This window comes from Colossoma macropomum, unplaced genomic scaffold (assembly GCF_904425465.1).
Source record: "Colossoma macropomum unplaced genomic scaffold, Colossoma_macropomum, whole genome shotgun sequence".
NCBI classification, from domain to species: domain Eukaryota; kingdom Metazoa; phylum Chordata; class Actinopteri; order Characiformes; family Serrasalmidae; genus Colossoma; species Colossoma macropomum.
The window spans coordinates 40,406,186-40,539,167 of record NW_023494787.1 but is presented as its reverse complement, the minus strand read 5'-3'; the positions used below and the strand labels follow the sequence as shown (position 1 = coordinate 40,539,167).

Genomic DNA, 132,982 nt, shown 5'->3' with positions numbered 1-132,982 from the left:
GTCAGAGGAGTCTGGTTTCGGACGCACATACGAGAAAAGCCAAAAATACTCAGCCGCACGGGACAAGAGCGAAGGTTACACATGAAGGACGATACCTGAAGTCATTATCGCTTCTAAAAAGGTGGCGGAAATAAAGATGGAGATGCTTTTTTTTGGTTTCACAAAGCATGGTAGCTAAACAGCTGGCAAAGGTCACAGGATGACATGACCTTTACTCTAATGTGATAAGAGTTTCTTTATATGCCGCAGTCTGACAGCATGTGCAAACGCGTGTTGTCGTTAACTGCAGTTGGTGAATTAGCACTAATAAATAAAGACTCCTGGGCAACATAATTGGCAGAAACCACAGCACCCAGTACTTAAACAGGTAGATGCACACTATGAGTTTCAACATATCAATCTGAAGGTGCTAATTCTACTGCATCAATTTTGGAATATTAGAATATTTAGTAGTTGACGATGTGGCCAAAAAATTATATTATGCTATAATTAAAGTTTCTGACGGTTATAGTATATATCACGGCATACACACATTTCCAAATAAAACCATTTTAGATGCTTAAGTAAACCTATTTTTGTAGGTTAACAGCAGCTTATTATTCTGGGATAATTTTTAACAAAAAAAAACATTTTTTACAACCAATGCAAATCTGAACATTTTTATTTTTAATACAAATAAGAAAATAAAGAGTTGCTATCATAATTATTATTGCTAGTATTACTGCTATGTGTGTAAGCTCTTTGTGGGGTAAATAGTAATCCAAAGACAAAAAATACCACCATTGCAAACCTGGTTCAACTGCTCACCACAGCTATTTTCCACATGGTTACCTGAATAAGAGAACTATTTTATCAGCAGAGGAATAATTCAGCGCTTCTTATTTACGCAAAACATGACAATACTATTCTCAAACCTAAAATATCCCCTCAAAAAACCTTCATATATATATACATAATCATATCAAAATAAACACTACTGTCCTTTCAGATTTCATGGTACACTAAGTCGTTTTCTAAAGAACTGACAACCAACTGAATCATTTTGAAAGGTTTGAAAGGTTTACACTATAGGTTCTAATGCACGTGCCCAAGCATATATATATATATATCTAAGGAAAACTGACCGAGGTCCTCAACCTGTTGAAAGAAGAAACAATACAACAGAAACCAGGCAGGATCAGTACAAGCCATGTGACTGAGCTAATAAACAACCTAGACAGCTCCAACCTGATACTTCACTTATATCAGAAACTGCTCTTTAACTACCACACCCCAGCACTCCTACAGACACCAATGCTAATGCTCCCTTGGGGCAGTGGGATCAGAGGTCACTGGACAGACATCTGGCCCAACAATGACAGAAACTGTCCACAGCAGAAAGAAGATAACGAAGCCTGCAGATATCCACACAGTAATGCTCAATTCTGCGCCGCTTCTGGTGTCTGAGAACAATGGCTCCATTCTGAAGTCTCTAAAGGCTGATGTAAATACAGAACTGAAACGACCCATGAAGGTCAATGCCCCTCTACTAGGAGCCAGCCAGGTTTGATAAATTTATGCGAGTAAAACCAAGGACACTGTTAATTACCAATGACAGGCATAAAGTGAGAGCTTGGACTGTTGGGATTTTACTAGAGCCAATCAAGACTCACTTTAATTGATTGGTATTGGCTACATTAATCCAGATTAAATTTCCAAGCCTAAATTTCAATCCTTTTAGACCATTGTCACAGACATAACAAACAGTCAGGTATGTTCTATAAAATATCTGCAGTATAATATTTAAAAGTAGTAAATAAAAACAGCCTAACTGCCAATTAATATAATATTGCACAAAGACAAAAGCAAATTGCAAACAACACATTTTCCAAACAAGCTGTGTCCTGCTATGGCATGATATGAGCCTACTGGTGACAACAGTGTAGTCATCATCCTACACTTTTCCAACATGCTATAGGGGGTAAAAACAAAAATGACGACAACATTATGAAAACAATAACCAGACCACATATTAACATAAGCCCAACAACCAGTCCAGCACTTCCTTATAAAGCATATGTCTGCTTTCCACAAGCACAATATGCACCCCAATGAATATGACATGAATGGATATAAGACAGCCATATAAGAAAACAACAACAACTACAAATGTAAAAACTGAAATCTGCAAGCATCCTAAGCTGAAAAGTTTTCCATGGTGAATGTTGAAAATGCTTATGGGCTATTTATATCTTACCTTTGATGACTTTATGCATGGAAATAGTTCACAGATCACTGCTGACAAGGAGCAAATTTTTTCTTTAATTGTGGCTGACATATTTTTGCAATTTGTTTGGCTTTGGAAATGGACACCCTCTATCCTGTCAGGGTATCAGATCTCACTTTTACAGGACCTTCAGGCACATCTTTAGAATATCTGTAGCTTCAAATTATTCCGTTCATAGGAACACTGGCTCGCTGTTAAAAAAAATAAATAAATAAAAAAACTGAAAGTTTGACCGAGGTAATAGCAGATAGAAGAACAGTTGCTAATTAACAATTAAAGGAGAAAGGAAGGAAGCGAACGTTCAGGAAAGACGTGGAGGGCATCAGGATTTTGATTAGCCATAAGACAAGTAAAGCTCCCACAGCAAGTCAAGACAGCTGTTTAGATTTTGTCATAATTACTCATGGAGGCCCCTTAGTGGCTTGGGCCTCAGGGAATAAACCTGTGGGATGATCTGGCCCTGATGGATGGCAAACACATTCAAGAGCTACCGAGCCAAAGCTGGCCCTAGTCACAGTACTTCGTTTTAACTTGAGATAGTAATGAGTGGTAAATATAACTTAAGAACTGTAGAATACAGAGCATTCAGTAGCCAATCACTGCATATTCCAGTCATTTCATAAACATTTTCGTTTTTAGTCATGTATATGCATGTATAGTTGTCAGCAACTTGGTTTAAACAAAACTGGCTACTTACATGAGATATGTTTAATACAGTTTCTGGCTGTTTCTACGTTCCATGGCCCTACACAAGAAATACTTTATAATACCTCAGTGTGTATATCAAGTATTTTACAACAGCTTCAAACAATGGCTCAATGGCTCAGATTGACATTTCGATGGGTTGTGTTCTTGATTTTAGGCTTGCAAGTTAGCGGTTAATCACTGACTAATGACAGTTGGTTACTTTGCCCAAATTTGCATCTCTAAACTGAAACATACACTATGCAGCTGTATTATCTACAAAAATACAAATATTGGATCAGTAGACACTCAATATTAAGTGATTCAGATCAGGACCAAGGCAAAAAACCATGATCAGGACATCTCTAGATACAATAAAATAATGGCTGGTCACCTCTTTCAGAGCTAAAAGTGATGTGATAATATAATGTACAAAGACAATCACATCTCACAGTAACACTGGCAAATGAGCTCTAACGTTTCAGTGCGACAGAGCGCACTTCCTTTTACTGTAAGCCATCAACGCTAGCAGAAGCTCAGCGTGTATAATAATATCACACCCTCTTTGCGTCCACTGCTCATATGGAAGGATAGAGAGACGACGGAGCGTGAAAGAAGCTGTCCAGACAGAGAGTAGTCCAGCTATTCTCGCCTACTGAAGCTTACCTGCAGCTGGTGCAATACCCAGCCTAGACAGTGCAATGTGCAGAAAACACAGAGCGAGAGCTAGACAGAGAGAGAAAGCGCAAGAGAGCATGAGAGACAGAGCGAGAGAGCAACCATCAGATTGAATCAAAGCATTTGGTCACATTCTCCATGTGAGATGGCAGAACAGTGAGCTTGTGGACTGCAGCAGAGAATAACTATAGCAGTGTTTTGTTTGTGGGCTATGTGTAACGGCTGAAGGCCTTGGGGGAAGACATCACCTTGAATAACCTGGTTCAAGCAGACTAACTGGTTTTGGTAGATGCAATGTGTGGGCATAGTATGTGGACTACACCACATGTCGGTCCCCTGTGCTGTGAGCCATAAGAAGCAAAAAGAAGCACTTTTACTTTATATCGGCTAGCTCTCTGCTAGCTGCATAGTCCTTAACAACACTTAAAAGCAGCCTGCATCACATTCACTTCTCAACACTGAGCATGCTTCTATGTTTAATTATTTTTATTAATAATATTATTTTATTCAAATCTGTCGATGTAGAACTTAAATCAAAGTAAACCGTAATTGTTTGCGCAAATACAGTGCTATGCAAAAGTCAGAAACCACCATTCATTTTTAATGTTTCATTCAAAGTGGCCATTATGTTACTTTCAGCGTCAGAAAAAAGCAGAAAATATATATTTAACAGAAGATTACCCAAAAGCCTTTTTTTCAGTATTTAGTGTGTCCACTCTTTGCCTATATTACAGAGTCTATTCTTTTCTGGAGACCTGCATTCAGTTTTTCAAAGAAATCTGCAGGGGAATTTTTTCTACAAAGTTTAATCTAAGAAGTTGTTCCAAGTAATGCCAAACACATTCAATGATGTTGAGGTCTGGGCTCTGGGAGCGTCCAGTCCATTGTTCCGAGAACACCAGCAGCTTCACTGTTTTGACATGTTAAAATGTTCTTTTCTCAGTCAGTTTTTGTCAAGGGCTTCTTGACAGCTACACATCCTTTCAGACCCATAGTGTTGAGTCGTCCCCTCACAGTGGGAGGATAACAAAGTCCCAGTGAGGAACCACTAAAATAACACTACAGTTAAACCAGGCTTAGAGTTACTAAACCCTGGGAAGCAAATGTACAATATAGTGTCACCAACCCTGCTCCAAAAGAGATCTACCTCACTGCAGACTTTACCACCAAATCTGAACGACCCCACCTGATCCATCTTATTAGTGCCTTCAGAAGTCCTTGGTTAACTCACTGAGGGGTTTTAGACTTGGGCTGGAGGTGAACCCCGCTGGAAGGTAGATCTCTAGGAGTAAGGCTGGTGACCACTGATATAGTGGGTGTTTTTATTAGAAAAGCCTATGCATTGCAGAGATTAATGATTAGGCCTTTGATATTTCATAACATTTTAACCAAAAATGATCCACCTATAGTGCATTCAAAATCTAACAGGTAATGGAAAAATTATGCCTGAATATAAACAGCAGTTGGCCTTGGAGCCAACCTCACATTTACAAGTCAGATACATTAAGAAAATGAACTAAGCAAATTAGGTGACACGGATGGCATAGTTCTATTCATGTAGTCGTCACTCCTGAATAACAGGAAAAGAGTGCTGGAAGGGCTGCTTTTGTTCAACAGTGCTCTTCCGTTTAATGGCTTCAAAAAAAGGGAGGGAAAATATGTTGTAATTGGTCAGTGCAGCTAGTATTTAGTCATTTAGTTTAGTTGTGTAGTTTGGTTGTGTAGTTACATCCTACACAGCTGACTAAACAATCTAAAATTGCCACCCAACTTATGATTTCATTTTATTTTAATTTTAACTCTTTTATTTCACAGCAGAACAATGATGAGAGCTAAAACAGAACAATTCATGTTCACTCACTGGCTGCAAACCCAAAGAAAAGAACTGGGAACTTCTGCTCTTGGGCACTTCCCACAAATGGGCAGTGTATGGAAAAGCCAAACACTGAGATAGCAGTAGGTTGAGTCAACAAGCCTTTATCAACCTCCATTGTACCGAGCCCTCATGATTATGGCTTGTGCTTTCTGTAACCCAGGTCAGCAGGTTTTTCTCCATGTAGGAGCTCTGACGGATATGATAAAATATTCAACAGTGGAGCGCTATAACATCACCTCCCCCCACCCCCCACGTCTGCATCTGGTCCTCCTGAGTGCAAACGACCCAAAGCAGGCCTAAATACAAGCCTCAGCCGAGGAAGAAACAGGCCCACCAGAAGCCAAAGCAAACACAGCGTCTGCAGGCAAGCAATGTGGAGGTAGGGCCAATATGTGCAAAACATCTCCGAATGCTGATCTAGGATAGGCTCCTCCCCATCCTTTTCATCATTTCATTAATATCTGTTAAGATATGTACGGCCAGTTAATTTTTACTAATTAAATATCCACAGTTTTTAAAATTAGTATTTGAATATCCCAACAAGAAATATTTTATATTGCTATAAATAAAAACTGAAAAGCAGTGAAGGAATAATATTCGTTTATTGTGTGTGACTAGCAGAAATGGTGGATCCATACTTATCCATTCGGGTGATTAATCTTAACCCTTGTCCACACGTATCTAAATATTTTTACAAACTTTTTTCTCTGCTTTTAAAAACAATCTTTGTCCACACATCATCCACGAGAATGCAACATTCTTCTGTCTACAAATTATCCAAGAGACTTAAAATGATTTCCAAAAAGAACCCTTTCTAAAAAAGGTTGTATATAGAACCATCTACAACTACAGCACATCTCCATTAATCTGAAGAACAATTTCATGATGCAAAGAACCCTTTAAGCATGCAAATATAAAACCATATATATATATAAAACCAGTTTCTTTACTAAAGAGCCCTTGAAGAACCTTCTTTTTTAAGAGTGTACACATATTTTTTGAATAACTTGCTCCAGGCCTTAGTCTCTCAGACACTGCTTTTTAGCTCTCTTGTTATGGTCTGTTATTAAGCAGAGCTGACCACCACTGTCAAGTAATTAACTAGGGCCTACAGGAATGCCACAGAAAAAAGAAAAGTGAGAGAAAAGAGAGAGAGAAAAAAAAATACCAAAAGGCCTTCAAACCTCCTCTCTAGTCTCCACCCTACATTTACACACTTTGGCCCCTCTTCATGGTCTGTCTGCTGCTCTGGCTGAGGTAGGCCCTGCGGGATAGGGGTGTATGTGGGGAGGTAGAGGGGGTTTTGGACACGTGAGCTCCCTCAAGGACTGGAGATAAGGTCTATCTGGCTGCAGCCAAAGCCCACCTGTGCTCTGAGGTATGTGCAGATCCAGGATCATGTATCCTCTATCCCATACCCAGCCGGAACCACTACAATGAAAAAATGCCAAAGTGGTCTCACACTGGCACTCTAGGGGAACGTCTCCCGACACACCACCAGCATAGCCAGGACTAGCTGGGCTGCAACAGGACAGAACACCTCAAAAATAACCTCCCTCAGACAGACAGTCAAGCCCCCTTGGCCCCCTGAAAAACAGGCATCTGGTGTCAGCCTCATCTCAGCAATTTCATTCTTCTCTTTTGGCAAAGACGGCTGACTCTGACTACATGAAAAAAAAAACACGAGAGAGATAAGGATGATGACTGAAGCTTTCAAGCATCAGACGGTCATTACGGTGATTAAGACACTGGGATCTTTTAAAGCCATGTAGGCACCATAGCACTGCGTTATATGGAATGATGAGCATAACAAAGATGATAACCAGTCATTCTTTAAGTGATATTATTACTCTGATTAAAAATGATTAGTGTATTCTTTCACAATCAGCTTACTTTTGCAGAAATACCTCTGTTTTGATTTGCACGGCTGCATGAACACCTGCAATTCTCGTAAATGTCTGTGATTTGTTTAATGAGGAGCACTGTTTGAGTGAGAAACACTTGACTTTGATGCAACAGATAAACTATCAGATGGAATTTGTCTGCTGCGTTTACACTAGAGGGTAGACAGACGATGGCAAACCAGATATTATATATTATTGTCAATGGAGCGCCTGCGGAAAATTCCGCCTTTGCCAGCGGCAAACACAGCGTACTGCAGTAGTCAGTGGAATGTTCCACTAAGAGTTCAGTTTTCCCAAAAGCAGCAGAATAATCAGGATGTTGAGGCATGGACGCTGAACATCTCATTGGTGCAGTCCAGGACTGCAATAGTATGGAGCGTCCTCCTGCCTGTTTTCCACCTTTAATATAGAACTGACATCGCTAAAGCTCTCCTTTGATAATCATCCGTTTCCATTGGTAATGCTGTCACTATGGCAACGTTTTCATGTCTGCATGCCACAGTCAGTCGCGCATCGCCATGAGAAAACCAGCAACAGAAGCAGAATGTAAGCATGATTTGTGGCACTGCTATTTATGTAAATGTAGGATTAAATTTCAACAATACAGCAAAATGAAATTAATAACAATTTAGTTTATTGCAGTCTATCAGTCAGTTATCCAGTCAGCATTCATCAATCATTTTTTAAGAAATATATCTAAACTGACAGTTTATTCTGTGCACATAAAAACCAAGAAAGCAGAACTAAGCGCTACACAAAGTAATGCTCAGTGTTTCCAGAGCTACCAACCTAGCATACTTCTGCCACTCTCCCAGCAAACACACCAAGGTGTACCAGTGTACCAGAGTGCTTGGAATATCCCATAATAAGGCTGTTTCATTTATGACATAATGACATCAGAGTCATTTGAACGATGTGTAATTACATAATATTTAGCGAAATTCAGGAGCCACATTAAAGAATTACACATCAAAATGTTCTCATTTACACATTCACAGACCGACGAGCAAATATGTAGCTAACCCCTGACCCCGTTCTCCTCGTCCAACATCTCAGACACACATCGTCACATGGTGTGTTACTGTCAACTCAAGTGCTCTGCGACCCCATCACAGCCAGGGGGCTAAAGCTGGCTAACAGTAATTGGACTCTGTAATATTCAGGCCTATTTCGTGCTAGTTCTGAATCACACAGATTCCTAAGGATGTGCACACGACTTCCCAGCCACCTCAAGGACGTCTAATCCATGAACACACATAACCATGAAGCATGTGATTGAATCAGTTGACAGAAATTTAGTGAGACACCATCAGCTGCTGAGTAGGTGATGGAGAAAAGTAAGGACCCATCACTGTTTATGGTCCCCAGACCTGGACGACCGCAGCACTGCACCTCATTCAACTCAACAGCTCATTATCAAACCCTTCATTAGTTGAACTATGCAATGGAACAGACCTCTGGGACTGTAACTCTACAGTTACCTCTCACCCGGACCCACTTCACCTTACGCCTTCACCACTAGCTTACAGTTAAGGAATGCTTGCTAAATTACCCTGAATCCTCTCCATGGCACGGAATTGCATATTACATGACATGGGTGGAGTGCCCCTTAAAGCTAGCAATTTGAGCATTAGCACCAAGAAACAGTAAATATAATTCAGTGCAAATGAGAATGGAGTGATAAATGGAGCTGCACCAACCAGTCAGCAAAGTTGATTAACTGTCAATGACATCAATTACAAGAAAAAGTCATGTAGTTTATTTAAAAACACAAGCGCTTCATAATGCTTTATACTGCTTTTGTAACACATGCAGCCACCGTTCCAATAGACTGCAACACACAACAGCAGGGGTGTCTTATCCACAACCTTTCCAAGGTTTTCATTTCAAACAAGCAGGAGCACACTTGGTTCTTCTCATATAATTAGTTGGTCTCAGTTTTCAAACAACTGATCAAGTGCTCCTGTTTTGTTGGAGCGAAAACCAGAAGCCACACTGGCCCTTTGAGATAAGACTAGACACCCCTGCACATCAGGAAGTAAAGGAGGCAATATGACTTCTATTGTTTAGGGACGCACTGACATGGGAATTGTGGGCCAATAAACGTTTACAAAACAAACATGAAAACTCATGAGGAGTGAAAGAGGTGACAAATTAGAAACCAATCCCCTGTAGCGGAGTCTGGTGGAATTGTTCATGGGAAGAGCTCAACAACTTCACAAATACAAGTTGTACACATTTGGTTCTGTTTGCTGTTTTTTTTTTTTTGCTTTTTTTTTAAACCGGCTGCTTACCACAGCAAAGTTAAAAGGTCAGTGCTTTTCATAACCCACATCTGTTATAAATAAAGGCCATCCTAAATCCCGGTCATTTGTGTTGGCTTCAAAATGCATATAGTGCTTGGACCCCAATGGTTGCCACTTGTGAAATAGACAGTGGTTTAGCTATCACAGTGGTTCAGACAGTCCACAGAAATAAACAAGTTTTACATCAATTTCGGACTCAAACTAAATGGAAGCTGACTGTATGGGTTGCCAACAATGGTAATTTACATGTTAACCTTTTTCAACTACCCTTAAAAAGCTATTAAAAGAAGAAACATGAATGCAAAAATGAAATCAACTTCACTGCACATGAAAATTTTCACTTATCGGTGAACAGTATCTAGTTCTGATTGGCTAATAGAAGCTACGTACTACATCTGTGGGTTGCACATACGACAAAATGTAGAAATTGAGACTAAATTCACAAGGATTAGCAGTGCAGAGAATATAAAATGTATTTCTTCAGGGTTAAAATTCAGTCAATTTCAATAAATTGTAGATATTTTAGCACAGTAGCCCAAAGTCACCTGAACGTTCTGCTATTCCAGAGTACAATAAAGATTATCAGTTTTGGATTGAAATATCAGTCAAATGCACACATCTGTCCAGTCACTACTACTGCTTCACTGGACCATAAAAGAAGAACCTGTTTGTTACACAAATGGAACTTTGAATGAAGTTGGTGCTGTGATGGGGTAAAATGGGAGAAAACAGCAAAATTATTATTAATAATAATTTTATTAGCCAATTCATAGTTTAAAAATACTCAATAAATTAATCAATTATACAATTAATTAATTAACACATACTCTTCATGACCTGTACCTAAACTCTTACATCTGTTTTAGGCTAAAACAGCAGCTCAACAAGGCCTTTTGCAAAAGATTGTATGTCTAGCCAACTGCAGCTGAACCGAGAAAACAGACACCATAAAGGGGGCCGCCCCCACAGGGGGTGCAGATGCTTCAAAGACCCGCACGCTAAAAAGCAACACCTGGCATGCCTGCCTTTGTGGTGCCTCGCTGCCCTGGCAACAGGCCCCCCAGTGCAAGACTCCAATAACTGCTGGATGTAGCTGCTGGATGCTGGGTCCTTTAAAATAACAGAGCAGTCTAGATTACAAAAATCTGCTGTCTTATGTTACTCGCACTGAGCTATTAACTCTCTAAGGTGGCTCTAGAATTCTCAACATTGTCACTAAAATGTAATGGACACCTTTTCTTCAGGTTAACCATTAGAAGTGCATTTATTGTGGCCGATAACAAAAGCAGGCTGTGATTATATATATTATTTCTCAATCATAGCTCTTTGAAACAAGTAGAGAAATTCTGTTGGAAGTGTGGATTCTAAACTTTTAATACATACACAATGGAAATATGTAAAGGTAAATGTTTGTACATATAGAACATTTTGTTTAATATCAAAACAATGAAAAGAGTCACACATGCATGCTTGGGAATATGTAATTCATTATATATTTAATATGTCAACAATCTTCTTATTACTTTTAATGGTCAATCTTAACTGACCAACATCAGATCCAAACTTTGTATTGCACTTCACTTGGCAGTGAATATTTCATAATTTTAATTTTGGCTGAAATGTGTTGCAGTTTTACGATATAAGTGACCTGACCAATTGCATTAAATGTCCAGCTGCCTCATACTTTCAATGAAGTGCTTTATTAGTTGTAATAAGAATTCACATCTGGCAACAATTTTTTAAGCTTTCGGTCTGCCATAAATCAGTAGCTAAATGCTACTGTTAGCTTATGGAACTGCACATGACACACATCTACATGCTTAACTGGAGTTTTTAGGTAGGCTAATGACAGGCTTGTTGTCCATCAGACGGTACTGACAAGCACATCATTACCCCCTGCTTTGAGCTCCGCCCCATAGGGCTTTGGATTGCTTTAGAAAGTTCACACTCTGTGTGTTCCCACCCTATTAAGTCTATCCACATTTAACCCAAGGTTTCTCTTGGCTGTCTCCAGATGTTCTTGTAATGAGATCACATCTGGCTCCACAAAACTAGAGCTTAATTCGAGCTCATGTTATTTAAACAGGCAACTGATTTTAATGTTAACCATGTTAAAATGCCAATCTGCCTCAGTAAAAAGAGTAAATAATATCATTTATTATTTTTTATATGTGACTTAAAGCACTGGAAATGTGGGAGCGTGTTTCATGTGTTCATTTAGGCCACAAATTTTGAGTTTTAGGTTAAAAAGAAAGCTAATAAAAATCTGCCATTTTTGGCTGTAAAGAAGCCATAATCAAAATTTGACTGGCGCACCCCTAATTTAAAAAGTGTATCAACCTGACAATAGTAAAGATCCTTGTAAGAGTTAAGTACAACTGTAATGTAATAAATATCAATTATGTGTCACTCCACACTACCATAAATGAAGTCAAGGGGTCATAAATGCAACAAAACAGAACACACCATGACTCAAATTCACACACAGGATGACGCAAAGCCTACCATAAAGTAGCTAGTTAGATTAAGCACTTCAGAAGACTTTCATTTAATCAGCAATGCAGATACAATGCTTCAGCAGGTTTGTGTCAAAACCGGGAGCCGCAGAAGACCAGGTTCAAGGTCAGGACAACGCTGTCTGAAAACAGACATGCAAGAATAAATACAAGTGGCGTCAGGCCTATTAGTCCTCCCCGGGTCTCCCTCAAACTCCCCTTGTTCACAAATTAAATTGCACTCGACGCTAGGTTTAAATGTACCGTTTAAGAAAAAATGCCTGCTGAAGAACCGTCCTCATCTGCGCTCTGAGTACAGAGGTCCTCCTGCTTTACTGATGGTTAGTCGAGCACCCTCCGGTCTATTAATCCTAAGAGGATACCCCCCTGCCACCCCCCCTACACAGACTATCTAACCGAATCAATTTGCGGTGCTAAATTATGATTGGGTTATTTCCTCAGATGACACTCCCACACCACGATGGATGGCTCATGCCGGTGTAGGTGCTCACACACACACACACACACACAGCTGAAGTGATTTTCACTCAAGTGCTTCAATCAAGCCCCTCTAACCCCAACTGCACCACGTTCCCCTTTAATCACTTTTCCACGGCAGCCCCTGCTGCATTTATTACAGCAGTTAAGGAGAACCTGCTGACTGCCAGTCATGCACAAATTTGCCTCGAGTAAGAACCACCTGATATTTAGTACATGAGGGGCTGTCATAACTGACCCAACCCTGCACCCTGATTTGACACAGTTACAGTAAGGCACAGGACATTACTACAGAAATGTGTTCACGGCTGGCCTCAAGGTCTATTCATATACTCAGTACTAGCAGCCTGGCTGATAAATGCTCAGATTTCCGTGAGAGAAATGAAAGTACAAAGTATTCCAGTGACATCACTGGGCACAGCCAAACGACAGGGCAGTGGAACTTTACAGCATGCAAATATCGACAAGTTCAACCTTAACTCGAGGCCTTTAACCTGGGCTGGTGGATAAAATCCTGAAGGTTAATGTACTACATATTCTTTGAAGCACAACACAAAGTTGTGGCTTGAACTACCAACCCAGAAAACCAACTGTCAAGGCCAAAGTCAATTTGGACATGGTGGCTGTGTTGTGGTCATCCTGTGTTGTGGCTATCTCAGTCAGTTCCCCAGCAACTCTGCCACACAATGCACAACAATAAGGCTTCAATGACAACTGTACACAAGCTTAGCATAACAGCTCTTACTACCCTCAGGTAAGCTAACTCCTCTAACTCGTTTTATTACGCTTTTATGAGAGGTTTGGTCAATTATAAGCCACAAATTTAGCTCGCTGTTGTGTAGTAAAACCCTTTAAGGCACTTCCTTGAATGTTTTCATGCTTCAGTAATAAAAAACATTGATATTTCAGTGTGTTTTTAGAATCATGGCTAATCAGGAACTGAGGGCCAAAAGCATTTCTAAATTTGCTGTGGGTTTTGTCAGCGATGTTGGGGAGCATATTTATATAATTCTCATTATTTTCTGAGATGTCTACAGCAGGGAACGAAATCATGCTTCACTGGTAAACATGTGGGTGTGTAAACTACCATGTGTCCAGCTTCCCTCTCTCTAGATGGACACAAGAGCCAAACCCCTGTCCTCCAGCAAAAGCAACCCAAACAGCTACTACTCAGGGCTAAGCAGAGGCTCTACTATAAGTTCATTTGAGTCAAAAACGGGTTTACTACATTTAACTGTGGACATTTTTAAACTTAAATCGTGTTATTCAGGCGTAGTATCAACTGGCAGTAGCAGGAATAGGTGCCTTGCCGTTACCTGTGAAACGACAAGCCTGTAATGATAACCCGCCCACAGCCTCGCTGTAGCTGAATGTAGGACACGTTTGATTATGAGCTGAAAGCAACTTGGTCAGAGCAGACGATACTCCTCCTAACCATTTATTATTCATGTTTTGTACACGCTGGCTTTGTATGTTCACCCTTTGCCTTTATATTTACGGTTAGCTTGTGTGTGAATGAGATAAAAGTCTGTGCTTGTACGTGGGGTAAGTTGGTGTCTAACGCTAGCTGGACTTTTGGTGAAGGTGCTAGGGTTAACTGAGTGAACGTTAACGTGTCCAACGTCAACGTCTTGTTTCATACAAACAGAGTTTTATTCCGAATAACATCTATACCGAGATACACAGCTACTCATTTTGCTGTTGAAACTGAGCCAGCTTTAGCTTGCTAACGTGAAAGGGGAACTCCACCAATTTTTCACAATTTCTACATAATGAAGTGGTAAATAAAGTCATTCAGAGTGGTTTGGTGTGAAATGCTCCCTTCCATAGAAACTTACAGAGTCAAAATTGTTCACAGTGGTGGTGATAGGAACCAGACGTGTACCTCTAAAACCTCCCTTACAGAGTTATAACACAAAATGGTGATGGATACATTACCTGATGCCTGAGACATTGTTTTCACATACTTTTGGTCTAAAATGTATTGTTAATCTATTTATTTATTTTTTTCTATTTATTTACTATACATTCATGGCGGAGGTGTACATACAGGGCGTTGTAAGGCAAAAAGTCCCCAAACAAAACTTATTTTTTCAGGTTTTCCACTACCAGCATCAGCATTACATATTACAACTCTGAAGACACGTGTAGGCTCACTGCAGGTTTTGGATAGCAAATAAAATGGCTATAGCTGTGATGTAGACAGCGCAACCCCTGGTTTCTATCACCAAGAGTCTGTAGTTTTTCTACAATGAACCTTACCTTAAACCACTTTGAATGACTATATTTACACTGTAACGACGGAATTATGCAAAAAAATGGAAAAATCGGTGGAATTCCCCGCTAACGTTAGCGTTACCTGTCTGTCAACACGTTGATGCTTCTTCTACGGTTCATGCAGCTATAGAATGAATCGCGGTATGGAGGGAACGACGAAACACACGGCTACGTTTGACCTTACGTTGTCCACGCCGTGTTTATATCCTACCTATCCGCCGAAAACAACGCGTTTCAGGCATGTTTTGTCGTTTTTGCTTCGGAAATACTAGACACCTACCTTTCAGGCTCCCTCCTCCTGTCGGTCGCTCTCTAGTCTCTCCAGTCAAACCCGCAGTCGTGCAGACGAACAGCTGGGACGGCAAAGCACCTCAGCCAAGTGCAAACCCCTCTGCCTCTTTCTCCCGTCCCTCTTCGCTCCTTTCTCCCGTCCACCGGAGCTGGACGACACCGTAATTCCCGATATGTTGATGCTGGAGTGCAGGACGCTGTGTTTGTGTTCAGAAATACAGCCGCACTGAATTAGCAAAACAAAACAAGAAGGTCAGTCCCGATGCCTCGACGCCAAACCCGCTCATCAATCGGGGGACAGACCAGCGTGAATACGGCAGAGGCTCTCCAGCAGAGTCTGAGGGGCGGAGCCACGGTTGATTATTCATGAAGGAGGGCGGGGTTTATATGGATCATTCATGAGCAAGGCTGCGTCTGGTGGGCGGGGCAATACTGGATTATTTGTGGGGCAGGGCTCCTCAGTAGCGTGTAATGGGTGGGGATTCTTCACGAAAGCAGGTAAAATTTGGGATTATGGTGGAAAATTCTGAACGCAGGTGGGGTTATTTTGGACTATTCATGACCAGGGGCAGGACTATTATTGATTTTTCTTGATTTAGGGCACCTGAGGTGTTATGCTGGACACTGGTGTGTGTGGGATTATTTGTAAGCAATCACCTGAGGCTAAAATAGATTATTAATGAACGACTATTACATAAAGGGCGAGGTTATAATTGGTAATTCCTGTGTTGTGCTGTATTATATTGGATTATTTATTAGGAGGGCAGGGTTACGATAGATTATTAATTGAAATATTCATAAATGAGTGTATACAGGAAGAACTACAACGGATGTTCATAAAAGGGGCGTGGTTATGTTGCAGTATTCATACATAAGGGCTAGTTATTTCCACCTGGTGGGTTATATAGGATTATTCATGAACGAGACCTCGCGAAATGGGCGGAGTGGGTGGGGTTATGCGAGATTATTCATGAACTAGAGCCCTCAAACAGCATCTAAAAGGCGGGATTATACTGGATTGTTCATAAAGGAGTGGGTTTGTATTTGATCCACATGAAGTGTTGAACTTGCTTGGGTGACGTAGGCTATTTGTGATACTGCTAACTGAAAATTAGTTTTCAGATTAGCACACCTGCTACTGCGAATTGTAGTTGCTGTCAGTAAGTCACTCGTAAACATTGTCCTACTTTTTATTTGCTCTATCTATGCACAAATCTTGACGTGCTCAAAACATTATCTGTCCTATGCCTGTTGACACATGCCTCCGGGAATTCCTCTAAACCCCTATGCTCACATCTGAAGAAGAGTAAGTCATTCACTTACTCATGCTTTCCCATATCGTAGAGCTCTTGCCTAATGCTGTACCCACTGTGTGGAAGGCTGTTAGCACATATTCCACGTTACAGGTTAATTTGAATGAAATATGACTTTGTAAATCATACACTGTGGTTTTTAAAACAAACTGTTTTTCCTTATTCTGCCTTGTAGGTTTTGAAAGGGGGGGGGGTTCAGGCATCTTGGAGAGCGATATGAGAAGGGACAGGCATTCTGCAGTCTCTGAAAAATGTAAACATGTGTAGTATTGTTTAAATGAAGCCTGTTTTGTTTTGGTGTACAGTCAAGTGAACAGAAAAGAGATATCTTTGTTGTTCATCGAGTCTGTGGACCTCCCTAAAGGCGAACAGGCAAATGGATCAGATCCACCAGAGACATCAAATCTGACTAAACAAGCAAACTGGGCCTTATCAAAGAAGCCGCATCCCATCCAGCCATGTGGTTCAAACAGAACTAAAGATGGTGGACGCTATCCATCTGTTGTTGTCCACTTTTGCCCAGACGCAAACCTCCAGAGAAAGGCTCTCTACACACACGCCAAAGATCCACAGCTGATGCAGATGGCATCTCTCTGGGCAGAAGCGTCACTTGAGGATTCTAAAAATAGGTATTGTTTCAGGATGCGTGGACGCAAATGCTGTCCAGAGGTTTCCAAATCAGCAGTTAACATTCCTGAGATGTTCCTCATACCCACATTTTGCCTGCTTTTATAGAACAATGGACAAAGAGCAAAACAATAGTTTCTTTTCTTAAGCATGGACAAAAATACATTTAAGCAATGTTAATATGATGAAGAACCACAGTAATCATGTAGGTATCATGCTTAACAAATTCATCACAGTGGCCATGAATGCATTTTGAAGATTATTATACTTATGACTACAGAACAGAAAGAAAGGTTTGGGCACATTAAGAAATAGTCAACATTATTAAACCTTTGAATAGGTAAGAAAAATAAGATCATGTGTGAATATGTGACAACATTTGCAACAAGGCTTTCAGGCCACCTTTAGGTCACCTTTGGACGAAAGGAGGTTTAATACATGCTTTAACAATAGTTTGAAAATGAAAACAGCTATATCATTATTTAGATAAAACCTGCTCTAAATACCAAGCAAGACACTTTGATGAACTTGAGGTTTACCATCTCATATATGTATGTCTGGTCCCAAGGGTTTAAACAGAGTTCAGACTGTGCCTTCAACATGTGGTGGTAGTATGAAGAAAGACTGATAGGGAGAACTGTAAGAACTTGGTCCGGAGTTCTGGGCAGCTTCGGCCTGTAGCTAGAAGGCCAGACCCCAACCCCCTCATAGCTGTAACAGGACTGAGGAACTGGGAGGAGATGGGTTGGTGGTGGGGGGGTGAGGATGTGAATTTATAGGGTGTTAGATTGGAAGAAGGAGGGGTTTCAGGGATGTTCATCCCCTCAAACTTCAGTTATAACATAACTACATTTATCCTGATGGTAAACATTCTTTCAGCACATGTTGAAGGCTTGTTCCTTCTGTGCCAGTTTTGTACATACTACTTAGACAAAATGCATCCAGTTTGCACCTGAAACCAAACCACAGGAGGTTCAGTACAGTGCTGAAGTTAAATATACCCATGGTATTAGCAAATGGTTGATCTACTTTACAAAAACTTTCCAAGTATTTTTTTTTTCTTGCTTCATTGAAAAGTAACAATGACAATATTTGAATTTCAAAACAAGGCAAGATGTTCCCAAACTTTTGGCAGGTGGCATATAGTGTAGATTTTGGAAGTGAATGAGACTAAGCATACAAGGATATCTTCGTCCACAGTCCTCTGCACCGTTTCAGTACTAAACATTGGCTGCTCTGAAGCATGCACAGTGCAGATGGTGCCTGGCACTGAGAACAGTAGGCCTGTTGGACGCATTGGACGAAGCATTAACGAAAAACGGCCTAACACAAAACAGATTAGATTTCCAGTTGCTTAGTGCCAACACTTAATTGAGTAAAAGTCTAACAGCACTGATTGATACGTCGTCTGGATGCGTTCGCTGGCCGGGCCTTCGAGACATTGTGCACAATAGGCCCTGCCCAGAGAAATGGACACATCTAACGCTCCGAACAAAATATTTCCTATCAAATTTCCTGTTTTCAAGCGGATCAAAGCTCTCTCTGTCTGGGGCTATTTTAAGTTACTCTGCGATGAAGATGGGATGTTAATAATTACGTCTTTTGCAAGGAAATCTGCCTCAAAACATGTGACCTACCTCTGGAAAGTGTGCTTCACTTTGCTTTTAGACAAAATCCTTACGTATCTTTCAACTCTGTTTCTCTGATTGCATATCAAAACCTCATAACTTTGTAAACGCCAGTTGGTTTTTGCATTATATGAACATTCCATGATAAATAGATTAGAAATGGTCCAAAATTACTGGGAATAAAATCTTGTCACATTAGCATAAGTTAAGAATGTTTTTCCTTCTTTAAAATTACCGTTTCAGAAAGGCAAGGCTTTGTTGCAAAAGAAATAATAAGTATTTGCAGGGCCATCTGCCTCAAAACATTAGATGCAGCTTCAGTTACGCTGATTTATCAAGCTGGTCTGCAAACAGTTTTCAATAGCACAGACGCATCCATGAGCCGTGCCATCTGTGACTGTCATTGAAAGGCTGAGTCCATTCTAGTACACAAAAACACAGCACTAAGCCAAAGGATAAGCTACGATACTGTCTGGTTGGCCTGTCATTGTCCATTCATACTGCAGATGGTGTAGTTTCAACTGTGTTCAAGTACATGACACAAATTTGCATAATTTAGATGTGCCCTATATTTATAGTCTCTAGAAGAGAGTAGCATGTTTTATTTTCAGACCAAAGCTGTTCATTTTTCCAGACTCAGAGAATTCCCCTTCTGAAAATAGACCTGTTTTCATTTTTTACCCTGTACTTGGTAGGCTGAAGGAGGGCACAGTGCTTATCTTGAAAGTTTGATTTGCATGGCCTAGCCATAAACGGTCAGCAGCAGATTGATGAGTAAAAAGAGGAACACGGGTGTAATATGTAACTGAAGTATCAATCAAAATACTAGGGCTGGCTCAAACAGCATTCCGCAGGCTTCAAATACTTTATCTTTCAGGATGAGTATCTGAGTACTAATCACCTCACCTAAAACCAATTATATTAACCTCTCATAACTAACAATTGATTAAATATGATTGCTACTGCAGTTTAAAATCTGTCAAGTAAGGATCACTATAGGGTTCACAGCTTCCAGGATTGGGATGTAACAGAATACAAGTATTCAGAATCTGTATTCAGAATATAATTATCTTTTACATTTTTAGGGGAATACTTTTAGAACAATGACCCACTTTCTTTCAAAGAAAAAAAGAAACATTAATGTGTATTAACTATTTTAAAAATCAGCCCACAGAGTGTAGCAAGCATGCTTGCTTGATGGACTCAACAAACAGCTTCTTTGCTAACACTTCCTGCTAAAGCCTGAGTAGACTGATAAATCAATGTGATGAGTCACTTATTAATCTCAGTGATACGGAGCTCTGATAAAGCCTGAGTAGACTGATAAATCAATGTGATGAGACCTTTATTTATCTCAGTGTTACTGAGCTCTTTTAAGATGATCAAACTGAAGTCTCCTCAGTAGTTGACAAGTTTCTGTGTGATAAGCTGAGCATTGGTGCTGTACTGGACATACATATCACACAGCTACTCACCTTATACTCAAATCTGCAAAAGTTTGCTCTTGGGATGCAAATTGTTTATAGTACAAATTAACTTTAGTTTTCTTGTAGCTTTGCAAAAGTGGAGCATTAGCAAAAACTAAACCAACTTAAATTACAATGAGAAATGGTGCCCAAGTGTGTTTCAAGGTCTGTAACAACTAGATAAAAACTTTTGAAAAAAATAAAACTTAGGAGGCTTGTGACTACATACAAAACATGCGAGTGCACAGGTTTTATGTAGTGCTTTTGAAAAGTGTCCCACTTTTGCAGAGTTCATGAGAAGTTATAATTCAAAGGATAAGCAAATTTTTCATGAAACATTAACATGAAGAAAAACTGTAACTGTGAGGAACAGTGTGAATTAAGTAAAAATTACAGCTGCTGAATTTGTCCTTGTCCCTTTTAAATGAGTATTCCAAGTGCAAAGAAGACCAGGGGCTTGAAATGCACTGAACAGAACAAAACAGCTGGGAGTAATAATGAGAGCAGGGCTTTAGTAGAGAGACGCAAGACATAAGGAGGCAGGACAAGGGAGGAGAACGAAACCGATAGACACACGTGGAGCTGGCCTGGAGAAGAGGCCTGGAACAGGGCTACAAAACTGGTCAGGAGAACAGACAGGAGACTGGATAGGGGACTGATCAGATGATGGGACAGGGAACTGTATGAAATTTAACAGGGACTGAATGAATCAATGATTGGGCAGGACTAACTGGCAAGCAACTGGGACCAGGATTGACGCAAAAGCTGAGACATCAACAGAGATGCTGACAGTGGCTGGGACAGAAACAAGAACGGAAAGGCAGGTGAACAATGACTGGGAAAGGCACAGGAATGAGCACTAGAGCATGGACAGACACAGGAGGCGCAAACAGGAAATGGGGCAAAGGTCTGGCAGGAGACTGGGAGGCAAAAAGCACATGGATAGAGACACACATAGATGCATATTAGGAGATTTGGAGGCGACAGGCAGGGCAGGAGACTTGGTGGCTGGCTGAACAGGACACCGGGAGGCCAGCATTGGAGGTGGCACTGGAAGCAAAGAGCCGCACCAACGTCATCAGGTCCAGGCCAGGAATCCTTGGTGACAGCAGGTTGAAAGGACGGTAAAAAGGGCAGCTCCACACCTGCTGCATAACCCTCAGCCAGCTCAACTCTGGCTGACTGATGTCACAGAGACTAGGAGCAGATAGTACCCCCCAAAAAAATATCTTCTCCCCCCTTGGAGGGGAAAGCATGCCACCCTCATGGCATCTCCTGTGGCATGTAAGCTGTGGGGTGATCAGCCGCAGCAGTCCCAAAACATAATACAAGAAACGTGGCATCATCAAGTTAGCAGAGCTCCTGCTTGGCAGGATGGCCTTGAGTTGCTGCAGGGAAAGAAATCTCTCCTGCAGCCTGGTCTGCTGTTCAGCTGCCAAACTCACTACATCTTTTGCATTCTGTAATCAGGCAGGAAGGATGCAAGTGTGAGTTTCTTTTATTTGAGTCCAGGTTTGAGGTGGCAAGCATAGCAGAGATTTCAAGACAAAAGAATAAGAAACAAAAACAAAACATAAACAGAAAACTAGAGACTTAAAAACTGATCAGGAGGCCCAACAAAGTCACAAAACTTATACAGAACGCAATCATACACAATGCACAGCAATAACACGCAGACCAGGGGGTTGAAATACACTGAACAGAACAAGAAACTACTGGGAGTAATAATGAGAGGGTGGAGCTAAAGACTAGAGACAGGTGAGACAGATAATAAGGAGGCAGAACAAGGGAGGAGACAGAAACCAAAACAACAAAAAAAGCGCATGGCTAGACACACTAGGTATAGTAAACAAAGGCAGACAAAGACAAACAGAGCAAAGATGTTACAGATGTTGCTTTTTTGCAGCGCTTTGTGCTTCTGTCCTAGGTTGACTCTGATTGATTGGGATTGAATCCTGAGGCTCCCTTGAGGCCTCATCTCCAGCATAAAGGCTACCTGCCAGAAAGCAGTGGACAGCTGTTCCATCACCATCACTAGAGAGGAAGAGAGACTTACCAACAAAGCCTCTCCCTTTAAAGGAACATACTAGTGCTAATACTTATCTGTATTTGCTGCATCTGTATTCATGTAGAACAAAATTGTGGCAAAAGCAGGCATTTAAAAAGCTGTTAGCATTATCTAATTAGTTAACACAGCCGCTTACAGAAACATTTCCTTCAAAAAACTCATGTTTGTTGTCATGACTTAGCTAACTTACAACATGGAACCAACCTTGATTCATTTGCGGAGAGGTGGAGGGTCTTTATCAACCGCCCAGTAAACCATCTTCTGTTTTATTTGCTTGTCCACTAATCGAGCCAAATCAGTCAATCTGAAGTATGTCATTTCACATGATCATGTGATGTGATATTGGTGTTTTCATTGCCTGTTTTAATGAACCTTGGTTACATGAAAGTTTCACCATGTAAGGTCAGCCTAAACTTCACAGTTACACCAAGCAATTCAAAAACAAAGTTGCACACATTTTCAGTTATTCCACTAATTAGCCAAATTAGCATCTTGTATTTTTGATACACCATCATTCTCACAATCAAGTCATCAGCAAGGTGTTTACATATTTGCATTATCTAGTGTTTTTTTTACCATGCATTTGAGATGTTTTTTTATCTGTAGCTGCTAAGTGTGTAGCTTAAGCTTTTGAAAATCAATGTTTAACTAGCCAATATGGTGACCTCATGATGTCTCACTAAACCTGTCATAGAAGAGGGGGTCACCCTGTCAACCACCCCATAAACCATCTTGTATTTTTTTTCTTGTTCACTTATCTGGTGATACAGTCGTTTTGAAGTATGTCATTTGATGCGATCACATGATGTGTTAACACTGTTTTGATTGACAGTTTCATGAAAGTTGCTTCACAATCTTAAGATGCTTGCAACTGTTGAGTTTCCAGTGAGTCGCCAGACTCTTTACATTATGCAACTGAAATGCACTAGTTTCATATAGTTTTCAAGTAACCAATATTACAAGAAAGTTCCACTGTGTAATGAATCAGAATCAGAACCAGTAGTCTTATAATCTGAAAATGTATAGGTTTGAATTTGCATTATATTGTCACATATTTCAAATGTTTATTCGTAGAAATCATCAACTGCCCTTTGGTTTCTATGACAAATGAGTTTGAAGTCAATAGGTTTTCTGTTTTTTTCTATGGGAAATGTATTGAAATTACTGCCTGAGGTAACCAACCACACAATGCAGCAGATAGAAATTAAGTTGAAAATTGCTGGAGTATTCCTTTATTGGAAATCAGGCTATCGAGAACCTCCACTTGGCTCCTTGGCAACCACATGACGCTGTCTGTGGCCAACATGAGCCAGGTGATAGATGAGCCTGTCTCTTACAAGCATCTTCAAACGTCAATAAAACCTGAGGCGGCACTGAAATAAGACCTCCGTCTCACGCCCCAGGCATCGCTCACTGTCTGCAGTGTGTGCAGTCTACTGTATATCACTGCTACACACTGTACATGAATAAACAAACACAGGGCGGGTCAGCATGTTCATTTCTTTGATCGTTGTAGAGATTTTAGGCTGCAATGGACCACGAGAGCCATTACGCACACGTTATTAACCTCACAAGGTCTATGATTTTGGAACAATTCAATTTTTAGCTCAGTTCACTCCCGTGGGTGCCAATGGCAGACCAGTGCAATAATCTAAATTGGATTTCCTTTCCGCACCGCTGCGCGTTGCCTCCTCCACCCCGGTGTGGACTCTCCACGGCTGTCTATCTATTAATCTAACCCAGACCCAATCACTCATTTGGCCACAGGGAGCGGAAGCTGAGAAGGACCGGACCTCTTGGTTGGCCGCAAAGCAAACAAGAGGGTTTGGAGTCTTTCTTTGTGATGAGTCTCAGGGGCCTGAGAAAGGCTAGTGTCAATAGCTTGTAGGGTCAACGACTCTAATTAGGCCATTGGTAGGGTTTCCTTAATGAAGGCTCACAGCAAGTTCACACTAAGGAAATAGGTAGCACAGTGTGGAACAAAGTGCCGAAAATTGAGCTGGGATTTCAGAGACTTAGGGAGAGTGGTTTACCCAATTTATCATATGGTGGCTTATAAGTATTGCTCACTCAAAGTCATTTTTTTAAAACAAAACTCTTAAAGGTTTAGTTTGATGAAAAGTCTTTTACACAATTTCCCTCTTACTTTGACAAATGATCACCCAAAACATGTTGGGTGTCCAGTGTTTTTTCTAAATCTGTGTGCCATTTTGCTACCTTTTAAAATGGACAAAAGCATCTCACAGAGCTAAAAACATCAGTAGCCGTCTTGGAGCCTTAGTACTTTTATAGATAACAGCATGTAATACAGTATCAGAAACCACATACATAAGTCTATTCAAGCTTAATTAATAACTTGACATAGTTGGGGCAAGTGTGTGATGATTTACACAATGATAATTATGTTTCTGCTACTTGTTAGCTACATTAGCATCATAGTTCTGGTGCAAAACTAGACGCAAACACATCTTGGCCGATAGACTACATTTAGGTTAAGGAATAAAGGATAAAACAGATTTTTCACCAAACCGTATTCCTTTAAACAACATACCAGGCAGCTACAGCAGTGTCTTGCCTTTGTTTCCTGTGTATGCGCTAGTCAGCAGTTAGCAAAGATATATAGCACACAGTGCTCCCCCAAGCAGTGGGTATAAAGCCATGGTTTCATATGACCAAAGCCATCATCTATGCACCTTTCATCATTCACTTCAGATACTTCAGCCAACAATACTAAAGTGGCACACAAAGAAGGAAAGGTGATGTTAAGTGCTAGCATTCCTGCTCTGCATGCTTCCCTTCATCATCAGCCAGAACATTATCATGTTTGGCCAAACTTTTCTATCCAGGGAGTGCTAATCCAGTATTAGTGTACTTTCCATCCACAGCAGCCTTAATTTTTTATCAGTAAAAGGTAAAAAAAATTTTGCCTTTTTACCTAATTTAGCAACCTCAATTTTACCAATAAAAGGTGGCACACAATGCAGGTATAATGATGGAGTGCAAGAGGTCAGGTTCTGCAGGATTTAGTTCATCTTTAGCCAGGTTGTTAGCATTTTTGGACAAACTGTTTGTTCCTAATTTATAATGATCCAATCTGTTTTCTGTCTACAGGAACCTTATTTATCCTCATTCAAAAAACATAGAGCGTAGAGCAAAGACGATGCTAGGTGCTACAGTTGTTTATCATTAGTAAGAATGTTAGCATTTTTGGCCAAACTATTCCTTTTCAAGAAATCCTGATCCACAACAAACCTGTTTCCTGTTCACAGCTCTCTCACTCATTTCATAAAAAGGAGAGGTAATATAAGAAAGATGATGCTGAGTGTTAGCTATTACAGCAGTGCTTTTGTTCACCAATAGAAAGAGTTTTTTTGGTTAAATGATCCTGATCAATGACCAGTTTGTTTTCTGTCCATGGTAATCTCTATCAATTTTACCAAAAGGAGCTGGCACTCAATGAAGGAAAGATAATGCTAAGTGCTACTTTCAGGTTCATACATCTGTTCATCATTAGCCGGAATGTTAGCATCTCTGGCCTAACTATTCCTTTCCAAGGAGTCCCAATCCACAACAGCCTCTGTCCACAGCAGCCTCACTCAGTATTATTAAAAAATGAGAAGTGCTCCTGAATCAGTGCCTGGAAGGCCAGATTTCTCTCAACCAGTGTCTTCAGGCTGGTGGGTTAGTATGCCTGCAGGGGGACAAGGGCTTTGGTGGAGGAGGATGAGGAGGCTGGGGAGCCTTCACTCGTGGCCTTTGTGGGTGCCAGAGATAGGAGGCTTACACACAGCTTCAGGCATCACTGATCCCTCTGGCCAAGCACCATTGCTGACAATTTCCTACTGCAGCACACCAGCCCTCCTGCCTAATTCCTGATTTTTAATCTGCTGTTTCTGCTCACAGAGCAGTGTGTGTGTGTGTGTGTGTGTGTGAGTGTGTGTGTGTGTGTGTGTGCATATCAGCTACACTTTATGTGAACCGTAAGACAGATAGAGTGGGATCAATATAACATGTCAGATGACAAATATTGAACACTCTAAATAGTTCTGTCCCAAAGTTCTACACCTGATAGGATTTTAAGCTACTCTGAGCAAAGTACATATTTTTTAAAACAGTATCTTCTCTGACCAGTGAAAACACATCAATAAAACAATCAAATCAGTCATTGATTATGGATCAGTGTATTTGTGGCCTGAAAGCTGAGCTCATATCTCAAGCTGTCTGAGGCCTGACAGAAGAATTTTGAAAAGCAATAACATTTTGCGAAGGCGTCCAAATGATTATTCCAGGTGGGTTGAAGGAGTGAACAGTGTCCTGCCCTCTACTGCCCTGTGCGCTGGCATTAATGAACCCAATTACTCTCTCTCTCCTGCCTGTGATCAGGGACAAAGGGCATGATATTCTCTCTGTATGGCCTGGGGTGTAGTGTCTGTGTGTGTGTTTGTATTTGTTTTCATGTATTTTTAGGACAGAAATCTCTTCTATATAGAAAACTAGACAAACACAGTACCTGTTTTTTTTTACTGAGTTTAATATATATATATATATATATATATATATATATATATATATATATATATATATATTACAACATTTTTACATATATTACTTACATGCATATAATACATATGGGACATATTTATGACTCCATGCCCTCACAAGGCCTAAAAACAAACAAATGTGTATTTGTGCAACAGTGTGTGTGGATATTATTACGGATGGAGCCTCACATGGTCTTCCTCACATGGCAACAGGAAAGCACGGCTTAGCAACCGGTTGCTAAGGACCAAAGCGGAGGCGAGGCCCCCCAGTGAGTTTCCATGCCAATTGAAGGAATTCCCCCCACGACCAAGCCGCTGCATGCCACTACTGGGTTGCCATGGTGATTGTGTGGAGGCGACAGAGTAAGGGATGGAGGCCAGATGTGTCCTTTGATCTGAGTGGTGGAGCTAGAAAACTAGAAATAACTACAGATATACACAATAACAGTGGATAACAGCACAGGTTCATGTGGTTTCTGACACTGACAGTTACAAAAATAAATAAACAACAACTGTATATCATACAGAAAAACACATAAGTAAGTCTATTTGAGGTTACTGGATGTGGTCTAAGGCAAGTGTGTGATGATTTAGGCATGCAGTTTGCACAATGCTATTTGATGGGTTAAGTTTCTATTATTTGTTACATTAGCCTGTCCAATACAAAACTAAGGCAAACTTCAGACACCAAATATGTCTTGGCTAATCAACTGTATTTGGGGGAACGCTGTGTAATTTTTTTAGCCAATGTATCACTTTAAGCTGCTCACAGCTCACAGTTCAATGTCAGTCTGAAGCAGAACTAACAAGATTGTGAAAAGAAGTCAGAACTGTCTGAACAGTGTACTTTGAGAAGTGCTGAAAACTTTGTGTACCTGTTCAAAGCAGGAGGATTAGACATGTCACCATGGTGACACAGTGGGTGAAATGACAAGTTGAAAGAATATTCACTGCCCTCTTTTGGTCACAAGCGGAACAGCAGTAAAAACACTGTGACATTCATTGGGTGGGGACCATCAATGTCAATGCCAGTCATCCCCAAGTGACCACTGAAAAATGTGTACAGTGTACAATAAAGTGCTACAGAGTCCAATGGGCCTCCTATTTATATCCTTTTAGCATTCCAAACAAGCACCAATAACTTCCATACTCCCTATAAATAGCAATCATTCGTCTTCATTAATGGCCTTTCTCAGACAAAGCTGAATTTGACGTGACTTCACATAGAGAGGAATGAAACTGAGAGGCAGCTTTCCCATACATGGACATGCTCACAGCATTACATCATTTTACTGCACAATCTCACCAACGTACCATTAAACCAGTTTTTGCAACTGAAAGGTAACAAAAGGGCAACAATCAGTCAACCCATGGTTTTAGGTCTTGAGTGAGCATACGGTGTAATGTATGACTGCAGAATCTTGCTGGCGCACTATGCAAGCAAAGAAAGGCTGAAGTTGCATAAGGATGACCTGCTATGACCCCAAACTGAAAACAATGGGTGCTAAATATATATCTCCCCCTGTCCTGTTGGATCATAATCAGTCGGGTCAATCCAGACTATTTATAATTTACAAAAATCTGTGAAGACGGCCTATGAGCCTCAGCAGGATAGCAAGCGCTGGTGCTGTGAACTGGCTGAGGAATGCACAGAGGTATTAAGATGTTCTGCTTGATGCAAAGCAGAACATTCCTACCATGTAAAAACAGAAAGGCGGACTTTCCACAATAACTCCATAAAGCCCTGAATTCAGCTAGGCAGGTTATAGATGGAAACAAAAACCCTGCTTGGCAAGATTTGAAGTTCTAATTCTCCTAGTTTACCTCAAACAGTAATAACACAGCCTTTTTTGGGCTGATGGAATGTGAAATTGCAAACCACAGCACGTGCACTTTATTACAAACCCCTATCTTGTTCTTCCACTGGCCATTTTATGAGCTACACCTAACTTTTAGGTTCACTATGTTGGTGTGCATTTACAGACTATCAGCTGCCCTCTACCCCAACCATCTTTGGTCTAAGCTACTGGTGTTTTTAAACACCTCAGTGTCACTGCTGGACTGAGAATAGTCTACCAACCAAAAATATCCAGCCAACAGCGTCCTGTGACCACTGATGAAGGACTACAGGATGGGCCAACATGGTAGTAGTGTCTAATAGAGTGGACAGAGAGTGGATATAGTGTTTAAAAACTCCAGCAGCACTGCTGTGCCTGATCCACTCGTACCAGCACAGCACATACTAACACACCACCACCACAGTGTCACTGCAGTGCTGAGCATGATCCACCACCCAAATAGAGTACCTGCTCTGTGGTGGTCCTGAACAGTGAAGTATATGGAGAAAGGTGGCTAGCAAAGTATGCAGAGAAACAGATGGACTGTGGTCAGTGGAGCTGATAACTGGGCAATGGGTGTAGTATACTGTATACGGCTGCTAGTTATATTGACGAGTATTGAGCATCAATTAGAGTATTGATTAAGATTAGAACAGAAACAGCTTTGGATTGTTGGGCCTCAGAGATGTTCAGTCAAAGAAAACCAGAATGTAGAGATGAACCAACAACAAAAACAGTTTAAATCCATATTTTATTGTCAATATTTACAATCATTAATTCTGAAACAGGAATCATAACATTAGGGTAAAAAAAGAAAGGCACAAAGTATGTATGGCAGAACGACACTGTTTCTTAGCATAATATAATACAGCTTTTTTATCTCTCATTATCTAAATATATGTATATTTTTATAAACATCTGCCAGCTTCTTAAAAGAATACAATCTGTTAAGTCTTAAGCAATCTTTCCAAACCTTGATACTTTAAGGCATCAATAGTTCAAATATCACAGTTTCAATTTCAACATTTTTTTCTTCATCACATTCATTTACATGACCTTACTGCATAGGCAAAGGCATTCAAATAGATGCAAGGGACATAAAACACTACACAGTTCATCGCATTTTACATCAAATCACACTTATATATACAGAGCGTCTGTGGCATGTAAAGGCAAACGCCTTGCTAAAAAGTGCATTGTGTCAGTTGATGAATACGGAAACCACTTCAGCAAGCAGTAAGAAATGTCTCCATTTCACATTCTACAAGAAAATGATCAACCCAGGAAACATTCTTAGCAGATAGGGGGCAGAAGAGACTAATAAAGGTGCTCGTACACTGCATATCCAAAAGTTTGTGGACACATGAATTCAGCAGCATTAAGGTGCACTTACTGCTGACAAAGGAGTTCAAATGCACACACAGTTTGTGCAGTCTCCATAGAAAAGCACTGACAATAGAACAGGATGCTGCACATGAGCCCAAGGTCGCTATGTCCACTGTCAAACATAGGCTAGAGGAGTATGAAGCCCCCCACCCCTGAGCTGTGGAGCAGTGGAACTGCATTCTCTGGAGTGATGGATTGCCAACCATTACCTGTGGGATGAGTTGGAGTGATCCAGAACTGATCATCCAACATCAGTACCTGATCTCACTAGTGTTCCCGCTGCTGAATGCAATCAATTCCTCACAGCAATGTTCCAACACTTACTGTAAAGCCTAGAGTAGAGACAGTTACTGCAGCAGAGGGGGAACAAATACCTTTTTAATACTCTTGATTTTGGAAGAAACATTGGTTGAGCAGGTGTCCACAAACTTTTGGCCATGTAGTGTAAGAATGAAGGCAGCTAAAAATGTGTTTCTGACCTGAAATCACACCAATGCATCATATTTGTCTGGATCTATCCTTAGAACATGTTGATTTTCTAAGTGAAAAGAAATGAACACATCTTCTACGGGGAACTTAAATATGACATCTGCAGTAAAGTTTAGTGTCTTTTGTGAGTTAATATAATACATATAAAACATAAAATATAATGCCATATAATATAACGCTATAGCCTTCGAACAGGCCACATTTTATGCTTTATTTTTTCCAGTATGTTAAATTCAGTAAAAAAACAGTAACTGTGCATTAAAAGGTGCAGAAGTGTGTTCTCTGTAGAGGATGTGTAACTTATTTTCACTTAGAAAGTCCACAAAATGTTTTTAGACCAGGGGCACCCAAACTTCTGCATATTGCTGTAATTAGTATATCACTGCTGTCATAAGAAAACCTGCTATGTCTGAAATTATTACTTTATAGGGCAACAGAGAAATGGTTCGTAACTACATTTATTCCAATAATTTCACCATTTCTCTTGGTCCATTTAGATATACGTATATCTTTAAAAATCAACTGAAACTGAAAAAAGAGGTTTTGATAACAGTAATGATACATTTCATTATTCAGTGGGATTTTCTTAGTTTTACTGTGATTTGATGACATTTTTATGATGCATACGATGCTTTTAGGAGAGGGTGTCTGTTATCTGAGGCAGCAAATGCTTCAATAATGAAAGTGAATAAAAGAATAAAAGAATATCTGTAGTTTGAGTTAAATGAATCTGCTTTGTGCAATTTCAAATGTGCAAAACAATCGCAAAGCTGAAGATGCATTTGTTCTATGATCCATTAAATAAATAACAAAACATTCTAATATTGGCACAGTTGATTGACAGGTCAGAATTTGATCTGATATCATTTATCCTCTTCACTTTAGTCCAACATTAAAAGGAATTAACGTTAATTAATTAATTTGTTCATTATTATGGTAAAACATGATAACATGCAGAAAAATTAAATGTTATCGTTATAATTCAAAAAGGCCAATCAATGGACCACCACCACCAGTTATACTGAGTTGCACCTCAGCATCCATACCAGCAGGGGGCTCCATTGCTCTGGACAAACAGGCACACAACAAAAACATTTTCTTATTTTGCAGATCTGTGACCAGTTAGGTCTTTTTTAAACAAGCTTATGGTTAAGATCAGGTGAAAGCAAGCTGCTTAATGATATTCACTCCTCCACTGAAATCTCACTAGGCAGCCAAGTACCACCATTGTCTGTTGACCAAGCTGAACGGACATCAAAATATCATGGAAGGAACCCACACTTATTCTGCCCCCCCTGAAAATCACACACTGTGAGGCCTGTTTCACACAAACTACCTCTGCGGGACATGTGCAATGTGGCAGTGTGACTGCTACAGCTCGCATGTGTTAGCTATACACATGCACAGCATTTTTACTGCAGAACAGTATGCCATGCAAGTTCTACAGACATCCTTTATCCAAATGGATAAAGAATCAAATCTGCTACTTACTTACAAACTAAACAATTTAACAAATCTAATTTTCCTGATTTGTGATTGGGCAGTTGTTTCAGGCCTGTAAACCGACCATAAACTGCAGCCTGAAATACCTAAAATTTCTTTTGTTTGATAACGGCCTTGCAGTGGGGACCCCTCAGGGCCCTTTAGGTCTTCAGAGAAGGCCTAAATGTTTCTGTGAAATAAAAAATACATATCAATAATTTTTAATTTGTTGTTATTTAATAGAATCATCATACTTGTTGCGTTTCAACTCTATAAGCGTTGTAGCAAAACTTTCATCTCATTGTTATGTTTTGGTTGGAAACAAATAGGTTAAGTTCTAGAAAAACCGACCTAAAGTGATCCAATCAGAATTTTTTTCTCTGGTATCTTAGGTAGATACTTCCAAGAAAGCTCTCCTATTGGTTTGGACTTCAGGATCTGAACAGAAGGCCTAATCTGTCACATTAACCAGCAACACTGACAATGGAATCAATCAATCATGTTCCGATTTCCAGTGAGTGGGATCAATTTTATGAGAAAAAACATCACTCTAGAATCGAGACTTACTAGAATTCCTAGATATGTCACTGACTCCGATGAGTTGTAGCCTGACCAGTGGGTTTTAGTCAGTTGTTAAAAACAGAAAACAGCAGCAGCTGCTCTACGCCAGGGCTCTTCATAATGCAGATACTATAAAACGTCTACAAACCAGGTAAAATATATGTCAATGCCTGTTACAAGCGTCAGATAAAACATGGAATGTCAGAGTTTTATCGAAAACAGCCAAAAAATGTGCATATAAATTGCTGTTAGCTCAGCGCTAACATTAAAAATCTCACAGAGAAGTCTTTTTTTCTTGTTTTTGACCATATTTATGGCACAAACTGAAGGCCGAGCTCTAGCAGTCATGGTTCACCACTACAGCCATAAATTATAGAACTGTAGTCCTGTTTTATTTATTTTTGTTTGTTTTGTTTTCAGAATTTATTTCCTTGTATTTTGCTGCAGTTTGCAGATGACAAAAGAAGTGATGCCTATGTTCAGCATTCTGCGCCACTTTTGGGACACGATGTGCAAACTGTGTAAACACCTCAACTTGTTTACATGGCCACCAACACAGAAAGCAACGCCCCACGCCACACAGAGGTAGTATATGCGAAACAGGTCTGACAGTTTGTAGCAATATTAACCAGGAGAAGGCCAGGATGTCACTTCCTCTCATCTGGGGCAGTTAAGGAAGGCAAGAAAACACAGCAGGGTTTTTATGAGATCACTGGAAAAGAGAGAGAGAAGATTAAACATTAGTTGCTGAAGTCATCTGAGTAAAGATGCTGATTGATGGATCAATATTTCCTTTGATTGTCTGATCATTACAAATACAAAACATCAGTATGGAGTGTGGAGCTCATTTCAGACCAGACTGTTCACTCTGAGATACTTTGTGAAACACTCTTACCACTCTGGCATAGTCAGAAGCGAAGGTCACTCCTTTAGCTGCTCGCTCCTGAGAGCCGCTGCTGCTGCCGCTTACTGAATTCTTCCTCATTATACCTGAGAGGGAGCACATGTGCACATGCGTTAGAGAAACCACCATGTTTGTTAAACTCTTTTAAATCCACCACAAGAGGATTTCTGGTGTGTGCACATCTACTTTGGCCACAGTAAAATTTATCAATGAATGGAATCAGAGCTTTCTGTATGCTACCTTGTTTTCCACCACTGTATAAAAGATACACGAGGCTTCCTTTATTGTTGATCGTGCTGTGATATTTTCTGTGCGAGCACATAAGCTCATTCAGAACGTATTTCAGATCAATAAGTGCTTATTATTGATTAGTTGAATAAGAGTTATGATAAAGCACTTCTGATGTGACTTATATTCCAGTATAAGGAATATTTAGGAATATTTATTCCTTATATAGTAATATAAAGGCAGCTTGTTGCAAAAAATAAAAATCTACAACTTTTTGGCTTTGTTAGATCATATTCTTTACATATAAACTCAACAACAGTTTTGAGAATTTACATTAAAATCAACTGCAGTTTTTTGTGTCTGACTTAAAGGGTTAACTTAATTGAAGTCTACATTGGTAACTTTAAGCTATTGCTGGTTCTCTAGACTTGTACGTACTGATCACTTTATCATTTTATCAATACTGCTCATATTGACATTTTACTGTTTTTACTTTCCTTTTACTCATTTACTGTGTTTTACTTTATTTGGTTATTTTTATTATCTAGGTGTGGTCCTCAAAACTGTACTCAGGAGCTCCAGAGGGTCCACATTCTTTCTTGATCCTAACTCTAATTTGTCTAATTTAATCTAATCTAACCACTAACTTAAGTATATTCAGAGCTTCACAGTTGGTTTTCATTTATTTCCCTGTTTATAGCAATTTGGTACTAATCAACTCCATATCTACTGCTCTGATGTTACCATGGTAACAGCTCCCCCTCAGTGGTGGTAAAATCTCATTTACCGCTGGTTCATTTAGTGATTTATTTAATGTAAACCATAGCAAGACATTAGTATTCCAACAAATGAATATAACTGAACTTTTAAATTTGTTGGTTAATGTAAAATTCTACACTAATAGCACATTTAATGTACCCAACACAGACGAGTTCTAAATAAGCTGCTGCTGAACTCACTTGGGGGAAGGCATTGTTCGCCAGTCATGCCTGTACAAAAAGCTGTCTATGTTATGTACATTTTATGACATCCTTTGTTGAAATAAAAAAAAGGTAAGGCAACAGAATGTCCTGGAAAAAGGAACTGCTTTTTACAAATCTTGAACTGGCCCCTGGGTAGTACACTTACTTTTAACTCAAGTTGAAACTCAAATTGGCAAAGATACTCAACGTGTAAAAACACGTCATTTGAAAATCCACTATTCATATTCTATTGATATTCATTAATTCAGTGACTGTTTGAATGATGGATTAATTGAATCCTTCACTAGTTGAGTGTTTGTGGGTATAAGCTACCTGTAGGGGGCAGTATGTCAAGTCTCTGTAGGCTGTTCCTGCGTGAGGAAGAGGGGTATCCACCACTCTTGGAGAGACGGCGCTGGCGGCTGGACAGCATGGCCGCCGGAGACACGATACCTGGAGGAGGCACCTTCCCCATCCGCTCATACAACTCCTCGATCTCTCGCTTCTGAGAGGCCTGTAGAGCCTGCACCTCAGACAGATGCCTTAGAGAGAAAGAAAGAGAGAGAAAATGAGATATTGTGTTTGGCTTGGTCTTAGATTTGAATGAGGGCATTATCATCACTGGGGCGTCCTTCAGATAAATCCATCATCAGGATGAATGAAGCATTACACCACTTCAGAGTTACTCCACTCAGTGCATTCTGATTCAGGACGTATCAGTGTGTGTTTAGCAGAGTTTTGGATTAGAGAATATTAACAGCATGTATAACTCAGTAAATCAAGAGTGTCTGAACTACGGACTGTGTGCCATGAGTTGCCTGGAATATTTTAATGTTAAAAACACATTTTTTTCCAGTTTTAAACGAGTGAAATATATATTTTTTGTGAAAGATGCTTCTAAATGTAGACAGAGTGGAACAATAGGCTTCAACAGTTCATAGCACAAGACAACTTATATACTGCTAATATGCAGTATTCTCCAACAGTGGTTCTACTCTTTCCATCTTACAGTGAGTGCTATTAAAGAACAGAATGTAATCTTACAACTCACCTAGAACTATTTTATCACTCCACTTATCATTTCAGTGCTGTGGTTAGTGATGTGTTTCTCAACATTAGCCTACTGCTTTCCTCTTTCCTCCTTCTCAGGTGAAGAACACAGGTAATCAAGCTAATGTCCAAACACTTTTTTCAGTGAACATGTTAAAATGCTCATTCATGATTCACACAATAACCAGAAGACACAATGTTATTGAACTGTTTTTGTTTGCAGGTGTAACCTGTCCCTGAAACTGAATACAGTTCAATGCAAAACTCTGAACCAGTGCGAGGAACGAAAATGAATGCGACTGGTATTAAGGGTACAGAAAATGTAACAATCCTTAATGAATCTGGAACAGAAACGTTAATTTGAACGTCCCTGTCAACGTAACTGCCTGGTCCAATAACTTTGCAAACCTATTATTTTATTCTATCAAGCCCATATACAATATATGTCAATATGACTGAGCATTTTTCATTTAGTTCTAACCACTTTAGGAATGTTACGTTGGTATTGTAACACAAGAGTGCTTATATCTGGGACTACAGTATGTATGTTCTGGGGATTTGGAGACCTCTCTGGTGGAAATGTGTTACTGCATGCAGAAGAGCATAAAGGAATGTGGGTTGTGCTTCTGACCCCTTCCTTGAGTGGATGAATCTGATGATTGCTAGCGTGTTCAAAGAAAACGAAGTGAATTATCCAATATTTTTATCATATCTTCATTTTTAAAATATTGATTTGGTATATGACACCTAAACATTGAGCTGGACCTTCTTTTTGACGCTGTATATTTGACGTTAATATGTAAAGATGTATGACACACCTATGACTTTTTTGGTTACATGCCAAAAATGTAATATTACAATACTTCAGGAACTTTTCGCAATAAGCGATGTGTCTTGGTACTTATTTCTTCTGACATCTGATTTGAAAAGACAAAATAATGCCCTGTTTAACCCTTGTGTGGTGTTTGGGTCTGTGGGACCCATTTTCAATATTTAATGAAAGAAAAAATGATGCGATTTATTATTGTTTCAACCTCAGATTCCTTGGCCTTTGCTCATTTTCTGTGAAGAACATATAAAATACAAAGATTTGTATTCAACATAATTTGCTTTACTTCATTCTCTTTGTACTTAGCATGCTGTAAGGAAGTTAAAATGAAAGCTGAACCCAGTGTCTGTGCGTGAGTGGGTGTGTGCTTTATACTTGTGCTTGTGTTTATACGTGACTATGTATGTATGTGTTCGTGTAGTGTGAAAAGACTGCACAGACTGGCTGCTAATGTGTATATATATATATATATATATATATATATATATATATATATATATATATATACATATATGTGTGTGTGTGTGTGTGTGTGTGTGTGTTTGGTGTGTTTGTGTGGATGTGCATGCGTGTGTTTGCATAGCCCTGTGTTTGAGCAGGATGTCGACTGGACTTTTGTCAGTTTTTTTTTTAAAGCTCTTTTTAATTTTTAAAAGAATTTAATGACAAAATTATGTTCTGTTGGTTACTGACATCTGACTAGGTTTAGGATTAGGCTAAGAAAATTCTTAATACATAATTACATATAGATACTTAATATATCTACACTGATATCAGTATCAGCCTAGAAAAACACACATATATGTGTGTGTGTGTGTGTGTGTGTGTGTGAGTGTACGCGTGTTTCTAGACTGATACCAATATCAATTATAAGTAGACAAGGAGACCCTTAATCGGTATATACACATTTGCTTTAAATTTGAAGTTCCTACACAAAATGAACATGAAGTGAATATTTAATCAAATAATAACTTCAAACTTTTGAACAATATAAAAAGAAATGTGCCATAACGTCTGCACAGGTGATACATTATGTCTTTTTTTCAGTACATTAAATTCAGCAAATAAACAGTACACAAGTGTGTTCTCTGTAGGGGATGTGTTGACTCATTTTCACTTAGAAAATCAACAAAACGTCATTTGACTAGGGGCGCCTAACCTCAGATTCCTTGGCCTTTGCTCATTTTCTGTGAAGAACATATAAAATACCACATTTTCAGTGTCTTCACACTGTTCACCCCCCACACATTTATACTACACATGTAGAGTTGGGGTGAACCCGCAGGGAGTAAAAGTGTAGAGGTGCTGTGTTAGTGTGTGTGGGTCTGTGTGTGCATGTGTTTGTATATGTGTGCGTGTGTGTGAGGGTGGTGACACGCTGCTGAGTGGCCACAGCTGCTAAAGGAGAACCCTACGCTGGCCACTTGTGATATTTTAAACATCTGGTATTTTTACCACTGAGTAACAAACACATCAACAGCACATAAAGGTTAAAAATACTATCAAAAATCATGAATACAAGGATTTGTATTCAACATAATTTGCTTTACTTCATTCTCTTTGTACTAAAACATGCAGTTGGGAAGTTTTCATAAGTACTGACGATATCCACGGTATACTCAGAAAAGCACATTGTGACATATTGTGATGTCATTAATCATGATAATAGATTAATACCAGCCCTACTCTGACTTTTAAATGACTATTTCATGGTTTACAGGGCAACATACTGCAACGCACAGACACCATTTTTAGCATGTCTTTTTGTCTTGACTCCTCTTTCTATGTTAACAAACAAATCTTACATAGTGCAGCTTTAATCAACTAATCAATTATTACAGATAACATGCACCTCTACTTTTTGTAGATACCTGCAGTAACAGTTATAAAAGTGAAACTACGAAGATATTGTTCTGGAAATTACAGCTTTCGCCAATGATTATGTGATTGAGCTGTGAAAATGCATTCTGTTGCCTCTGTAGGCTCTTTTGCTGAGTTCAGTATTGAAACTCACCTGTCTCGCAGCTCCTGAAGCTCCTCCCACATGTCCTCGTCCTCGCTCTCTGTCTCATCACTGCTGGCGTACGAGGTGCTGCGCATGTAACTCATCCACGGCTGGTTCACATTTCCGATCTGAGGGCCCCCAGTCAAACCATCCCACAAACTCAGGCTTATCCTCCTTTGCCTCGTCTCTCCTTCTGTGGTCTCCTCTTCACCTCCCCCGTCCTCCTCTGCCTCCGCCTCTGCTCCTTTGCTCTCCATGCTCCCAGTGGGCGAGCAGGGGGTGCCGCTGCTGGAGTCATTTAACTGCTCGGAAGGTGGTTTGTTAGGTGGAGACACAGTGACCGTGTTAAGACTGGTTTCTGATTCGCCCTCCTCCTCCTCAGTACTGCCCTCTGATTGGCTGTTGTTGGAGGGGGTTTTGTCTGGTGGAGGTGTTGGGGGACGGGGCTGCGGAGGTGTAGGTGTGTCGATCTCGACGCTGGGAGTGACCTGGAAACGTCCCACTGTGATGGCAGGTTTTTTCTCTGAAAGCAGAACAATGGATTTATAAAAATGTATAAATATATATATATATATATATATACTATAATATATATTATATATAATATAATATATATATATATAATAGTTGGATTTATATAATTATGTATATATATATATATATATATATATATATATATATATATTATAGTTGTTTTGCTATACATTTAATATACAATACATATACAAATTACACAGGTGCACCATAAAAATTGGACCTGAGCCAAAGTTGATTTGTAGTGTTTTTGAGATTGAATTGATGTAATAATGTAAAAACTAAAATTTTATTTTGAATTGTTTCATTTAGAATATGTATATGAGTTGGATAAAGGCAGTAAAATTACTTTCTACTACATGTTTATACATTTTTACTGAGTAATTATACAACAAACTACATATTCTTTTTACATTCTCTATCAATAGTCTGCACTTTTAACTTTTTATTGCTTCTTCTGATGTCAATAAATCACAAAAACATGGCAAAAATGTAAAGAATTTCTTTTGGCAAAACAAGACACACCCAGCAATAACATGCACAAAGGCAGTATCAATAAAAAGTGTGGAAGCTGCACTGTGCTTGCTTTAAGGAGCTATGTGAGAGATATCATTTATATAAAAAGTATTACACCATGCTTTTGTTATTGCGGGTACGAATTATATCTTCTGAAGGTTGTGTGCTTTCTCTTGCTAAAAACACGATTACTTCGAATAAAATCTTGTTACATTAAAGTACATTAAGTTACTATGGAAGTGACCTTAAAGATTGCTTAAGTATATTTGTGCATGTCTCACCCTAAATAAATGAACTAAAAAGGACACCCCTTTAATGGAGAGTAATCCTAATATGGTGCCCACTAGACTAATGCTGCATTTGAGTGGTGTCTGAAACTGGAAAATACCAATTTTCCCACTTGTAATTTGCACTCAGAACAATCAACAAAGTTGTATTTAAACGATATATGAATTTATGGGATGAGATATAACACAAGCTTTCACTTTTTCTGCTGCTGGAAAATGACAAACTTGACAGACAGACTAAACAGTCAGACAGACTATACCTGGTGAGTTTCTACATGATTTTTGTGCTTTTTAATATAACAAAGAAAAAGCAAGACACATTTCTCCAAACCTTCTTGATTTCTTTTTGCTTGTGTGTATCTTCCAAGAAGCACCTAAACATAATGAAGTAGTATTTTCTAGTTAACCATCTGGCCTGCAGCATTAGTCTGTGTTCTTAAACTCAACAAAAAGGGTAAATAACAATCTGCAGTTCTGTTTTCTACCTCTAGGTGGAAGTCTTACATCATCTCTGTGGAAAGAAACTGTCCTTGCTGCATGTGTGACTGTTTTTGTTTTTAAATGACTTATTTTTTAAATTATATTCACACATAGTCCTGTGTAAAAGTATTAAGCATTTGAGAAAATACCTAAAGCCGTTTATTTGAAAAAACAAAAACAAACAAAAACCCACAGACATTAGAATTAATGCAAATAGAAAAATAAACTATACATTACTTTCAGTATTTACAGTTACCATCTAATACCAAGCTTATTTAATTAATCCTTCATTAAATTAAATCAGGTGTGGTCCTGATGGAATTTAACAAATCCATCAGTCAGGAACTGTATTCATGTTTATTTGTATTTATTATAATGGTACGTAGTGTTTTACTTCCAGAATTAATAGTTTTAAACAGTTTTCATAGCTACCTAAGATTTTCGCACACAGTCTTGTATATAAACTCAAAGCTCGTGTCATCTTACACTGCCCAGTTTAATATTGTTAGACATTAATGAATATATTATGAACTGGTGAAGAGATTAAAAGCTTCTATTTGGGAGATTAATTGTTTTTCTTGTGACAGTGTTATCAGGGCTGGTTATCTACCAGCGCCAGAAGGGACTGTGGGGTATAATAATAAACCAAGGCCCATGCTAAAGCAAACAGCAGGTAGAGCAGGTACATGCTGTAAGGAAGTTAAAATGAAAGCTGAACCCAGCGCATGAGTGGGTGTGTGCTTTATACTTGTGCTTGTGTTTATACGTGACTATGTATGTATGTGTTCGTGTAGTGTGAAAAGACTGCACAGACTGGCTGCTAATGTATATATACATATATATATATATATATATATATATATATGTGTGTGTGTGTGTGTGTGTGTGTGTGTTTGGTGTGTTTGTGTGGATGTGCATGCGCATGTTTGCATAGCCCTGTGTTTGAGCAGGATGTCGACTGGTGTTTGTTTTCGTTCATTTTCAGGGCAAAAATGACTTTTGTCAGTTTTTTTTTTAAGGCTCTTTTTAATTTTTTTTAAAAGAATTTAATGACAAAATTATGTTCTGTTGGTTACTGACATCTGACTAGGTTTAGGATTAGGCTAAGAAAATTCTTAATATATAATTACATATAGATACTTAATATATCTACACTGATATCAGTATCAGCCTAGAAAAACGTGTGTGTGTGCGTGTTTCTAGACTGATACCAATATCAATTATAAGTAGACAAGGAGACCCTTAATCGGTATATACACATTTGCTGTCAATTTGAAGTTCCTACACAAAATGAACATGAAGTGAATATTTAATGAAACAATAACTTCAAACTTTTGAACAATATAAAAAGAAATGTGCCATAACGTCTGCACAGGTGATACATAATGTCTTTTTTTCAATACGTTAAATTCAGCAAATAAACAGTACACAAGTGTGCTCTCTGTAGGGGATGTGTTGACTTATTTTCACTTAGAAAATCAACAAAACGTCATTTGACTAGGGGTGCCTAAACTTTCGCATACGACTATGTGTTACAGAGTGAGTGAGTCTTCATGTCTCTCACAAATGAGGAGGCACCAAAAAAGAGAGTTTGATTGATTTCACTTGAGCTGTGGTGCGCTGATGTATATATTATGTACTTAATTATGTTGAAAATTCATATGGATCATATTACTATTATATATATATATATATATATATATATATATATATATATATACACACATATGGGACAGGTCTTACCTTCAGTTATAGGGGACAGTCTGGCTTTAGCTGCGCTGGTAGCAGCCTCAGACACACTCAGAGTGGATGATGTTCTGAGGCTGGCTGCAGACACCTGAGTGAGGTGGGGTAGAGAACACACACACACAAAGAGGCTGTAACAACAGCACATGCTTCAGAAGCAGAAATAACAGACAACACCTGTACTCTGCTCTTAACAGCTGAGATCATGTGTGCTGGGGTGTGACTGAGTCATCATATGTACAGAACAGGTTTGAGGATGTGCCTGCATCGGTATGTCCTTTTCTGTACTATTTATACTCCGCTAAACACAGGTTTGGGCCAAGAAGCATGAAAGGGTAAAGGTTAGGCTCAGTCCTTGGGGTTTGAATGTGCCTGCATGTGTTGCAATGTAAAGCAGATGTTGCCAATCCAGCCCTCAATCCATACTTTTGTTCTGTGATAGATTCCACTATGCCTCACTATGGTTACAATTTGTTAGAAACTGGAAGTCATGTCAAGATGGCTTCCAGTTTCTATGGGTCAGTGTAATACACGTCATTGTGGCTGCAATCTGTTAGAGACTGGAAGGGAACGAAAACTACCAAAGTGCTACCTTTCTAGGGCTAATTTAGGGCTTTAGCTAATGATTTTTCCTGTAATTTATTCATCTATTAATCTGAATTATTATTCAAGTAAGTGAACCGTTGTGACTTCTTCTGTTTCCCCTCTCTTTACCCAAGGCAGTGCCAGCATTTAAAATTCTGTCTTGACAACAATTATATCTTTGTGCAACGGAATAACACAAGCCATGTCGCCCCCTACACTTCCTCTATTGTATTGCAATCTGTCACATTGACCATGTCAATAATGTGAACATTACAGAGCATTATAAAGAGTCTTTGTTCTACAGTAAACAATGCATCAACTTTTGTCTAGAATCACTCACAGATAATCAATTTTGCATAGATTAAGCATAGAATTATGCACAGAATGGTGCTAAATGCACAGATGTAGTAATGCCCCAGATATGACATGATCAGGACTACAATTGTTGATAATGATACTGGAAAGAGAGAAAGTACATATAAAAAGCAGCATCCACAAGTGCTCAGTTGAAAGCTTTCTGAGAGCTGCTATTTGTATTCTCTTCGACATGGGCTGTTGTGTATATATGTGTGTACAAGCTCTACAGCACTCACTGTATTCTGTGGGCTGGCAGAAGTGGAGGACTCAGGAGAGCTGCTGGTGGAGCTGAAGGGTAAAGAGCTTTCTGTTTGTTGTTGATGTTTCTCTTTGGGTCCTGCACGGACCTCCAATTGGGGGCTTGTCCGGGATCCTGCAGCTGGGTTTGAACTGCTCGGGACAGGCTGTTTGACCTCTGTGGGTAGCCCTATGACCACTGCAGCACTAGGCGGCATGCTTGCTTGTATTGCACCAGATGAGCTCACATTCCCAGCTCGACCTTGATTATCCTCATGTGGATCCAGCCTGGGGGCTGGAACTTGTGCGTTACTCTCACGATGCTGGTACGTATCCACAAAGTGCCCTGCTAGAGGCACTCCCTGGCTATAAGGAGCCTCCTTTTGCCCCATGGCTGGATGCTGGGTGCCAAACATGGGTGCATAGCCTGGCTGGGGTGCCATGGTGGGCAGGTAGCCCTGGGGCAGATTGCTGGGCATGGAAGTGGGGGGCATGAAGGACTGCGCCACACTCATGGCCAGTGACAGCACATTGGCCAGGGACAAGAGCGGCTGCTGAGCTGGCCATATGCCTGCGTTTGGAGGCACAGTGTGGGCAGCAGGAGACGTCAGAGGACCACTGTCAGTTGGAGCCATGTCACCTGCTTGCTGGGCTGGAGGAGTAGGAGAGGGATAAGGGGCAAGGTTGGAGCTGCTGGGGTTTCGAGTGAGTGGAGGAGTGCTGATTGAGCCTTTAAGGGGTGCTGTATTGACAAGATACGGGTAGGGGTAGGGGGAGTTTGGTATGTATGGTGGGTTAGGGAACTGAGGGGGCATGGCAGGTAACTGGTTAGGAAGCAGAACAGGCAGAGCGTCTGGATTGGGGTATTGTGGATATTGAGAGGCAGGTGGACGGTAGGGCGGCGAGGAGCCTAAAACAGAAACAGAGAGATTGGAATAAATTTGTGGACTATAGTACTAGGTGATGCATGGATAATTTGCCAAACATATGTCTGGAATTGTGGGATAGGTTTTCTGCACATACACTGTATGTAAAAAAGTATCCATACACCACTTTGTGTAATCTCCATAGAAAAGTACTACTAAAAGACTGTAACTCTCTCAAGTGGTCGCACATAAGCCTAAGGCCACCATGCTCAATGCCAAACATCAGCTAGAGGGGTAAAAAGACCCCCAGCACTGGGCTGTGGAGCAGTGGAATTACATTCTCTGGAATGATCAAGCACCATTGAATGCATTTGGGATGAGCTGTAGTGCCATCTGTGATCCAGAACTAATGATCCAACATCAGTACCTGACCTCACTAATGCTCTTTTGGCTGAATGCAGATAAATCATCACAGCAATGTTCCAACATCTATTGTAAAGCCTTCTCAGAAGAGTAGTGGTGGTTACTACAGAAGGGACAAGCCCCATAGCAATACTTGTGATTTCATAAGAAATGTTGGATGAGAAGGTGTCTATAAACTTCTGGACATACAGTGCACATCTGAAAAGGATTTCCATAATATTTATGACAGATTAATGCAGGATAAGAGATCTCTGTATAAATTACAGCAATGAAAGCGTCAATTCAATGTAAGCAAAATCGTACAAAAAAAGTTCCACGCATAATACCTTCCGCTGTCAAAAGTAGACAATGTGTCCTAATCTTTATCATAATTTCTCTTAGCCTAACCATCTATCTATCTAGCTGTCTTGAGTGAATGCAGTGTGTCATTAGCATTGTCAGGAGCTATATAGCCAACCAACAACTTTGAGAAAGAGGGAATTTTTCCCTGCCGTATGTTTTCTAAGGTTCACTATTGTACACTTGAGACAGGTCAATGCTTATAGGCTTAATCTGGCAAACATCAACATAACAATTTGCAAAGAATTGTTACAGATGCAAAAACACACAACCCATAAACGCCAATGACAGACTGAGCTGGGGCAAAAATCACTGAGAAAGTCTGCATACATGTTTTTGTCCAGATATACTATATTAAAAAAGGTTATTGGGCCTCCAGAATAGTGAAAGCTGTTAAGAGAGGGACATCTGGACAGCAGTAGGGAGAGGTAAATAATGAATGGGAACTGTCCATGTAAAAGTGAAAAGTATAAAGCTTAAAAAAGGACATGTTTTAAATATGCATGGAATAGCGGCAAAACATGCAGATGTAGTAATATGCCCCAGGTCTGAATGACAGTACTCAAAGGAGAAACAAAAACCTCCTATCACAAAAAAAAAAAACAACAGAAAACAGTATTCATAATTTTGTAATGTATGCCTCAAGGCTCATAAATGGACTGGGACTATGCAGCATACGTAAACAACTGAACAGAATATTTTGCACCAGTGTTTATCATCTCACTGAAGTGCGTAACCCCAGATGAGTTTTTGCTCATGCTTTTCTGACTGAGACTCTGTGTTACATGATGCAGTCATTTATATGTTGTATTACATAAAATATATTTATTATATGTCTGAAATTGCAGCACAAAGTATAATTATCTGTGAACAGTAGTGAACAAAAAAACAATAACGTGCACCGTATTTTACAGAATATAGTCATTTGAATCTTGTGACACTTTCAAGTACAGCTTGAAATCTGGACAAATTCTAAGTACGTACACGAAAGAGCGGAAAAGGCAGTTTGCCTTTTATTAAACTGAGACAGACCCGATCAGGGTGATTTAACGACCATGTTACAGTTAAAGAGCAGGAAGTCTCAATGTGTGCTTCTGCTGAGAGCTCTGTCACACATTCTGAAGTGGCCTTAAGCCTGAGGGGGGTGGAGACAGATCCGGTGTGTGCCTGTTCTTTATTCTGTGAACAGTGTATGCCACAAATAGGCGTTTCAAAGGCAGAGCAAACTGTGCACAACCACCTTTTGTTTATTTCATTTACAGTCAAAACAGCCATTCAGTACAAGTTATTCATATTTCAGGAGATATTTCTGAGGAGATTAGATTTAAGGTAATTCACTTGCATAAGTAAACGGAAGGTTAAGGAAAAATAAGTGAAAAAATGTAAGATTCCAAAACTGGAGATCAAAAATTATTAAAATATACAACCGTGGAAGACCTGGTAGACCACTAAAACTGTCAACATGAGATAAACAGTACTTAAAGCTTTCATCTTTGAGAGAGAGGAGAAACTCAAGCTCCACTCTTTCTTTAGATACTTCCACCATGAGAAGAACTCAACACTACAGGTCTGAAAGTATGTGAAGCTGTCAATAAGCCGTTACTGAGCAAAGAAAAAATATTATATTTTAGTTGTTAAGGTTTCTATGTAATTTTTAAAAATATGTTTCCCATTTTTTCCTGATGCTGAAAAATGAAGAACTTGTACTTAATGGCCATTTTGACTGGAAATGAAATAACTGATTTTTACACAGTACTGTATTTTCCTTTTACACACTACTGTTGAAAGCACATACTGAAAGTCTTGAAAAGTTGATTTAAATGCCTGAGAGTTTTGAGTGCAGAAATCACAATAAAGGGATAAAATGTGTGGGCTATGGCATTATTCCCAAGGCAGGAGTTTTGTCAGCTGTTCCTTAAGTTTAGCAGTTTTGTGCAAATAAAATGAAATGATCTAAACAGGTTTCTATTTAATGTGTGAAGTTATTCCAAACTGAATAGCCAAACTTTTGACAGGCAGCATCCAGTTATGTACCAATAAAAAGAAAAAAGCACACAAATACACAGACTGCAGAAGGAAGCAACATTTCTAGCGCTGTTCATTTGCTTTTTTGGAAACTGAAAAAGGCCTGTTCTCTCATCAGCAATGCCACGTCTCCCAGCATGCATCTGTATGTTTGTGTTCTCTGCGCTAATCAAATCAACAGATTCCACTTCAAACCTCCAGGTGTCAAACACATCACAACCCAACCAGCGTCACTATCGCCAGGCTTCAGCACTGGCGTCAAACTGTGGTCTCCATGGAGACGGAGAATGTTTTGATCAGCCTATCTCTGCGCTTTTGGGCAGGGGGGGCGAGAGGGGGCTGAGATTGGAGCCTGGGGGCTAATTCACATAGAAGGAGAAAATAGATTAATGCTAGAATACTGCTCAATAAGAATCAGTTTCAGTGCTACTGTCCGTCAAATGACCAAGTGATTTATTCACACTGCTTCAGAGGCCATTGTGGACATGAAAAGAGAGAGAGAGAGAGAGAGAGAGAGAGATACACCTCTGAACCTACAAGCCCTAAAGAAAGACACAATAGATGGATGGACAGATGGATGGATGGATAGATAGATGGATACATTTTATTGCCTATTTCTGGAAAATCACTAATATTAGATTATCTACAATTAACATTAATGCAATAAGTAGCGATTTACAAAAGTCAGCGTGTTCATTAAACCATTTCCAAACCTCGCTTCATGGTAGCCCAGTATTACGTGTCGTTATCATCCAACACTTAATTATTGTGTCATTATTTTAAATCTAGTGTGTTGATGGTGGAATTTCACAAACCCACGCAATGGCTGGAGGCATCCAGAACACATCTGGAGTCAAACTTTGTCACAAGAAAAAGTCTTTGTCACAACAAATTACTTTTTTGAAAATTAGAAATTTAAAAAATAAAAAGTATTTAGGTTTATTTGCAACTGTTTGCAAACATATACAGTGTAAAACACACTTATTGCCAAGATAAGTGGCTTTAAACAAAGACTTTTACATAGTGCTGTGTATTGTTGCTGTGGGGACAAAACCTTGTATCTTTATTATTGTTTATCAATTTTCATTTTCTGACATAATCATCAGCTGCCTGTTATATACTGTCAAAATTTCCTGATAAATGATGACTGCCAAAGTAGCTCACATTCCCCTCCTGTCCATATGTTTTGTCCTCTAGTTCTGTTTTGGTTGTTTTTCCAACTCCAGTGCTACCACACATTTACTGAACCAACTAATGATTTCCCTGCTGACCTATTCAGAATTTGCTTGTCATACAGCACCACAGATTTAAACGGTATGAGCCCAGGGTGCCCTGCAGTCCCTCCTACAGAGGAGATTCACAGCTGCCTGTGTGCTTTCCCCCTAAATCTTCACTGCCGTGCTGACAATTCTATATGAGTCTGTCCTGTCCTTTACCCCAGTAACAGAAGAGTTCCCTGTGTAGTGAACTAGTGTAACAGAGAGAGCTACAGTAAGAGGATCAGACCTTTTACACATCAGTAAATGAAGCACTTGGATGCCTGCGCCAAACCTCAGTTCATTCTGTTCTCATCACAGAAACAACAGGCAAGCCAACCGCCAGCAGCTTAGCCTTGCTGCTAATTTACCTACCATTTTACTGCAGATTATATGTGCACAGCAGGTGCACTCAAAGGGCTCAAAAAATCTGCTTTGCAACTCCAGCTCAGCAGCAGTAAAAGGCACTAGTGAAAAGAGTTCTTTGAAGTTACCATGTCTGTGACTGCATGGAAAAAAATCTAACTGAACTTTTGCTGGTATTTTTTTAATTGAGTGCACAGTGTGGTGCTGGTGAAAACAGGTCTTAGACTGTGAAGCATTTGTGTGGCACTCTTTAAGTAATCATAAAAAGCTTAGAATAAAGAATTCAAATTTGCATAATGTAGTATATGAAGTAATCAGTAAACAAATGAATGGTCAGAGACTAGTCAGAGAAGAAAACAACTTATGAGTTGAGGAGTGGCTGGACAGCCAGCCAGACAGACAGATAGACAGACCAATGGATGGCTGGACTGAGCCATGGATTGGTGAATAGGTGGTAGGGGTGAATGATTACAATTTGATATTGTTATATCAGGTTACGCTGCCGTCAGCTTCTCTGAGTACATCATGAGTGTCATCAGTCTTTCCAGAACACCTCAAGACCACAACTGCATTTCATTAAAAAGAAGTGAAGAGGAGGCTCTCAAGCTGACGTAACTGTCTAAAGGCTTTTGCTTTATTATTGGGAAATCATTTGAGTCTGGTGCCTTTAGTTCAAGACAGCATAATTGGTCCTGCTTAGTTGGACGTAGTACTGGTGTCAAAGCTGACACATCAATAACATGTTAACACAACTGACTGAGTAACACCTCTTATTTTTTATTACCATTAATGCATTTTCCTAGTTTGACTCCTTTGAATCATCCATGACTGTAGTCCTCATTCAAATATAGCTTCTAAATGGTAAGAAATTCCACTTATAACAACCCATATTAATTCCAGCTACTGCAATGCTGTGAATTTATTATTAAAGTATGAATCTGACGTATCATTCATAAACAAAACACAACACTAATGCAGGACTATGCTGGACAAAAAGCAGCAAACAACCAGAAGCAACAGCAAAGTGAAAAGCTCTACTTCCCCTCAAAACAAGACGTAATGTAGTGGAATGATAGCAAGAGGGCTACAATAGCTAATCCACTGTTGCTTTCACTGGACACCTGTGATAGAAATGGAAAACTGTGTCTTCACTATGGAAATGTGAATTCTGCATTCACAATTAGAATAATGTCATTCAATTATTGAAAGTAAAAAAATGCACTGCAATAAAGATTATTTTATCTACTCACATAATTCTAACAAAATTCACTACTTTTTCAATGAAAAGAATCTCTTTTTAGGGTCACATTTGAGCAAATAAGACAAATGTGATTAATTGTGATTAATCATTTTAACTGTTTGACAGCCCCAGAATGTACTGAAGTGCAGTATGTGAAAGTCGAAAAAAAATGTACTCATAGTTTTGATAGCATGTTTTACATGCACTGCTGGTGCTTTGTATATTGTTAAACCTCAGAAAAAACTAAATATCATGACGTACAGTGTATTGTAAAAATATCTTATTAAATATTAAATCAAGTATGATGATAGATTTTGCCACATTTTCCACAACGACTAGGTGGGTGGATGCATAATTGAGGGTACCTGAGGTGTGGAAGGACTGAGAGCGAAGTGGGCGGACGGGTGGTCCTGCATCAGGGTCGAGGTAGAGGTCTCCCCCCAACGCAGGAGAGGAGCCACGGGGCACCTGTCCTGAATTTGCTGCTGTGTAATCTGAACAAAACAAGACATACCTTTGATTAATATCAACATTAATTAATATCAATGAACACCAAGAAAAACACATAAAGCTTACTTATATTTTCATTAGGGAGTCATCTCCCAGGGTCAGATGTAACCAACAAGTACCAATAAGTTGTTCTCAGGCGTGCATTCTCATAACAAGGTCACGTCTGGCCCCGTGGATAAATTGCAGGCAAGAGAATCTGAGGTACCTGAGGTGTGGAAAGACTGTGAGCGGAGTGGACGCACTGGAACAGCTGCATCAGGATCAAGGTAATAGTCTCCGCTCACTCCAGGAGAGGAGCCCTGGGTCACCTGACCCACACTGGCTGCGGTGTAATCTGCAGGGTGAAACATGCATGCATGCACAGACTATCAATGCTGATGTACTGGTCATTAATGAAGACTAGCAAAAAAGTGCGCACTTGAGATATTTTAAAAAAGACTTTACCACAGATATAAAGGTATAAAGTCTGTGTATTTCATACACATAACAGAGTGAGAGTTACCTGGTAGGGATGAGGAGGAGTGTGTGCGTGACAGTCCCTGTGTGTGCAGGTTGGGCTGTAAAATAAAGCAGACATCATATTGCTTCTGTTTCCTGAAACACCACATATTTTAAATCAGCTAGTAGGGCCTGTATTCTACATTTTTCTTGCATTTTATTTTTCCTCAGAAATTGACTTAAATAATTTGTGTCATAATTCATTCGTAGCCATTTCCAACCTTTCAGTCACTTGAAACAAACTACTGAAGACTGAAATATGTAACTGATCTCCCTCCAGATTTGCCCAGTATTGCTCCTCATTCAAAAAGCAGTCTGAATCTTAAACAGAACAAATTAAAGAGCCTCAGGACTGACATTTTTAGACAAAAATTGACTTCAGTCACTCCTTTCAGACACTTTGGGAGGCTGCGGTGACACATTTTCTTCCTGACAGTCAGGAACCAGACAACATTTAAGCATTTTTCCCACAATTTCATTCCAGTAACTCCACTATGGACTGTCTGCAGTAACAACACTTCTTATCACTTCAAAGTGAATGAGCAGCTAAACTGCTGTGGGCTGACTGGGCGATCAGATACAAAAGTGGACATGGTTGTGACATCACAAGCACTATTTAAAAACAGCTATTTTTGCAGCTTAGTTTTCATAATACTGACAGTATGGACTGTGGAGTGAAATGTACCTATGGAAAGATTAACAATGTTTATATCAGGGGTTTCCAATCTTACCCACAAAGGGCCGGTGTGGCTTCAGGTTTTCATTCCAACAAAACAGGAGCTCACATGATCAGTTGTTTGAAGACTGACCATTTGATCAAACAAGTAGAATCAGGTGAGCATCTGCTTGTTTGGAATGAAAACCTACAGCCACGCCGGTCCTGCAAATTGGACTAGACACCCCATTGTAACAACTACAATGTGAGCACAAATCAGTTTCAATTTGTCTGTGAAAGTGTGCCTTTTCATGATGTAAGGGTGATGAAAGTAGCATCAATGTGCCTTAACATCCACAAACTCTTTATTTTACTTTAACGATTTCTGTCTAAGAGCCCTAACCTCAAGCATGGAAGAACCTATTCCATCTTAATTGCATTCAGGATACTATTTAGAGTAATTAATAAGGCAGGATTCTCATTTCCTTGGCAAAGTGAAAGGTTGGTAGATGAAAGGATAGTATGTCCGACTATGACTCAGTGCAGTACTGGGGTCATAAAGGTCAGAGCAATATATAGGGTCATGAAAATTCTATTTTGAACACAACACTGACTGCACCCAGAGTGCTTGCACAGCCCCCTAAAGGACTTTATACAATAGTGTTTTTGTACTGCTGTGAGTTGAAATGCATTTTCTCATTAATGGTTATTTATAAACTACACTAAATCATGAGAAAATAAGATGTTAGAGAAATGTTTTGTTTTATCATTTGTGTACATGTTGTTTGTACCTTTTTACCACATACTTCAACAAAAACAGCATCATGTGAAAGCAATTACAGTGTAACAGTCCAGCACAGTGCTTGCTTTCATCTTAACTTAATCTGAATGCACCAGTTTTCCCATTAGGGTGAAAACCATGATACTAAAGGTAAACCTTTCAGACAAACAACCCGAGCAAATCACTGGTATCACAAGATGATCCTATCTTCAATGCCATTTTTATTACACACATTAAAAGCTGACTATGCTGCCTTTCAACCTTTTAGGACTGACATTATCTGTCGTAGCATTCTTGGTCAACTAAGAATCTGTTTTGATGAAAGTGTGCTTGACTTACAGAACTGGACGCGAACTGGATTTTCACCTTTACAGGTGAACAAGCAAGTCAGCCTTTTATAGAAGAGTTGTGTTAAAATGCTTTTTTGTTATGAAGAAAGCTGAAGTTGTTCTGTTCGTTTTATCTCGGTGTGGCCTTCTTTGTGGAGAGGTGTGAGCAGCTGTTACAGGAGGGTTTCTCTCCCCTGCCCTTTCACCCACATTGCTCCCTAGCAGCTCAACACAGAGACATAACATTTCTCACACAGAGAGCCAACAGAGTCTTAGTTGAGTTGATTTCTATGCTGCCGGCGAAATGGCCACTAGGGGGCCTGCAGAAAGAGGTTACTTTTATAAGCCAATCCTGTGAATCATGTATTTACATACAATAAAACTGTTGATATTTCTGTAGATGGACCTTTTAGCTAGAGAGGCTCTGTGTAAGTTAAAGTATTGCTCTATATATATCTCAATAATATTAAAACAATATGGTTGCAGACAAGTGTTTAAAATTATTCTAATATGCTAGTTCTACACGTCACAAGAAGCTGTAAATAAAAATTAGACCTTTTAGAAGTGTCCAAAATAATATAAAAGATTGTAAAATGACTGAGAAAGCTGGATAGCAATCAGAATTAATTATAAAACTAATATTCAACATACTTTATGGAGATGGAGTGGAGATCAAATTCCAAGGCAGATAACTTGATAAAAAACTTAATGTATATAATTGCAGTATATCATTTATCATCTAATAACTTCTTGTCCACATAATTATTGAACCGAATAAGACATTTAAAATGCCTTTGGACGAACAGTTTGTAATATATAAATCCACAGTGTACAAATTATCCCAAAAAAGGCTAAGGGCAAGTGATTTCAAATTTTTGAGGAGTACCATATTTAACAAAATTCAATCTTCCATTTAAGGGGATAATTTGTTATTTTCTTGATACTATATTCTTGATTTAGTAGGCTTTTTCAGTAGGAGATGCATGTAAGAGGTGTGATTAGTTCACTTTAAGTTGAAAATCAGGCATTTTAATTGACAAGGGGTGTGATTAGTTGACTTAGTTCGCAAGTGTATCTTACTTGGGAGGCTGATAGTGTTCCAGCTCCGCTCAGGTAGGGCAGGCGTGTGGAGTCCCCAGACTCCAGCGGCTCCAATGGCTCCCTCCTCATCAGGGCCTCAGCTCGGCGGATGATGTCCCTCATACGGTGGATAAAACCCTCCTTCTCTGCTGGCAAGATGAACTCATTGTGTGCCTGAACAGAGGATTGTAAGGAGGAAATTACAGTGGCATCCAAATGAAAGCAAAAAGCAACATGTTGGTTTGGTTTACTAGGATCTGTAACCATAATAATGTGTGCTGGGATTACTGGGGGAGAGATTGAGTGGTGTAAGTCTTCTAAAACTTGTTGAAAGTGACTTATCAGAATCTCTTATAATCCTACTCAAACAGAATTGTGGAACTGGCACACATGTGAATACACTCACAAACAAACACACGCCCCTGGCCAAGCACACACTCTTAAATGTGTCATAAGACAGAACGACAGAATGAACAGAAACAGCCTGCAGTTCCCGCAGATGCAGAGGCCTGTAGACGGGTCATCTGAGTTGACTCTTGCTTCAGGGTAGCAAAACTTGATAGCACTTTAATTAACAGATTGGTAATAAGTAGGTAATGATATGGTAGTCATATGGTAACAAGTTGTACAACAACTAACTGTAACTTCACTGTATCATTACCCACTTATTACCAATCTATAAGGTGCTACCTAAAACTTCATTCAGCCTTCATTTGCATTTGCAAACTTTGAAAAAAGTGTGCTTTGCCAAGCTGTCTTGCTGCTTTTTGCATTGCGGCAAGAGCGGAGAAACTTTTTTATAAACAGTGTTGAAGGCATTAATATTGACTTCTATGTAAATTGTTGCATAGCCTATCTAAAATTTAAAGCAGGCATGTCAAACTAGGGACCTTTTGGGCCAAAGAGCTGCAGAGATTAGTGCCTACCCTCATCTAATGCTCTGAGTTCAGTTTATAAAGGCCTTGCTAATTAGCTGATGAGCTGAATCAGGAATGTTTAATGAGGCAGTGTGCTGAAGTCTGCAGTGTTTTGGCCCACAAACACTGGAGCCTGACACATGTGATTTAAAGAAAACTGTCACTAGAAATGGAGGACAAATACTCACTTGTGGATTCAGAAAGTACATTTCTATTTCGCCATTCTTTGCTAGGGTTTGTCATGATTTCCCACACATCGTCTGTTATGATGTGATGCAACTTTGCTGACTTTGCTCAAAAGTAGCATACAGCAGATCTGCTTACAAATGGAGTGGAAACCACCCACACAGCACAACCAGCATATGTGTTGAGCGGATCCTGGAGCACACACACTCTTACCGCTTTGCTACCTTGCTATACTAACATTTGATGTTAGCTTGCAAGGTTTGCTATCTGAGCGGAACCAGAGACGTTATAAATGAAGTAAGTTATTTTCACTTGAATAAAACCATGTTCCTCTCTCTGTGCATGAGGAGAGACTGAGAGAGAGAAACTGAAAACTGATTAATATGTCATTGGAAACAGTTAATGGCACATGTTGAAGTTAATTGTCAGGTTCCGGACACTTAAAGCTTAAAATGAAATTAAATATTCTTTGCACAATGCACAAAAAAACCCCCATTTTTTTCAGGTTGTTCTGGCTACTGTGCATGTGCTTATCACCACAAGGGGCCATAACATATGCTATACACAGTGCTCAACCTTAGTTTTAATTTGTCAGTTAGAAATGTTTGTCAGCCAATTGTGTCTAACACTGAATAAGATCTAGTAAACCAGCCTCCATCATATTAACCTACATTGTAAAAAATGGCTCATTTGATAAACGTAAAAAATTACTTCATGTAGTAACAACTTTTGTTTGTGATTAAATGGTCTAGATTATGTTGACTAAATTGGCTGAATTATTGATTAAAACAAGGTTCAACTTGGGCTGGGCAATATTAATCAAACTCAACATTTAATACCTTCCATGATATTTTTGGTATACCTACCTAATACCAAAAATATCATGACAACAGATGATATATAAGTTAGCATTAATAAAGTTAATCAAGCTATGTTTCCTGAATGCTGGTATTCATGCTAAAAGAAAGTCTTACAAACATGACACACAGTCCAAACATGACACCTGGTCAGACTACATGTTTTGTTGAATTTCTAAGTGAAAATAAGTGAACACATCTTCTACAGAGAACACACTTTGGTTCATTTTCATTTAATGCACATTTACATTTACTGTTTATTTGCTGAATTGAACATATTGGAAAACAAAACATAAAATGTAGCCTGTGCAGAGGTTATAGCACATTATATAATTTGTTTTATTTTTTCAAAAATTTTAGGTTTAACTGTGCACTAAAATGTCATATTTTAAGTTTGTTTAACTTATCTCACAAATCAACATGTAATTTGACTAGGGGTGTTTTGAAAGGACTGTTCTGTTTTGTTTTCTGTTCTTAAAATATACCAAAGTGAACCTTGCACAGTATTGTAAATGTTAACCAGACAGGAAGCACATTTCCAGAGAGGAAACTTGGTATGTTATAATGGATTTCATGGAGTTTGAAAGGTTGTTTTAAAACAACCTGAAACAGTCAGTGGCATATGGCGAAGTTAATTGTCAGGTTCTGGATACTTTAAGCTCAAAATTGCATGATTTATTTTTTTTTTTGCAACAAGGATGTAGATATTTTATGGGCTCTATAGAATGGATATAGTACTCCTTTTCTATAAAACTGCTCAATATATACATATGTATATTCATGTATTGCATTATCATGGTATATCAGTATCATTGTCAGCAGTAGTGCATTATTGTATAAGTGTGTTTAGTTCTGGGATGCTCACCATGACCGTAGCAATGTCCTCTGGGTTGTCACCATCAAGATCGAATTTGAATGTCACCATCTTACTGTTGTGTGTTTGAAGCTGGCACTCCACCACCCTGTCCACTTTGTCTGACAGCTTCAAAACAATGAAGGACAGTGAGACACTGCGTTTTACTGTAATATACTCATGTTTGTGATCTTATGATTGAGAGATTTCATACTTAATTCTTATTAACAGAAAACTGCAGTGAAAAAGGCTGTTTTAAAGAGACTAAAATAGATAGAACTGAAGCGCTTCATTTTTTTTTATGTTCCTTCTGACACTTATACATTGAAGGTGAGAGGTGTAGAAAGATACGAGCTACATAGATAATTTAATAGATAATTTAAACAACATAACTGATTCCATACCCCAGTGATTCGGAGTCGGGAGCGAGCTCTTTTCCTCAGCAGTTTACTTCCTGTGCGTTTGTTGGGAACTTTGGGGCTCATTTCTGATAAGCCCTCGTTACCATCACTTAAGCCAGATGTGACATCAGAGGCATAACTGTTCATAGAGGATAGATAATGTGATCAGGACTGACTGTGCAATCAATCAGAAAAGGGGGAAAACCATTAAGTGATATCAGCTGAAAGCATACTGCAATACGCAAAACTGCATATATAAAACTGTCCACTGTCCATTCAATAGTTCAGAATTTATATTATTTTTTTCACTTTTTTTACTATTGTTTTTTGTTATTTCATATACAATATTAACAGTATGTAATTCTACAGTACACAATATGATACAATAATGGTTCAATAATAATCATCTATAGCTCGTTCATAATTCTTGACAGATTTTCAGCTTCATACTTGTGGTTTTGAAAGCTAAGAATATAAGAAAGGATTAGTATACTGAATTCATTTTATGCATTTATCTAAAAACATTATTTTTATATTGTGACATTTATTTGAATCTATCAGCTGAGAAATTGTGCATTGCCAATACACTCTCAAGGTGAAAAAGTAAGGCTACAAACAAATTTAAGCCTTTAAAATTTAAGAATTCCCTCCTATTGAGCTGGCCAATCAGAGCAGTTTTCATTAGCACACATAAAGAACATTCATAAAACACCTGCTTATGACAGAATTATAAAAGGATACACTCAAAAGCTGAATTAATGTCCTTTTTTAAACTCTTCCCAGATGTTTTTCAAAGAGTACAAGACAGTGCTAAACTGTGAAAAAAGAGTAAAATGTGTCTCCTTTAAAACCAGTGCTGGTCATTGTGAGAGCTTATGGCTGCTAGAATGAAACAATCCTAAGACATTTGCCACTACACCAGCATCTACCTCATTTCACACCTGTCTTAAAGAGTGATCTCCTTTCACATCTGATTACTGCACTGGACAGGCAAAAACTACTGAGATCAGTCAACCTTACAATAATGCACTCACCATTGTGTCTATGTGTCTGTGTGTGTATGTATGAGTCATCCAGGAGCGGAAGAACACTCAAATGGAGTATTATTCATGCCATCTAGCATGTGTATCTAAAGCAGAACGGTCAGCAGGTGAGTAAGCCACTGGTCTTTAACAGCTTTGAGTGCAAATCTCTTCTTGGCAAATGCTGATGTCAAACAGTTTTCACATGAGGTAAAAAAACATACATATAGACACATATTGATGAGTCCCACTTTCATCTTATTCCATTATGTGAAGTGGAAAACAGTGCTTGGTCCTTTGTGTGGGTGGGGGCTGTCGTCTAATCTCATTCTTATACTGCGTCAGAATCACCACAGGTAGTACAATGAGCACCTGCAGTTATCTTTCACATTGAAAGGATTTAAAGAAACAACTGCAGAACATTTCTACTAACAGGAAGTGAATCCTATTGCTATTCTAACAACCTTGGACTATGTAACTGCAGTGGACAGTATGGCTATGAATGCAACTTAATTAAAGATAGAATACATTTACCACAAATGTACACCAACAAAGGTGAGTTGCTATGGTTACCTGTCGACTGGAGAAGAGAAACCGCTGGCACCACCAGATTGGACTCGCTCAGTATTTTGGGACACAGCAATGCTCTGCAGGAGAGAGAGAAAGAGAGAAAATGATAAAGAATAAGAGTAAGGAGTGAGAGAGAGACAGTTAGAACAAGAAAAGAGAGAGAGACCGACAGTGAAACAGAAAATGACAGAGAAGGGATGAAACAGAGAGATAGAGAGGTGGAGGGGTAAAACATCAAGAGACAGAGAAAAGGGAAGAGAGAAAGAGTGAAAGAAGCAGAGAGATAGAGATAGAGATAAAGAGAAAAATAAACAGAGAAAAAAGAGAGATGCAGCAACAGAAAGAGAGAGAGCGTAAACAAGGTTTAATTGACTAATATTAATCGTTATTGTGATATTTTTCTTCGCAATAATGGTATCAACGAATGTTAAAATATGCAAATTAGCTCTCTACCTAAGCACACTGTTCTTAGTGTGTGCTCTCTGCCTCCTGACCAATCATAGCTCTAGAGCGTTTCTGTGTGTTTAGATGATGCAAGGTATTCACTTTATACAATAAATATAAAAATAATAATGCAAAACAAATTCAAGATATTTCTTCAATCGTGTGACATTACTGGTTGACCACTGTGGTTTGAATAAACTGCATGATACATAATAACTTCACTGTCCTACAGTCAAATGGGAAGTGCAACTGTAGCAGATCTGAGACATCTTTGTCACAGCAGTCTGTGTGTTAATTAGTGTAATAATGCAGGTGTTCAGAGGAAAGTTTTCCGAATCTTTACTCACTTGAGCACCAGTTAATAAAATGCATAAATTGTGTGAGCACTCTGCAGATAACACTAGTATTGTAGGTATTATGATGTGTTTATGCAATGAAGCACTTAGCATTGATTCTAATTCTAGGTCATATAAACATTTGAGAACGCACAGTAGAACTAGTTCATCTAAAATCAATCAACATACGTGGCACCAGTTAATCTGGCACATAAAAGTACACTCGCATCCCCGCTAATGGCTTTTTCGACTACAGATATTCAGTGTAACTCTCTGATGGTCTGACAACAAACTCAGGTATTACAGTATTTATATTTTCAAACACACTGATGGGACCCAAGGCCTAAGCCCCACCCCTTACAAAGTGGCTACTAACCGAGGGGAAGCGGAGGGCTGGGACTGGTATAGTCTGGACAGATGGGCCTTCTGTAGGTGCGGTTTCACCAACTGGGACTTCCATTTGTGCTGTCTCATTGGCTACTGCTGCGGGTGAGGAGGTGGAGCTTATCACGGGGGAGGGGCCTTCTGATGCCTCTTGAAGTCCAGAGGAGCTGAGGTAGCCGTCTGTCTCGCCGTCCGCTGCCATGACGATCAGGATTCAACAACAAACAGAAGACAGCGATTTATTAGCCGCTAATGCTAATGGCGTACTAAAACGAACTGCGATGTCATGCACAGATTAGCAAGGCTTGAGAGTAACCACAACAATGGACCCAGAGGCAGGCCAACACAAGCAAACAGAATGGCAGGGCTTAAGCAGCCTGTGAGAGGAAAGCCCAACTCCACAACTAGTGTCATAGACCAGGACCACGTAAGGAACTATGGACAGAGTGTAAGAGAGGAATTCAGCAGATGGATTTACACTTGTTGGCTTTTCCAGGCACAAATTAAGCCTAGACTTGGACTAAAAATTGCACTGTCAGTATGGATTCTCCATTCTCAACATTTCTTTTATAAAAGCATCTTTAACCAAACACTGTATTCCATGGCTGTTCTGGAAACATTTTTAATGAGACAGGAACAATATATCACAAGCTCCATAACAGTGATTTGCAAGATGTACGTTTAGGCCTGTCATGATCATGAAATTTTAACTGAATCTTAACTGTCATATAAAAATTGCAATTAACAGTGACACTTTATTTTAAATGGTTCTTTTAGATTAAACAAACACTCAACTGACTCTCAAAAACATGAGTGTTAGGTTTTGGGCTGAGGTTAAGATTAGGGTTAGGATTGGGGCCAGAGTAAGGGTGGGTAAGGTTTGGTTTTGCGTAATGGAAGTAACAGTTTAACAATATATCTACTTAATGTAAGTAATGTATCAACAGGACATCTATAAGATATTTACTTCAGTGTATTCACATGCTTCACTACTGCTACTTCACTGATATGTTGTTGAGGTGTTACTGATAATCTGTTAAGAGTTTATTAATCATCTAGAAAGGACCACTCCAAATAAAGTGTTACCTAATTAACAAATTACTTGTTATCTTTCGTTCATTGTATGCAACTATTAGTAGACAAGCCTAAAGTGGCCAAACTGGCAGACTGGCTAGCTGTCAATACTTAATAGCTCCCAACTGAAGAAAGACACAGCTTGAGCTCAAATAAACAAACATTACTTTTTGCTGCCCTCTAAAGGTGCTATAGCACCTATTACAGCACGACAGAAGTTAGAACTGTCGTTGTTTTTGAAGGCATTTTCTGCTTTCATTTATTTATATGTATTTGCATTAATTGATGAAAATGGACCCAATTAAATTCTGTTTTTGAAGCATAAACATATGATTCTGAAAGCTAACAACTGTTAAAAATTATTGTGATCAGATCAAATAATTGTGATTATGCAATTATGTAATAATTGCCTATGTATGTGTCATAGTATCCACATTTCATGCAAGCACACACACACACACACACACACACACACACACACACACACACACACACACACACACACACAAACACACACACACATTCTTGTATTCTTGGAGTATCAGGTGCCATAACTGGGTCAGATTCATTATATCAGGTTTCATTAATTTGTGCCATCATTGTAGGATTAACTTACACTATTAAATAAACACCAAAATCCTAAATTGGACAAACTAAACACACTACTGTGAAACCTTTGAGCTTGTGTCAGCTGGTTACTTTGCATAATGACTGACTGATTGATTATCCAAAAGACTGATAAGGCCGGTTGATTGATTGATTCTGTGATTAAAGGAGCAGCTTTAGCAAATACTCAAATGCGGCTTACAAAAAGCGCAAGGCAGTGTTGTTGGTTAGTATCATGTTAGCTTTCTTTCACAATATGATTGCTTGAACCCTGTGTCTGTGTGAAAGCTATGTGCGTTGTCAGCATGTTTTAGGCTTTCGTTCACTGTTTGCCACATTAAATATTATTGCACATATAAAAATGCCAATGTAATGTATATAGCTTTTAGCCAAGGCTATTTCACAACTCCTGTTACTAGATAGGCTTTTAGAAAGAGATAAAACAAATACATTCAACTGGTACAGTTAATATAACAAAAATATTAAACCATGAAAATTTATTCCTAAGTGTGTATCTGTACATATATATGTACACATGTGACCATTTATGTTTAAACGTTTAATAAATCAATAAATCAACCTGTTCAATGTTTTTTTTTAATAGACCTTCTGATTGGGAGGTCTATAACTATATGACATCACACACTTACATGTGGCCAACGAGTTGCTAACATTACAGTTTAATGTCATTTAGCATGATGTTAGCTTTCATTTGCTGTTAGCTACATTAAAAATGATGGCTTGAACTTGGGTTTCAAATGTGCATCGCACAAACTTACACGTAGCTGAGGAGTAGCTGGCATGGCGGATGTTGTAGTGCTGCTGCTGCTCTGCTTCTGGGTCCTCCGGCTCTGTGGTGAAGCTGGCGTTAATCCCAGAGTCCATAGAACTATTTGTTGTAGACGGTACTGGGCCAGAGACAGTCACGGTGGGAGGTGTTTGGGCTGGAGTGGATACAGGGGTCTCGGGTGAGGGCTGGGGCTCAAGAGGTGGTGGATTGGGGGCAGGAGGTTCTGTCTCGGGAACGGGTTCGGGTTCCTCCTCAATCACCTCCTCCTGCTGTCTCCTCAGCTGCTCCTCAGCCAGCCGTCGGAGTTTCTCTCGCTGACGTTTGATGGCAGTGACGCGGTCACGGATGGCTTTGGCCACCAGTTTGTAGTCGGCATCGCAGACAAAGCCAAGCACCACCTGAATGAGAGAGAATTATTTCATGGCTATCATTTAAGCAATGGATCTTTAGGCTTTGAATACAGAGGGCTGGGGCTGGTGAATGACAGATTCAGATAACAAGTGTCTTTTGCTGTGACGGAATCACAGTCTTTGAGCTTTGAGCTGATCCTGTTGATCAGTGACCTTGCAAACTGCAGCACAAAGGCTTTATCACAAGGACAGTATGTGAACAGTCTGACAAGCGAAGGGGTTAGGGGATTTTAAATTGGTGTTGTTTTCTTTAAGCCTTAAGTTTTTTAATACTACAATAAGAAGTGGTGGAAAATTCAGGTCCAGAAAGAAAAATCATCCCCAGGACTTTGATCCAAGTGCCTGGACACTACTGCTCCTGAAGCTAACTAGAGAAGCCTGGCAGCTGGAACAAAATCATGGAGAGGACAGGATTTTGAATAATAGCAATTACTATGCTTAAATGGACCACCTGTAGGCTCTCAGATGATAAACACAGAGCAAATAATGAACAACAATTATCAGCCATTTCTAATTGGCACTGTAAAGCAAAATTCAAAATTTTACTGTGAGACAATATGTGAGAATAGGAATATTCCTGGAGCATGTTAACATTTTCAACACTTTCACATTTGCAATGTTTAAGCTACATTATCTGCATGGCACCACTGAACATTCACCTCAATAATAATATGGACAAAACTATGTTTTCATTTATATAGTTCTTCTTCCAAGCTGAAGGCCACTTACCAAATCAAAGATAGAACATGTTCGAATAAAACAAAACACTTAGTAGAGATGTGTTAGCAAAAACAAAGAAGCAGACTGACATTCAAGAGAACAAATATGAAATATAAAACATAAAATATAATATGTGCCCTATGTTTGCACAGGCCACATTTTTCCCCCAAAAATGTTAAACTCCACAAATAAACTGCAATTATGCATTTAAATATGCAGAAATTTGTTCTCTGTAAAGGATGTGTTAACTTATTTTCACTTAGAACAACAACAAAATGTCATTTAAGGAGTTCCGCCAAAACTTTTGAATATGACTATACATTTATTTATATTTGTTTTTAATCAGATTTTTAATCTTAAAGGAGACTCTTACCATCTCCTGTGCCACCTCCTCTGGTACATCCTTGTAGAGTTCAAACAGGAACTCAATGGCGTTGTTGTCCTTGTACTTGCCGTGCAGCTTCTTGGTGTCGTCCATTCGGAGCCAGAGCTTCAGTCCAGACTTCACCATGTCGTCCTCCTCAGCCAGCTCCACATGGACACCATTATTCTCCTGGAAGAAGGGGTGTTCTAACAGGTCCTGTATTGTGTACCTGACCAATGGAAATGCAGCAGGTGAAGCAGAGATACTTCATCAAGAAACTAAAAAGTTTTAAAGTTGTGCTGCTGGACAGAGCACTTTGTTTCTCATGGGCTTCAACTATAAAGTTTTGTCAGCCTGCAGTAGAAGGTGGTTGAGATTCAATTGTCATTTAAAAGTACAGCTATTCCTTTAAACTACATCCGAGCTAGAAATTTCACTTTGGGCAAAGTCTACACACAGGCCTTTCAACACATATAGGCCCAATCCCATTTCTTAGTTTTACCTCTACCCCTTGTTTTCGAGTGTCACCTTGCCCCTTGGAACAAAGGGCAGTGGTTGAAATCTTCCCCTATGAAATGGGACAACCCTCAAGTTCAGCAATCTCGATGTGGGTATTTAGTTAAACTTAGGGCATCATATGCTTTTATAGAGGGGGGCATGCAACAATTATTTATTATCACCCACCCCTAATTCTTCACTGATATGAATCTGAAGTCAGCTTCTTGTTCAAATTTTCCTGTTTCCCCCTAAATGCCCTCAGGCCTCAGAACTGCTGCACAATTTAAGGTGGAACGAGAAATTTAGCTTGCTAGCTATTGAGACATTGGCATACTACTAATGAATTTTTATGGTTATTATAAAGAAAAGGACCATAAAACATTGAAACAACATTAAATTAAGATAATACAATGGTTTTCCATGTAACCCTAGCACTTCACCCTACCCCTCTGTCTCAGCAAAAAATCGGAACACCCTTCCCCTAGGCGTGAATGCGCAAAACGGAGGGCTATGGGCTAACAGGTAGGGGCAAGGGGTGAAATGGGATTGAGCCTTAGTATACATAGTGCAGAGATGGAATATATACTAAACACTGTTTCACAACTTGAGGTATGTCAGCAGTGTAAAGCTGACTAAGACTAGCAGTTTCAACTCTACAAGTTGAAAATAAAAAGAGAATCTGAACAATACTCTTGCTGCTGGTGACATAAGCAGCTAGAACTGTTTTATGACAATATTGTAAATGTTATTAAATTATGCACTGCTTACAATGATGAACAGGCATGGTTATACATAGTTTGCAAATTATGTAGTCACTGACAAAGGAAAGAGGCTGAGGGAGAACCCACAGTAAGCCTCTTAAGTGATAGGCTGGTGAAAAATTAAATTTACCCAAGTTTCTCCCTACTCCGAATAAATCAGTTCAGCCATAACAGATTTGATGTTGAATGTCTGCTTCTATAGTTTTGCCCTGGAGTTAAGAGGCTAACATAGCTAATGAGTAACAGCTTAGAGCACATCAGCAGTGTGCAAACTGAAAGCCTTAAGCAGACTCACTTGCACAGTTCCTGACTCTGTATGACATACTGTTAACTGGGGTTGGCAACAACTAATTGACAATATCGATAACATTGATAATAAAAATTGTTGGCAACGATCCATGTTATCGATTGGCTTGATGATGTTTGCGCTTCTTATTCACAGCGCATCCCTGTCTGCTTTTCAGCTAATTCAATTTTAGTTTAGCAGAGAGAATAAGCAGCGTTGGTTGAAGGGGTGAGTTGCATTTTGAAACTGCTGGTCTAAACAGTTCAGCTTAACAACAAAGTTCTCAGGGCTGCTTCTATGCTTATGCTTTCAGGCTAGCTCAGATGTTATTTCCTCCAGGTTTTAACCTCCCAACCACACACAAACAGAGCTCTAGGTCATTGAGACTTATTAAAATTCTATTTTGAATATTTGAATATAGAATGACAAAGACAGAAGTATAAATCTGTTACTGTGACATTGACAAAAAGCCACCTTTAGAAAATATGAATTAAAATTTAGGTGTTTGATGTGTTTTTTTTTATTTTTAATTTGATTAATGAAACATTATTAACAGCCTAATATCTGCAGATTTTTTTTACAGCTAATTGATTAATCCAAGTCATAATGGACCTACTAATCAATTATCAAAATAGTCACTAGTTGCAGCCTTACTGTTTTCAATAAAAAATATATAGCATAGCTAATCCGTAGCAGCAGCCAACATGAAGTTTTCTGTCTGGACTTTTGTGCACTTTTATAGATAACAGTATGTCATGCTGTGTCAGAAAACACATTTAAGCAAGTCTATTTGAAACTTGTAGTCTGCACAATGCTAATTAGTGGGTTAAAGCTTCCATTACCTGCTGGCTACATTAGCTTTGCAGCTTTAGTGTAAAACTAAAGAAGCCAACTTCAGACACCAAACTTGTCTTGGCTGTTTGACCACATTTTGTTTAAAGGGAAACTGTGTACATTTGACTTTTGGCAAAATCATTGCTGTAAAGCTGTAATGTTCAGGTTTGAGAGCCAAACCCATGAAGCAGAAGGTCTTGTAACATGGCAACCCCTGAAGTGAGTTCATCTAGAGTGTGTAACACTGTTATTTTTACCCCCCCCCTCTGCGTCACCCAGTCGCTGCAGCGGGGAACAGGAATAGCAGCTTGCAGGTTTTTCTGCTTTTCTGTCATCAGAGACCAGCTGCTATTGTTTAAATGTTAAAAACCTGAACATGGATATTGTTATCAGTCTCTCATGGGGTGGAAAAACTGGCTTGGCTAGTGTTAAACATTTTAATGAAAGTTGTCAGGTACACGTAAGCATGTTTGCATGTCCGCACACACTGACACTTCATTACAGGGTGTGAGTTAATGATTTTCCCAGTGCTGAGGGCTGGGGCTTGTGGAACAGGTGTGTGAGTTTTTCTCTGCTGATGTTTAACCTACCTTTCAGCCTTGTTCATGCGGATGCAGCCCTCTATGATCTCCTTCAGCTCGGGCACTCTCACTTTGAAAAAACTGTCTGGCTTCATGCCCTGTGAGAGAGACAGAAAAACCAAGAGAGAGAGAGAAAGTGCAAGTTTGTAGTGGGCATTTTTGTTAGATCTGAGAAATGTCAGGTGTCAGTCATGCTAGAAATGCTTTTTAATTCTGGGCAAAAAAGCCTCTATTTCTGCTGTTTAACCTGCCATTTGCCTTTAATAACATGATTTCTGAATTCTGTCTTTGCACTTTGATATGTAAAGAACGTGACTCAACAAAGCAGAAGATTTGTAGATTTTGTTTGTGCCACAAACAAATTATTAAAACAAGAAAACACATAAGCAGGTTTTCCAAACATTTAGGGGCCCTAAGCATCATATATTCAGAAGTCCACACCCATTTCAACCATATTATTTTGTATTATGATCATCTCTTGCAAGCTAACATAAGATGGCAACACACAGTCTGCTTTTACATTGAAATATTCCAGTAGTATCAACATATTAAATCATATAAAGTAAATCGTGTTACAGAGGAAGCCAGAGACATTATCAACGACTGTACAGTAAGCCAGCAGTTTCAGAGGTTAATATTTTATATCTTGGGATGTTATGTTTAGTGAGAAGCATAAAATATTTCCCAGGTCTTTTAAAAACAAAGAACAAACTGAGACAAATCTCTAACAACACACACACACACACACACACACACACACACAGATGTATGACCTTAGGGCTTTAGTCCACAATACGCTGTTCTTCTTCCTCATCTCTATCCCAGGTTGTGTGTCTCTCTGCACATCTTACCTTTCTTTCTCTTTGTCCTAAATACAGTCACAGACTGACCTGTTGATCAGTTTACTGATAGATCAGTCAGACAATCAATAATATAGAAAGTCTGTGTCTGTGTCCACGTTTGGTTGCTGTCTGTTTTCTCCCATATCTCATACCTTTTCCTTTCTCTGACTCACTCACTCACATACTCGCACATACTCTGAGCATACAATGGTGGTGGGGGGGGCACAGTAAAAGGAACGTTTCCCACATATACACGAGCAACATACTTACTATGAATTTATTACACTACCCTTGAAAACAGATGTTTCACCAATCGAATTGGTAATTATCAGCAATGATAACAAAAGCACACTGTAATTTTCTATTATTTCTCACTCACGGCTCACTGAAAGCAACAGAAATATTCTGTTGAAAGTACAGCTTCTAAACTTTTAATCCATCCCAAATATGTGTTTGTAAGTACAAGAGGAATTTCATTATGCTTTGAATTTGATACATAGCTAGTGTTCAGTTTTGTTTTGAGGAAAGAAAACACATCCTTTACATTTTTGCCATACTTTTGTAATTTGCTGACATTTAAAAAAAAATCCAGACTCAAAACTGATGATACAGAATGTAAAAGCATTTGAAAATGCACTCCAAAATGCTGTACATGCATTTGTCATAGAAGAAGATTGTCAAAATACACATTTTTATTTCTGGAATAAAGGTATTATAAATCTTAACATTAATATTTCTTGTTTGTGTAAAATCTACATCTGACAACTTCTAGCAATACATTTATAGAACAATAATCTGTGCTTTACATTCTGCATTAATGTATTATTAGAAGTTTAATGAACTCAAAATTTGAAAGCAACCAGGTTACTTCCTTTTTTAACTTAAAGCACTAAATCATTTTTACAGTGTAGTTGGTTTACCTATATCACAGGCAAGCATTCACCTCTGTTTACTTGTGTCAGATTAATGGATTTTTCTGTTCTACAGAAATTTACAGAGTCAGAACTGGTCACAGTGGTGTTGATAGTAATCAGACATCTGAAGAGCCTTTAAAAGCTACATCACAGAAAATTATTACATGGAATTGTCATGAATATGATGCCTGATGCAGAATAGTTTCAGAATAGTTTTGTGCTCAGGTCATGGACTACAACATATTTTTTATTAATTTATGGAGAGGTATATGCAGGGTGTTATAAGGCAAAATAGCCCCCATATAAAACGTATTTTTTCAGACTTACCAGTACTTTATTCCTATCCATGTTATGTATAAAAATGTAGGCTCATTGGTGGTTTTGTACAGTAAATAAAATGTCTAAATTTGTATTACAGACATTGAAAAAAGTAGAATTCCTATTAATCTTTGCTGCTTTTTAAACTGAACTAATCAGGTTGTTTTCTGCAAGTAGTGACAATCATACAATTCTGAAAGCAGATTAAACACTGTGTGTGTGCTGTCTTGATAGCAATGTAGACCACATATTATGACCACTATGGAGCAAAGAAGTGCTGTAAAACTCCTTTTTCTGGCTCACATCTATCAGAAATACATTCTATTCAACCAATTGTAGTCAACTGATGAACTGAACTCTTTAACAGTTTCCACTTTCTAGGAGACTCTCTTGTGTCTGGTTTAACTTGGCATGCTCTCTCCACTTAGCTTAATGCTCTGGGTCAATCAAGGGTTACACAAACAGATGAACTAAACGCAAAGATGGCACGGACACTTTCAGCAGGGTAAACAAGACACTAAAAGGTATTTTTTTCAAGGTTTAATTAAATATTTCAAATTTTCCAACACAAAATTATACAATCATAATACATTGTTATTTTTATTTATTTATTTTATTTCTTGTCAAATTCTCTGCCTCACAATGTTTGTAATAAGAAATATTATTTGTGTCATAACTTTAGAACTTCTACAGTTTTCTCAGTCATTTTAGAATCACCTAAGCTACGTTCATTATTCTGGAAAACTTCTCAACTTTCAAAACCTTAAATGGTTCCAACCTTGTGAATAGTACTGTATTGACAGACGTGCACTGGACTCATCTGGCCTTAACAAACTTAACTAAACCTAACAAATACATAAACTGTGATTGCAGTATTTGAATCCTGGCGCCTTGAACGTTTAACTGAGTACTTGAGTACCCATAGACACCTCTATTGTAAACCCACTGTGGAATATTATATTAATTGTCACAGCAGCAAACATATCATAACCACCATGGTACATTATCAAAGTATTGTGCCAGGATATTGACATCGGTATAAATGTATGTTGTTACCGACATTAGTCTACCAGTATTGGCTTTACCTTATGGATGTCCCAGTGTGGTTTGGTGTAGAGAAGCCAGCAGGCATTGAAACTGAATAAGTGTAGATACTTTTTTTAGGCCTACAGGCTTTACATTAATCAGACATTATACAGAATCATGTTGCACACATCTACTTAAACAAAGTTTTAACATCATAGCATTTAGCCAAGAAGTCACGCAAAATGCGGAATGAAGGCAGTATAAAAGACTACAGAAAGTCGACAGAGTCAGAGGGGAAGCCAGCTCCAGTTCCTTGCTAGAACATGGAAGCCATGGCACTTATCTTTAAAAATATGACACTAGTTCAGTTCACGATTATTATTCATTCAGCCAAATGTAAATAAATGTTTTGCTGCTCTGCATAGGATTTTGCCATACTGCCAGTAGACTATAGCAAATAAGTTGCCCATAAGTTCTCATTTATATATTAGGGGTCCAAGAACTTAAAACCGACTCGTGACCTGACAAAACTCCTTCTGATGTGCTACTCTTTTGTCAGCATCACATATGCCTGTTTACAAATGTCCTTGTAGCACGTTCCCTGATAGCGAAAAGGTCAGTAAAATAGGTTGAGATAGCTGTTACGTAACTGCTGGCTGTGGTCAGATTTAGGAATGCTAATAGATATTAAGTTTTTAGGATAAGTAAGAGACAAAAATCTCCTATAACTTAAGAATAACTCAGCTTGTATTTAATGAATAATGCAATTTAGGATGTAACAAGCTTGAGAATTTAAGGGGTTGAACAAGCCAGCTGGGCCACACATTTTGACTAATATTTATTTCAAGTAGCTAAGACATCTGATAACTAATAATATTGGCTAAAATACACAATATATATGTTTGGACCAACATAGCTCTATTTGTCATATTCTTAAAGAGAATTTGATTTTATGTCCTATGCTTAAATGCAAATTTCTAAAACAAAACAAATCAAAACTCCAATACTTTTAGTTAAACAGTGCTTTACTCACTAATATGAGTGTCGCCTGTCAACTTTGAAGTGTCTTTGCCCATGATTGTCTTTGCCCATTACATTTTATGTAAGCAAATTCGATTTTTTTCCCAAAATAGAGTTCAGCAGGGGAGAAAAGTTAAAGTGGGACAAAGAAGCTTCATGCCGTTTGCTTTTGAAGTGAGAAGAGCCAATCAAATCTACCTATCATCAATATTGACCACAAGGATGCTCTTCATTCAGTTTGTTTTCACTGGACTGGCAACAATCATTTTGGACATGATTTTAATATGAAATTGACCTCAGTCTACCAAGCGCATGGTAACTGGACCGAGAGTATTGATATAATATGATATGAGTGTTACTTCCCAATTCTCACATTTCTTAAACTCTTAGCAGTCTCTGAAGACAGCACATACACAAAACCATCAAAACCACTTTCACCAATACCAGTATATATAAGACCTCAGAACTGCCCAATCTTGTCACCTATCCAATATAGTGGTCATTCACTTTTACTGTGTTTGTTGGAATGCAAACACACAAACAAACACACATACCCAAGGCCAAAAACAAGAGTCATAAGAGAAAAATATTTGGTGAAAGGAAGACAGTGAACGCCACACTAAGCAAAATCGTGTCTGCGACGTGCCGCGGAGATAGCGTGGGTTTGTTTAGCGATAAGAAATCCAATTTGCGCCAAGCGGACACTGTTTTCACGCTCCATCGCGCCTCTTGAAAGAAGTGACTCAAAACAAAGCCAAGGTCTCGAGTTGCCAGGTTGGAAACATGAAGTAGTCCAAACCACCATGTAAAATTTATGAAGCGGAAAGCATGAGGCATAGCGCAAAAATCAGCCAAGCAGCACAAGGCTGCACCAATCACAGAGCTACAGGGTTTGAGGTGTTCAAATGGTAAGTATTCAATAAAATGGTAACACTGTATTCCAAGCCAAACTCATCTCTTCAAAACCTCTTTCAAATCAGGATGGTACGGTGCTTGAGTAGGAAATGCATACGAGGAACTTCTGGAAGCTTATGGAACTGAGCAACAGCAAAACTGTCATCTATCTTATGGAACATATCTCTAATGGTGGATGTGGGCTGGATATTTCTGAGGGTGTGACAGTCCCAGAATGTTCCAGGCTTCTGAGAAGGGTTTATGTAACCAGACCAGTGCAGTGCTACTTGATCAGATAATAGCCTCTTTTAAACAACTGAAAGCAAATGAACGGTGAAAAAAAGAAAGATAGTCTTCAGGTTTGCTTCCATGGTGTCAAAATGGTGCCAAAAGCCGAGGACTAAAGGATGTAGAGGTTTCCCATCATGCTCCAGGGATTTGGGCAATGGAGCTTTTGGGCTATTTGGGCCTTACAAGCGTTTTTTTTGGCTTTTAGGCTTTAGGATAGTTCAGGTTCATGTAATGCTGCAGCTCTTTGAAGGCTGCTTTGTTGGATACTAATGACATCAGCGCCAAATCGTCCCTAATGGAGACAAAGCCAATCCGGCCAGATTTGCTCCATTACTTTCTTCTTCCCTCAGTCACTCTATTTTTCTCTTTCTCCCACTCTCCCCAGATAAAAAGCTAATGACTTCATGTTGGTGCATCTGGCCCAGGTTCAGTGGAGCAACAGAGCCAAAGCGAAGATCCACCTCCTTCCCCTGGCGACGGGGAATAAGGAACCTTTGTTTCTTCATACAAGTGATCTTCTCATTTTCTCACAAACTTCATATTTCACCTTTACAGAAAGTGTCTGGTGAGAACTTGAATTCAGGAATGAAAACCTGAATGGAGATCCTATAACTGTTCACAAGAATGAAGACAGAAGGAGATGAAAACAGCTTAAAGGTGCAACAAGAAGAAGACTGTCTACATGGAAATGATACAATGACCTTTTATTATTGGCATCTCTGAATGAGGAGCTTTTCGAGGCTGTCATCCGTGACTACACCTTCGCAATCTGAAAGACCTGACGTGCTGTAAAATATATCATACCTCGTATCTATTTATGGTCGTATGGTACTCTCTACACAGTCCCACGCGTGATCTAAATGAGAAGCAGAATAAATCAATGGTCAACATGTACATTATGTCCTCAAATGTACTCAACCCTTATTTAAAGGAACACATAATTACATAATTTTTGCCCTGAGACCGAATGTAGTCAATAAGGTGAGACGTTTTTATGTCTGACATTTGCGCTGGGGCAATGAGGCTGAAGTAGCTAACATGCCATAGAAGATTATACTCCATCAATCAGCACCATGCAAACTGCACGTCTAAATCATCATACATTTAAACACACTTGCTTATGTGCTTCCTGACACTGTATGTCAGTCTGCTATTTATAAAAATGGAAAAGTACAGTCAAAATTTAGGTTTTTAGCTATGGTACTGTGCAAGAGCCCTGTCAACATAGCCATTAAATACAAGTAATTCATTTTTCAGTGTCAGGAAAAAATAGAACACAGTCCTTTACAAATTACACAGAGGCCTCGACAATTAAATATAATACCTATACAATTTTCCCTATTTAGTGTGTTCTCGCAGTGTAACTTGGGGAGACATTCTTCAGTTTTTCAAAATTCAGTCTTAGAAGTTGGTTGCATCTGATTCTCACAATCCAAGTAATCGCAAACATATTCAGTGATGTTGAGGTCTGGACTCTGTCTGGACTCTAGGGTGGTCAGTCCATCGTTCTGAGAACACCGGCAGCTTCTTTGTTTGATTTGCAAATGTTCTTTTTTGTCTATTTCCTTTTCTCAGTGAGGGCTTCTTGACAGTGGAAGGATACATCTGAAGTAAGAGTGGAGCTTGACTTTCTCTTCTCTCTCAAAGATGAAAGCTCTAAGTACTGTATATCGAATGATGACAGTATTGGTGGTCTACGGTTGTTAGAAGTCTCATTTTCCCTGTATCTTTTAATCATTTAATCATTTTTTGAACTCCAGTTTTGGAAACTCTTGTCTTATCACTAATTTATTTTTGACATTATACTCCTCTTAAGCAAGTGGATTATTTTATATATAATCTCAACAGAAAATGAATAACTTATACTTAAAGGCTATTCTGAATGGAAATTAAATAAATTAACTTTTGCACAGTATTGAATGTGACATACTTTTCGTTTTGCAGATATTAACGTGTCAGAAACCACACACGAAAACCTTCGCATAGTCTGAAGCAAGTTTGTGAAGATTCTGGCATGCACTTAGCACAAAGCTAATTGGTGAAGTATAATCTTCCATTATGACTTAACTATGTTAGCATCATAGTTCTAGTGCAAAACTAAAGAAGAAAACATCAGACACCAAACATGTCTTGGCTGATTAGCTACATATACAAGGGAAAATTCCTTTAAATAAGATCATTCGTAAGGGTGCAAATATGCAATAAAAATAAAAAATATAAAAAAATATAAAAACGTTACAAGAAACAAACATTGAATTAAGCAAAACACAAACTCTAGGCCAATAATAAAAAATGTCCTCAACTCACCAGATAAACAAGCATCCAACAGAGAACATGCCGACCAAATAAACCTCTAATTGTCCACTCTGTACCCACCGCTGATCCATGACAGTGAGAAAATAAAACAGCTGACTTGCATCAAATACTTCTCTCATGTAAAAACCTCTTTACTTTCCATTTATATTGGCAAGATCAGTCATAAGTATCAAAACAACACCACAAACACAAACTGAAAGGCTTTCAATTAGTGGAAAAAGGCTGGGTCAATGTTCCTCTGTGCCTGAGTTAATTTGCTTCAGTCGCCCAGATGGGCCTTCACATGGCAGAATTACGCAGAGGCTGTGTGTGTGTGCAACTGAAATGAATGAACTGTGAGATCTGAAAAACAGCTTTCACAGCTAATGAACAAAAAAGCCCAGGATGCTAGATGTGATAAAGTGAAAGCAGCTGTGAAATTACAGCTGTGTGCCGTACACTCTTGCAAATAATGGTATGTAGTCAGTTTGGAAAAAAAGTGTAACCAAGCATCGTGAATGGAGAGCAGAGGTACGCTGTAAAACACACCAACTAATGGCATTAGCATCTTTAAAACGTGGTAAGAAATTACTCCCAGATATATGAATCAAATAAGTAAGAACAAATCAACTGCTGTGCTGAATATTCTCTACATTGGAAAATCAGGAGCCCTATATAGAACATTCCTGTAGGCAATAAAATGGTCAATAATCACTATACCCTAAATTGGAAAATCAGGAGCACTATATAGAACTATTGCACTATAGCATTAGGCTTGCATGAGTAAAATCTAAAAGATTAAAAGTTGAAACATGATCTTAAGATGAAAGTCTATGCACATATGATATGTTGAATGCATTTTAGTTATGATGTCAACAAGCTAGAAGGTACTAGATATTATTGAGGAATTATTATTTTGATTAGCGCATTGAAACAAGCAGAGAAATTCTATGAAAAGTGCAAATCATAAAAAACGTTTTTTAATCAATACCACATTCGTATTTGTAAGCAAAGGTGAAGATATTTCATTACAATTTTTCATTTGATGAAAAGTTTTTGTTGTGTGTCAAGTGTTGTTCTGTAGAATAAAACAATTATTCTTAATATTTTACCATGTTTTTATCATTTCTTGACATTGGAAACAAGAGGAGAGTCATAAATTGTCGATAAAGAATATAAATGGAATACAAATAGAATTCATTATGTACCTATAGCATTTATGATGCAATCACATTTAAATAGGCTTGTATGACAACAACAATAACTGTAGAATGCTAAGAGTTAAATCGATTTCTCAAAAATGAGTCATGAAAAACATGAAGAAAAAGTGTAATAGTGTAAAAGCCTAATACTGAAGTACAGTACGATGATATGTCCCTACAAAGAAGCAACAATGATGCCTGATGTCTTGCCATGATAAAAATGGCTTTGGTGTCCCATGGCTGTCATAAGTAGAGCAGAAAATTGATGTGGACAGGACTGTAGAATAATGATGGCTGGAGTGGTGTCCATATGGGGGTTTATGAAACAAAGCCCATTTGTGTGAATGAGAGCAGAGAAAAGCTTATTGAATGAACCAGAGGGGAAGTTTGACAAAGTGAGCAACAATGACAAGCAAAAGGGTGTGTGTGTGTGTGTGTGTGTGTGTGTTCTTAACATGTGGAAAGAACTAAGCCATATGGTAGTCATCAGCATGTGACGTCATAAGCTCCACTGAGCCTGGCAGGAACAGATTTAATTATGCTAAATTATATCGATTTCTCTATCACTCTTACTCTCACTATCCCTATCTCTATCTCACCACACCACTGGCCATATGCACCAGACAAACCTTCTTGCTTTCTCTCTATCTCTCTCACATACACACAAACACACACTGCTGCTGCATGAAAGAGACAAAAACTAGTATTGTGAATGCAATTATATATTGAGATTGCTGTACACTTGTATTTGCAGTATTCAGTTCAATGCAAAAGTCAGAGATCACCCTTCCTTGAATTTCCAGTCAAAATAGCAATTTCAGTATCAGGAAAAATATAGAAAATCTATATTTATCTGAAAATGACATAGAACTAATTTCAAAATATTCAGTATTTGCTGTGTCCAGCCTTTGCATTTACCACAGCTTCCAGTCTTTTTGGAAGACTTGCTTTCGGGTTTTCAAAGAAATCTGCAGGGATATTTTTCCATGTCTCCCAAGTTCAGTCTTAGAAGTTGGTTGCATTTTCTCTTTCTCACAAACCATGTGATCCCAAACACATTCGATGATGAGTTTAAATCGAGAATCTGGGTCGCTGGTCCACAGTTCTGAGCACACCAACAGCTTCTTAGTTTGTTTTGGAATCTGTCTTATTTGTCTATTTCCTTTTCTCAGTAACACCTTATTAACAGCTACACATCCTTTTATACTAGACAGTGAAGTCTTCTCAAAATGGAAGGATGAACAGGAACACTTGTGGAACATTTCATGGTTCTTTGGGGAACCATTTTTGTAAATGAGACGTGTAAGTGTGAAGAACGTTTTTTAAGGTTTAAGGAACCTCCACATAATGTAAAGACCAAGGCTGGTGCAGGGTAGTGTGTAATACCGCTGCTCTCCTTACAAGAGACTCGGACTGGTTGGGTATGCAACACTAGTTCTTAAACAAGACTCTTAATGCTGCTTACATCTTCCACATGATTATGCTGTAAGTCGCTCTGGATAAGCACATAAGCCAAATGAAAAGGTTCAATGAAGAACCCTTAAACTGGTATAGAACCTTTCAGGAAAACAAAAGTGGTTCATTTATGGCAAAGGACTGGTGTGGTAAGTGGAATCAGGTATGTTCCTGCTTGTTTAGAATGAAAACCTGCAGCTTCACTGGCCCTTTTGTGGATATTACTGGACACCCATGTTCTATTCTGTTTTTTTATTAGAGAGCTCAGCTGCATATTGCACCCTTCTGCAACACCAATACTGCAAAGTCCAATATCATGATAACAAACAACAAACGATAAATTCTTCAGATGTACCACAGCCAAACATGCACAAATACAGGGCATCATTCTTGTTTCTGTACCACACTTGCACACACAGCCATTCAAGGCCGCACAGTTCCCACCCCTGAAACTCCATCCATATTTCATGACCGGTTGACACAATTCATTAACATTTCATCTGTTTGTGAGTGGGCAGATGGGCTATGGGAAGTGGGCTAGTTTTCAACACAGCACCGGCCCCTCAGTAATTATAACACCACCAATGAGCCGAGGTGTTACACAATACTTCGCCCCCACAGCGCATACACACACACGCTCCAGAATATTTGTTCCCTACGCCCCCATAACCCTTAGAGAATAAAGCTGCACCGTACCCATGGCAATACAGGACCTAGACCATCGCCTCTGTAAAGCTAATTGCACAACCGCTTAATTAGTAAAACTGCCTTTACTTCAGGGAGTGTTGAGCAGATCATTTCTAATTCGCTTTAGCTGAGACCTGCTTTACGGCATGATTTAATTGTGTGAGACAGGCTAATCTGGGACTCTGTGCTCGGATGAAATTTGTTTGTTGTAATTAGTCTAATTGTCATGTTGTTTACGATAGTTGAGGAAACAAGAGCCTGGCACTCCTTCGCTAAAAAAAATCACTGCAATTTCTATGCAACTTTATCACATAGTTTTTAATCCAGTGTAAGTGGCAAAATTTAACATTAAAAATCTGCCAGCACTGAATTTTTGAGTCTAAAGATATTTACTCTTAGAAGTTTGAAGCCATTTTTAGCATTTTGCAATATAAATTAAATGTCACTGCATAATTACATAAATAAGTACAAAGTTACATTGAATTACACTTCAATTCAATCTACATTTGGTACTGACGGAACCCTTTCAATGTCAATTACTAAAATATGCTAGGCTGTACATACAATATTGTTTCAATATTATTTCTCTAATTCATTTAAAATAAAATACTGTAGTATTTCAAAAAGTGGAAACAATAAACTGGAAGTAAATTTATAAGCAAACCAAGTGACATCAAAATGATCAGTACTTAATGTGACTCCTAACCATGGTGTAAGACCACCAAAACTATCACCATCAGATAAACAATACTTACAGCTTTCACCTTTGAGAGAGAGGAGAAAATCAAGCTCCACTTTTGCCGTTACTAAAAAAAAAAATAGACAAAAAAGAGGAAAATTTACACTAGAACACTGAAACTGGACCTCTGACAGGTAAAGTAAGGGTTTATGGGCTGATAAATCCAAATCTGGGACCTCTGGAAGTAAGAAAAGGCAGTATGTACACCACAAAAGCAATGAAAGGATCTATGAACAACGTCTACAACCATCAGTCAGGGTCAGTGTGTAACAACATTTGGAGTTGGTGATTTGTTTTTGACTGAAGGCATCATGAATGAAGTACAAACACGTTTTAATACAGCATCATGCATTAATCTTCAGAAACTGTTAGATTGAGAAGACGCTTTACAGCAAGATAACGACCCCAAACACACTGCTGAGAAGATCAAGATGTACTTCTTAAAGAATTTGCAACGGACAATAAACAATGCATAGAAAAATATTCCTGCATATTTTCTTTAAACCTAAAAAAATTATAACAATATTCAGCTCAAGTTAACAGTAAGAGATTCAACAGTGGTTCAGTTGACAGTGCTGCCAGTGCAGAGGCTTGTGCTGCAGCGCAGGTGTGAAAATGGAACTAGAACAGGAATGTGGTCTGGCTGGGGGTCCCTGAGGACTACAATTGAGAACCTCACTGAGTTGTTCCAACTATAAGCAATGACTGAAATGAGACTGGGTAGAAACTCTGTTCTCAAATGATAAGAGGGTAACACAAGAGGCACTTGAGGTGCATTTTATCAGTCAAACACTTCCAGGTTGACTTGAACCAACCCTTTGACTAAACATATCACCTCAGTTTCAATTACAAAGTTACATCAAAGTGGTAACTCAAGGTTACAGCATCGTCAGAATGCAGAATTACAGCATAATTTTGATGCCTTTGAAAGAAGATATGGAAAAAGAATGATGTAAAGCCTAGATAGTCAAAACTAGCCCAAGAAATACAACTGTGTGTTCATCTGAGCATCATTACACCTCGCAACTAGCTAAAGAGACTGTAGAGCTGTGAACTGAATATCCTTGATTTAATGGTGACAGAGGTTTAAATGTCCTCTCACCTGTTCATGGCATTTGTAGTGGAACACTTTGCTCAGAGCCAAGACAGAAAATGTGCCAGCCTGAAAATACGTAAACGATCCAAACCTGTTACAGTGAAACTGAAAAAGAACGCAACGTTTCAGTAAGCTGATCTGTTCTGTTCCTCCCCATAACGGCTCTGTCCCTTTGACTGTACTCACACTCTGTCCAAAAACACAAAGGTGATCATTTGGTCTGTCAGGACATTCTCTCCATGCCCAGAAGCCTCTGATTAGCTCTGAGATGCTGACGTCTGTTCACCCTTTAATGTGCACCCAGTAAAAAACATATATATATATATATATATATATATAAATTTTAGGGTGCGCTGTTGAAGGGGAATTTCACCAATGGTTATGATGTAAAAGTTCAGAGATTGATGTGAAATGCTCTGTTCTAAAGATAAATACTGAGTCAAAATTGTTCACAAAGGTGGTGACAAAACCAAACATCTGTAGAGTTTGATGACTCTAAGTACTTCCTCACTGTTATTAAATCAATTAGGTATGAATACACTGATGCCTGAGACATCATTATCTGATGGTTCTAAGATAAGGTTTTGGCCAAGTTTATTTTTTAAAATCCAGAGAGGTACACGCAGGGCACTGTAAGGCAAAATAGTCCCCAAAAAAGCTTTTTTTTATAGCTTTATCACTATTTTACCACTATGAACATAACATTTAGAAACTCAAAAGACGTGTATGTCCATTGATAGGTTTGAACAGTAGATAAAATATATTTTTATTGTATATTTGTGTTTTAGACATCGTGGCTCCTGGTTCCTATCACCACCTCTGTAAAGAAATGCAAGTCAGTAAGTGTACAATGAACCATCACATCAAACCACTCTGAAAGGCTTTGTTTACATCTCAACCATTGAATTATGCAATGATTATGAAAATTATGAAATGTATAAACACTTCACTTGCTGAAATTCAACCTCACACTCCCAATGTTTCTGTTTGCACAAACACTGTGCAACATTAAATCAAACAAACATTAATGCACCTGCGCTACAGCAAATCCAGCCCACCTGATTTAACGTAATGATACAATGATTAGCCAAACCAGGTACTGGACACCTACAAACAATACCTGGCTGCCACAAGGTGCCAGACTACTCATACACATTACATATTAAAAAAAAAGTATGTTCCAACATTATAGAAGAGTTGTTCTGGAATTCAGTATTTTCATTACTTTACAACTTATCATGTAGGGTGACAATATATCCCCTTTTTCTATGCCATGTGCTCTTTTTGGGACATAATATGTCTAAACTGCCTTACATGTCTGGGATTTGGCTTATATTTACATGTTGCTATTTGCTTTCAACAGTCTGTCCTATGTTGCCCTCCTGCCCCCGTGTCCTCTTTTTTAAAAAAACAAAACACAGTTAACCTAACTTTTCAGGACACTTAAGGAGAGGGTAAACATGTCAACCTCTGTTTTTTCATGCATGTTATAACAGCACAGAGAAAATGCAGGGCATGAAGTACAATACTAATTGGGGTAGTTTCCATTTCCTTTTAGCAGTTCGAAACTAAGGTAGCAGACTTTATACACCAAACATGTCTTGGGGTATTGGCTACATTTGTGGTAAGGGAGGAATTGTGTAGATTTGGTAGGACAATTGCTTTAAGCCCAAGCACTGAATGGAGAATTTCTCCACTATAAGGCTACAAATGTCATGTCATCCAGTCACACACCCCGGCACAGAGGAGCTCAAAGAGCTCAGCCAGTGATGCACGAGTGTATGAGGCTGGCCGAGCAGCATTCCCCCCTCAGCTGATGCACAGGCTGCTGATCCATTTCCATCATGTCGCACTTTCCTCCAGTGACCTTGCCTATATCTGACCCCTTCCACGCCCCACTGACCGCAAAGCTGTGCTACAACAACAACATGACATTGCTAGATACTGTGACACGCCTTACAACATATTAAAAAACACTAATGACTCAACCATGCAACATGACGGTGAAAGATTGGCATGCATCATTTTTGACCGTAATGGTTTACTTTAGTTGTGTTACACAAATACCATGATTCATCAACACAAATAACCCCTTAATGGCCAGGCCCCCCCAGTGGGCCCTAGGTTTTTTACTATTAGCTCAGTTTGCACTGAAGTGCCTGTAGTTACTGAATAATAAACCTTAGTATGTAATAGGCCTGGATTTTAAGGGGTTAATTTGGAACTGTGACTGGGCAAAATGCTCAGGACACACAGCAAAACACTGAGTAGGGCTCAATTATCACCATATCTTGGTATTTTTTTGTTGACATTCTATCATTGTAGCGGAGTCGCTATAGAATTCAGTTATATATGCCAGTGGGAAACCATGAAGTACAGTTGTATGCACCAGTTTGAACACTCCTGGTAGAATGACATGTTTTGATAAAAATAAGTTAACACATCCTAAAAAAATCTAAACATTTTATGCACATTTTAGTGCACAATCTCTACTTACTTACTATGCACATTCTTGCTAAGTACATAATGGAAAAAAGCAAAACAATGTGCTATATATTTCGCACAGACAGCATTTTATATTTTATTTTTTTCCAATATGTTAACTTACGCAAATAAACAGTAATTGTGGATTAAAATGTGCAGAAGTGTGTTCTCTGTAGAGGATGTGTTAACTTATTTTCACTTGGAAAATCAGCAAAACATGTCATTTGACCAAACTTTTGCATACAATGATTATATTTGCATTTCTTTTACAACTTGTCAGAACCATCAGGACAGCGCTGTTGTCTTTGTCAACGTGGTGATTACTGTCATCAGGTTTCTGGTCAATTGTTGCTGATATCATATTACACTGTACTAAGTCCAGGCCTTTGTTCATTAGCATATTTAAAAATTTTGAAAGCCAAAGTTCAGTTTCCATTAAAAAAACAATTAAAGCTAATTGTGTTTTTTTGCCTGGACATCCAAGATTCCTTAAACACTAAGGAGTAGATTGTGATATATGTTGTGATACAAGCTGTAGCACATTATGTAGTCTTGGTGTTCATACATTAGTGTATATGTTCATACACTAATAACCTAACTGTTTAAAAATGAAGGTGGTCTCATAAATTTTCACATCACATATCACTAGTTACTATTTGAGTCTATTTTCCTCATTTAGACCAACAACAACATCAAAAACAAAAATACAAACAAGCGCACTGTCCTTGCATTCAATCCTGAGGCTCAAACACCATCATCCTGTACAATGTACAGCACAGGACAATAATACAATAAAAGTCTCTCAATGTTTATACCATTAAAGAGAAAAATCAAATGCATCAACACACAATCAAGTCTTTCCTTCTTCCCCTTTCACTATCAAAAGAATCAGATAAGGCCTGTTCTGGTCATAATATAAATATATGACCCAGAACAGGAACAAAGCATGACTCAAGGACATGCTGATAAAGATACAAGCGCTGTGAGGACATCAATGCTGGATCATACAAACTGCTTCAGTCCTTGAAGGAAGAGGGAAATATGGACACAGCTGATAAACTGCAAGCTCTTCACTCTTAAATAAACACATTCAACTAATAATTAGCTAAACAATGCTAGCATGGCTAATAATCAGTGAAAACAGGTGTTATGAGTTAGCACATTATGCTAATTCTTTGATAACCCTTCTACATAGAGAAAAAAAACCCTTTGTCTGAAATAAATTTCATCATTTAATAATCTGGCTGAATTGTGAAAGGCATAATAATTATGTTTGTTACTTTGGAATTTCATTATATTATTATATTATAAAGGTTTCAATTTTAAAAAATCATGGGTAAACAGGGTTGTATATATACTACCATGCAAAAGTTTGGAATCAATGTATATACAGTTTGGTGTCAACATAAAACCAATTTTGTTGCAGATAAATGTTTAAATGATTCTAATGTTAGCATCGTATAACATCAGAGGTTTCAAATGATTAGTAGGAATCTAGAAGAATGATCAGAGCTGCACAATAGGGAACACATGATTTTAAAATGACTGAGAAACCTGTATAACATCAGGAATGACACTTTTCTTAATAAATAATGATCCAGAATGCCTTGTTTTAAAGTGATTAAGTATCAAGGCCAATAACTTGAGAAAAAAGTACTATTCGGTGTGTAAAGATATTCAAATCCACAATGTACAAGACACTTTTACATATAAAATGATACAGATAATACAACAAGTGATTCCAGACAATTGTAAACCGTGCAGCAGCAGATGAGCTATCGTCTCTGACTTTACATCTACAAGATGGACTGACAAGGTAGGAGTGTCTAATAGAGTGGACAGTGAGTGGACACAGTGTTTAAAAACTCCAGCAGCACTGCTGTGTCTGATCCACTCGTACCAGCATAACACGCACTAACGCACACCACCATGTCAGTGTTACTGCAGTGCTGAGAATGATCCACCATCCAAATAATACTTGCTCTGTGGTGGTCCATGGGGGTCGTGACCACTGAAGAACAGGGTAAAAGGTGGCCAACAAATCAACAAATCAGAGACCACCCTTAATTTGTTTAATTTCCAGGCAAAACAGCCTATATGTAAATAAATTAAGGCCCACTCTTACTTCAGATTCAGAAAAAATCCAGAGGTGTTTCTGTCCATCCTTACACTGTAAAATAGCACTGAGTTGTCCTCAGTGCTATGTCACTGTGTAAGGATGGACAGAAACACCTCTGGAAAGGATGTGTAGTGATCAAGAAGCTCTTACTGAAAAGGAAAATAAATAAAAAAAAGACAGAAGCTGCTGTTGTTCTCAGAACAATGGACTGACCACCCTAGATTCCAGACCTCAACATCACTGAGTGTGTTTGGGATTACTTGAATCATGAGAAGCAGAAATGCAACCAACTTCTAAGACTGAACTTTAGAGGAAAAATACCCCTGCAACTCAAAAGCAAGCCTCCTGAAAAAAATGGAAGCTGTAATGGCAAAGGGTGCGGGCAAACTAAACACTGAGAAACTTGACATTATATTTAGTTGTTGTGGCTTCTGTGTAATTTTCTATAACCTCTGGCAACCATTAGATATTGTAAATGGCTATACAGTAAGGATAATAAACTAAGTGTGTTCAAGAATGGAAAAGGGAGACTTCAGGCAGTTTTTCACTTAAAATAATATACTCTTGTACTCAACAATACAGCCAGTGTTGTTGCTGTTTGTGTCTGTGGTTTAAGGCTGCATATGATTTACATCAAAACACTGATTCAATAGGTTCAGAAATGGGGGGAAAGCTGGGCATACTGAGGTCTCTGGGGAAGAGGTTAAATTTGTGAGATCAACAGAAACTGAATCAGACACTTGCAACAGACTGTGGCAAGCTGGCGTCGCACTTATGGATCTCACAACGTAATTAATAACACGTTGTAGTCCTGCAATTTTCAATCCTGTGGGAATGCAGAGCTGAGATCGAGGATGATTACTGCTGTGGATGAAGCAGGGCATCTCTGTTTTTTGAAATGGAATTATAGCTCTGGAGAGACGTGTTAATTGTCCCTTCTGCCGTGGAGAAATGTCACTGTGACATTCATATAGGCTTCAGACAGCCATTAGTGGGCTCATGAAACCTCTGAGGAGACTATTACAGTGCAGACAGCCACTGAGTTTAGAGTAGTCTGCATAGATAAGTAAAAGAAGAGACTGTGGGTGGTTTCACGTGGATAACCAGATACACACAATGTCCCATTGAGAGCTGTGTCAGGGATTGACCGCATGTGCAACAGATCGTTAAAAAGACAAAAGACAAAGATATGGCAAATATAGAAGAAAGAGAAAAATAGTGAAAAGAACAGAGACAACAGGATAATAATACCACATGCATTATGAATGCAATGTACTACCTTCATTGTTATTGTTACACAGGGAGATTCACTCGAAAGAGGCCCCAAATATTCTGTAATAACTCTTGCTAGGACGAAGCAATCTGGACGAAACAATGTGCAATGTGCTCCTCAGTATATGAACAAGCCGGGATGCCCCTGCGTCGGAGCGATGAGGTAGGCGCCGGACAGCCGTCGCGACGTTTAACCTCCGTTTGCAACTTCCAGGTGCATACCCCCAAACCCCTTCATGTGTCTGGCAGAAAACGGAGATCACTTCCTGCATCGCATGTAATGCAATAGATTACACATATGTCAAGGTATGTAGCGTATTTTTTTGGTTCAGATTGCTTCATCCTATCCTTGCAACAGAATATTCGGGGCCTCTTTTGAGTGAATCTCCCTGTATAATCTGACATGCTAATTGTGGAACGGCAGGAAACTTTGGGCCAAGTCCAAAAATGTTTTTACTGATGGTTTTGGCCTGGTGAGAGTCCAGATTTAAACCCTATGGAGAATATTTGGTCTTACATTAAACGCTAGCTGGGCATTATTTCCAAATGTTCGAAGCCATCAATGCTGAGTTGACCAATACTGACTCTTGGTGTCTGAAAGTTTACCCACAAGACTTTTAACATTTAAAGAAATCAAAAAGAAAAGTTATCCCATACTAAATTACTTTATCTATTTGTTTAATGATTTGTTCTTAAGACCATTAAAAGCTTAATGTTTTGCCATTTGGGGCTTGGCCTTTTTTGGATGGGATTGTACATTAGCACTTTCATCCCTGTTGCATCAAAGAATTAAAAGGGGCAGAAAGACTTCACTTACGCTTGTGACTTTCCGGTAGATTTGGGCTGCATTTTGGCACTCAGAATAGGGGTATTCAGATGTTGTCATCTCCAGGATGCACATCCCAAAGGCATATACGTCCACTGCCTCGTCATACTTTTCCTCATACATCTCTGGAGCCATGAATTCAGGGGTGCCTGTGAGAACACAGAATACAGCAAGAGGGCTTAAAACATAAAAGGCCTAGTATTGGACCTGGAAGAACACAAGATGTTTTCGTACTAAACAAGGATATTAAGAAATTTGACTGAAATCATCCTGGAATGCACAAAACATGTCATGGCTAGTCTCTTGGAAACAAACAGTGGATTTCAAAAAACATTATACTGCACTCCAATTTCCATTTAGGACAGTCTTGCTTGCATTAATATGATGGGCATGACTAATTCCTGTCTGTATAGAGTGCCCTAAATCCTTTGGCTGATACCAGCTCAAACAGATCCTTTTTGAGCCTCGCACAGCCAACAATTACGATTTTCGAGAAAGATTTATTAAGAGGACAACAAATACACAGTAGGTGCTGACGTCTTTGAGGCTAATCTCTGTCAAGCACTGTGGCGGCATAAATATGACAAGAATAAATAAATAAACAAACGTATACACCAGCAGGTAGTGGTAGCAGTGCAAGGCATGTTTACAGTACTGACTGTGAAGGTCAGTTCTCTGCCAAGGTAACAGGGTACAGAGAGCAATGGGTCCATTACTGATTAATGTGCCAAAAGTGAGTATTTCTAGTTTTTGCCGCTGGACCAAACTGAACTAGAAGCTTCATGCAAAAATGACAACATGAACTTACATTTATTTACATTTACATAATGCTAACTAGCCCTTACTCATTTTCATTTGTTAGCATTTTCTTAGCTAATCCATTTGAGAGGATGAGTCACAGTGTGGATCAGAAAAACAAACCCTAAAAAAAGGTGAAAATCCTGTTTTAGAGACCTTGAATGGGCTCTTAAGAACACCAAGGTCATTATATTAACTCACCTATGACACTTTTGGCAAAAGAGGCACTCTTGAGCGTAGCCAGACCCAAATCGCCAATCTTGACCGAGCCAGTGGGGCCTGTTATGAAGATGTTGTCACACTTGAGGTCTCGGTGGATGATTGGTGGGGTTCGTGTGTGCAGGAAGTGAAGGCCTTTCAGGATCTGGTGACTCCAGCGTTGGAGAAGCTTCAGCTTCATCTCTTTAAATCTTTTTAAGTATCTGAGGCCCCAAGACATGAATTGCTGGTTAAAGTCTGTCTTTCATAATGGAAATTCAACTCATTTACTCTTGCTTTTCAGGGTGGTGGGTGAGGGGTTACCTTTACCAAAGTAAATACATTTTATTATTATTAATCCATAATATAACAATAAAGATTAGCTCACTTTATTGTGCTCACTTCAACTCAATAACTTAGACCATCTTAATGACCTTGCTTAAGGATCTTAGAATGACAGTGAATGTTTAAAATAAAGGGACGTTATTTATTTTTTTCTCTTTGTACAATAGGGCAGCAGTCAAGCATGCATGGGTTGCTTACATGTGTAAACTGCTGAGCCATCTGCAAGCAATTCTGGAGCAATTTCTCTGATCTCTGTATTTTCCTTTGCCAAACTTACGTCTTGAGGGTTCCTGACGTCATGAGCTCAGTGACGAGGATAATACATTTGTGGCCTTTGACAGTTGACTTCCAGGAGTCATAGAAGCGGACAATGTTGGGGTGCTGCAGCCCCTTCAGCATCTCCACCTCCTCACTGAAGCGTTGCCGCTCTGCCTTGGTCAGCCTCCGCGTCTGAGAGGGAAAGCAAATGGCACAAAGACACTTACAGGAGTGTTCAGACAGGGTCGAACATTAAGTATCTAAAAAAAATGGTACTTCGAGGGTTCTTTAGTAAAGATAATGTTTCTATATAGAACGATGAATGCTTAAAGAACCCTTCGCATGACTAAAGCGTTCTTCAGAATGATGGAAAATGTGCATGAATGTGCTGTAGACGATTCTATATGGAACCTTTTTGACAAGGGCTCTATATATCACCCATAAGGGTTCTTCTACTGTTACAAGCTTGACACTGTAACAATAGAAGAACCCTTTTGCTATATCTAACCACTTTCAAAAAGGTTTTATATAAAACCATCTGCAGCACATTCTCCGTCAGTCTGGAGAACCCTTTAGTCATGCAAAAGGTTCTTTGAGCGTTCATGGTTCTACATAGAATTATTTTCTTTACTAAAGACCCCTGAAACACCATCTATTTTAAGACTGTAGTGTAATGCCTGTCCTCATTAATGCCTTTGAGCCAAAACAGAAAAACTCTTCTATGAGCAGGTCTGTTCAAACTTTGAACTGGTACTGAATGTCCTAAAATGACTTCTTAAGAACAACTTTGCCTGAGCCGAAAGTTTATAAACTTTTGTTTAATTTTGTCTTTTAATAACGTGTTAAGCTCTACTTGTATTTTCTTTAAGTAAGCAAATGGAAGTAAATGATGACCTGGCAAAGAAATGGGCCACGCTCAAAGGAAGATGTATATGGAGTACCTACAGGAGTTTATACTGTTCACAACTGTTACACACACTTTTTGGGAAAGAGCTTTTACTATATAGGTTCTGACCCGTCCTCTGACCCATCCTGTTCTGTTCCGTCCTGTGGAGTGGTTTAAGGCTGATGACACCGGGGCTTTGGACTAGAGGGCATTTTTGTGCTGCACACCATCTAATTACAGAGCTATAACACTGTTCTCGGCTTTTACTATGGGTCTTATGTAAAGACACTTACAATATCCAAGGGCTTAACAAGCCAAATTTGATTTCACCACAAACAAGCATGAAGAGAACTGTGCAATAAATTAGCAAATTTGAAGAAACACAGATCTACTGATATTCAGAAAGTGGGGATAATTTGTGGCTTTTGGCTGTGAATTAGTTTCATCATAGTCCAACACTGCTCAGCATATGATTACATTAGTTTACAGCAACTGATAGACTATGTTTCACAACACTGTACACCATGTACTTATAAACAAATTCTCAAAAAAAAAAAAAAACATTAGCTCAGAGCAAATTCAATTACACTAATAGCTACTGCTTGCTTGTTTCTAATGGCCTGGAAAAAGAAAAGGGTGTTTAAGAAGTGTTAGAGTCTAGAATGTGTAGTGGACTGTCAGAGTGGAATTAAAGTGCTGCCAAACCCCAGAGCCTGGCACACATAGCACTCCAACACAACCCAGAATATGCTGGCAGGGACTGGAAACACTGACGTTTCTCTCTGCTCTGTTGTACTCTTAGAAGAAATGGATTAGTTGAGTTTTGGGTTCCTGGCTATGATCATTTAAATTTTAATACCCTGATTTTCCTGAATCCTGAGTGTTCCTTGTAGTCTGGAGAACCACGCCAACATTTCTTAAATAGCCCCTAAATTCTGGAAGAGTGTGCCAAGGGATATTAGGAACGTACATTTTCCAAGCAGGAACATGTCTAGTATATTGGGTCTCTTTCACTCTTTGTTTTATAGTATCGCATCATTGTGTGTTTTATTGTAATCATATCATTTTGTGTGGTTAATCATAATTAATCACATTCCTCTTGTATGCTCAAATTTGATTCTAACAACAGTAAAAACAACAAGTTCTTATCTTGCTATTGCTTTTGTAGGTTTTATCCAAAGTTCTCTCACGAGCACTGTCCATCTCCCGTCAAAGATGTCACCCAGTGCCTGATGTTACTGATACCCCCACCATCAGGAATGTGTTTTGCTAACTTAAGGCTTGATAAACTTTGGTGCTAAACAAATTCACCACTTTGGTAGCTGGACATAAATTTATCAAGAAAACCCTGAATGGAACTTCGTAATTCTTTAAAAGCAGTATCTGAACAAAAGTCGCTGGGCTTTCATGCTGGTTCAAAGGGTCAAATTAGGAAAATACGTTAACAGCTGTAAAAAAAATGAGCGTCACTAAGAATTAATTGTGTTAACACATTGTTAACGCATTAACTTTGACACTACTATTGTTATTATAACAACAGTGCCGACACTCAGTGGTTTTGGCAAAGATATGACACAAGCCATGACAGTAGCAGGTAGGCAAAGCAACTTGTTTCAGTAATAGCCATTATAATGTACATCTGTACTACCATGAATAAAGATCTCCCTACTACAAACCCCTCAAACTAACTACAAAACCTTTATTTTGCAACTTTATTCCCAATAAAAGAGAAAACATAGACTTATAAATTTTCCTTGCTTGGACCAGTTACTATGAATACTTTTCCAAAAATGCCTCAACTGTTGTGCGCTTTGCACTGAGCAGGAGAATTCAATCAGAATCCAAAATGCACCAGTAAACGTGGAAAAGGGCACAGGTAGAAAGACTTCATAGATCAAGGCACATTCAGGACTTTTTATTTATTTATGTTTCCAAACCTTTTCTCACCCACACTTGGTCATGTCTCACTATATTACATCACTGGGGTCTATCAACACCCCTGCCAGACACCCTTAACTTCAATGGCCCTTTCTCAAATGTGCAAGGCATCAAGACTGATGAGCCTGCTTCACCTTCAAATATATTAGCTCATGGACTGCACAAAAAAAGCCTCACATTTCTCACTGTCCACTTTTAAAACAGAGAACCTGCTGTTCAGCTCATTAAGACTGATTTCATGAGTGTAAACAGGGACGTTTGAGAACATAGACGCTGTTAGGGGTCCAGAAAATAAGCCACAGACCAGCAGTAAAGCAGCATATCTGGACTTCAGAGCTAGCAGCAAATGGCTGTGTCTAATGAGTTGGCATCTTGTTGACAGACAGACAGGCACACACAGCCACCCTAAAGGAGACTGAAGAGTGAGAACACCCTGTTTATGTAACCAAGGCAGTGGGAGACGGTCAGAACTAGAAGGTTCAAGAAGGTTATGTGTGTATTTGTGTGTGTGTTTGTTTTCATACATTTTTAGGACAAAAATGTTCTTACTGTAGGAAAACCAAGAAAAAACAGATCCAACAAATATGTCACAATATTTTTAAAATCTAAGTGTCATTTTTTAAAACTAAAAGAACAGAACTATTTCTTTCAGGTTGCTGAAATTAAAGTCAACTTGAAATTAAAACTGACATTTTGACTGTGTTAGTTCATGTCCCTGGTCAAATTAGACACAATTCACCATATCATGTCTTTTAAAAGACAACCGTTTCCCTGTCAAAATGTAATAACTTTTGCTTGCCTCTAAAAAGCCTTCTGATTTTTAATTACCTTATTGTGCATCAGCAGGCAGGGTAAAATAACATTAAGCAGCAGTGGGAAACTCTCACTCAAGGCCTTCTAGGCCTTCATAGAAGGCCTAATGATTTATGTGAAATTAAAGTAAATGTCTTAATTTTAGTTCATGTGTTTGTATTTGTATTTAATAGAATCATCATGCTTGTTATGTTTCGGTTAGAAAGTATTAAAATCTTGAAAGGCCCAACAGAAATTCTCCAGTCAGAATTTATTTTACCATCACAGCTAGGTAAATACAGCCTAGCTAGCTTTCCCACTGGTTAGGACTTCAGGAGCTGAACAGAAGGCCTAATATGTCACATAACCACCAACATAACTAGGAAATGACAGTGGAATCATCCAATCATGTTTTGATTTCCAGTAAGTGGGACCAATTTTGTAAGAAAAAAATCACTCTAGGCCTCCTGGAACCAGATATGTCACTGTCTGTGACTAGCTTAGAGTCCCTCGCTAACACCATGTTTCATGTTGTCTTTAAGGTTAGATTTAGGGTTAGGGCCTAGGGTTAGACTTAGGGTTTAAGGCCTACAAAACACATATATCTTGTTACAAACAGATACGTAAGTCCTTTATTACATTTACTGTGAGTACATACATTTATTTAAAACATATGTGACATATTATTACACACAGATACTTACCTATATAAATATTACATATGAGACTTGGTCCTGACACTGTATAAAAACATGTCTCTGTTTGTTGGGGGGGGTGTCTGAGGGGATCAAGTGTTATTGGTATTGGCCAGGCTGGCAGGCAATGCAGCTGTGACCATGTCTGCACTATTTCAAGAGGCCCCCCTCTAGAGAAATGGAAAAACAACTGCGTAGCAGAGTTTTTTACTAGTAGATTACTTCATGTGTGAACACTGTAAACACAAACCACACAGCATGGATGCTCTGTTCCACATGCTAAAGCCCATTTTATTAGATCTCTCACTTTGATTTACTGTGGATCTTTGATCTCAGTCCACTGGCTACTGTAAGTCCAGAGAGGATTTAGGAAGAGAAAAAAATGCTTAAGAAGGTATTTATAGAAAAGTGCTTGTCTTGTTGTCCGTTACATCAAAGTGGTCAGTAGAGACACTATAGTACAATAACAGGAAGGGGTGGGGGGTAAAGAGGCCTTTGATCTTCATGAACGTATTTACAATAAGCTAGAAATACAGCTGTACCAGGTCAAATTATATATTTATTTGCTGAGTTTCACATATCAGAAAAAATAAAACATAAAATATAAAATGGGCCACAATTTTGCACATTTTATGTTTTTTGGTTTCCCCAATATTTTCAATTCAGCAACTAAACAGTGATTGTGCATTAAAACGTGTGCAAGTGTGTTCTCTGTAGAGGATGTATTTAACTTATTTTCACTTAGAAAACCAACAAAACATGCCATTTGACCAAGGGCGCCCAAACTTCTGCATTTGACTGTAATTCGAAAAAGTGAAATCAAAGGCAGCTTACACAAAGACAATAAAGTAGGTGCACATGATACATAGCTGATGCATTATTTGCCAATAAATGGGGAGAACATTATCAGACTATTACTGTAAAGTGTAAACATAATTTAAAATGTAAAAAAATAATAAAAATATAATTACTTGCAATAAAAATTTAAGCCGTTAGTTATTGGTATCAGCCAAGAAATTCTGCATCGGCCCATCCCTACAATAAAACCAGTATTATTACAAACATAAATCACACCAAAGACAAAACAGCAATCCAAGGGGCCTTTACATGGAAACACATTATAAGTAATGCTTTCTCAACCTGCACTGACCAGCTGTCTGGAATGGCTTCTCTCCATCCAGTCTCTATCACTATAACTACTGGCAGACAGGAGCTCAGTGTTGGCCACAGGTTTGCAGCCTTGCCAATTCAGCAAAGAAATGTAGCGCTGACCTCACCTCTGAAAGAGTCCCACTCAACGCCTCCTGGACAGGCTTAGCACAAAACTGAGGCTCATTGTTTTTCAGAGTGCCATGGAAAAAGGTAGCCTACAAAATTCACATTAAATCACAGGCCATGCTTTGATAAGACGTTTTCACTGCAACATTTAATATCCTCAGCTCTGTGGTGCCAAAGAAATAAGCAGGCAAATCACAGCTGGGAGAAAACCTTTCCTGGAAAAAAGTACACGGTCCCACGCAGACATACCTGTACTGATAACACAAGAAATGCAGTTAAAAATGCTCAGTGTACAGCACTAACAGTATACTAGTATACTTCCAACCGTGCTGACCAACTGAAATGAAGGATTAGGACTGTATTAAATTACTCCATAGAATAGTTGCCTAATATGCATTTGATGTGGGCTGGCAGCTCAAGTCTGCAGCACAAAACAAGGGCTTTTATATAAGGATGTAGCTTTTTGCTGCATTCTGTGGAGGAGGTCTCTTTTGGAGAATGCGAATGCTACAGCAGAGCCAAAAATGCACAAAATAAATATGAGAAGGAGAAAGGAGTATGGCTGGCATCCTACTTTTTGAACATTTCCACATGGCATTCAAAAGCCATGTCAAGTAGATGCACAGAGATTTATAACCCATAATTGTGTTTTATGGTCAAGGTTGCAGGCTGGTTAAGAAATTTCAGTGTGATGTCATATGCCGGTTGTTATATGCCAACGACTGTGGGAGTGTGGTGAACATGAATGTGGAAACAGGCACATCAGACAGTACATATGTGCAGCATATAGTCCACAGCACAGTCAACAGCGCTAAATGAACTTGTAATGAGTCAGATTTACTCCCACAGAGCTTCAAAGAGCTTACAGAAATACAACTGTTTTTCATTCTAATTTCACAGACAATATATTCAACAACCATCCATATACTGAGCAAACTGGATATATGAAAACTCAAAAAATCTAGTAATTTGTAATAAAAAGCATAGTGCGGATGCTGATTTCAGTAAATAGATGTTAGAGGGCCTGAGATGTAAACAAAATCATTCAGAATGATGTGAAATGGTCCATTACAGAGAAACTTTTCAACTTATATTACTAAACTGGTGACAGGAACCAGAGGTCGGGATATCTACAACACAAATATTTTATACTTTTACTATGCAAAATGACCAGTGAACCAGTGTCCTGTGACCACTGATGAAAGACTAGAGGATGATCAACACAAACTTCGCAGCAACTGATGAGCTATTGTCTGACTTCACATCTACAAGGTGGCCCTAATATTTACATCTACAACGTGGACCAACAAGGTAGGAGTGTCTAATAGAGTGGACAGTGAGTGGACACAGTGTTTAAAAACTCCAGCAGCACTGCTGTGTCTGATCCACTCACATCAGCGCAATACACACGAACACTAAGAGGGTGAAAGTATGCAGCAACAGATGGACTATGGTCTGTAATTGTAGAACTACAAAGTGCACCTATATGATAAGTGCAGCTGATAAAATAGACAAAGAACGCAGATACAAGGAGGTGTACTTAATGAAGTGGCCGGTTGGTATACACACAGTGAGCAACCAGAGGATTTTTAATTATTAATTTATTACATATGTGAAGAGTTTTATTCCACAATGCTGTATATCCATACTAACAATTTTGCATATGAAAAGTTTTTCAAAAGAATTACAGCTGGTGTATAATGGAAAACACATTTTTATTCCTCTATTAAAATTCTTGAACGTGGTTTATAATTTGTTTTGTAACAAATTATGTTTAACCTCCTAACCAGTATTTATTTAAAAGTGACATCTAGAGCATGTTTATTTAGCTTTAAACAGCCTGTTTAGCTTTTTTTAACCCAATAATTTCATATCAGCATATAATTTATAGATGTTTTCAAAAATTGCCCAATAGCTTCTATTGTAAGCAAGTTTTCAAAGTAAGTGAGTCAACAGGTTTTCTGTTCTTTCCTCAGAACAGGAAAATGAGTCAAAATTACTGTCAGTGGTAATCGAGCATGCACTTTATATGCAGAGATTAGGTTGAAAAATGTATATGCTGTAGTGTATTTAACAATGTTGACTTCTACACGTATGTAATGAGATTCAGTTTGTTTACAGGGATATTATGTAATGATATGTATGTGTGTACTGGGGTGGGGGAAGGGGTGGGGCATTGAGGAGGCCCACATTATCAGGAACAAACAGTGTCTGCTCTTGGCCCCACTGTTTTTGAGAGGAGAGTGAGTTGATGAGTATGAGTGACAAGTGGGCCTCTACTGATAGAGCCTATCTCACCAGATACCATTCATTTCCTGTGTCAGTGCTTTACAGGGAGAGATAACAATGCTGCATGGAGACAAAACAGTTCTTTGCTAAATTTAAGCACATAGCTCCAATAACCTTGCTTAACAGTGCTGAACCGTTTCAGATGGCTATGCGCACCCAAGCTGGACGGACCAGCATGCATTTGCGTAAATATATTTTGCGATCAACAGACTCCCAAGGGCATCTACACAGCAGCAACAATGTTCTTAGATCACATGGGGTAAGCTTGCAGAAACGCAGCGGGCTGTGACGTTGTTCGCCAGGACATGGTGGAGTATATTATTAGCCTACTTGGGACTGAGCACGAGCCATGAATATTTGGCCATATGCCAGCAGTGTATAAACGGTGTGTCCTGGCTGATTTGCCTTTTTATACTAGCTGAAGTTATGAGCAGTGTGGTCACGATACCACAATTTTTATGTCAGTATGACACCAAATATTAGGCTTTCATGATACAGACATAAAATGAGATGTTCAATTAAGCTGTTGGATATCACAATAATCATATGAGAGGCAATTAATTATGACTGCCTCTGCTTGGATGTGCAGCAAGGTTTTTTCCCTTTTTCTTTCATTTAAGCCAAAAAAAAAGCAAAAAAAGCACATAGCAAAAAAAACCCCCACAAAATTACAAAACCTCAATTTACTATTACAAAAAATGAAATACTAATAGCTACTTATATCACAAGTGTAAGCACATTTGGGCTGAAAACCAGTCAGTTTTCCCTAAACAGCTTTTCCTATATAGGCCTACAATATATATATATATATGTATATATATATATATATATTTGGGTTGGGATCTTTAGGCACCTCACGTTTCGATTGCGATTCAGAGGGCTGCGATGCGATTATAAAACGATTATCGATGCATCTCGATGCATCTTTTTTTTCTATACATGATTTCTATTTTCTTACTGTCTGAGGACTTGGTAGTTTTAAAACAAAGTATTTGTAATGATCCATAGTGCATTTACATCCAATATCTTATTAATAAATCAAATGGAAGTGATGTGGCAAGTGAACTAGAAGGCTTTCATTCACTGCTCTGGTTTGGGACGCTGCTGCCACTCATCTGTGATAAAATGCGCTGTTACGGTGAAATAAGGTCCAGTGGTAATGGATGACCACGCAGCACATTATATATTCTTTGGTGATTTTATGACTTCAGTTTTGGTCTCGTGATGGGGGGGGGTGTCGAACATTGGGAGATGAATGGACTTATTTGCATTTATAAGCAGCTCACTTGGTTTCCTGGTATGTTAAATCTGCAACGAGAGACTGTCACACACAAAAGTTGCGAAGATGAAGTCACTTCTCTTTCTAATTTTCCTGTTCCACCTTAAATGGTGGCGCAATTACATTCGGCGTCTCAGTCAGAATTTAAGGTGAAACCGGAAAGTTCAGCAAGAAGTGGAGAATGAGAAGCGACTTCAGCCTCGTAAAACAACCGAAAGCTGAAAGACATTTTACAAGAAACTATTCAACTTTTGAGGAAAAGTTTTCTGGCAGAGATGGAGGAAAAGCGGCTATAGCTAAAGCTTAAAGCAGAGTAGAGTAAATCTGCGTTTTCATTTATATTGTTCAGCCTATACTAGGACATTAACACATACTGAGACATGCTGGACATTAAAAGTTGTGGCTCCCAAGCTGGTTTGATTTTTGTTGAAAGGACAAAATGTCTCTTCTTAACATTTGTGTTGTGACTAATGATCTAACCTGGCATTTAATTCAGAGGGAACCGGTCGGATTTCTTGGTTATCCAGTTGTGTTTTTGTTATGTGCCGCCATAGACTGTCCGGGCGCTGCACTTACCCACTTCCAAGTTCCGCCCTTTGCGTTCCGTCAACATTACGTTATAAATTAAATATTTAGAAAATCAATTTTTGACATTTGTGAATCGATTCAGAATCGTTCATGTCTGCATCGCGATGCATCTAAGAATCGATTTATATATATATATATATATATATATATATATATATATATATATATATATATATATATATATATATATATATATATTTAATTCCCTGAAAAGCTTTTTATGTTGAACAGTAGCCACTATTGCTTCACATGTTTTATACACAAAACTGAGAAGGAGGATAATCATCACAATTCAGCCGAGTAGTTGGTCAGCGTCCATGGGAGCACATGGTTTAGGCCCAATACAAGAAAGCACTTGTTGTTTCCACCAGTCCAGACAATGTTTAATAGGAAAACTGCCATGATAATTACAGGAATATGATTCACCAAATACAGTATCACAATACTCGATAGCAAAATAATACAATGGCAAAAATAAACAAAAACTCATCATTTGAACACCCAGGAAACAGTGGATTAAACATAAGGGTGGGCAAAATGACAATCGTTATCATGATGACACTGTCATGCTTTTCTGATCATAATGTGAATATCGTCAGTACTTAAAGAACTCAGACCAGCTGCATGTTTTATTACAAAAAGAACATAATTAGGCCTGTTTAATTTGATTTAGTGCATTGCAGTGTGTGAAAGGTTGAATAAAAATCACTGTACTCAGTTTTTAATTACCTAAGTATTTTTTAAAAGTGCCACTGATTCAGTTTTTTGTCAGTGCCAACTCGTCAACTCGCAGAAAAGCTAAATATCTGGTATTAGGAAAGTATTATAGAATCGTTTCCTACATTGTGGTATGGAAAAAGGGATCTGACAGGGGACCTGACCAGGATGAGGACAAAAGAATTCAAAAATGCTCAGCAAATGAAATTTATGTGATGTGTTATCTTCCCACAAAAAATGATCCATTAAACTTTAATTTGACAGTAATTCAGAAATTAGCTAGCAATTTTTAAGTACATTAGACAGTTAAATTACATTTTGGTTAAGTGTTGTCACAATGTAACCTTCTTCAAAGTACTGCAGGTTGTAATATTCCTGTTCTGCTGTTGCCAAACATAACATTTATTGCCCTATCATGGCAGTTACGACTCAGCAAGAGGGAAATTCTTAATGACATGAACCCAAACAGAGGAATTCAGAGGGCTACTTTGTAAGCACTGTTATCTCATAATATTTAAATTAGGCAGGATGCAGTAAATGTTGCAGATATGCACTAAACAGAATAGTTCAAAATGTTTACCTGTATACAAAGTAAAGGCCAGTAGCTTCCAATTAGCAACAATTTGGTAATTGCGTGCTACTTTCCTCCACTTATTAGCCAGGCTAACAGGCTAATCTGATCTAGTCCTTTAATCAACTCTTCATATATAAAATATAGGCTGCTGTATGACGTACTAGCATTGCTGTGCTGAAACATTTCAACAGCTTTAAGGTTAGGGCTTGTAGAACCACGTTCTCAAGTGTCCTCAAAAATTCTGTTTGTGGTACAACCAGTCGCCCTTGAGTTTACCAAAGAGAGCTGTTGATGTCAGCATTCTTTGATACAGTATTCAGTGGGTCCAAAGCCATGGATTAGGGTCAGCAGGTTCAACAAAAGTACAACGTAGCCAACTAATGGGGTCAGAGACATAATATTACCTTATAATTTTATATTAGTATCTCAGCTCACAAGCATCCTGCCAAAAAACGTCCACTTGAGATGTTCACTATCCAAGATATGTAAAATGAGAATGTCAGACACTGTACATTAATCATTGACTGTACTGTTGATGTAGCTCGGATTCAAAAGCTGTCTAATCCTTAGAATCAGCATGCAAGGAAATGCTTTATATTACAGTCATAGTTTAGCATGATAAGTAATATCAGGCTAACAGCTGTTTTTACAGTAAGGTCAGTGTAGGAGTGCTGTACAGAGCTCATCTAAATGCTTAGAAGTAGTGAAAAGACAATCAATGCTTAATCATGTTTATACTATAGGACTGAATGATATGGACAAAACTGTATTGCAAAGTGACATGAAATATGACAGAAGACATGGATATTTTGGAAAAAGTATGTTAAAAAAGCAAAAAAGCTTAAGCATTCCTCAAATAAAAGTAGCATAATAATTACTGGTGGATGATATGGCAAAAATAAAACATCAGAATACTTGATTTTCATGAGATACAATAAGTATCAAAATGTCATTTTTTTGGTAATTTAGATGTTTACAAACAAGTTAAATAGGAAAAATGTTTTTAATTAGACCTTAGCAAAAATAAATGTTTTACAAAAAAAACAGCTGTAAAATTGAATCATTTTTAAATATTATTTATGATACGTGCAGTTGGTGAAAGAAGTATAATGTTGCATGATTTATTAAAATAATGATAATATATCGTCATATAGCTCACTCCCCAAAATATGTCACCAAATAATAATGAATAACGTGATGGGAGAGCTAGAATCACAGATTTTTTCATAGCAAAATACAGTGTCTGAGCAGCTGGGCTTCAGCCTGGACTGATATGCATGCATTCAAAGGAACAAACCAGGAAAATGCAATTACAGTGTTAAAAATAGTGATGTTCATTGCTTATCATGTTAATGTGTTATTAACACGTTATCTATGACTAAACTAAACATTTAACAAAATGGACTTAAACAGAAACTTAAAAGAAACAAATGCAATCACTTTTTGTCCATGGTGCCTTATGGGGGACAAGGTGAGTGAGTAAATTACTATCACTGCGAATGTTATTACTGCGTATGCTCATATTGTAATATCGATATACAAACAGCTTTATTTTTTGCTTTGCTAGAACTATGTAAGATGGATTTAAATATAAGAGAGGGCCAAACCCCAAAGGTCTATTTAAGTATATTCCAACAGTCCAAACAGTCCCTCTGCCATGTTCTTGTACTTGAAAACATGAGAGACTCATCTTTCTCTTTTTCCATTAACCTCAGGACTCCAAGCACTCTTTGCTATCTGGCTCTAAACCCTCCGTCAAAAAAAAAGGTCTGTCTGCTCAGGGGAACTAGAGGAAGGATGGATGATCTCCCAGTTACGTAAGAGAGGGATCAATCTAGATTTCACAGCCTCTAGTCTTGCCAGGGGCTTCCTTCCCCTCTCTCTCCCTGGTCACTTGCGAAATGCACAGATTTATGGGACGCCTCAGTAACAGAGTCAGCCTCGAAGAGACATAAAAACCGACTTTGTTTGGTTTGAATATTACATGCAGAATGTATCCTGGTTTAAACATTATAGTTGTTCCATGTTGAAGTGAACATCTATCACGCATTGCTTGCTTGTGATAAAGAAGTTCAACATTTCTCAGCAGATGTGTTTTGCTACACGGTGATAAGAAAGCACTGCTTGGGGCCACCATACATATCATCCTGGTCTGTGCCACAGACAATTACCCAGACTCTAGGGGAGAGGAGCAGGGTGACAATGACACTGCAACTGTGGAAAACATCTCATTTAAACCGCCTCTCCACCATAAAGCAATGAAACACAGAGAGAGGCCTAGACGCCAGTTTTGTCCAGATGTTCTCTGTTCTGAGATTTAAGAAGGGCCTCTGGCAGTCCTGAAGAATGAGACGTCTGCATACTCTTGGATAGCAGATACAACACACATACTTAAAAAAACGGTTTTTCATAGGTTCTTTAGTAAAACTAAAAAGAACCCTTTGCATGATTAAAGGGTTCTTTGCATCATCAAAAACTTTTTTATATTGATGGAGACTGTGCTGTAGATGGTTCTATTCATTAGCATTTTGAAAAGGGTTCTATATAGCACCAAAACAGGTTCTTTTATTCTTACAAGCTTGACATCGTAACAACAGAAAAATCCCTTTTTGGTGTTATATAGAACCCTTTTTAAAACACTTCTGTAGAATACATATACAACAGATTCTCCATCAATCTGAAGAACTCTTAAATCATGCAAAGGGTCCTTTGAGTGTTCATGGTTCTATATAGAACTACTTTCTTGACTAAAGAACCCTTTAAGAACCATCTTTTTAAGGTGTTTAGAACAAGTATGTATTTTTAAATGTTGAATGGATGATACTTCTTCCAAACATGCTAACTAGTACTCATAATATTACTGCATAAAAGCAAGGATTAGCAAGTTAGCATTAAATAAACAATAGCATGCTAAATGGTCTGTTGTTTTAATTTACTGTTAGCCAAATTGCTTCATTTCTCACTCATAGTTCACTGAAACGAATGGAGAAATTCTGCTGAAAGTCCGGATTCTTCATTGTCCTCCAATACCACATTTGCATTGGTAAGTAGAAGAAATGATAATAATTTTTGAACTTGAAAAGTTTTTGTTGCGTATACAGTCTTGTTTTATATAAAAGAAAATCTTTCACATTTTTTCATGTCTTTCTTATTGCCTGACATATAGAATTGATATAGAATGAAACCGAGTAAGTTGCTATATAATGGCATAATTACAAATGAATAATACAGCAAAACAACAACTATACATGCCAAAGAAATGTGCTTATTCTGTTTTTTTCCTCCTCCAAGAATAAACTGTCCTAAGTCCAGGAGGCAAAGGTAGTTCAGGACACGTGCACATCAAATCTCTTTGTTCAGGCATATGTGAGCCTTTAAACCACTGGTACAGCATATAAAAAATTTACTGCTGTCCAACAGTAAAGGCTAATGTGATTCAGTGCCTTCTTGTCCCAGAGGAGGGGCTAAATCTTTTGGAGCCCAACATGGTAAAAGATGAGGAAGCAGGAAGTCTAAGGCTTGGTTACGTCGTGCTTGGGGCGATAAAATCATTTTCAATGTGAAGCAGGTTGCTCAAAGTCATACTTAAGGCTTTTAAAGAAAATGTCATGATCTAACAATACACAGTAAAAATAACACTGTGATTGGTTAGAGGGCTCATCTGCATATAGCAGCCTTCTACTATCTGCAGTCAGGACTGTAAAGGCCAATCTTGTGATGATAGTTAACAATGTGACCTAAATGTTTGAAAAAGAGATGTGTGTTAAATAACCTTTACCAAATGTAAAGGTTCTTTACAAATTTAATGGTTATTCCTAGAGCCTTTACATTACATGAAGGTTCTTGAAACTTCGAAAAGGTTCTTCCCACTCGCACATGACATTTACAAAAATGGCTCTCCAAAGAACCATCCACTGAAAGGTTCTTTAGGGAATCAAAAGTGGTCCTTCTCTGGCATTGTGCAAAGAACCTTTTTGGGACCTTTTTATTTTAAGAGCACATTTACTTTTGAGAGTATAGGGCTCATCCCTCCACTTCCAAACCATTTCATACATAGTGATGCTGTAGAAAAAACACCTTTTGTTATGTGGGGAAGAGATTTGTGAGAGTGGAGAACCTTTTAAAGATTTTAATGGTTCTTCCTAGAACATTTGCATTATGTTTAGATTATGATGCACTTTAGTAAAGGTTCCTTAAACTTGCGCATCTCACATGTATAAATGGTTCTCTAAAGAACCATCCACTAAAAGCTTCTTTAGGGAACCAAAAGTGGTTCTTCTCTGGCATTGTGCAAAGAACTCTTTTTGGGACCTTTTTATTTTAAGAGCATAGCTCACCCCTACACTGATAAACCACTATATATATCGAAGAACCAATTTTGGTTCCCTAAGGAACCTTTTGATAGATGGTCATTTTAAAAATGCAACTAAAACCACTTAAGGGAAACGTTCTTTAGGGAAAAGTGGTTCTTCTATGGCATTGCTCTAAAGAATCTTTTTTTGGAGTGTTGAATTATTTTACAGTAACCTTTTTTCCCAATTTTTCCAAAATACTGTATTATTACGCTACTTGACCTTTTCCTAAGCACAAAAACACACTGAAACATTACATAACAGACACTGAATAGGAATCAACGTAATGTACGCCCAAAGATACGCTTCCTCATAACGACTATTCCACTAATCACTCTCAGTGCAGCCATCCATCATCTACTACAGTGTTATAGCCATGCAGGAAGCAACTGTCCTATGAGTCACAGCACATTTACAAGAGAAATGGGGAAGCCATGTGATTTATCAAACCCCAAATACCAGCAGGGTTGTCAGACACTGCTGACGAAATCACTGTTAGGATCCTGACGAATAGCAATGCAGAGCTAAAGAGTAAAAACACAGATCTCACAGTCCTACATTCTGTTGAATCTGTTTCATTCAATGATGTTATTAAAGGCAAGCACAGACAATGCAGTATAAAAGCGAAAACAGGATTCAGACTCATACCGCTCTGAAAGAGGAAAAACCGGAAAGGAAAGGAAAAATGTTTATTACAGTGAAAAGAGCAAAGTAGTGTCCGTGAACAAGGACAGAACATTGTTCTACGCAAAGTCGTAGGTCAGTCCATTCATGTGCTTTCCATCTGGAGGGATTAAAGAGCGTTCAAGGGGGCTACCACTAATGGAGCATGAATGAAGGCACATGGTCACTGACGTCTTACAACAAAGTACCTGAGTAGTTGAATCCTCAGCCCTGGAGCATAACTGTAGTGCTTGGTTTACTACTGACTATTTGGTGAATCAGTCATGAGCTAAATCACACGTATTAGAGGGAGACATTTGGATAAAACAGAAACAAATGATATTAGTCAATGGATGTGACGAATGAATCATCGCTATTGTACTTTTCTGGACACATAAAACTCTTTGGAATCTTAAACCACCACCAATGTACAGTATCTTGTTGAATAGATTAACTGAAATTCTGTTAATAAAGGCTATTTGCTTTAACCAAAAACGTCATTCATTAAGACACCAAAAGTGGAACACAGTAACTGTACTCATCAGTCATGAGAGTCGCATTCCTTCTAGCCTTAAGATCACATGAACAACTGATTGAGTTCAACACACTTTAGCAGCTTGATGCAAAAGACAATGGATGTAAGGCCTCTCTATAGTCATGATCTCTTCCTTGTGGAAAAATGATCAGAATATGGCCAACCTACCCTCTGTGATCGTAACAGTAACAGAAATTATTGCTCAGACATTATCAGTGCTCTCAGAGGGCTCATCATGAAAAAGTTATGCTGTATAAACCTGCAGGAAATTATACTGTACAAGAGGAGAGAGGACTTGTATTCAAAATGTCAACATGGCAATAGATTTCCCTACATTGCACTAATGTAATCCACATTTCTCGTCTTATTGAATGGAATACTAAACTCAAAAATTAGCAATGTCCCGATCTGTTCCAGTGAGGCCAATACAGGCATATGAGTGAAAAATAAAAACTGCAGTCCTGGTGTTTTCACTGTCTAAGCTAGCTGCCTTTTGTGTAAACACAGACAGGTAGAATGTGAGTGAGCAGCTATTACACTTCAAGTCTATTTTTTGCTATTTACTGCAAACAACATACTAACAGCAACATGTACAAAATACACTCCTGCCACTAGGGGTGCAACAGATCCCAAAACTCACATTTTGGATCGTATCATGGTTTTTGAGTCATGAATCGGCTCATTTTCTGGATCAGCAAAATAAGGGGACACAAATATAACCTTGCTTTCCATATATTATATAAAGATCTTAAAGAAAATTTAAAGCAACAAACTTTTTCTCTTGGTCTTAAAAGAAATCACCACTCAGTATGTCCAATGTTTAAATAAAATATTAAAATAAAACTTACAGTTAAAACTTACGGAAATGCACATGGTCACACCTGCCACAAAGGTCCCAATAAACAGGCCATGACATTCTCGGTATGAACGGCCAGCAGCTCCTTCAATTCTCAGTCGTGTACAAATTATACTCCTGCCACATTTCTCCTTTGCAAAGAGTTCTGCCTTACCAGCAGTGCTGCATCACTTTTACATAGTAACAGCATGCACACATGAACGAGGGGCAGATTTTGCCGCTTTTCTCAGGCAAACTGTCAGAGAATTATCTACTGAATACACTCTTATAAGTTTTCGCGAAAGTAAAACATCTGTCGCAAGAGTGTGTTTTGTACATAAATCTAGCAGCAGCGCTCGAGACAAGTTGCAAAGCATGCTGTCACTGCATAAAAATATCTCTCTGATGTAGAGGAATTGCCTATTTTTATGTCCTTTTAAGGTATGTACCTAATTTTTCCATGAAAGATGTCGTTCATTTGGTGGAGCAGATCTTTCAGAGAAGAGCAAACTTTTCTACAAGCATTAAAGTTTACCATTTCTACTACTATGTGTAAATAGTTATCAGTTATCTAGTAGCCTACTTTAATGTAAGCCTTGTCAAGCTTGGTCCTCTCTGAAAATGAAAACTCCTCTAACATTAACACTAACGCCTCCTCTTTTACCGGAAAAATTAGGTGAATACCTTAATAAGAATGTAAAAATGTGTGAGTCCTCTACATTCTCACTGCTAAACACTGTCACTGCCGTAATGTTTTCCCTACTATGACGAATTACACTGTGTAGAATACAGAAGTGTGACCAGGGTCTATTAGCAGACTAGATTATCTTACCTAAATTGTGTGGCTGTATTAATACTGCATCAGTATGGGCTGATAGTCAATTTTAAAGAACTCAGATAGGATCGCAAAGCAAAACCAATGGACTGAGACGTCCCAAATCATAATGAACAAAAGTCATTTTTAGCAAAAGTCAATTTAACAAATAAATTAGTTAAGTCTTAGCTCAGCATTCTCCTTGAAAACCTGTCTTGCACTACACTTTTTCTAAAGGTTGCTATAATGAATTGCCCAAGTTGCTGCTGCTTGGCATGCTGATGGACACAAGATGACCATAAGCAGACTGAACAGAGGTCGCTAAAGATGCTTTGTTTATTACCATTAAAAGGATCCAATGAATAAGAAGTTACATTATGCACTCTCAATAGATAATCTTGGGTTAATAGAAATGAACATGACCCCTGACTTCTCAACAAAAACTGGTGAGTATTCTAATTATATGAAACAATGTACACTGTTGTTGTTTCCAGAAAGCAGCCAGACAAACACAAAGTGCATTTTAATGAGTGAATCACTCTAAGGTTCAACCTGCCTCATAGAGAGGGTGTTACAATTTGTTGGAAGGAAACAAATACAAATCAGGTTCTAACTGGCCACTGCATGTGTGTGTTCTGAATGTACTGTATTTCTTCATGGACTGTAGTGCATGTGAAAGTTGCTCATTTGACACTGACAGTATCAGCATTTTGTCACTTGATTTGTTAATGCATAGGTGTTGCCTGAAATGATAAAATGTAATAGAAGCAGCTGACAAAATGATTATTGTGATGATGATTATGTATAATAGCATCACATGTCAAGGTTGGCTTAGTGTTATCAGACAAGTTTAAATCAGTAACACCTAGAGGAAGATCAAACGATCAAAATTCACAAGATAACTACTACAGATAAAATTTACAGGTGATAAAAGGTTAAACAGTCTATAGTGTTTCACTGAACACACCTGGGGAAATATGCACCTAGAGGTGGGCAATAAGTTTTGTTATCTGCTTCTCTGAGCATTTTGTAGATATTATCAGTACTAAAAGAACAATGACCAACTAAGAACATAATTAGCCATGTTTAATTGGATTTAGTGTAGTAGATTATGTGAAATGTTGAGTAAAAGTCGTTGTACCCACAGTTTTTGATAGCTTTTAAATGTGGCTTATTGTGTCTGTGTGTCCAAATGTTGTAATATGTATTGTATATTGTGAATAGTTTGGAATCACTAATATTTTAAAGATCTAAGTCAAAAATCCAAACAAAAAACAAACATTCTTGCAGTCAAATCACAATTAGTTCCAAAGACACCCCTATTCAGAATAAGCTAGAATCATAGGGAAATCAAAACACTTCTCAGAAGCACTAAAAAATTGCTATATTGACAGATAAGATGATGGTAATTGTGCTAATGATTGCCCTTTGGCTGCAGTGCAGTACTATGTGGCAGAGTGAAAAGAACAGTGTAATTCAGCAATTTAGTAGATATTTGGTCTAAGGAGGACTTGTCTTTTTCACTTCCATGACCTTTGCTAACCCACTTACACATCCAACACTGTTGACATGACTAACAAACAGTCTGATCTGATGCAATTTCTAAAGAAATATGAGTGTAAGATGAGTAACAAAGATGAAAAACATTAAAAATATCATGCAAGGGTGTGTCGAGCGATTGGGAGAAGGGTGTGGGGGGAGGTGCCAGTGAGGTAATGCACACAAAAAATACTTTTTAGGAATGCAAAGTGAAACAGTGTGCATGATCACAATCATGCAATGATTAACCTTTGTCATCTCATAAAGACAACCTGATCACGTATCATTGTGTTACTCGCAGACGGCAAACAGCTGTCCTCAAAAGCACTAGCCTGTTCAGACAGGTTGAAAACAGGGCAGCAGACATGCTGTTTTAAATGCGGCTCCATTCACGCGTTTACACCTTTGCCAAAAATCCTATTATCACATTCAAGCTCTACAAAAGTCCCAATGAAACAAACACCAACAGAACATACCCCCTAAGGGAGGAACTGAACTGAAATTTGACAGGAAGTACATAGCTTTGCCAGGTACAAAACAACACCAACAGGACTTCCTGGAGTGAGTGGTCCTGGTTTCAGGTGCTCTGTCTGTATCAGACAGCAGACAGGAACTGAGGGCACACACACAGAGATATTAATCTTTAATACGCATTAGGGCTGAATGATACTGAGAAAAAGGCACATTGCAATATTTTCAGGCAATGTGACCTTTTGCCTGTTTATCACAAGATGAGTAATGCAATACGTTAAAACAGAAATAGAGTCAAAGATTCACCCATTAGGGTTGAATGATACAGAGAAAAATATGACAACAAAACCAAGTGATTAAAGAGCAGACAAGCACTGAAATGGTAGTAGGCATTAAACATGTAGTATTGAAAATTCAAGATAAAAACGAGAATACCTAGAAATAAAGAACAGGCACGTGAAATGAGCTAAATACAACAACTAATAAAGTTCTCCATTACTATTTCTTAGTGATGAATATGACAAATTCTAAAGGGCTAAAAGGTGTATAAATAGTCTAATAACTCTCTCCAGCTACAAGTTCTCAAAGCAGTCCCGCTTCTTTGCACTAAAATTGAACTGAACACAGAGGTATGAGATGTTAAGTAGTAAGTAAGAGATAACTAGTGTTTACACAAAGGCAAATAATCAAATATAAGTTAGCTAATTTGCTCGGGTCTAGCTGTGAGAGCTGCACGACACCCAGAGTGACGAAGCTGAGCGTCCTCAGTCTCTTGTTTGCCTGGTGTAGCTGAGAGACTGAGACTAACTGCAAAGTGGAAAACACAGATATCAATCTAACAAATTTATCTGATTCATAAATGCTAAATGTCCCTGTAAATCGAATCAAATTGGTATCAAACACGGAAATAGCGTGGCAAGTCCTCGATACTGAATGAGGTTTATGTTTGTCTACTGAAGTTTTCTTACTCGCGAAACAAAGATTTGCATCAAATTTACTTTCACATCATTGCTGCTGTCTAGCTGAGCCAACATCCTGTTGGGGCTCCTGGGTCTAGAGGGTAAAACAAGTTAAACTATTCTAAAATGGATATAATTACCTTTCTAGCAATGAATGCATGTAGGCAATGTTCAGATTAACTTAATTAACAATTAAAACACCTCAGTGAACCTTCAACGACACGATTATAGACTGGCCAGGAAAAACACACTACGATATTTTAGATTTTGCGATAAATTTGCAAATTTCAAACATTTTATTTTTGCAACCTTTTCCAAAACTGAGATAACTGCCACTCTATAAATGCAAATGGTATATGGAGTGTAGTGGGAAAACTGACATTTGATTAACTTGATTAACATTTATATAAAATCCCATATTGTGATTATATTTCTTCAGCAATATATATGAAACACATCAATGAATCTCTGATTATATGATTAAAGACTGGCCTGCAAAGTCACACTATGATATTTTAGGTTGTGCAATAAATATTGCGATACTTGAAAACAAAACAATTAAAAAGTCAAAAAAATGCCCAGGTAAATGATTCCAAAAGAAAGATAACTATCACCCTAGCAATGCAAATGGTGCGTTTTGCAGAGAAAATTAAAGGCAGCAGTTAAATGTTCTAAATCATTCAATAAACGTTTGTATTCTATTAACATTTTGTTAATTTGTGATATGCCTTAATGATATGCGATATGTGACGTGCATTAAAATGTTTGTTGGTTCACGTGAATGCCTTCATTCATCAGAACACATCTGAGATTGGTCAGAATACCCACAGAAAAAACAATAAGCCATTAAAGGGCTCATTCGCATATAGTAGCATTTTGTGATATCACAATTGCAAAGGTTAACAAACAATACATAGTACAACTTTTGTAAACATCTTAAAATTGATGAAAGGAACAGTGACCTGGTATACGTCTGAATCCGAAAGGTATGCAAGCAAATTGACACAAACCGGAACAAATACTGTGTCTATGATATCAAAAAATCCATTCTTCCGCTACTAGTTCTCTTGGATCATCACCTACGTGGGATGTCTGGGGAAAATCACTCGTCATGGAGAAATACACAATGAAATGTCAGACATATTTTAAGAGAGGTACAGGGCAAGAGACAAGCCAATAAAACCAGGCCTGTTGAACAATGTTTGTGTTCAGATGTAATAACACCTCTTTGATTTAAAGCTGGAAATATGTCCACTGTCAAACTGAGATACTGCACATAACACACAAGCTGCTATGAGTTTTCCTCAGCCAGTTTTTCAACAGTATTGCTGTGTTTGTATACGATTTCAAGTCTTTGTGCCTGTCTTAACCCTTAATCTCTCTGAAAACAGCCTAAAGGCTTAGCACAGCACCTGTGGAGTACTCTGTAAGGCTGTAATCATGATGCTTTTCTCTCACAATGGCATCCTATTCAGCCAATGTGCAGCCAGTGATTAAACAAGGGCATCTGTAAAAAGAGACCTGTTACTACAGTCATTCATTTTATATGTCTCGGTCTGGTTTGTACAGTTGTACTATAGGTGGGTTCCTCAAGTAAAACAGCTTCTCACCACAAAGAGAGGTGATTAAAGCCTTGTTTGGAGCTCCAGTGGGCTGGATCGAGAGAGAATCACACATTACAACAATTTTACATCTGTTTTTACATGGGAAGTTGCAATGACTCATCGTGTGGGTATATAGCAGAGTTACTTAGCTTCAGTCTTCGTGATTCAGTGGCAGGTAGTGTTGCAAGATGTGTCAAAAAGTCAGAGTTTATTTAGTGCTAGAATGTGGTAAACAACCCCCAGCTTTATATATTAAATCTTTTAATTTATCATAGTTCGTAAAACAGTTTTATGAATGAACTGCAGTAACTACTAGTCATTGTAGTGTTGGAGGATCAATAAAAAAACTGATTAAATAAGTAAATGTGCAATCAATCCAACACTGACCATCTTCGAGAAATTCAGGAGTGTTGCATATTAGGTTTAAGGTGTTTACTATCAAAGCTGTTGTAAGTATGGCTGTGGGCATGAAAAGCCCCCTGGCACCCCACTTGCATCTTCAAGGCTTAATTCCAGTGAAAAAGAAGTTAGTCTTCTAGCAACTTAAATAATATGCTCAACGGGCATTTGAGTGTTAGCTTAAGTGCATATCCCCATGCCTACCGAAGAGCTTAAATTTAAGACTTCTAGAATGCAATTTATTTATTTTGAAGAGTAAATTTTCAGAAAACCAAAGCTTCGTTTTTAACAGAACCCTACAAAATACATACAAGCTTCCAAGGCTTTATATTTGCACCAGGAAATGTGCATTTGCGCAACTGTTAAAGAATGTACAGCTATTCCTACCCCATAGTGCTACAAATAAAACTGTATTTTTCATAGTACAACTTTCAAGATTATCTGAATCATGTGTGTGACACACACATTAAATACTCCGTCAATCTTAATTCTCATTGGGATGACCTTAGACTCTCAGATGTCAGCTTACGCATTCTGAAACTACATCCTGAGGTCATGAGGTGAAATGCCATCTAAAACGGATATGCAGGAAAGTCAAAGAAATGGTCAGCTGTGCCTGATGGCCCTTTGTGACCACTTTCACAACACATCCTCAGCTATTTGTATTGCACATGTTCAAGTTTCCAAACCAGGCTCAAGTACAGAATGTTCTTTCAATGTCTTTGCTTAGTGTGTGTGCCAGAGAACCAGCTACAATAGTTTAATCAACGACTGTAACAGCATGACACAGTATGATAGCAGATAGCAAATTGTAACATGTGACAAAAGCTCTAGTCATGACTGTGGGCATCCAGTGTAGATGAAAGAGTGAGTGTAATCTCAGGCAGCTCTGCAGGGTTTCAGGCTAATACGTGTGCTCTTTATGGCTTTGACGCAAGATAAGACGGAACTCCATTCATAATTTGCGTGTGTGAGCAGGGCCGGCCTCATTCCTCCCCAGTGCACCTGTATTAGTAATCCTCTTTTATCATGCTGCTGATGATATCTCTTCATGACACAATGCATAACCAATAGCTAGTGAACTCACTGACTACTTTGGAACAGTCTCTAAGATGGGGTGCAGAGAAAATGCTATAAAATGTATTAGTAACATTTAAGTTTTAATTTAATTATCACTCAGTGTATAACAAAATTTAAAGTTCTATGAATGAATTGCAGTAACTACTAGTCATTTTAGTGTTGGAGGATCAATAAAAAAACGGATTAAATAAGTAAATATACAATTAATCCAACACTGACCATCTTTACAGCACAACACAACCACTGTTTAGCTTTTTTTGGGTGAGTGAGGAGGGACCTGCTCAAGGTCCTTTTCTGCTTTCTAAGAGGTTTGACAATTATGTAAAGCATCATTAAGCATTGCTTCAGGGAGTTAGAAGCGCTTTCTGCACCTGTGGGTCTAGCCTAATGGGAGTGGTTGTCAAAATGTCACGGAACCTGCCAGTAACTTTCCACCATTTAAAAGCTGAAGGGTTGGTGGTATTGACGTAGCATGCTAGCCTGCAGCGAAATATCCATTTGAAATACATATGCACGCTAAAAATGATCATTGGGCCTCATTCACCAAGTGATTCACCAAGAAATTTCATCTAAAAATCCACTTATGCAGTTTTAGGCAAGAACAGAATTTATGCACACTCAAAAGCACAAAGGTGTGAACAGCTCTGCAGTTTAAGAACACATCATGAATCCGATGTAGACTTTTTCTTAGGACCTTTCTCAAGAACAAAATTAAGAAAAAACTTAGGAAGATGTTGGCGAATGAAGCCCATTGTCCTGTGAGCTAACCATGTCACTCCTAACGACACAACCGGATGGAAATAGGACACTGGCCAGCATTAGAGAAACTGGCCAGATACTATGTATTGGTATTGGGCTGATATCAGCAGAAAATGCTGGATACGAAAAAGGAAAAACAATGAATCTGGTCTATGCCTGTGCCAGTAACAGAAGCCAGGTTTCTATTCAGCTGCTGTATTAAATTCAAGCAAATAACAGAAAGTTTACAAAAGAAATATGCAAATTGGACCAAGATTCCATCAACTCTAAAACCCAGCCTGAAAGAGCACACTCTCACATTGTGTGATGTAATGTTGTTAGGTGTGTATTTCTTTCTGCGGTGTAGTACAGGGGTAAGTTGTTTAAGCATGATAGCCTGCTCACTCTAACCCCTTTAAATGACCAGAGTCTATAGGTGGGCCCAAAGTTTTATTACACACTTCTATAACCTAGGAATAGGTCAAATAGTTTGTACCGAAGGCCCTGTAGTTGCTGAATAATAAGCCTTAGTAAGTAATAAGCTTGAGATTTTAAGGGGCTAAGTGAAGTGCTTTAATTAAAAATAGTCAATTCTAAAGCTTAGTAATTAAAAAAATGTCAGATGAGTATCAGTATTGGCCAGCATTCAAGGCTTCAGTATTGGCATTGCTATCAGAAAAGAAAAAGTGGTATTGTGCCATCTCTAGTTGAAAAAGTTGACAGAACACAGTAGCAAGTTTTCTGAGCAGATTCACTTCAATTAATTTGAAGTGAATACCAATAGACATAATAAGTTTTGCTCAAAGCCAGGTACAAAACCACAGCCTGGTTTACTTTCTTAATGTTTTAGTAAGTAACCTCAGGATCTAGAGGAGAATGTTGTATCATAGTTACTGAACTTAAGGCAGAGATTATTTTTTCACCGCCACTATGACTCTCCACTGTCAGCCTAAATGTGTGCTAACGTACACGGTTTACAGCTTAGACATGAACACGTATCTGTGCCGCCCAGTCTCCAGGGTTCTGCAGTCACCACCCATTTCTATACCTAGTCAGCCTTTTAAAAACTCTCTGTGCCACCAACAGGCTTTGACCCCACCAGGGGGGTTGGTGATCAGGCCTGTCATGTGCTCAAGCTTTAAACAACAGCCACAGACATGACAGCGGCATGCCAGAACTGTTTGGCATGTTAACTCTCCCCTCAGACTCATGAACATAGGGACACAGAGGAAAGAAACCTTGGCTTGAAGGAACTTAATGAATGTGTTAAAATTTTGATGAGCAGAATAAATCGTCACAGTGAAGGCAACAGGATTTCATTCCTGGAGGTTTACATTTCATTTGACTTAAATCGATAAGAGTGTTTTGCAACATAATCTCTATCTGCCATATCTGTAGCACATGGTCGATTACCATGGACAATATTTTGGATACCTTTCCCTGTACCTAGAAACAGGGAACCTGTTGAGTCAAAAGCTGTAATAGAAGCCAATGAGCAGCTGCTGAATTCTGTCAGTGTTTTTGCAAAACGTTTTTTTTGTGAAACAGTTACACTAATTTAATGGTCAAAGGTATCTGTAAGTTAAGCTGTAAATATGTATATTAGGTTGAAAAACGCTGGAATATTCATTTAACATGTTTCACACTGACTGTAATGGAAAAATTCTCAAACTTTCCAAAATGTCTGCATAATTCAATCACTGAGATGTAAACAAAGCCATTCAGAGTGATTTAATATGAAATGTACTGAAGAGAAATTTATCCTTTGTTCACACTGCAGGGCAAATAGGTGTATTTGACTTTTTATACTGACCAACTGTTCAGATTTCAAGCAACAAGTGACCAAATCTCATTTGTATGGTCAGACTGTAGCTGCATTTGCTCGCATATTCACATTGGCTGCTGTAGTAATGACACATGCGTGCAAACGCTGACCAGGTAGAGGCAAAATTTAGAAAACTTAATGACGATAACTAGCTAATTGAACAATAATGCTTTAACTCACAATAGCATTTTATTTTTTATTTACTACAGCATTACCAGAACATGGCATTAGTGTAGGCTGACCTGGTCAGCAGACTAGTAACAAGCTGTAGACGGTACCAGTAAGACTAAGAAACAGGCTTCTAATGAAACAGTCACGGTAAACTACAACATAGTAGTAAAAAATATGTTACCTAAATGGCTGTTAAAAGTTTCTGCTCTCTGTGTTTAAGCTGTAATATATGAATATGAAACACAGATTTTCTTGTCGCACATTCTGAAATCACATCATAATAGACATCATAAATGACAAAAAAAAAACCCACATGAAATCTGATCTGACCGGTCAAACTGAGTCACAAATCCAGAAATCCGATTTGCATCACATTCAAAACCACCTCCAAATGTGGCTCAAATCTGACTGGAAAAAATCTAATTTCTTGTGGCTTTTTGCCCTTCAGACTGCAGAAAGTGCCGTTCAGACTTCTGAGCTGAACTGACCTGCCTGTGTGGACAAGACCTTAGAGACTCTGATTACACTACAGTGGTGCCTATAGGAACCAGGGCTCTCAATGTCGACTATGCAGCAAATTTTTTACTATCTGAAACAACCAGAGAACCTAACGTCTTCTGTGTCTTCTGCACCTAAAATATGAAAAGAATGTTTTCTTTAGCTACTATTTGCCTTACAATGCCAATATCTTCTCTTAAAACTAACCATTTAATGCACCAGCTTTCCGTGAGGTAATACTACTACTAAAAATAAAGTGTGTATGTAGCACTTTTTTCATACATTTAAAATGCAGCTCTAAGTGCTTACACTGTGAATTAAAAGAAAGAAAAAACAGAGGTGGTCAAACAAGTCGGCAAACAAAAAGACGCAACAAATAAAAGCAGCGACAAAAAAGAGAACAATAATTAATTTTTTTTTAAATGTAAAAAAGTGATGAGCCAGCAAATTTCAGAAAATAATAAAGCTAATTTAATGCTTAAAAAATAAGTTTTAGTGTTTTAAGTGTTTTTTTTTATCACTGATAGAGGGAGCCTGACAAATATATTTATTATTATTGTGTTTAGACAGTTTTAGAGGCATTAAATACGCCTGGTTCCTATCAACACCATAGTGAACAAATTTGACTTGGTAAGTTTCCATAGCAAGACAGATTTCACTTCAAACCACTGTGAATGACCTTATTTACATATTATCAATTTAATTTCAAAACTTGTTGAAACCTTGGGTAGGATTCTCCTATAACAGTGGGGCACTATGTTGAATTCTGTTTAAGAGGATGCTGGGAGGGCTAAATTATATTAACTCAGGTTCAGCAGAAAAAGTTTCTCTGTTTCATTTCACTCTCACTCGTGAAGACACTGGCGCCGTGCTAGGCTGGGCTAAGTGTGGAATGGGCAGCTGTAGGGTTGAACATCAAGAGCGAAAGCTTTCTTATCACTGATCTCTCCCACACATCGGCGGCCATGTGTCCACCGCTGAGCAGGGCCTTCGGTCAATCCCATTAGCTCTGCTAAGCTCTGAGCTGCCTTTGCCTTGCTCTCATGGAAGGGGATCTGGCTGAGGGAGGGGGCACAAGGTGCAATCACCATGGAAGCTCTTTATTGCTGGCTGACAATTTACAGAGCTTATTAACCACGGCATTGTGGGTAAAAATAAACATCCTTCTCTTTTGAGGAGATTAGCTCAATGGGGAGTCCATGGGTAGCAAATGTCAAACTCTGAAATGAGCAAAAGACCAACGAAAAGCACTGCTCAGGAATGTGTCTGCCCAATAATAAGCCTTTGTAAGCGAAATGGTTTTAGGTGAATGGTTAAGTGTCGAGGGTAACTAAACGCCACAAGGCTTTGAATTCATTAAATCTTCTTGGTCACCCATGGCATATACAGATGTATGCAAAGCCAAATTACACATTTAAACAATTACGTTAAGCAGTTTTTCTAAAAAAAATTAGTGCATAACTTTAGCACAGGTTACATTTTATGTTTAATTTTTAAACATTTAAATTCAGCAAATGGATGTTGTTTTATCTTTACTCTAGCAATACATATACATATATTCTATAAATATTAGTGGACAATATGATGATATTTTCTGTTATTGTGATAAAGTAAATCACAGTGTGCTTTTCTGAGCATATTGTAAATACTGTACCTAAAGAACACCGACCACTGCACATTTCATTACAAAGAGAGATTACTTAGTCCTGTTAAAAAGATTTCATGCAGTGCAGTATTTGAAACACTGAATAAAAATAAGTGTATTTTTCATTTGCGGCACCACTGTTTCTTTTTTGGCAATGCATTAAACCCTAGAAAAACCAAATGTCATCATACAAATTGTGTATCAAGAAAATATCTTTCAGCATTGCTATATTTTTTGCAAAATGGCCCACCCCATATTTATATACAAGAGCATTTTTAAATGTCATTTTCAAAGATTACAGATTCAATTTTTTTTGCAAGAGGAACTTACGATCAAACTTTCACTTTCCTTCACAGTAGTGACCTCAACCAGGTTGATATTACACTTCACACATTTGCCTCCAATGACCCTAGAGGTCACTGGGGTCACACCATCTTTCACCTCAGCAGTCTGCTATCAGCCTATTTTAGGCGTTTACTGTGACCCAGCACAGCCTCTGAGAAGGTGGCTCATGTTCCCCAGGTCAGTAAAGCAGGGGATGTTGCTATAACTGAGCATACTCCACGGGAGCTGTCAGCACGGGCTCCGCTCCAGGACAGAATGGAGAAATACTGACACTCGATACTGACAGCAACACTGCATCACAGAGCAGCTAATATGAAGCACATGGTCAGTGATTCTAAATCATAGCACCCTCCAGCAGATGCTGCCAAATCAGCATAATACAAGCCACTTCTGACCCTCAAAGCAGCCCAATACTGTTTTTAAACTTTAAACAATCATTTAACGTAATAATAACATTTTATCAACCATTATTTCTCCCACTCAGTGTGCATTCCACCCTGTGATTGTGGGCGTGACACGGTTACTGCACCACATATAAACAATCTGATTGGTCGCCTGTTTTTTAATTTTAACTTAGTAAAGTTAAAGGTTTGTCCAGAATGAGAGAGCAGGGAAAGGACGTGCAGTCTTGTGTGTCAGTTATATGCATACTTTGTCATCTCTCGCCTCATTTTAGTGCAGCATACACATTCTGTTTGATGCAAAGTATCAGAAACATTCAAATGGAGGGCAAATAATTTTGCATGACGACAAAGCTCATGTCACCTATACGCTGCTTAAAATTTCAGAACACCAGGCTTAAAACACCTTCCCGCATCCCTGCTTACATGTTGCTACATGTTTGTTGTCACCAGTCCTCTATTTAAATTGTCTAAATGATCCACTTTCATGTTTTAAATTCAAACTCTGAGCGTGTTGCCGGACAACAAACACAAGATAAATAACTAAATCATGTCAAAAACATATTTATGACAGAACATGGAGCAAATGTTGCTTTTTATCAGCTCTGTTTTCTTACTGCAACATATATCGGAACTATGAATTGACAGTATCGTCACTGTCGGAATGAAAAAGATCCATCTCCAAAAAAGTATGTTCTATCTAGTTATTTTGGAGCATTTCTATTGGTCTGCTCATCATGAAATTTTGACATAATGTAAAGTACAGCTGGCATTTTCAGATTATGTAAAAATCAAAAATGGACAAGCTTTTGTTCTGAAAGTAACAATATGCAATATCACTATGCTTGTGTTTACAAATTAACGCTACATAATGGCTGGGCTAAAAATGCAAGCTCTGCCCTGTGCCCCATCCCTAAATATCTATGTCATATCTCCATCTTTGGCCAATAGTGCACACTTAAAATGGTTCTTCAAGGGTTCTTTACTAAAGAATATGGTTCTATATAGACTCAAAGAACCCTTTGCATGATTAAACCTTTTTGAAAAGGGGTCTATGTATTACCAAAAATGGTTGTTCTATTGTTTCAATGTCAAGCCTGTAACAACAGAAGAACCCTTTTTTATTCTTCTGTTGTCAGAACCATCTACAGCATATTCTCCATCAATCTGAAGAACACTTTCAAAGTGTAAAGAACCCTTTAATCATGTAAAGTGTTCTCTGAATGTTCAAGGTTCTATATAGAACCATTTTCTTTACTAAAGAGCCCATGAAGAACCATCACGTAGAGTGTAGAAAGGCATTCCAACCCCAGGCTTTGGCTAAAGAGCATAACCACCTGATGGTTGGCAAGGCCCGTCGTCAATGAAAACAGAGATTAGCAGGGATCAGGTCTGAGAATGGGAGCTGTAAGCCTGTATGTTCGCCTGACCCGTGGCTCAAGCTAAAGGTCAAGTCTATGAGGATTATGCCAGGGATATTGTGCCATGATCAAAACGGTTTATTTTCTGCCTTTTTCCACATACAGTTCAGAAGCCAAAAGTACAGCTTAGTTTTTAACATAGAGGGCTGTTGTACAATACAAGAGCAAAGCCTAACCCCAACTGTGTGGCACTCAGACTGCAATGAGTTCTCTCTCTCATTTTTTGGTGTTCTAGATCAGTGTTTTTCAGTCTTGTACTGTGGAGTGCTACGGAGCTCCTGCATAGCACTTTGTTTTAGTCAGACTGGAAAGTTGCAGTTTGAGTGTCGTTGCAAAATAGGGTGACCAAGCCTGGACTGAAAGACTGGGGACAAAAAAAAATCCTCCAATTTGATGCAGTTAGCAAAAAGCTAACAAAAGTGAAGTTTTACCATCTAATCCAGTCAGATGTTCAGAGGCGCTATATGAAGGACCACTCCTTCTATGGTCAACACAGCCAATGCTACTGCTATTACTAATGGCCAATGGTGCTAATTTGCATGTAAAATTACACTATCGTTGACATCAATCAAAGTTTTGCATGCTAAACCTATGAGAAAACACCAGTGTGATGGAACCTTAAGACATCAGTTCATCAAGTAACCATCAAATACTATATCAGCTGAATCAGGCTTTTAATGCAGGGAAAGCTCAATGTACACTTTAGCCACCCCACCCTCCCCATTGGAATTGAGAACCAATCTACTTACTTTAGCTGAGATTCAAGCACATTATAAACTGTACTACCAAGAAACATACAGCATATATTTACTTACGTGCACCCACTGAGCAGCCATTGCTCTTAGGAACTACCAGCAAGTGATTACACTCATATGCCATACAAATCTCTTGTTTATCAAACCATGAGTTCTTTTTTCCCCCACAGCTTTAACTACAGCACAGCTATAAAACCTGAGGGAAAGGCAGGACAGGAGTGTTTTATGGCTTTGGAAACCGGCAGGGAAAAAAGATCAACCTCTCTCCTTCTCTACGCACTGCCAATGTGAGTAGAATATATGGATTACTGCCCTTTTCTTCTCTTGGTCAGTGCCCAGTCACAGATCATGCCAGGTTTCAGAGGGAGAGAGCACTCAAATGACACTCTTACTAAGATAGCAAAATCATCTTAGCACTGGAATGCTTTTAGGTATTTCACTCTCCATCATATACTAAGTACTTTTTCCAGTATTCCTTTTTCCTTGCTCACACATCAGATTCAACTCATCAGCTATCTGTCATTAGCTGAGTCAAGTGCGTAGTCAGACACTCAACATAATATTCATTCACATCACTGTAATAAACATACATGCAGACCCACCGCCTTATCATATTGCCACTACATCAATGGCAGCCTAACTAACACCTGACGATTCTTCTTCTTTTGCTCAAAGCCAGCAAACCAGCAATGACCTACATGCTACATGCTTGCTCATAACCGTTCCCTCTGATTAGAAATTCCAGTGTTATCACCGCCATATGTCAGAAGCAACTGTTACTCATTTTAGCTTTCACACACATCTGCCGCGAAGGTCTCCACTGCATGCACAACTCTTCTGTGGTTTCTAGGTTTTAGCAGGTTTGGGCGTCATTCGCCAACCTTCTTAAGAAGAAATTTCTTCTTAAAACACACTTAAGCAGTTTTTCTGAAGATTCTGACATTCACCAATGTTTTGTTATTTGGGGTTTGTTCTTAAGTAAGAACAGAATTTACACACACTCAACAGCACAAAGGTGCGAACAATTCTGTGGTTTAAGAACACGTCATGAATCTGATGTGAGGTTTTTCTTAGGACCTTTCTCAAACTTAAGAAGATATTGGTAAAAAAGGCCCATTATCATTAGCATAAATATCTGACTTGTCAACATCAGCACGAGCATTAGATTACACAACTTTTAACTTGTCTTTCATCACCCTAAAAGATCCTTCGTAAGCTGTCTTAATCATATCTAACCCTGAAGCAGATGCATGACAAGATCTATGAGAACAAAACTATTAGCTTTCAGCTGTCTACTTTCTAGGTGCTTTCGGCTGCAGGCATAGCTGTTGCAGCACTGTTCCTATTCACGAGAAAACAAAACTTTATTATATATAGTACAAGCACCTGAGACAAAGGTGATGTGAAGTGGGTAGTAACTACTTGCATTTACTTACATGTAATAAAGCACAATTTTGATGCATATGCTTAAGCATATTTGTGGGGAATCTACTTCTTAGTCACTTCCATAAAAGCTTAATTCTGCTGATAAATATAGCACATTGATGAGTGCTTATGAGTGTCTTTCCTGCTGTAATACACTATGAATCAGCTCATGAAGGACTTGATCATTAGCTGATGATGTGACTCAAGCATACCTGTGAAGCAAAGATGGACCACAGGACTGACCCTGGGAAAAACTGCAATGAATTATGATGACCCTGCAGTAGTTACCCAAACTCACAGCCTTAAATACAGGCAAACAAGGCCTGGCGGAGCAATTTAAAAGACTAGAATTAAATGTGTTAGATCAAACATGAAAGTGGACTACAAGACTGAAAAACTGGGCTCTACACTCACCACTGACCTTATTAGAAAGCTGTAATCCTTCCATTTTCTTCCATCAACTTGACATTTTATGAAGTCCGCCCTACCTGATAGGTCTACTAGGCCTATATATAGGTGTACAATTCTGTGGCTCATCTTTCGTCGTGCACAACTTAAAAGCCAACCTCTACCTCTATGATCACCAGGCCTCCTCCAATAGAAGCAGGTTTCATCTCCAACACAAATGAAGTTATTAGATGGATTAGGATTAGGTGGGGTGGATAAGGGTTGAGGCTGAACTCTGTAGGAAGGAGCATCTCTAGGAGCAGGGTGACCACTGTCAACCCCATTCATCACAGGCCAGATTCCGATCAGATATGTTTTAGATGATGGACCATTCTCAGCACAGCAATGACAGCGCAATGCTTACAGATGGTTAAGTCCTGTGTGGAATCAGAGTGAGACTTAAGTCTTTTTCTCCCGTTTCTCAAGTTTCTCAAATTTGGCTCCTGGCAAATAAATCTCACTTTGATCAAAATATTGTCTCATATAAGGATTACCTCTATAGTGTCTAAATCAACCTTGGCTGAATAATGTTCCCACAAGAAAAGTGTAAGGTCTCATCATTTTCTTATATAGTTCTATTCTACACACTTAAAAAATGTTTTTTCAAGCGTTCTTTAGTAAAGTTCTATATAGAACCATGAACACTCAGAGAACTCTTTGCATATTTAAAAGATTCTTTGCATTATGAAAGGGTTCTTCAGATTAATGGAGAATGTGCTGCAGATGGTTCCATATAGCACCTTTTTAAGGGTTCTACTATGGTTGCGATGTCAGGCTTGTAACACTAGAAGAACCCTTTTTGGTGCTATATAGAACCATCTCCAGTACATTCTCCATCAATCTTAATGAAGAACTCTTTCACGATGCAAAGACCCCTTTAATCATGCAAAAAGCTCCTTGAGTGTTCTTTAGAGTGGTCCACAGGAACATCCATCCCGACCACTGACAACAGCAAGGCAGATCTAAAAGGCAGGGCTTTATGGTGAAGCGGCCAGTGCCTGTAGCCTGTGTGTAGTGGTCAGCTGTTCACTTCGTCAGAGCGCTTAGACTCCCTGACCTCTTCTTACCTGTAGCTCACACCACGCCACCTCCACCGTGGTCTCCGTGTCCAGGCCCTTGTACACGGTCTTGAACGAGCCGCGTCCGATCTCCACATTGAACTTGAGGAAGCGGCCGTCCGGTGATGTAGCCACCGCCTTGGTCTCCACCTCATCCTCCTTCTCGCGCTCCCTCTCGCTCTCACACGCCTCCTCCTTCCTCCTGCTGCTCCTCCTGCCCTCCTCAGAGTCCGTGCTGCCGTCCTCCGGCGCCCTCGCGCTTGCATCGCGAGACTGGGAATCCCTAGAGTTCGAATTCGAATTAGAGTTTGAATTCAAATTCAGATTTGAGTTGGAGTTGGAGTTCGAATTCGAGTTAGAGTTTGAATTCGAGGTCGAGGTCGAGGTCGAAGTTGAATTCGAATTCGAATTCGAGGTGGAACTGGAGCTCGTGAGCGGCTCGCGCTCCTTCTTTTCCTCGCAGAAGATGTTGTCGGCGGACCACGAGAGCGTTTTGCTGAGCTGGCCGGCTGCTGTGCTCTCGACGGCGGCTTTGCTCCGCCGGTAGCCGCTGCTTCTGCGCGAACTAGCCGAGTGTCTCCGCCGCCTGGGCGGCAGGCGAGCGGGGAAGAAAGAGTTTAAAGAGTCAGTTGTGTCCCGGGTCGGAGGGAACGGGGGGAAGCCGAGGCCGGCCAGGTCCACCTGAGCCTGGGACATATTGCTGGGAGATCCGCTTTGCACCACAGACTGCGCGTAGGTACAAGACACCGCTCAAGCTAGTCCATATTCACAGCTTGCATGAAAGGCAACTCAGCGCGGAAAACTCACCATTTTGGTTGTAAATACCTGTGAAAGGGGGAAAAATACAGTGAAAACCAAAAAAAGTACTTACTTTAATAATAAAAAAGCGTAAATATGCTTACTTCGTTTGAGTCATGGATTGAAGAGGGATTCAGGCTATGTCCTTGTCTATCAAACCAGCAGAAACGGTTTAGCCTAGTGCTAATTTGCGAAAAACTGTACAATTTCCTTCTATAAACTACAAAAACTATACTTCAGATGACATAGAAATGATCATTTCTGAGGGAAATGTAACCACGAAGAGCAACATTTCCCGACTAAAATTCAGGAAAGTGCGAAAAAACGTGAACGACAGCAATTCCACCTATAAGTAGTTTACTCAGACTTTCATATTATCATTTCTGAGGGAAAAGTAAAGAACAATATGCCACGACCAAAACGCACCAGGTGTGGAAACGGTAATGAGCGTCTTCTCTTCTGTCAGCAGTAAGCAGCTAGCACTGACATGGCATTTACACTCGAAAAGAGAAAAAAGTGTCCTCTTACCATTCGAGAAAGCCAGTTACTCCAGTTTACTTTCCAGTTTAAACAGTCGTTGAGCAGCGAGCAGTAACATTATTTTATTTCTTCAGCGGATTCTCCGTTAATTCGTGCCTTCAGTGTGGCTTTCATGAGACTGACAGCGCTGAGAGAGTGTGTGCTTGAGTGTGTGTGTGCACACCTCCCCCTGACCGAGGCACCTCCAATAGTGTGTGCTGTGGGATGGACAACAAGCTACAGCAGCGGCGAGCTAGCCTCCTCCTGGAGACTCACTTTGCTGCAGGTTTCACCGCCAACCTGATATCTGTCAGACTACTTGAGGACTTCTGAAGGCAAAACATGAGATGAATGAGGAGTGGTGGACTGAACTACAGGCTACCGATGAATTACTAATCTAATGGCCATGATTCACACAATATAATCTGCAATAGCATAAAAAGGCACAGTGGCGTTACTAGAATCTTATGGGCAGTGTCCCTGCTGAAAAAATCATAGAAACCATTAAAAGTGGTTGGATCCTGGTGATGTCCAATAGCCAGTAATGGTATTTTATGTTTTCCTAATGGTTCTAATGACCTTTTTTCAGCAGGGTGGTCTATGAGTACATCAACCAAACAGTATGGTGTAACTGTGGGAGTCCTAAGTGGTGGGTGGAATTTGATATGACAAAACTGGGGAGAAAATTGGTATTTTTGTCAAAGAAAAAGTCTCAGACATGTTCCTTTTATGTGAAATTTACTTCCAATGAGTATGAAATGAATTTTGCTTGTTTACTTATTATGTCTCAAACATGCTGATGCTTTCAAGCCACACTTAAATGTTTGCATTAGAATACCTATTTAAGATTTCATTGTAATTAATGAATATGTCATGTTGTAGGTTGTGACGTATCCATTTGAAATTGGTTACCATGGATGAGCTGTATTATGAATAAGAATGAGATAAACAGATGACAGGGCTGACTGCGTAGCGTTGATGGAAGCTAACTGATGAGGTATGTACAATGACTGTACAGTGTCAGTATCTTCAGTATAAGGGCCTTGAACACAAATAAGGGCTTGCCTCCTTATGTGTGTCCAGACAGATTTAAATGAACACTGCAAGTAAACAATCCTCAATTATTTACCTGAAAATCTGCATCTTTCTCTCAGTAACACCTCTCTCATATACATTACCGCTTGAAATTAAAGGCAGTCACCCACCAAACAGATGATCACGTTACTAATGCCTTATTAATAACCTAACAGCTGATATGTGTTCAACAGAGCTGGACTACCTGATTTAAAGCTTAATGAAGCTGTCTCTACGTCACGTTGCTCTAAGCTCTGGCCTAAAGCCAGATTCTGTTCACAAACACTAGACCTCAGTCGAGGACACAGATAAACGAAACAGTCTGTAGGTCAAAACAGTTCATTGGAGAGACAAAGTATAATAGTGGTATATTTGGTTTATTTAGCTAAGAAACAAAGGATTATTGCAAGGAGATCTTCACAAGTACATGTTTTTTTGTATTTTGATTGGCATGGCATTGTAGTTTTCCCAGAATTAAACCGGAATTCAACTGTTTTTTCAAAATGTCTGCATAGTTAAATCACTGAGATGTAAACAAAGGCGTTCAGAGTGGTTTGATGTGAAATGGTGCACTGTAGAGAAACATACCAACACAGATTTCTTTATAGTGGTGGCAATGGGAACCAGAAATCATGATGTCTAAAATACAAATATAAACATTTTACCACTTATGAACCTACATGTGAGGTTTTGTATGTAATGATGATGGTAAAATAGTGCAAAGTCTAAAAAAAAACACGTTTTCTTCATGGACTATTCACCTTGCAACACCATGCATGTACCTCTCCACCTTAAATGTGGTTTAACATACGTTTAAAGCTGAAGGCTTATTTCAGAACTGTCATAAAACAATGTCTCAAGCTCCTGAGTGGTGCAACCATATAAGCGATGGGAGATAAAGGGTTCGATCCCTGGTGATATCACAGCCATGGCCGGGGAGTCCAAGAGAGCATGACTGGCCTCTCTGTCTCTGGGTGGGTAGGACGGCCCTCTCTGCGCAGTGCTAGCCAGCATAGGTGTCTGTTAGCTGACGTAAAAGAACTGGCGGTTAGTGTTCTCATCCAAGCACATGCTGCCGTCCAGTGATGTGGCATTAGTGGCAGTTTGAAAAGATGCAGTGGCACTTCACATGACTCAGAGGAAGCTTGTGTTTGCCTTCGCCCTCCTAGCACTGGCAGTATCGTGTGAACGGGGTAGTCCTAAGTGGTGGGTGGAATTTGATCTGACTAAATTGGGGAGAAAATTGGAATTTTTTTCAAAGAAAAAAGTCTCTGACACCAGGCAGCATATTCATAATCACTTCATGCAATAACGTTCTATGAAGTCGCTTTTAGAAACATTAAATGCTTCAAACATCTGGGTCAATTCTGACAGCAAGTTTCTCTAGAATGGAGCTTTTCACATCAAACCGCTCTGTGGCATTGTTTACATCTTAACTTTTTAAACTTCAATAACGCAGAAAATGTGAAAAATCAGTGGAATTTGTCTTGCAAGCGTGAAGCTATTTTGAACCAACCATGTGTTCACATAGTTCACACACACAGACAGATAAACACACTTTCTATTATGGGCTTTGGCATGAGACTGCCATCTGATTAGTGGCCTTGGAGTTATCCATTTCAGTAGGACAATGTGGGGAGGAGCAGGAGCTTACAGGCCACTCAAACACAACATTACAGACCACACTGCTCTGAACTGTTGGGTCTCACAGATTACAGTTTCTTGCATGCACTGCCTGCCAACCTGCTATAAATGAAAAGCCAGCTCAACTTAAAATTATAAGTCTATGCATTACACAGCCTTTTTTAGGTTAACTCAACTAAACTGAGGACACTAAAGTTGACCCACCTCAAATGTCTTAATGTAGTCAAAAGTTTTCGTAACGCTTACATTTTTAGTACTGCATCTAAGAAAGGTTGTATATACTGTATGTTCCCCACTAGCTAGGACTTTCCATCACATGGTGCCACCAGGTATTTCCTCCTCTTAGGCTGTCAGTTGTGGATGACTGACATTGCTGACATTTGAACTTATAGTGTCCTGATGTTGAGATGAATGTTCCTTCAATACACTGAGAAAATAAAGCCATTTTAACTGAAAAAGTTAACCTGCACTCTTAAAAAAGATGGTTTATCCAGGTTTTTCTTTACTAAAGACAAGGGTTCTATATAGAACCATGAATACTCAAAGACCCTTTGCATGATTAAAGGGTTATTTGCATTATGAAAGGGTTGATGGAGAATGTGCTGTAGATGGTTCTATACAGAACCTTGTCGGAAAGGGTTCTACATAGCACCCAAAAGTGTTCTTCTATTATTGCAATCTTAACATCGTAACAGTACAAGAACCCTTTTAGGTGCTATATACAACCCTATTCAAAAAGGTTCTATACAGAACCATCTACAACACATTCTGAAGAACCCTTTCATGATGCAAACTCTTTAATCATGCAAAGGGTTCTTTGAGTGTTCAAGGTTCTATATAGAACATTTTTCTTTACTTAAAGAACCCTTGGAGAACCATAATTTTTAAGAGTGTAGTTTGTTGTTCTATTAATTTATTATTTGATGTTCAATGAACTCAAAATTAGTTTAGGGTAGCCAATAATACTTAAAATAATTCTTGTTCAGTTAACAAAAAGTGCTATGTCACTGTGGAGCAGCTGAGCAAGTATTCAACCCCAACATCACGAGATGAATTCAAACCCCAGTAATGTAACAGTCATCCATCACTGAGAGCCCAAAAGGAGGAAATGCCTGGTGGCACTGTGTGATGAATAGAGTCCCAGTTAGTAAGGAAAGTGAGTTAAAAACAAATCCTATATTGTTTACCTTTCCCAGATTCAGAACTGTGGGGAACCCTCAAGGCCTTTGGAGATGGCCTATTGATTTGTATGAAATTAAAAAAAATAATGAATTCATCATGCTTCTTGTATTTAAACTCTTCAAGTATTGCAGTAATACTTATTTCATTGTTAAGTTTTGGTTGCAAGCAAAAAGGTTACGTTCTTGAAACACCTAACACAAAACCGTTCATTTAGGTTTTTCTTGCTCTGCGATATCTAGGTAGATGCAGTCAAGTAAGCTCTCTCATTGGTTAGGACTTCAGCAGCTGAACTGAAGGCCTAACATATCAGCTTAACCACTAACATAATTAGGAACTGACAGTGGAATCGATCACATTTTGATTTACAAAAGGTGAGACCAATTTTGTGAGAAAAAAACATTGTTGTAGGCCTTTTTTTAAGACCTAGATGCATCACTGACTGTGAGTATGAGTGGCAGCCTGACCAGTACTTTTAAGTTAGATGTCAGAAATGAAAAGCATCTTGTTTTTGACCGAATTTTGACATTTGTGGCCTGAACCGAAACTAAACTAAGAAGTTTGGGTTGACTCTAAAAAGCTCTGTAATAAGTTGAGCTGACTTATTTTTACAGTGAGATTGTATATGGCCGTCTGACTCTGTGGCATATGTGCATTTGTGTCGCTCTGCTGTCTGCTTTTACCCTGGTGCTTACCTTCACTTCTCCCTCTTGACCCTTCCATGGCCTGTGAGGTGTTTACTATGTCATGTATTTACACTAAAACAGAGTGCAGCATTGCATGATGGTCAGCATGGACAAGAGGCCCACCTGTATGGAATGACACTGCTAATGCTGAATTCAACTCCACCTCTACACCGATCCCACATAGAAATGTAACTTGTATTCTGCATATTAATGTTGCTTGAGGCTTTGTGTTGATATTCAATGTAGCAGTAAATCAGAAAACACATAGATAAAATGCCAGGGACCACCTCTCATGTATGTAATTTCCAGTCAAAACAGCTATTTAGTACAAGTCATTCATTTTTCATATATTTCTGAGAAGATTCGAAATGAAATAATCCACTCGCATAAGAAATTTAAAGAAAAAAAAGTGAAAAAAGAGGAGTTTCTAAAAATAGAGTGATTAAAATATATAGACAAATTCTGACTCCTAACAACTGCACAAGACCTGGTAGACCAGCGAAACTGTCCACATCAGATAAACAGTACTAAAACTTTCATTTTTGAGAGAGAGGAGAGAATCAAGCTTCACTCTTGCTTCAGATCTGGTGTTTCTGTCCATCCTTCCACTGTGAGAAGACAACGCTATGGGTCTGAAAAGATGTGAAGCAAATCAGCCACATATGCTGCCGGTGTTCTCAGAGCCAAGGACTGACCACCCCAGAGTCCAGACCTCAACATCTGAAACATTGAATGTGGGATCATTGAAATACAATCAACTAATAAGACTGAACTTTGGAAATGTGGAAAAATATCCCTGTGCATTGAAAGCTGTAATAAAGGCAAAGAGAGAACACAATAATACAAAAAATATATATTTAGTTGTGGAAGCTTCTGTATAATTTTCTGTTAAATATATTTCCTGCTTTTTTGACACTGAAAAATGAACAACTTATTACTTATTATGTGTTTATTAGCTGTCTTGATTGAAAATTAAATGGGTGGTCTCTGACTGAACAGTACCACAGGTAAATATCAAAGGAAATAATATTGTTTATGTTCTGCTGACTGCTGTGTTCTGTCAGTTCAGTGATGTAGAAAAGCAAAACCCAAGCAGAATCTAAGTGGTTAACAGAGATGATGTTCATAGAATACTTTATCACTTGTGGCTAAATGATAAATGAAAACAGACAATAAGATTAACTGTAAAACCCTTCAGCCTAATGAGCACAAATGGGATTACATAAATAAGATTATAATCTCTTTTTGAAAAGAAAAAGCCTCTGAGATATTGAGATATCTTCCTTATAAACAGGAACCGGGTTATTTAGCTAAGGTTACTCTAAAGAGCTGAGTAAACTTCTGTGTTGTAATCTGAGACAATGCACTGGCTCGGGAGTGATAAAATCAAGGTCATGAAACTTGAATGTAGAGGGGTTTATACTAAAACCTGATCTTTTTTTATAGCTTGAAATCCCAAACCTTTTATAAACATATCTACTGTCACATATTAGCTAGATATTTGGTATATCATCTCTCTAAGCAGGAGAGGACTACAGCTGTGACTGTGTAGACTGCCTGCTCAGGTGCTTTAAAGTAATAATCTGACAATTTCTTGAAAACAAGTTTTTAAAATAACGATTTTTTTGTGTTTGTAAAGTTAGATAAGGTACAAAAATAACTTGTCAACATTACTATCTAGTAATTGTTCTGTCATTTCTGTCTTGTGTTAGAGTTGTTAAAGAATAGAGTGCATGCAATCTAAGAACTCGCTCTGTGCTGTTTTCATTGTTGTGGGTTGACATATTTCTGCTGTTATTGCTAATAAAGCTAGAAAAGCTTAAGAATCTTAAAAGCTTTCTAGCTTTATTTCTAGAATATTAGCTATCAAGTTAATTGGTAAATGATTGTTTTATGTTTAAAGTTTCATTGAATATGTTACAATTTAGCTATTATCTATTGATTTCTAATTTTCATAATAAAAAGAGCATGTGTCGCTATTGAACTGTTGTGTATGCAGTTGTGATCTTCAAGACCCATTTAAACTCAAAACTGCCCTGTGAAAATGGGTTTTACTGTAGTAGCATGAATGTAAAAAAGAAAAATGCTTGAAAAAACTACTGAAAAACTTTATTTTTTTTTTCAGGAAAAAAAAAGCAAAGGAAAAACATCAAACTGTTCCTTTAACATGGCAGCTTTCATTTATGTCCAAGAGCAGCTGGTGTTTTTAAAGGGGAATTCCACTGATTTTTCAAAATTTCAACATAATTCAGTAGTAGAGATGTCTTGATTGATGAAGATTGGTCAAATGGCCCAATGTAGAGAAACTTGCACATGTGGATTTCTTTACAGTGGTGGTGATAGGAACCAAGGGTCACAATATCTACAGAACTATAATAGCTAGATTATTCACTACCCAAAATGACCAGTAGAACAGAGTTTATTATGTGCTGTTGATAATGGTAAAATGGTGGTAAATAAGGAAAAAAGGTTTCCTTTGGGTACTGCTATTCCTTGCAGCAGGGGTGTCTAATCTTATGCATAAAGAGCCAATGTGGCTGCAGGTTTTCGTTCCAACAAAGCAGGAGCTCACATGACCAGCTGTTTGAAGCCTGCAATTGATTAAACAAGTGGAACCAGGTGTGCTCCTGCCTGTTTGGAATGAAAACCTGCAGCCACACTGGCCCTTTGTGGATAAGATTGGACACCACTGCCTTACAGTATAGGCCTACCTCTCTACTATGAATACATTTTTTTTAAAAGAAATGCTCTTTTTTTGCCAAAATAATAATAATGTTTCAGGCTCCAGTGTATTCATAACCATTTTGTGTAACAACTTTTTGTGAGGTTATAATCTTCAGGCGTCTGGTTCCTATCACCACCACTGAACAATTCTGACTCAGTAAGTTTCTCTAGAACTGAGCATTTCACATTAAACCACTATGAAAGACTTTACCTACTTCTCAATGATTAAATTACTCAGAAAATAGGTGGAGATCTTTAAGGAAAACATTGGCCTATTCCTTTAACTTAACCTGGTGGCTGTAGACCATGCAGTGCATCCCAGTCCAAGAGTTCACAGAAGTGTGTGCACTGCGTGCATTGTGTGCGCATGTGTGTGCGCGTGCAATCCTATGTGTGTGCTGAACTCTTATCAGTGTGTGAACACATTGATCGGCCACAAGCTACTGGGCCTCTCTGCTTCTGCACGTGCTGATCTTACGCCCGTCACCCCCACTACTTCTGCAGAATCGCCTTCATTTCCAATAAAGAAGCGACTGAGGGGAAAAACCACTAAATACAGTCCACAACAGGGCAGCATTTGGGTCAGACGTGGGTCATGTGGAAGAGGAGCTTCTAGAGAAAAAGAGACGGCCCTCCGTTCGCCATCTCGCCTGGTTATCTCTCTGCACAGACGTAAAGCTAGCATACCCCCCCAGAAGAGTGCTAATGCTAAACGCCCTCTTGTACTGATCTCAGATCAGCTCAGATCAGTTCAGCTGTCTTTCTGCGGTCTGAGATAGAACCAGTGAGCTGTACTTTTCTTTGAAGCTAATTCTGGAAACATGTGATTAGCCAGGTTCTTACAAAGTGACATCAAGCAGACGTTTGTCACGCTAGCTTCACAAACTAGTATTATGGTCCTAGGACAGGGCTGGCCAAACTTTTTGTCTTAGGGGACGACTATCACGTTTTGCAGTGGGCCGAGGGCCAGAAAGACAAACAAACACAAAAACCATTGGTTTTTAAAATGGATTGTATAATACTATACTGCATTTTGTTACTAAAATATCTTACAAACACAATATTAGAGGGAAAATAAGAATTCATTGTTATACAGTACTGTCTGTAAAGGTCAGAGGCCACCCTTCATTTATTTCATTTGCAGTCAAAGGGCCACAGTAAGTACAAGGTGTCTATTTCTCAGTGTCTGGGGAAGAGATGTAAAGATGTCTTTTATGCTGCCTGTGCATGAAGACAGAGGTAATGAGGGAATGGCAGTAATGACCCTGTGTTGCACAAGCGTAGAGATTAGAAATGGAGGTTTTCGCAGCATTTCATACAACATCAGCTGGATGCATTGTACAACACTGCAAAAGCTGCAGTATGATTTCTAGGAAAGTCTGGTGTGATGATGAAGTGATCAAACAGAAACGTGGTTTTATAGGGCTGGAGTATTTGATAAGTTTCCAAGTGAGGTGTGTGCGTGTGCATGTGCGCTGGACGCATGGTGCAGGGATCATATATGATGCGGTGCAGACTGGCACACTGCGTTCTGCAGACTTATCAACATATACTTGCATGCTGTCATGCAAACACACTGCCATGCACAGCAACTCCACCGTCTGATCA

General features: G+C 38.7%; 2 protein-coding genes across 2 annotated transcripts in view; both read right to left on the bottom strand.

The window, feature by feature from the left end:
- The window catches only part of tanc2a (tetratricopeptide repeat, ankyrin repeat and coiled-coil containing 2a), a 222,248-nt gene extending 205,780 nt beyond the window's left edge, over nucleotides 1-16,468 (bottom strand). Inside the window, exon 1 of the mRNA XM_036567368.1 lies at nucleotides 15,265-16,468. The gene's annotated coding sequence lies outside the window, so the exon portion shown is untranslated. The remainder of the gene's footprint in view (nucleotides 1-15,264) is intronic.
- Nucleotides 16,469-29,495: 13,027 nt separating this feature from the next.
- wnk4b (WNK lysine deficient protein kinase 4b) lies at nucleotides 29,496-124,223 on the bottom strand. Its single transcript, XM_036567367.1, has 22 exons — nucleotides 124,077-124,223; nucleotides 122,760-123,575; nucleotides 87,754-87,926; nucleotides 87,135-87,355; nucleotides 86,127-86,284; nucleotides 66,665-66,753; nucleotides 63,705-63,924; nucleotides 62,191-62,599; nucleotides 59,724-59,926; nucleotides 58,572-58,645; nucleotides 56,980-57,115; nucleotides 56,588-56,704; nucleotides 53,763-53,936; nucleotides 50,922-50,976; nucleotides 50,625-50,753; nucleotides 50,275-50,403; nucleotides 43,394-44,304; nucleotides 42,213-42,306; nucleotides 38,662-39,175; nucleotides 35,102-35,310; nucleotides 33,570-33,664; nucleotides 29,496-33,386 (listed from the first exon to the last, which is right to left on the bottom strand). The coding sequence occupies exons 2-22, from the start codon at nucleotides 123,444-123,446 to the stop codon at nucleotides 33,384-33,386; spliced, it is 4,800 nt and encodes a 1,599-aa protein (XP_036423260.1). The 5' UTR covers nucleotides 123,447-123,575; nucleotides 124,077-124,223; the 3' UTR covers nucleotides 29,496-33,383.
- Nucleotides 124,224-132,982: the final 8,759 nt, after the last annotated feature.

What these genes read in the sequence shown, in the direction of transcription:
- wnk4b (XM_036567367.1), bottom strand. Translation starts at nt 123,446, where the DNA reads ATGTCCCAGGCTCAGGTGGACCTGGCCGGCCTCGGCTTCCCCCCGTTC. An exon ending in TGGCGTGGTGTGAGCTACAG is followed by an intron (nt 87,927 to 122,759) that starts GTAAGAAGAGGT and finishes TTTCCCTCTCAG; the next exon opens with ACGCGGAGGCTGACCAAGGC. An exon ending in GAACACTATCAGCCTCCCAA is followed by an intron (nt 50,977 to 53,762) that starts GTAAGATACACT and finishes TTTATTTTACAG; the next exon opens with CCCAACCTGCACACACAGGG.